The 129585-nt window shown below is 44.2% G+C and overlaps 2 protein-coding genes and 1 pseudogene across 3 annotated transcripts; 1 reads left to right on the forward strand and 2 right to left on the reverse strand.

Moving 5' to 3' along the window:
* Positions 1-36546: 36546 nt before the first annotated feature.
* On the reverse strand, positions 36547-49627 carry PFDN4 (prefoldin subunit 4). Of its 2 annotated transcripts, none has more exons than XM_075011502.1 (4): positions 49598-49627; positions 46050-46157; positions 43847-43990; positions 36547-40971 (listed from the first exon to the last, which is right to left on the reverse strand). In XM_075011502.1, exons 1-4 carry the CDS (start codon positions 49610-49612, stop codon positions 40840-40842), a joined length of 399 nt encoding a protein of 132 aa, XP_074867603.1. In that variant the 5' UTR covers positions 49613-49627; the 3' UTR covers positions 36547-40839. The 2 variants fall into 2 exon arrangements, with proteins under 2 accessions (XP_074867603.1, XP_074867601.1); XM_075011500.1 differs by lacking the exon at positions 49598-49627 and adding an exon at positions 47513-47560.
* Positions 49628-73473: 23846 nt separating this feature from the next.
* CYP24A1 (cytochrome P450 family 24 subfamily A member 1) lies at positions 73474-85545 on the forward strand. Its single transcript, XM_075011499.1, has 12 exons — positions 73474-73964; positions 74169-74359; positions 76268-76361; positions 76807-76903; positions 77838-77929; positions 78700-78811; positions 80294-80439; positions 80562-80728; positions 80933-81011; positions 82046-82240; positions 82332-82443; positions 83720-85545. The coding sequence occupies exons 1-11, from the start codon at positions 73692-73694 to the stop codon at positions 82440-82442; spliced, it is 1557 nt and encodes a 518-aa protein (XP_074867600.1). The 5' UTR covers positions 73474-73691; the 3' UTR covers position 82443; positions 83720-85545.
* A 24964-nt stretch (positions 85546-110509) lies between these two features.
* LOC142022388 (sorting nexin-14-like) lies at positions 110510-119288 on the reverse strand (annotated as a pseudogene).
* Between the last annotated feature and the right edge of the window lie 10297 nt (positions 119289-129585).

Genomic DNA, 129585 nt, shown 5'->3' on the forward strand with positions numbered 1-129585 from the left:
TAATCACTCACAGAAAGGAGGGTAGTTTTTCCTGCATACACTGAACGATGAAATGTAAATGTAATTAATTAGCAATCATGAGAGAGTAATCATCAGTTCATTCACAGATAGTTATGCCACTAATGACCTGAAAAGGGAAGTATGATTAAAACCTTCATTCATGGACTTCAGTCCCTTTAATATCCTCTCCCAGTTTGTCATTTATGTTCTGTTCATTAAAACCATAGAAACCATTAACTCATTACTAACTGAAGAATGCAAATACACTGAGGTAGAGTGGATTTATTCTATTCCCTCCATTGTGGCATGGGATGTCAGGATGTTTAACCATCTTTACTAGGGTGGTCTTAGCCGTGAAAGAAGTTCAACAAAAGCAAAGCAATTTAAAACATTACCAAAAGTAGTAAAAACGCACATCATTTCTTCCACACTGCAAGCCAGCCATCAGAAAAGTAATAAAGCTCCAGGAAAAAAAAATTCGAACAGAATTTTGACAAAAATATGTAGTGAAAAAAATGTTGTGACTCACTGCATTTCATGATCAGCTTCACTGTATGCAGTAGGTAAACAGTTGTGCGCTCAGATTGAGAGTTCTATATTCACCTTTGGTGCAAGGCCAGATTAGTAGCCATGAGCTCCCAGAAGACAGATTTTGTGGGGCTCCTAGACTTTGGGGTGGGGCCATGGGTAGCGGGTAATGTAGGTATGGGAAGGCACTGTCTTCCCAAAACTGCCTACATACCCCAGCTACTGGGGAAGGCTGGGACCATGGTAAGACAATCCCAGTCTTCCAGGGATAGGCAGTGCTTGGTTTCAGTGAAGGTGAACAGAAGGGGTGTTAATTAAGGTGGATGAAAGGGTGGGACAGAAGGGGCAGGGCTGGGGCTTACTTTCCCCAGCTGGGCCCTCACCTGCCACACATGGGTTGGGCTAAAAATTAGGGGTTCAATGTGGAGAAGTTGGCTAAGGGTTGAGGTGGGAGGATGGGTGGAGGAGAGGGTGAGGCTCTGACTGGGAGTGTGGCTCTGGGTGTGGCAGTGGATGAGAGTGTTTAGGGAGCAGAGGGCTTCAGGCTGTGGTCAAGGGGACTTGGAATATGGCTGGGGACTCAGGGAAGGAGGTTGAGGTGCAGTTGCTGAGGTCTGGGCAGGAGTTTGGGTTCAGGAGAGGGCTTAGCGTTGGGGGGTGGGATGTAGGACCTGGGAGGGAGTTAGGGATTTAGGGCACAGGATGCAGCTCAGGGCTGGGGCAGAGGGTTGGGGTATGGGGAGTTTACCTAGGGGAGCTCCTCTGATGTGTTGGGGTATGGACCAGATGGGTCAGTGTGGCCAACACTTATTTGCAGGCACCACCCCCAGAAGCTCCCATTGGCTGGAAATTGTAACCAATGAGAGCTGTAGTGGGAGGACCACGCAGGTGAGGGCAACATTGGGACAGAGCTTCCCGCTGCAGTGCATGTCCCAGCATTGCAGTTCTGCAGGGAGGAGGAGGAGGAATGGCAGTGCATGGAGCCATCTTCCCCCTCCATCCAGGCAGAGCCAGCCCAGAACGAAGTACGCAGAAGCTGCAGTCCCTAAAGTCCCTTTCTTAATTCTGCCCTGACTCACTGGTCTACTTCACTAGCTCAGATACATGCTTCTTTCACAAGTTGCAAAGGTGGAAAAAGTGCCCCAAAAGTTAGTTGAGTAGAAGTACAGCTGCTTTGGGGGGTGCACTTAAGTACAAGTTATCGGTCCCTTTGGAAAATTACTTGAGTAGTAGTACACACACACACACACACACACACACACACACACACACACACACACACACCTTTATTATACTCAAGTACCCAGAAGTGAAAGCAGCTGCACTTTTACTCAGGTAACTTTTTGGGTACTTTTCCATGTCTGCAAGTTAACTATTTCCTTGGAAAATATATCCCTTGATGCCTGATTTAGCAAGCCCCACACTGTGGTCCCATTGTGCTCTGTGGAAATTCTTGGAGATGAGAACATATAGAAGAGGTCTCATTTCTTTCTTTCTTTCTTTTTTTTTTTTAATTCAAAGCCTCTCAGTTCACCTTTTTGTCTTGTTGTTAATGCCAAATGTGAGATTACAACACTCAATGAAATGGAGATATGGAATTGTCTAAATAAATACAGAAGGAATGTACAATCAGAGCATGATGTTACACATGGAACAGCACCTGACATTGCTACCTGCCTGCTACCCCTTGAAGCGTTACAGACTGTGAAAGTAAATCTCTTACTTGATCACACTGTCTTCTTGCATGCACAGTTTTGTCCATTGTTTCTGGCTGGTCAGTATATACACACAGATACAAGAAAGTCGTCCTTCTCTCTGCCTGCTGATGAAGTATCACTAGCAGTCCTTTTGTTTTCAAATCTGTGAGTGTAGCAAAAGCAAATGGCATCACAATTAAACATTGGAACTGCACCAAGACATAAATGTTAAACTTTGTGGCATGAGAGGAAGGATGGTCTTGCAGCTAAGTTACAAAACTGGATTAAATAAATTGGCTTCAGTTCCCGATTTTACCACAGACTCCCTGTGACATCTTGGGCAAGACAGTGACCCAGATCTCCTGCTTACAAAATAAGTCAGTCATAATGGGTTACAGTGTTTATAATGACTGGCCACATCTACACTAACAAGCTTTTTCAGAAAAGCAGGCCCTTTTCTGAAAGAACATGAGGAGCGTCCACACACAAAATGCGCTCTTTCAATTTGGGATCAGAAGAATGTGGCTCCTCTTCCAGAAGCCATATTTTACTCTGAGATCAGGAAAAGCACGTTTTTCGAAAGACTTTTTCGAAGGAAGGCATATGTAGACACTCTACACGCCCCTCTTTCAAAAAAGGGGTCCTCCATGGTGCTGGCCAGCTGAGGCATGGAGACTCCCTGTCCAACACTCCTGGAGCTCTATGATCCCTGTATCTGGCTGCATTTGAAGCCACAGGGACCCAGAAACCCCATGCCAAAAAGCTAAGCTGGGTATATGCTGGCACCAAAGACATGAGCCCAGCAGCAGCCGGCCCTCATAGCCACCCCCTGCAGCCAAACTCTTGCAATGGCTGCCAGCCAGCCCCCACGCAACCCCCAGGGGACCCCACAGAGGGGTCCCAGGAGCCCATCCTGACTCCCAGACAGAGGGTGCCCTCCTGGACAGAGCCAGAACTCAAGGACCTCCAAGATGTCCGTGAACTGGCCCCTATGGTCCACCAGGGCTTGCAGCACCAGAGAATGGTAGCCTCTGTGATTCATGTAGTGGCCAGTGCTGTGGTCCAGGGCTCTGATCATGATGTGGGTGCCAGTGAGCGTACCAAAGCACGGATGGAAGCCCAGGTTAGCGAAGCCCATGATGGCTGCATCCAGGTCCCCAAAATGCACAATGCTCCAGAGCAGCACCTGGTTGATTGCTGTCACTACCTGCAGGGGCTGGAGAATGAGCACACTTTTGAGTGTGTGTGAAGGGGTGACCTTCCCTCTCCTTCCCACCCCCACAAGGCCACCCCTCTGGCAGGGGGCCTGCATAAGGGTGGAGCATTATGGTCCCCTGGGGCCAGCCCTCCCTGCCCACCACTCCACCTAACACCCCTGGCTCCCTGAGGGTTGCCCTTGCACAGCAGTCCCCTCCCACTCCCCGTGCTGGGCCAGCGAGCAGAGCATGCCATACCTTGAGGACAAAGGCCCCAGTGGTGGACTTGCCCACCCCAAACTGCTGAGCCACAGAGCGATAGCTGTCGCCAGCTTCCCTGTGGCAATGACCATGCTTTTCTCCAGGGTCAGCACAGGCTGCATGTAGATGTCCTGGCATCAGAGGGTGGGGGCAAGCCAGCTGCAGCACTCCGTGAAGGTGTCTTTCTTCATGCAAGGCAGCCAGAGTGTATCATCCCACTCAGCCAGGACCACTCGGTCCCACGAGTTAGAGCTGGTAGAGTAACTCCAGAGATGCCAGCAGGCGTGGGGGGGTGGGACACAGCTGGGTCCATGGCAGTGGGGGCCCTGAGGAAGGAGCCCAGCCACCACAACATGTGAAGGGTGGCTGCGAGGAGGATGGCCAGCAGCTCAGCCAGGACCTGCACACAGCTCTGTGACTGCTATGGGCCCATGGCTCTCAGAAGCAAAGGTTGGAACCAGACACAGGCTCAGCTTCACCTTGAACAGCTCTGCAGGCCTCAGGAGTGTGCACAGGCAGGGGGTATTTGAGAGGGGCCCTTTAAGGGAGCGTGTGGCTCGTGCTCCCAGAAGGGCTTGCCAGCCATGTGACCCCATCCATGATGTTTCCTAGCCCATTCTTTCAGAGGAGCACCTGGGGCTGTGTGGCCACGCTTCTTCAAAATCTCGATCTGCTTTTTGTGTATGGACATGATTGTTCGAAAGAAGATTTTCTGGAAGAGCTCTTCTGGAAGATCGCTGTAATGTAGATATGGCCTCTGCCTTTTAGCCACAAGGCTATATCAACACAGCAGTGTCACTGAAATCTATGAGTGCAGACATACCCTGCTTCTCTCTCACTCTTTGTCTCATGTCTACTTAGACTGCGAAGACATCATCGCAGGAAAGTCTCTTACTAGAGATCTGGGGGGTGCTTAACACCAGGCCCATGGACTAGGGATAGGTGGGGAGAAATGGGGCAGTTGGCTCTTGACCCAACATTTCAAGGGGCCCTGAAGCTCTGGACACCACTGCTACTCCAGCAATAGTGCTGGTAGCCAAGAGTGGAAGGGGCAACTGCCCTGGGGCCTGCCCCTTCCACCCTTGGCCCCTCCCCTTCTGGGGGCACAGAGCCAGGTCCCCGCTTCCACTTTGCCCAGGGCCTGCAGTGGCTGTCAGCCCCACTGCTTAACACAGTGGAGTTTGGTCATATCTGTAGCTTCTGACCACAGAAATTCCTGAGTAACACAACAACAGATGTAAAAGTTGGTAGCAGTTGTTATAGAGAGTGTCTTCCCCAGTGGGTGGAACCAGAAGTAACTGGCAAAGAGCCTGTCTTTCCTTAATGCTTTTATAACAATATTGTAGCATCAGTCCTTATTTTTAAATGTTATACCACTTCTGGGGCAGGCTATATTTTAGTATTGTAAGTAATCATTATCTGGCACCGTTCCTGTCATGCCAGCCTTTTCTAGGCAGCACAGACAGCTTTAAAATATGAGCGCAGGCTTGCAATTACCATGGCAAAAAAGTTAATTAACAGGGCACTTAATCACATTTTTGAGCACTAATATATCAAGTTTAGATGTCAGCTTCATTAATATGCCCCAGTATAAATGTTTCTCGAGACTCTGTAAAAGTGCTGCTAATAGACTTGTGAAGAGGAAATGATGTTCCCACTGAACAGCCCATGTGTGATTAAGTGTTCAGTCTCTGTAACGAATGAATGCAACGGCCTTTAAATCCTTTCCTATAGACAAATTAATGCAGGTTTCATAATATCATCACTGGAACTCTAGATGGGCCAGTGGATCTCAGTGCTCTCTTCTGTGTCAATCAGATTTACAATGCTATATTGCAAAGGGACAGATGACAAGTTGATAAGAAAGCGAAAATAATACAATTTACTCCACGTCTTTTATATAATCGCAGCATACGGATCATTCCAAAACTTACTAGGGAAAATCCATTATTGGGCTCCCAAGTACCAATATTGGTACATTGAGTCCTGATGCCTCATCATGCTTCCTACTCATTAACAATATGCATAGCAGAATTTCTTTGTTCTTTACTAAAAGATAAGAGCCCTCCTCCATATTTCAGTAGTGCTGACATTTAAATTCAAATTTGATGTCAGTGTTACAGTTTCCTCCTAATTTAAAAAATCTCGTGTTTCTAATGTTTGTGCCTCAAATGCATATTTAATCATAAGCACTGCAGAATCTCTCTGGCAAATGAGGAAGAGAAATTTGCATGGATGCAGATACTGGAAATCAAACAGAAAAGAAAAGAAAAGAAAAGAAAAAGTATTTGTGATCTCTGTCCCTGAAAATTCATAAACATGTAAAGTTGCAGCCAAACAATATACAGGAAAACCCTGAGTTACGCAGGGGTTCAACCCCCATGTAACTCAAATTTCTGTGCAAGTCAGGGTGGGGAGCCAGGAATCAGGCTGCCACTTGGTTCCCAGCTCCCTGCTGCTTGCAGTACCTGGGAAACTGACCAGCCCACTAGGCTGGTCAGTTTCCTGGCTGCTTCTCCTTTCCTTCCCCCCAGTCGTGCAGCTGTCAGCGTGACAACAGCACTGCTGAGGAAAGGCAGGGAGATGGGGCTCTTGTCATGCCCAGCTTCCCACAGCTGTGGGCAGCTAGACAGGCTAAGAGCTGCAGAGCAGCTTCAAGTTGTGCTTAACTCACGTTAAAGCAAGTTATGTGCAACCTGAAGCTGCGTATTTCAGGGGTTTACTGTAATTTACTGAATCAGTATCTCCTAAGAGTTCCTTTGTGCCACTGAATATTTGACTTTACTTTGCACTAGGACTTTTCAATGTACCTGCAACTAAATTCAAGTAAAAGCAATTTAAGCACGTGGCCATTTGGTTCCAACATTCTCTGCTAAATCATATATACAGAAACATTTTAAAATCAACCATGAGCAAGAGACAGATTTTAAACATGATGCTTAAAATTCTTAGTTTTATGTTTAGGAAAGCAATCCCATCTTCCAGTGGTCAGAGTCTAATACTGCTAAATCAGCATTGATCTTGCAATGTGTCTATGGGATTAAATACAGAAACATTATAGCAACTGTAAAATGGAATTGGAAGAAAAGCAAGTCCAGGAAATGCAATGTTAATGTTGAAATGTCATGCTTAACTCATTCCCAGGAGGCACAGCAGTACTTGAAATATTAGTATATGCATCTCTCGCACTGCAATAACCTTGTCATGAGAAATCAAGCCAAAAGGATCCATTGTCTTGGGATCTGATCCAAAATCCCCTAAAGTCAATGACAGTCTTTCATAATTAAATAGGTGATAGTCAAATACTAATCCTTTGGGGGAACAAGACCTAGTAAAATGGAGCCGCGTTCGCTAATTATGACCTTTAAGTGCTCCCACAGAAATAATCCATTATCACAATTAAACTTGTTATTTTGGATAAAATCTTATCTTTTTAAAAACATTTGGTTGAAATTTCTAGGTTTGATTCCTTTATTTTTTACAAAAAGACACAAAATAGTGATTTGGGGGTTGAGCAAAGATGGGAGGAAAATGGCTTATATCATGTTAAATTCCTGACATAGTGTAAAAGAAAGACTAGCTTTATGTGACCACTTCCAGCTAAACATTATAGCCAAGGATTAATAAATGGTGATTCAGCTGCACTTTGTTTAACTGTGGTCACCCCCAAACTGGTAAACATATAAAAAATTTCAGAAAATAAAAGTTAACAGCAGCCCCTCAGTTAATCTGAAAAATAGTTCTGACCCAGAAGAATGTAAGTTGTCATTCATACTTGTGGACTGACAACAGACACCATTGATCTTCTGACATTTCATATTTCAGCAAGATCACCAGTATTTTCATCCGAGACAGCTCTGTGACACCAGTGGAAAGTTCACGTGAAGCTAAAAGTCCTGAGCAATACAGTGTAGCAATGTACTTTCTTTCAAATGAGACTACTCATTAAAAGTGTCTACTTGTTCAGTCAAACAGGGTGGTCAATTGAATGAAACTTTTTCTCATTTCTTAAACGTTGCAATTTATCATGGTGAAATCAGCCTGACAAATGGACATCCATAACCACCACACAGAGCAATATATTTGTAGGTCTGCTTAACAGACAATACCATAGCAGCTAACCCCTATCATCCTTCAGGTCTGGTCCCTACTCTTTTCCTAGACCAGTATTTTCCCACTCCAGTTTCTCACGCTCTCACCTACTCTCGCTAGGTTTTTTTTGTTTTTTTTGTTTTGTTTTTTTTCTGAGCTAAACTACCCCTTAGGCCTGGTCTCCACCTAAAAATTAGATCAATTTAGATACATCACTCGGGGTGTGAAAATATTTGCACCCTGTGCAATGTAATTAGGTCAGCCTAAACCCCACTGCAGAGACACAGTTAGAGGAGTTCTTCTGTTGACCTAGCTACTACCTCTCAAGAGGTAGATGAATTACATCAATGGGAAAACCCTGCCCTTGGTGTAAGGAACATTTGCACTACAGCTGCCATCCCAGAACTTTTGTAGCATAAATATACCTTTGTTTTTTCCAGGGCCATCTGAACACACAACTCTTCTGCATGCTGTGATGGCTCTTGGGGTACCCAGGACTGTGAGTTAAGCTTCTTACTTCGAGTGTGAGGGAGTTCTGATTGTGGTAAATGAGTGCTGGCAGCCTAACACTATCAGCCTCTTAGACCCTCAACCACTCTTCTCTGTCCAGTCCAAGTTGGCCTGGCAATTTAAGAATTAACTCCTTTGAGGAGTTCCCCTGTGATATTCAGCTCCTGACACTGGCTACTCACAAAAACCCCAGATCCTCTGCTGCAAAAGTGCCTCAGTTTACCAGTTTTATGTAAAATCTCTTCTCCAGTATAACCAGAGCACTTGGAATGAAACAAAAGAAGGTTTCATTAATTAAAGTTGCCGCTAGAAACAAGAATGATGGAAATAAATGGTTATGATACAAAACAAAATTTTAAGCATGCAAACTAGAGCGTACATTTATTACTAGTTACCTCTCCTAGCTAATAAAGCAGGTTTCTCCCCAAAGTTCTGGCTTTTGCAGAGTTAGCTGGCTTCACAGGAAATAGGATCCACTATTTCATGAAAAAGTCCTCTGCTCAGCAAGAAGTCTCATCGGTAAATGGATCCTGAGCCATTCCATGTTACACTGAAACAGTCATTTGTCTTTATTCACAGACAGGTCAATTTTCCATCTGTGGTAACGTTCTTTTTTTTTATCTCCAAGAAGCTTCAATTGTTTGCAGTTGTCTTGGCTGTTTTCCATTGACTGTTCTGTGATGGGGCACTGTCTGACCAGGGAGGGGTAGCAACTTCACACTACATAAGTAGTCTGTCACTTAGTAGTGCTACTTGGTGACTCCTACTAGCTGCAAAAACATAAAGGCATACACTTTCATACAGTTACATTATTCCTTAGATATCACCCACACATCATGATTATGAACCTTGGTAAGTTGAAAGCTTTCAACAGAGACTTACAGGTGACTGCTTATGGTCAAATACTCTGTCAGCAAAATATTTGATGTACTGAGTTTGGTCAGGTCTGAGACGAGATTCACCTGCAAAGAAGAGGAGACCCTTTCCCAAGGACTTGTTTGCTACCCATATCAGTACCAGTCATGTGGTTCATCTTTTTTGATTTTTCTTATTCCCATCCTCCAGGCAAATTCTGTGTGGAAGTAAAAGGCATTCATAGTTGCTCAGATCAAAGACATAGTGATTTCTTGCTTAAAAATTCCCACTGGGCTGCCACTGAGCTGGGACAGTTTGTCTGGAAAATATAACTCAGACCACACAATGTCATTTTCACAGAGTCAACACTTTGTTTACTGTTTCTCTTCTACACTGATACCATTTTCTCCATGCTATTCATTGACAGGGTGAATGCAAATAATAGCTTTGCATTTGTCTGATTTAGGGTTGCATAAAGAGGGCTGATTCTCAATACATCCTTCATTTCCACTCTTTATTGATGATCCTGCATAAATCACTCTGGGCTCAGCTTTGCTCTGGCACTTATTAGTTATAGAGTCATCAATAACTGGTGGAAGTAATCAAATAGCCAGTGTTAGCCCATTGTACCTTTGCTATTTAGGCAACAGTGATTTGAGACAAATACCCACATAAAGACACCCAACTGAGTAGTAAGATACTGTGCTCAAGATGCAAGTACATTTTAGATTGAGAATACCTGTTTTTTCCACACATGTATCTTTAACGTTAGTGAAGGGACTGAGTCAATAGACTTCTGGATTATTTCAGTGTCAGTGGAGCTGTTAAAGTAAACAGAGACTAGGTACTGGATTTTCAGAGCTGATTAATACCTGCAGCTCTCAGATATCGGCGTCTCTGCAGCTAAGTCTACACTGGCAAATTACTTTGTAGTAAATCAGCCCATGACACTGCAACTTTCGAGGTGTCAACGTTGGCAAGGCACTTAAACTGCATCTACACTGTCCCCTCCCTTCTGGAAGGGGCATGTTAATGAGCAAAGTGGAAGATGCAAATGAGGTGTGGATTAAAATATCTCACACTTCATTTGCATAATCCCATGAGATCTGGCACCTAGAAGAGCTTCTTCCAGACCCCAAAACAGGCAAGTGGATGTGGTTCCCTTGGGGATCCTCGGGAAGGAAACCCCCCTTCCAGAAGACCATTTTCCCTCAAACATTTGAGGAAGAAGGTTCTTGCAGAAGTCAGGGGTGCGGGTGTACCTTCTAGAGGATCTCCAAGGGAACCATATCCACACACCTGTTTTGGAGTCTGGAATAAGATCCTCCAGATGTCAGATCTCATGGGATTATGCAAATTAAGTGTGAGATATTTTAATCTACACCTCACTTGCATCTTCCGCAGTGCTCATTAGTATACTCCTTCCAGAAGGAGGTGGGCAGTGTAGACACAGCCTTAGTGTGCACTAGCTCCGGACTTAATGCCCTCTATGTAACAACCTTAATGAGATGCATAGAGCTTGCTGTGCTCTGGATACAGTGCTGCGGTGACAGTTTGGACACCATGGTGCAGTACTTTGTTGTGAATGACTTCTGGTACCCTTTCCACAATGCCTGTTTTTGCCTCTCTGGTCATCTGTTTGAACAATACTTCCCCGCTCTCCGGTGACCTACCTCAGCCTCACCCTTTGCCTTCTTTTTGAAATTCCTCTTCCTGTTGGCTTGGTGCAATGTAGCATGTTCTGAGCATGTCTTTCAAACTGACCATGCCTGCTCCATGCACCAGGAGATCCTGTGCTTTGAGCCATGCCAAGGTACTGGACCACATCAGTATTTGGGCAGGGAAGGCAGTCCAGTACCAGCTGCACTCCAGCCATAGGAATTAGGCTATCAATAGGCATATCTCAAGAATCATGACAGAAAGCGGTGTGAACAACACTCTGCAGTGCAGGTTCAAAGCGAAGGCAATGCTAAATTCTTACCACAAGACATAGGAAACAAGCTGCCATGCCGGTCCTTCTGCAGGTTCTACAAAGAGCTGGATGATATCCTTGGAGGAGACCAGTGTTCCCTGTGAGCTGCTCAAAAGACATTCAAACCCTGCCCAGCTGATTAACAGAAAGCCCACAACCAGGCTTTGTGTTTCCACTGGGGCTGCACATTCGCACATGCCTCAGTGCACATAAAATTTATTCCATACGTGGATAGAAAAAAATTTACACATAAGAGGAAAAGGTTGGGGGGAACATTGAAGGTGACCCCACCTCCACATTGAAGACCCACATGGATACCTTGGGGGCTCAGGAGTCAGCCAAAACTAGACTGACAGAGGAGGAGGAAGTCAAGGCTGAGCGTGCTGAGTGAGGGCCCAAAGCCAGAGGAGAACTTGGCCCTCCACAGAGGCTTGCAGTCAGCAACTGTTTTGTACCCCCCATGAGACAAGTCAACCTCTACCCTCTGTAACTGTGGGGGATGCACCTGGTAAGTGAGTTGGGTCCAGAGAAACATTCAAGCAAGTTGAGGTTATGGAAAGGAGGCTTTCTGGCTTGGTGTGATGCTCCTACCAGCACAGGGCTGGGCAGATGGTTAACTGATAGTTGATGGAATCTCTTATCTCTCAGTGATGTGCCTGACAGACTTCATAAAAACATCATACAGCTGTTGTGCCCCTTCTCCTCAAAGTAGCTGGCAGGGTAAATGTGGGATTTGACCCCTGGAGGCTGGAATTGCCTCGCCACTGTGCCATGAAGGGAGGCAGGACCACTGCTGTGCAAAGACAAGCCATGAATGGTCTCAGATGGAACCCGCAATCCTGTAAAAGCCCCTCCTTCGCTTCCCTGCTCACCCTAAGCAGTGAAAAGTCTTCCAGCCTATGGACATGAGTGGCCATTACTAACATTTGGTTCCCCCTACCCGCACAGTGCTCACCCAAGTCACACCTGCCCAGTGTACAGTGTTCAGCCTACTCCCCCCATGAATGAGAATCCCTGCCCAGGCACATCAAGGGATTTCCCCCCTGGCCCAAGCATGACCTCACAATTGTGGGGATCCTGTATGTCATGTATACATGCTGCTGGTATCCCAAAACAGGGTCCCATACACATACATTACTGCCAACCATTTGGGCACCACCCTGTCCCCAGGCACCACTCGCTGGACTCCACACCTGCCCATCCAGCCTCCACCCATGCAGACTACTGAAGGTTCCCAATGCACTCCACACCCATCCGTGTGCCATGTGACTCTGATGAACTGCAATTCCCTTCCCACCCACCCCCTGCTTCCTTGCACACCACATCAGATGACAGGGCTGCATATGAAACTTGGACATATCTGGAGCTGTGAAATTTTCAGGGCCTGCCTCACCTCCTATCTCTCTCACCCAGTGCAGATGTTTCATGCTTCATGTGTGTCCTACATTTACTGGGTTTGATAAATGAAATTCATGTGTTTCAAGGCAATCTTTAGTCAATTACATGAAAGCAAGGAAGTGTATTCCAGTAGCGCTATGGTCACTACAGAGCTCAGTGCAGTGCATGGCCCAATTAGTAATCCCATTGTGATGCAGCCACTACACTCCCATGCAGTAGTATCAAATTGCTGCCTCAAGACATCCCTGATCCTTATGGTCCCCTGCTGTGGTCCTCTAATAGTCCTGGTCTCAGACTATTCAACACATCTCTGCCCTGAGTGAAGATTTCATCCATCCCTTCACAAGTATCATGGAGGATGCAGCACACGGTGATAAACGTAAATATCTTATCAAAGGCCAGGTCCAGCTTCCCACACAAACATTGCCAGTGAGACTTTAAACGGTCAAAAGCACACTTCACATTCATTCTGTGCCTGCTTAGCCTGTCATGCTGCTGTCAAGGTTCCCCATATTTGGTTTCATGAGTCCTGGCATTAAGGGGCAAACAGGGCCTCCAAGGATCAAACTTCCACTTCTCCCACAGTGATTCTGGTCTTGCTCCTGGGACTGGACCTGATGACTTCTTGAGGTATGTTCCAGTTCTAGTGTTCTATGATTTTATGATCTTCTGGTTCATGAAAAAACGCCCTGCTTGCAGCTTCCTGAACAAGCAGGGTTCTGAAAGATGCATGCATCATGCACCTTTCCAGACCAGACTGCATTAAATTCTGTGAAACACCCACAGTGTTCCATAAGCACTTGCAGAGCCATGGATAAATACCCCTTGCACTTAATTTACTTGGAGGCTACGTGGTCTGAGGCCAGAATTGGAATACATGTGACATCCATTGCCTGACCACAGTTTGGGAAGCCAAGCCATTCAAAGCCATGCACAATGCCCACAGTTGCATTCTTCTGGAGGAGGATGTGATTGACGGCCTTGCATGCTTCCGTCTGCATGAGTCCAATGGCTGACTTTCCCAATCCAAATGATTGGCAACTGAGTGAAAATTGTCTGAAGTAGCCAACTTCCACAGTGTGATCACCATGCACTTCTCCACTGGCAGGGCAGCTCTTATTCCTGTGTCCTTGCACCGCAAGGTGGGGCAAGTTCAGCACACGGTCCCATGAAATTGGCTTTCCGTATTCAAAAGTTCTGCAGTTACTGCTCATCATCCCAGGTTTGCACGATGATGTGATCCTACCAATTAGTGCTCATTTCATGAGCCCAAAAGTGGCATTTACCTATGGTCAGCACCTCCATGAATGCCGCAAGAAGCCTCCTGTCATACAAATGCTGCACACACTCCTCATTGTCACTACAGCTTCAGGGATAACTCGACTGCTATTTGTGATGTGTCAATGAGACCTATCAGCATTTTCATCAGCAGCTGTGGTTTCATTACCACATACTGAGGAGGCAGAGCATGCAGGACAGCACAGAAGCTGTTGAAAGATGGCCCCAAAGGTGGGGGCTTGTTTTGGAGAGTTTGGTATCCAAAATGATCAAAAATAGTTCTAACTTTTCACAGTTCATTTTATACTCTCTGGCCTCTTTGTCCCAGTATTCCCCAAAGAACGACAGAGGGAGAAAAAATTAGAACCCTCAAAGATCAAAGTTTATGATGAAGACAAGAGCAGAATGGAGAACTGACTGTTCTGGGTAGCTCAATTTGTTTGATCCTTGCAAAAATTCTAATGATAGTCTTACTATAAATGCTTAAAGACATTGAGAAGTAGTTGTCACCTTGAAAATAAATATGTTTCATGTGAAAAATGTAATATAAGCAAACAGGATTACATCCTTGTTTTCAATATTAACAGCCGTAAGCTCTGAAAAATACTTTATGCTTTGAACCCATCTTTCTGTGTAGCATACAATCAAATTTCCCTTTAAATCTCATCAAATGAGCTCCCAAAGTCATTGAAGAGATAATAAAATAGGTTACAACACTCATCTGGTATACAGCTAAGTGTCTTTCATATATCTTTAAATGGTTATTAATCTCTGAATTAGTTTAGAATACATTAACCTTCAAGGTAAATTAGATCAATCATGAAAATGACTCACAAGACTAGGTCTATCTTTTTTTGTTCAAATTCAGAGTATGTGCCAAGAATGTAGCACTGGGGGATAGGGAGATGGGAGCGGGGCAAAGCACTTCAGCTGTAGCGTGTGTGTGCGTGCGTGTGTGTGAGAGAGAGAGAGAGAGAGACATCATCTATCGTGGAGATGCTCTGGACATTCATCTTTTTATTCTTGTTTCTCTGCACATCAAATTGTTCTGCAGGACAGGAAGAGTGAATGATTAGATGAAACAAAATGTTTACCATTCTGCTAAAGTGGGAATTATGCTGTAAATGCAGGATGACATGAAGTCCATGAAAATTGGGTATAATCATATTCTAAGGTCAATTTGTTTTCCATGCTGGGATTATTTTTAGCTCTGTTTATTTTAATTGGGTGTATGGCTGAAAGCCTGTTCTGGTCTATTTTGCAAAAAGCACATACAATACATTCATTCCTCCCATGTACGGCTGCAACTTCATTTTCAATTTCCTACTTTTTCCTTTCAAAACAATACAGAGAAAGATACTAAAGGGCTCATGGAAGAGAAGAATCACTACAGCTTCTGTTCATTTGCCAGGGCAGGCAGCATTCCAAAAACACAAATGACAGTCAAAGTATTTTCACTGATCATTTTCTAAAAGCATTCTAGGAAAATGAATGGTCCAAAAGCAGGAACAGTGAAACTGCCATATAGAGGACCTAGTGAGGTCAAGTGCTCATAATGAGAGTGAGAACAGGTAAATTTCTTGGTACAGGGGCTGTCATGCTATGTTTGTACAGTTTCTAGCCCAGTGAGGGTCCTGATCTGTACACACGCACAGAGTTATCTTTGCCTGTTAAAGCTCGCTATGTTTCAAATACAAATAGCCTTCCACTCATCTCTGATGAGCATGGTAAAAATGCAGGCCCTTTTAACTATAAGCCATTTGACCAGCAAATGCCAGCCACCTTTATGATTGATACTTTCTAAGCTACAGCTAATGGATTTTTCTTCCAGGCCTACAAGTTAACAGTCTTTACAGGCTTTCTTGCCTTCCCACGGTGATAAGACATTTTGGTCACTTATCAACTAGAGGTGGGGTACATACACCTAAAAGCACTCTTGAAAGGCTTCTCTTCATTAGATATTTCTACCTTGAATTATTGATAAGTAAATGAAGGTATTTAACATATTTAAAGGCTAGCATAGATATTTCCCGTATGTTTGATTCTGGCTATTAAAGTTAGCTGGTCATGACCTAAGGGTAGCACTTTGCGCTGTAAGTAGCCTCATTCAAATCAATTTCATTTAACCCCCTCCAGCTAACCTTGAAAGGTCTACTATACCAGGAGGCTGGAAGCAGCTGATGTAGAAATGATGATGCCACCCCTATGTCAGATGAAGGCTATCCTATGCTTAAGGCAGCTTTAAGTCTCCTTGGTACATAAGGACGGCCATAATGAGTTAGACCAAAGGTTCATCTAGCCCCGTATCCTGTCTTCTGACAGTGGGCAATGCCAGTGCCCACAATGAACCAAACAGGTTATCATGAAGTGATCCCTCTGAAGGAACACAAAAGAGAATTCAGAGGGACTGGAGATCTGGCCCCAAACTTGTTACCTGTGTCCTTTCTCAGTCACTTGTGGACATCATCATCATCATCCTTCCTGTCATTCAGGCTTGTAGAGTGGGTGTCATCTTTGATTTAAATATCTCGCTTGCTAAGTTCTTGCTAAGACCTCCACAGGAGCCATTAAGCCCCACACAGGAGCTCAGGGCTGCAGTGGGAAGAGAGATCTCTCCAAGCCCTGAGATCTCTCTCCAAGCCAAGGCTAGCAGGGACTGGCTACACCCCACCAACCCCAGCACCGAGTTGCCAAGGGTGGAACAGCAGGGGAGGGGTGCACCCCTTCCAGTTGACCCCAGCACTGAGCTGCCATGTCTGGGTGAAAGGGGTCCCTCCTCACTGTCCCCAGGGCACAGCTGGCTGGGTAAGCCCAAGCCCCAAATTCATACCCCATCTTGAAGCCCCCTACAGGCCTGAGCAGCCTCCTGAACCCCTAGCCCCTCAGCCCCAGTCCCACCCCAGAGTCTGTACCCCCTGCCAAAGCCCTTGAACACCAACCCTTTGTTCCAACCCTGAGCCCTTCAATCCCAGCCCAGTGGAAGCACTAGTGAGTTCACAGTGATAACACTGGTTGAATTCAAACCCTAGACTCAAAAAATCCCAGGTGTCATCAACATATGTTAAAGAAGATGGCAGTAGGGTAGAGCAGGCTGCTGTGTACAAATGTCTGCTTCCTGTGGCTCCCGCTGCTAGAGTGTGTGCATGGGGGTTGGATCTCTACTGCATTCTCAAGACCGTCCAGGTAATGCACCATGTCACCCTGGCCCCCCCCCCACGCTAACCTTCAATGGGGGGACCATCTTGTCCATAGGACTATTGGGGCAGCCACCATGGGGCCCCTCAAAACTGGGGGCTTGTCCTTTTTGGTTTCCTCTTTCCTCCTTCCCTCCCTCTTTCTCCTTGTATCTTGCTGCTTCTCCCCCCGCCCCCACCCAATTTTCCATTCTTCCCTATCTCCACCACGGAGGTGTTTGTGTGCTGGGAGGGTTTCTGTTACTGTGAGTTCCCTCACAAAGAGTGTTTGGCATCTGATCCCCTCCGGTAGTGTCGGGGACATCCTTTTGGCCTTCTGCTGAGACTCTTCTATCTCCAAGCTCTTAGGATCTCAATGCTGATTAGCTGAGTAAAGGGCTATTGATAGGGAAGACTCAGATCCTTTTGTTCTGCTTAAGACCACATACTTAAGTCACAAGCAATTAGATATTTGTTTGATTGTGCAGCTTCTCTGCAAGTATCATCTCTGCACAATTTCTGATTCTCTCTAATGTGCAAGTTCTCCTCAAATACTTACTGAATAATGACTATGAGCAATTGGTGGTCCATAGCTCCTGTGAGAAGACTCTATTGTGATCTGTCAGTGAGCACCCAGGGGCTGTCTGGGGGCAAGATATCAGCCTTGCAGGGCAGGGGTGGGTGTGGGAGTGACATCACAAAGGCCTGTTGCAGGACATCAGTCTATTGGGGAAAGGTGGTGGGACATTGGTGACCTCACAGACAGAGGCTGACAACCAGGCAGGACAGAAGTGCAAGGCAGGGGCAACCTCAGAGACGTGCCTCTTGTAGGAGGCCATCCTCAAGAGGCGAGGCTGGAATTGTTCTGAGGCCTGAGCCATCCTTTAGGTCTTCTGCTGAGACTCCCTCCACCTCCCAGATCACAGTCTTGATGCTGATTGATTTAGCAGGGGGTAATTGACAGGGAGAAGTTTTCCCAATTTCCCAGCGGTGATGCATGGCTGTCCCTTCCTTTGCACAAGAGCATGTCTGATCTCAGGCATGCCATGTTGGGGAACCACAAATCACCTGCCACCTACCTAACCTCCCCTGGTGCAGCCATAAGATCCAGAACATGGTACCCACAGAAGAGTCACCAACTCCTTCCTAGAGAACCAGCTCTTCTACCATCATTGAGATACAGAGGAGCCAATGTCCTCACAGTCATTTTTTTCTCTGACCAAGGGCTTTCAAGCCAGTGAGGGGGCAAGGGGTCTATCTCCATTATGATGAGCTGTCCCTAATCAGAATTTCAGAAAGCCAGAGTTCCCAACTCAAACGGGGGTTGCAAGGCTAGTGTAGAGGGGTCATAAGTAGGGTCACTATCTATCCAGGCTTTCCCAGCCATGACCTCTTTTTTTGGTCCTCAAATATTCCTCTGGGAAGATTTTGTAAATATTGGGGGGAAAAAAAACCAACGTGTTTTTTCTGGCCTTCCAAGCTAGGTGGCTGGAAAACAGGAGCTGCTGTCTGGACACCTAGTGTAGATGGCAGTGCCACTGCCAGTAGCACTGCAGAAAGGGAGGTATGTTGTCATATTATTTTAAGCTTCTTGAATTCCTTTCAAGGCACTGGATGGTCAGTCCCCATTTTACCTATTTTCTCTTATCTCTCAAGATGTCAAAGCTCACCTTCAGTCAACCCAGGATATCAATCTCCATTGCTTGCTTATTACACTTTCAAACAGGAATGTAGTGGAGCGGGACTCACCGCTGCGGTGCCTCCAACTGATCACAGCAGGAATTAGCTATGTACATGGAGTGTGCAGCTTTCTGGCTGGTGTCTTGCTTGTCCTCTGCTCTCCCTGGACTGTGGCATCCTCTTCAGGACACTGCCCTCTGGCAACGTCCACTTCTTTCTCCCCCAGCTACCAAAGTATTCTCTGCCCGGGCACCTGCCTCTGTGGTGGACTGCAGCCAAGGTCTAGCCCCTCAACTCAGGGGCAACTGCAATTTATGAAGGCCATGCTCCACAGTTGCTAGGTACAGTGCAGGGGGAAGGAGAAAGTCCCAGGCCCACCCACTACTCTGGGTCCCATTCAAGGTCCCATCTCCTGTCCTTCTCTTCCCTTGACTGCTTCCATTCCCTGGGCCACTTCCCCATGACCCTTGCACCTTTTCACCCCTTGTATCAAAGCCCACAGCCTGACACGTATCAGGCCGGAGCTTCTCTGCAGCCTGCCCAACACTGCTGTCTCCATGGTGCTGCTGGTTCTCTCCCCTACTGGGACCCAAATCCTTCTCCCTTACTAGTCAGGGCAAAAGTGAGCTTCTCTCTACCCTTCAGCATTTTTATAGGGCCGAGCCTGGCCCTGATTGGCTTGTTTTGCACAAGCTTTTCCTGGCTTGCTTGTAACCCACTCCCTGCTGGAGTGGGAAACAGCACCACTGCAAAGCATCTTTGAGCTTTCTCCCATGTTGCCCTACATGCTTTTTTTTCTTGCCACTTCCTGAAAATTTCTGCAACTTACCTCTTCCTTCAAATGCATTCTTAAAACTCTGCTTTTCCGTGGTGCCTACAAAAATAATAATAATAAATAAAAAAGCCAAGAGCATGACAAGGCTGCTAGTTTGCAGCAAGTACAGCCACCATAATGACCAATATTACCTCATTGCTTGCTTGTACTTCTGTCTGACCACATCCAACTGGCATTTCTTGTCTTATTGTAAGTTCATTGGGGCCAGTTCTACAGCAACTGGCACAATGGGGTCCTGGTCTGGGCCTTATGCTCTAGACATGACAAAAAATTAATAAGCAATAAATTAGTGTTAATGTCACGAGATCCCAGTGGTGATCAGTGACTTCAGTGAGGAAGTCCATTGGCTCATGAAAAGTTTTTACTGTGCAAAAGAGGGATCTGAACCTCAGAACTAATTCCGTCTTCTCTTTGCCCTGGAACTCACAAAGAGACACTATCATATTTCTCCATTTGTGGCAGGACACTTACTCTTTAGCATGGCCATAAATCCATTTTGTTCCTCCCCTTTCAGCTAGGCTGTATGTGTGGAGACAAACTGTCTCATTTACTTCAGTTGTAGTAAATTAGTAGTAAAACCTTTGCCCTCATTTAAGCATGTATGCTGAAAGACTTTTACTCAATCTTTATACAATTAAATAGAACTGCTGTATGCGTATGCTGCAATTAGAAATAAAATGGCATTTAAAAACAAATCTGGTTGTAATTGGCATTTTAATTTAAAGTCTATTAAATACAGTGATAAAATGTTATTTGGGAGGACACTAACAATCTTTACAGCTACCTGATGATTTACAGGGTCTGTAAAAACATTGTCTGATTCATGCTTACAGCACTCAAAGAGGCAAAGTAATACATTTAATTTTATATCAAAGGAAAAAAATGAGTAGAACTGTTGGTAAACTTTTATTCAAAGTTTTTTTTTTAAATGGAAAGTGTTCGTCTAATTAAGTAGTTTGAAGAAAAAAGTCAGTTTTGACCAGTTTCACTGAAAAGATTTTTCTTTAAAAACTTTCCTTTTGTTTAATATTGAAGCATTCTGTTTTGATCTTTTTTTGGAAAGGAAAATTTCAATTTTCCATTTTGAAATGATATTTTAAAAAGAAATTTGTTTGTTTTTTATATTAAAGACACAAATGTAATAAGCTCAAGCTCTGAATAAAATATTTGAAATTTAACAGAGTTTCAGTATTTCATGTAGCAGGCAAATTCACAACATTGTGTTTGGGAGTTGTTATATTTTGGAATGGAATTTTTTCTTCTGAATTTCCTGTTGAGCGGGCACCTCTAGCCAAGAATTCCATCTTCATTAATGGTCATTAACAGATACTACAGAAGAAGATAGGTTTCTTCCTAGTCCCATTCCTCCTAAGTACCACCACAGTTGACTTCAGTGGAGTCAGAATTTCACTCTGAGTTTATATCATTCCAAACTTCAGGGGGAGTATACTTTTTAATCCTTATGACTGTAGTATGTAAAGTTTTTGTTCATGTCCCTTTTGAGTTTGATTTCTGTGTTCATTTGACTGAATTTATTTCCAAGAATATTGATTCATCTTTTAAAAGAAAAACTAACTGAAAGCAAATATTGCAGAACTGCCATGGAAAGCAAACTTCAAATTAGAAAGCATAAGTCCTTCACTGGAAACTTGATTCTAGTGCTCATCCTAGCCAGATGGGATCAGTATCATCCAAACAGGACCAAAGCAAGCAAATATTCATATTAAGGTGGGTGTAAATGAACTGGATAAAGGAAGAGTGTTGAGTGTTGATGCAATGATCATAAAACAACAATACAAATGAAATTAGATGCCAGTACAACTAACTGATAAAAGATTCTGGTTCAGACATCACCCAGATAAACAAGATCAATGATATTAATCAAGCAATAAGGGTTGGATCAATAAGTTGGCTACCAAAAAAAAATTACAACTAACATATATACTAGGAATCGGAATGTGGAATATCCAAATGCTGTGGGTGACTGGAAAGGTAGAGTTGCTTCGACAGAAGATGGAGAGATACCTATGAGACACAGATTGTAATGAAATATTTGAAGAGAAGGATATTGGCATTTGAGAGGAGTTGTTATAGAAAGATCCTAAGAATACCATGGGTGCAGAAGGTCACCAATGAGGAATTATATAGCAAGATACAGCTGAAAGAGAACCTAGTGCAGAAGGTTATACAAAGGAAGCTACAGCTATTTCGGCATATTTGCAGAATGAATGATGAGCAAAATGTCAAGACCCTGGTATTTGGCATAATGGACAGTTCAAACAGGTGAGGCAGATCCCACAGAGAAAGGGTAGGTGATACAGTAAATTGGTGCAGAGCTTGTCTACAGAAACTAAGTCACTCCATACTTGACAAGAAAAGATAGAAGGAAATAGTGAGAGAGGCATCGGACACCAATGGGCACTAAGCCCATGGTTGTTGATGGTGATGAATGGATGGGAGACCAAGAATCACTCTGAATAATTAATAAATCTTTGAAAATCACACTCAGTTCATGGCCAATTTATGAACAGAATGGGAAGCAAAATGGGCTGAAGAAACTGTTCATAATGAATTATTTATTCAGTTCTAATAAAACTCCATGTGGTGGCTTTTCTTCAGCTGTGTCAATCGGAAGGAGATATATTATTAAAACAGCACGTAATTCTGTAGTTAAGTACAAAAGAAGGCAAGGTTATTGGCACATCAAGGTCTCATTTTAAATGGTGAAACTATTAAGCAAACAAACTGAATTACTGCAAGAAGGGGCAAGGACACAGGCTAAAAGCTGCTTTGGGGAGTCTGGGGCTTTCCACAGCAGCCTGGGCTCCCTGAGCAGCATTTAATGGAGTAGGTTTATTTTTTAATTTGTACAGAGATTTTTTCAGTGATGGGGTTCTAATTTAAAAAACTCTAAACTAAAGATTAGAGAGCTTTAAAAGTTTGTTTCCAAAGAAACCAAACACATGGGAAGAACTGCCCATTTATTAATCAGCTATCAGTGCACCAAGCCTATAAATGAGACTGCAATGAATACATAGTGGGGGTTTTGTTTTTTCTTTTTCAGACTGGTGTACCCTAGAAAGAGGGGAAGATCATTCCACTGAGTTTGATATCATTTTTAGGGAAAGTTATAAGTTCTCTGGTATTCAAAGAGACAAATCAAAATTTAAACAACTATATTCTGAGACACTAGTCCTGAGCTCATGCCACATTCATCTGGTTTCAGCAGTTACAAACATGGAAGATTAAGACTGCCAGTTGGCTTCAGCTCTTCTGTTGGTGTAAGCTGGACTTCAGTGGAACAATGCCATTTCTTGCCAAGTAAAGATCTGGAAAAGCCCTGGACCCAATGACAACTTCTGAACTTTTTGTGATTCACCTACTCCTAGACTTTAGTCCATTTTCATATGCCACATAAAGTACTTAGTATTTATAACTCATAATTTTCCCATATACAGAAATAGTGATAACAAGGCATCTTAAGAACATAAGAATGGCCAGACTGGGTCAGACCAAAGGTCCATCCAGCCCAGCATTGTTTCTGCCGACAGTGGCCAATGCCTGGTACCCCAGAGGGAGTGGACCAAACAGGTAATGATCAAGCAATCTCTCTCCTGCCATCCATCTCCAGCTTCTGACAAACAGAGGCTAAGGATGCCATTCCTTACCCATCCTGACTAATAGCCATTAATGGACCTAACCTCCATGAATTTATCTAACTCTTTTTTAAACCCTGCCATAGTCCTAGCCTTCACAGCTTCTTCTGGCAGAGAGTTCAACAGTTTGACTGTGCGCTGTATGAAGAAGAATTTCCTTTTATTTGTTTTAAACCTTGCTGCCCATTAATTTAATTTGGTGTCCTCTAATTCTGATATTGTGGGAATAAGTAAACAATTTTTTCGTGTTCACTTTCTCCACACCACTCAGTCTTTATGGTCACTTGAGGGAACTGTAGTAAGGAGGTATGGATTTTTAATGGCATTCACTGACCTGCTTCTGAAAAACAGAGTAGTTATAATATTGGGCAGCTATTTTGTACAAGATAAAATTCAACTGCAGTTGAGAGAGAAGCTTAGAAACCAGCTCCAAAGAGCTGCTAAAACCTCTCATTTCCCCTCATTAATGATTTGTGATTTCCTTTGAATAACTGGTGTTCTTCAACCAGGAATTTATAACTTCAAATGGCATGTTCATGGCAGCCAGACTGGCACAGAATTTGGACTTTGATCTCCTCCAAACTTTTAAGTGGTCTCATAAAGCTCAACATCAATAATCAGGAAAAGAAAAGTTGTGGGCTTGACTGTATTTTTCCATTTCATGACATTTAATAAAATGTCTGTATCCCTTTTCATTTCACAGTTTGCTAATTGTAATCCTTTCTAAACTAAGAAGAAAGAACAACATACAATAGGTAATCAAGGAAAAAAATTATTGTGTATGCCAACCATAATTTTTTCAATTTACTTCAGTTCATATTTTCCCTTAACTGATCCTATCAAGTAATGCTTTTTGTTCTAAATCAATATTTCTCACAGAAATAAACATGACTTTGGCACTGATTCTGAGAGAATTGTATTAGCTTGATTTCACATTGACAATCTAGCTACTTAATGCAAAGCTCATCCAGCTTTTGCAAATTGTGTTGACAGTGGCCCCTTAGTTGAGATTCTTCAATGCATTTTGCTTTACATTTGAGGTTTCTCTCTCTCAAAAAAACAACAACTATGTCCTCAGGAACTGTGGTCAGATTTGCAGGGCTAAATAGCAACAGTCCAATACAAGTGAGTTTAAATTTCTGAATTTTTCCCTGACTAGTACAGGTGGGACATTTTATTATGATTTTATCTGGTATAAATGAGATTGCAGAACTGAACTCTGTAATAAGACTGGTAGATTTTTACCAAACTGGATATATTTGAAGATGCGAGAAAGTGACATCTTGAGAAATTCTAGTGTTTTGTTTAACATACAACTCCCTTCCCAGAATTATATAGGGAAAATGTTATAAAAACATCTGAATTGTTCTCTAACATTTCTGCTTTACTAGCGGAACTGAAGTGGAGAGATTTAGATATTGGCATAGAGAATACACTTATTAAGTTTAGAGATGATACCAAGCTGGGAGGAATTGCAACTGTTTTGGAGAATTGGGTTGGAATTCAAAATGATCTGGACAAACTGGAGAAATGATCTGAGGTAAATAGGATGAAGTTTTATAGGGACAAATGGAAAATACTTCACTTAGGAAAGAACAATCAGTTTCAGACAAACTGAATAGGAAGCAACTGCCTAGGAAGGAGTACAGCAGAAAGGGACCCAGGGGTCATAGTGAACCACAAGCTAAATATGAGTCTACAATATGATGCTGTTGCAAAAAAAGCAAACATGGTTCTGGGATACATTAACAGGAGTGTTGTGACATGATTCTGGGATACATTAACAGTCATGTTGTGAGCAAGACACGAGAAGTCATTCTTCCGCTCTTCAAAGTGCTGATTAGGCCTCAGTTGGAGTATTGTGTCCAGTTCTGAGCACCACTTATCAAGAAAGATGTGAAAAAAATGGAGAAGGTCAAAAGAAGAGCACAAAAAATGATCAAAGGTCTAGAAAACATGAGCTATGGAGGAAAGACTGAAAGAACTGGGCTTGTTTAGTTTAGAAAAGAGAAGAATTAGAGGGGACATGATAGCAGTTTTCAAGTTCTAAAAGAAGGTTACAAGGAGGAGGGAGAAAAATTGTTCTCCTGGGCCTCTGAAAATAGGACAAGGAGCAATGGGCTTAAACTGCAACAAGGGAGGTTTAGGCTGGACATTGGGAAAAACATCCTAACTGTCAGTGTGGTAAAATGTGTGAATAAATTGCCTAGGGAGGTTGTGCAATCTCTATCACTGGAAACAATTTAAGAGCAGGTTAGATAGACATCTATCAGGGAAGGTCTAGATGGCACTTGGTACTGTTGTGAGAGCAGGGGACTGGACTTGATGACCTCTTGAGGTCCCCTCCAGTTCTATTACTCTGTGAAAACCTGATCACTTTCATGATGTTGATGGTACTTAGGGCCATGTAAGATCAAATCCCAGAATGTTATTTGTCACCTAGAAGTTAAAGGACCCTCAGACAGGTAGCTGTTCCAAGCCACTCAAAGTAGCGACCTGCTCCATGTGCTTCTCTATACCAGGTGCCAGGCATGAAAGGCTTTGCGCACCCTCCACACCCTCAGCGCAATCTCTCAGCTCCTACTGGACAAACCGAGCCAAGAGATTGTGCTGGGAGTGGGGCCAGCGTGCAAATCCCTGCCCCCCAGGTGCAGCACAGAGAAGTACATGGAGCAGCCATCTGATGAGCAGCCTTGCAACACTATAACAAGGGTAGGGCAAGCAGGGCACTCACCCTGCGTACAGCATAATCAGGGGCGTAACTCTATTAAGTTACAAGTCCCCGCCCACCTCTCTCCAAATAGTCTGTGCTGGTCCCTACCCCAGCTGGACGGCTTCTGGGAGCTAAGGGGTTAATCTCCTCTCCCATGCTGCAGCTGCTGTGCACGTTCAGACTGGGCTTTCCAGTCCTATGCAGCTGCCACCTCCATGTGCATCAGGAGCCCAGGCAGAGCCGTGGCTACTCCTCACTGGCTGTGTGCAGACCGTGCGGGTGGGGACAGCACTTCTCCTGTGTCCGCTGTGCCTGGCTGAGGCCTGAGCCAGTCCTGGGCTCTGACTGCTCTGGCTCCAGAGCCACAGATGAGGAAGGTGAGAGCCCTGGGCAAAAGACTGGGCTAGACAGTGGCACGATCTAATAGAGTGTGGGGCAGAAAGGCAGCTGGAGGTCTGGAGAGCCAGAGGTCAGGGTGGGGAGTGGGTATCCAGAAGGGGGAACAGGCATGCAGGGAGTGGGAGGGGGCCATAGGTTCATGGGGTGCTGGAGAAAGGCTTCCTGAACTCACAGGAATCAGGGGGTGAATAAATAAAAATCACTAGAGACATTTTTTAATTTGGAGGAGAGGGGGCACAGAAACAATATTTTGCTATGGGTGCAAAAATATCTATTTACTGCTCCGAAGCCTGGGGCTGTGGCAGGCAGGGAGTCTGCCTGAGAGTCCTCCTGGGCTGCTGGCAGGGAGCCAACTAGGTAAGAGCCTCTTGGTCAGACCCTGCTATTATCACCCCAGCCACTCCTACATGCCATCTCCCTGCCCTTCATCAACACTGTCTCCTGCCTAATCTCACTACCCAAACCCTCTGCATTCCCCCACCCCAGGTCACAACTTCTCCCCAGACCCTGCAAGCCTTCCTACACCCATCCCTGAGGCCAGAAGCCTATTCTGCAGCCATATCCCCTCCCAAACATGCACCCCAATCCCTTGCCCAGATCACAACCCCCCCTTTCACCCAAACTCCCTCGCAGATCCCGCACCTCCTCCTCCACCCCAGTCCCCCAACCTGAGTTCCTTTCTGCACCCCACCTCTGTCCCAGATGCTGCACCTCCTCCATAGAAAAGTGCAGCCTTTGATCACTTACTAAAATGTTGGTGTGGCTGTCCCATCAAAAATTATTGCCCACATCTGTCTTAGCAGAAATGGTTTAAGCAAGTAAGTCTTCCATTTGGCTCCACACTGATTTGGCATTATAACTGGGGTTCTGTATCCAGTTCTGGGCGCCACACTGCAGGGAATACATGAACTAATTGAAGACAGTTCAGAGGAAAGTAAAAGTGATTAACGGTCTAGAAAACATTACGAGGGAAGAAATGATCTTTGAGTATGTAAACTGTTGGTTTAACAAGGAGGATGATAAATTGTTCTTCTTCACCACTGAGGCCAGAACAAGAAGCCCAGGAGATTTAGTTTAGACTTTAGGAAAAACTTGCTAAATGTAACCATGGTTAAGCACTGGAACAAATTATCTAGGGAGTTTGTGGAATCTCTGTCAGAGGAGGTTATTAAGCACAGGTTAGACAAACTCTTGTCTGGGATGGTCTATAATACACTTAGTCCTGCCTCCATGGACTAAATGCCACTGGACTGTACTAAATGCCCAATTAAGGTCCCTTTCTATGGTTGTATGATTTACAGTAATGACCTGGCAAAACAGTTGCTTCATAGGCAACATGACAGCTATACATTCTTTGGAAGCCATATACTACTGGGTAATAATAATTACTACCCAATTACTGCCGAGTAAGTAATTGGGTAGTAATTCACTGTCTAAATGGTTCCACGTGTCTAAATAAAGTGCTATTTTGAAACATCCCATACTCCTCCTGTGATACAGGGACATTGAAATAGCACTCCAGTTCTCTCAAAAAATATTTCAAAATGATGGGAGCATTGCATAAATGCAGGGCAGCTATTTCAGGATACCGCTGTATCCCGAAATAGCTCCCACCATGTACACATAGCCTGAGAGACCTGGCCCTCTATTTGTATTTCATAAATGACTGTTCCTTTCTTGGTTATTATTCTTTGGGAAAGATTGCCATGCCATTGTCAAACCAGACATGATCCTGGTTTAAAGTACAAATAAGGTCTGAAAAATGTTCTGCTCAGTTTTAAAAAACCTTGAGGTGGCTTCAGTAGTGAATTTCAATGTAACTGTTTACATGAGGAGCACAAGAAATGTTGAGATTTTCAGCCAGTGACTGAAACCACCAAAGCGTTCACTAAAGGTATTCAAGTATAAAAGTTACCCTGAACAACAGAGATACGCTTACTACTCTGCCTTCTACCAGCATGAAGTGCTATAACCAGTTTTTGCACTGGTGAGCAGTGCTACTGTACCTCATTCATGAACACTTTGGAAGCCACTACAATGGTGTGAATTTCTGAATTGCTGTCCTATATCATACAGAGCAACTTTTTAATGTCCCACTGGGTATTTTTTAATCTGTAATCTGTTTAAGAGAACAGAAAGGTTTAATATTTGTGCTGGGAGACATTTTCAAAACATAAATCCAAAGCCTTTGTGGAGAAACTTCTATTATTATTAAACAACACAGAGTAAGGAAATACAGACTCACACCTGAAATGAAACCAAATATTTTACTGGTTCCCTGAAGGACTATTAAAAAGCAAGTGTATTCTCTCACTAGCCTACACCAGCCACCTTTGCATGTTGAGGTTAATAATCTTTATTCTGAGGTTAACCTACTGCTCCATTTTTTTCAGAGGTAATGAGCTTTTATACTTGCACGGTCAGTTACTGGCTTTTACTTCCAAACAATGCATCTTCATTCATACATCTACCTATCACTATGTAGAAGAGCAGGGCTCTCAAACTTCTGTACTGTATGTGATTGTGCAATTCCTTTAGTCAGGGACTGCTCACCAGCCAGGAGTTTGAGACCTCTGTCTAATAGACAATGACCATTTCAGAAGTAAATACAGTCAATAAAAAAACCTGAAAACAGTGTAAAATAGTCACCTGCTTATTTCGTAGAGCAGGAACTTAGGAGCTGAAGATCTAGGTTTCATTCCCTTTGCTACCACAGACTCTCTCCTGTGAGAACAAGAAAATTATTCAGTCTCTACTTCAATTCCTCATTTGTAGAATCAGGTAATTAATAGTACTGCCATAACTCACAAGGGAATTGTCATTGTAAAGATATTAGAACAAAAATTGTGAGGGGCTCCACATTATAGTGAGACATATTATATAATCAAAACAAAAAGCAGTCAAGTAGCACTTTAAAGACTAGCAAAATAGTTTATTAGGTGAGCTTTTGTGGGACAGACCCACTTCTTCAGTCCACAGCCAGACCAGAACAGACTCAATATTTAAGGCACAGATTATATAAGTGCTTAATTTAGACAGCAGGCTTTACTTAGAAGAGCCCGTAAGTTGCTCTAAATTATACCGGAAACCAAATCAGCCAGGCCTAGGGAAGCAAAAAGAATGGCTTAGACACATTTCACCAAGGTCCAAACAAAGCACACCTTGTCCAAATCTAGAAGTCAGCCCCATTTTTTCCTAACATTTGCAGTACAGGTTGCACTTCTGAAATCCAGCATTCTCTGGTCCAGCAACATCTGTAGTTAGGCAGGACCACAGATGTTGCTGGACCAGAGAGCCTGGTGTCCCAGAAATGGCACTAGCTGGGAGCCAGCTTGAAACCAGGGGCTAGCCGGAATTGGATGCAGCCAGGGAGCCATGGCCCGGCAGTAGCCATGAAGCCATGGCCAGGAAGTGGTGAACCGGCAGAAGCAGGGGAGCCAGGGCTGGGAAGTGGTGACCCAACTCCCAGAAGCAGCAGGGCTAGGAGCTCAGGCCACAGCAGATGTGGCAGGATTGGGGCAGCCCACTAGGCAACCTGGCTGGGGTCAGTGGCAGAGGGACAGGCTGAGGGACCATCAGCAGGAGAGCACCCGTTGGTCAAAAAGTTCCTTCCTTCAGGAGCCATTGTGGTCCAGGGAGGTCTAGTCTGTATATTTATTTGGCAACTAAATAAATTTATCAAGCACTGTGAAGAAAATAGTAGGTAATTTCTGACTGTGTTTTCTGTTGTTCCTGAGAGATAAATATGGGTAACAGTGAACACCTTAATGCCTTACTCTAATTGCCCACATACATCTCATGGGAACACATAGTGACAAGGCAATTTAGTACAGTACATGCAAGAAGGTCTCTCTGCTAAAGCGGTTTGTCCTCAGACTGTCTGAAGAACTTACCTTATAGGAAAGAGCGGCTCTCTCTGCCTGCCGCTATCCAGCGCTCCTAGGCGGAGAACAGCCACAATGATGAAGACTGGAATCTATGAGTGAAAGGGGAGGTCCCATGCCAGTTGCTGGCTGGGTAAGTTGGGTTCATAGCCATGGTAGAGAGACAAGCATCAGGCAGTTGTTAGTGGGGAGAGAGCAAGCAATAGCTAACTAAAGGTGCAGCATGAACCCTCAGTAAGCTGCTCCTGCCCTGCTCACAAATAATGCCTTTACCCAGAGATCTTCACAGGGTGCGTCTCCTCCCAAAACAGTATGGTTTTAACTGTGCCTTTAGCCTCTTCATTTGTTGCTGACACACTTTGCAGTCATTCAGTTAGTTCATCCAGCATTTGATTTCTGCCATGTACTGCGTACAGTCCAAGCAGGTACTATCATTTAATGGCAGAAATCTTGTATCTTCCTTTATGACTCATGCAATCAATACAGACTCAAAACTCCACGGAGGAAAAAAAAAATCACCTGGAGCCCGTGAAAATCTTACTGGTTTTTTTTTTTCTATTTCATGAATCAGAATCAAAATGGCAGAATAAGCTCTGAGTCATGCAAACTGAGCTCCTGAAAAAAAATTGATTCTATAGATCATTCAGACTTCTTGCTCTCTGAAGAGACAGTTAATAGAGCAAAACCATCTACACCTCACTTGTGCAATTTTCACCTATTATCATTAACAACACTTGGTTATAAAACATAACAAGTCTTTTATTTCATCATCCAAAACTTATGGAATGGATGAGCTCCTGGACCTGATGGCATTCCAACTAAGATGTACAAACCAGCCTTAGAACCAGCAAGCATCAGCCTGTATTAACTATTCTTAAAAGCGTGAGGGTCAGGCAAAGTACCAGCAGAAAGGAAAGATAGCATCATACTGTCTCTGAACAATGGGAAAGGCTCTATCATCAAAGATGGCAAATACAGGATACTCTCATTGTTATAAGTCTCTGCAAATGTCTTTGCCCATGTTCAGCTCGGAAGGATGCAGCTACTCCGTAACAGACATCAACCACAGCTATCATATTTCACTGTCAGGTGGCCAGTAATAAATGCTATCCATATCCTCTGGCTTCTGTTCTAAGCTGCATCAAGAATTTAACTGCCTGCTTCTTGTGGCATATATTGACACTCACACACCTTTTAATTTGGTCAATAGGTCAACACTTTGGCTAGCACTAAAAGGAGCTGGTGTTTCAGATATTCTGTTAAATCTGGTCCAAAATTTTCATGCTAGTACCAGTGCAAGTGTACGCAGTGATTCACAGCTTTCACTGTGTTTCCACACAAGCTCCGTCGTACAGCAGGGATGCATTTTCACCCCAGCACTATCAACTGGATATTAGGACTTCCCACTCCACATACTGGAAACAAGACTGGTCAAGAAGTGTTTACTGACCAAAACTGCACTGATCCTGCTGCCTTGCTTGTGGAAAAGTCAGAAGATTTCAGCCCCTTCAAGGTCTCCAAGACTTCATCCACATAATTGGATGCATCTGATGAAGCAGGTCTTTGCCCACAAAAGCTTATGCTCCAAAATTTCTGTTAGTCTAGAAGGTGCCACAGGACTTGTTCTCGAAGCTACAGACTAACGTGGCTACCTCTCTGATACAGTTGGATGGAATGTCTCGTAGAACCTCAGAGCTGGTCAGGTGAAGTAGAGCACTGTAGAGACCACTGAGAAATTCATCCACCTAGGCTGCAAGCAGCGTTCAAATGGTCCCCTCAAATTGGACATTCTTCAATGAACAAGTTTTGCTGACTCCTGCATGATATCCAGGTTTGTTTTATGGACACAAATCCATGTTTGCATTGATCAATCTATCAATCCTGCATACTACTTCTACTACAAGGGGTCAGAAACTTGGACACTTACAGGCTGATTTGTAGCAGGCAGAGACATTCCATATTGCAACATTAGCACCAAATCTTGAGCATAAAATGGCTTCACTTTATGAAAAATGTTAGAGCCTCGCAAAGTTCTGGCCTTCCTTTGACTGTTAACCAAATTGAAAAGCAGCATTGCATGCTCCTCAGTCGTATTGCTAGAATGGACAAAAACACCCTAGAACTCTGTCCTCTTAAATTCTCCATCAACGTATGAAGGGTTACGTGACCTGACCCTATCTGGTGCCACTCACAGGTCTGCCTAAGAGCTTTTGGGATTCACAAAATTGAACCAAGTCTGGGAACTTCATGACAAAATGTCCGGTGCAATGTTTTAAACTGTGGTAACTGACTGATGGTAAGGTCCTTCATAGACTGTGCCTATTTGACAAGGATACCTGATACTTGCCATTGGTGGTGGAGAGCTGCAAGGTTCTCCCTGTTGCCCTCTTCCCGGCAACAGGGAGCTGCAGAAGTCATCTTCACCCCGATGGTGGCTCGGAGCTTAGAGGCCATGCTGCCTCAGGTGGCACTGCAGAAGACAGCAAGACCCTGTAGCTCCCAGCTACTGATGCTGAAGTTACAGAGGTCTTTGGAAGTCTGCAACTGCCATGACAAAAATTGTAGCCTTAATCATGATTTGAATACTTGAATCTCTAGGGCAGCTAGTTCAGTCACCCAAGAAATAGAGGTCTACCCCCTAAACATAACATAGACATAAAGCCTTTTAGAATAAAGTAATACTTGGCATTTATAAAGTTGCTTTTTATTTGTAAAATGTTTAAAAATGTGATTCACTTGGCCACCCAGAGAATGACAGTTAAAAATGTGCATGCTGAGAATATTAAATAATGAATATTGTCAACTGTAGCTAAATGATTCATGATACAAACAAAAGTACATAGAGGAGATGGGCTTTCCATGGGAGCATTTTGGTGGTTTATATTCATATTATCTGAACAAGATAACTCTGAGGCAAGCATTATTACAGTAAAGGGAAATTTCACATCAACATAAAACTTACAAGATGGGGAACTAGTTAGAATATATGCCAGCTGAAATCTAATTACATGTATACACAAGAGAGGAAGAAAGATATTACACAAATAAAGGTCTAGCAAATATTTCCAAGAAGTCATTAAAATTCTGTATTCATTTCTATATAGGCAATTAAAAAAAATCTCTCACACATATTTTATTTTATACAAACTTAAATCAAGCTCTAGACAGAAGTTTTAAAAACTCAGATTTGAAAAAAAGAGTTTGATACATAATTGCCAGACAGATTTGCAAGTGTGATTACCCAAATTGCATGAGCAAATCAGACAATTGTGCATGGATATAGGTAGTTAGATTTAGAACAGCACATTTTCCACAGAGCCACAGTGATGCAGAGCACGTACATTACACACAAATGATATAATAACCAGATCTTCAGGCAACATGGAAATCAACTGAATTTCACATACCTTGTAGCAAGTTTGTTTTCCCTTTCATTGGCTTCAAATATAACAGGACTCATAGATGCACCCAGTGGTGCTCAGGTCCTAAAGTGAAATGATTTTTTGTTTTTTTTGGAAATGAAAAGGAAAATATACATTCTTAATTTAAATGACAGGGAGCACAGAAGCGGGTGGCGCGTACAGGAAGTTGGCAGTCAGTGAGAAGGCTCAAGGCAGGGAGTGAGGTTGCTGGAGGCCGGGCAGCAGGTTGGTTATGGGCAGGGGGGGCATTGAGGGCATGGGGTTAGGTGTATGGTGGGGGGCTGTGGCCAGGGAGTGGGGTACAGGAGTGAGGGCAGAGCCTGGGAGAGTTGTGAAGGCTGAGGACAGGGGGTGTAGGATTGAAGGCAGAGGGTGAGGGCAGACAGTAGGGGGTGGAGGTGCAGGGTTGGGTATGTGATGGGGTTTAGGGCAGGGATGGGGGAGCTGTCCATAGGGCTCAGGGCACAAGGCTGGGAATTATGGGGGGGTGGCGCTTACCAGGGACTCCTGCAGTGGTAAATGTGTCTCTGGCCCAGGCAGAAGAGCCAGGGCTAAGGTGCTCAGCCCCAGCGTCTCTTCAGCACCCTCACACCTTCTTCAGGAGAGATGGGGAGCAGCCTGTGGCTCAGTTCCTGGCTCTGGCATCTTCTGTGTGTGTGTGTGCATGCCTGCATCGCCAGCAGTGCCTAACACTGGGGTCTTCTTGAAGGAGTGAAGGGTTGATTCAGGCTGTGGCTTCTGCCCCCCCAGCACATCCTTGGGGGGCATGAAGAGCCATGGCTCCCAACCCCACGATCTGTTCCCAGGGAGGGGTGGGTGAAGCTATGGCTCCCAGCTCCCCACCTGTCATGGGGGCTCAGGAAACCAGGCCAGGCTGTGGCTCCTACCCCGCCACCTATTCTCAGGGATAAGGGTTGGTCAGGGCATAGTTCTCAGTCCCCTCTGCCCATTCTCAGGGAAGGGCCTGGGTAAAGCCCCAGCTGCCAGCCCCCTCCATGTTCTTGTTGGTGGGGGCAGTGTGTTGGGCATGGGTTGGTGGTTGGAGGGAGGTCAGGCTGTGGCTGGCAGCTCCCCACCTGTTCTTGGGGGCTCCCAGTTTGGGCCATGGTTCCCAGTCCACCTACCTGTCCCTGGTGGATCAGGGTGCCAAGCAACAGCTCCCAGGCTCCTCTGCCGGTCCCTGGAGTGTTGGGGGGGAGACAATTTGGACTGTGGCTCCCAGCCTCTCCACTTGTTCTTAAGGGGGGTGTCAGGCTGTGGCTGTTAACTCCCAGCCTCTCCCCAGCCGGTCCAATGCCTATCCCCTGCTGGGTCATGGCATGGCTCTGGGCCTGGCATCTGCTGGGAGACTGGGGCCAGGATATCTTCTCTGGCTCATTCCGGGAGAAGGGACAGGGCCTGTCACTTTTCCCGAGCCCAGGCAAGAACTGAAGGGGTTGGGCTGAGGTCAGACCACTTCCCCAGCTCCAGCCTGAGCATGGATGGGGAGGCGGGGTGGGCTTCATGGCCCCACTGTCTCCAGGAGGGTTTAATTACAGTGGGGCCATTGAGGGAGGCAGCAGCTGTTCCCCTGTGTAGCATTGTGGCTGAGTGCTGTGTGGGAGGAGGTTGGGCAGAGGGGCACTTACCTGTCTGGAGGCCAGCAGGTTGAAGAGCCACATCTCCACAACGCCAGTGTTTTCCTACTGCGGCTGCCCCCCAGTCATCACTCTGCAGTATCGCTGTTCTCTGCACTCACTGCCCCCGAATGGTAAGTCTGATGTATGTTACCCCTCCCTTTCCACATTCTGGAATACTGTGGGATATCTGTCACGTCTCATTTTCCAGGCACAACAAAAACCTGACCTTGGTTTAAATGAAGTCAGAGGAAGCTGCGTACCAAATTTCATGGTCCTAGCTCTTACCGTTGAGGTGTTTTTGAACAAATGGAGCACAGAGATGCACACACTCCAAAATGCAGAGAGAGATCAGGCTAAACTGGCAAGTATGTTATTGGTTAAAAAAAAATGCTGTACACAGCTTTAATTAAAACATTGTCCCCCCCACAAGTTGATCCTTAAATACAGATATAGTTAAAAATAACTTCAGCACCTGCTAAGAACTCTAGCAACAACAGAGGCATAAAGAGATGCTAATTTAGCTATTTCTATCCTAGTAGGACTTTGCACAAATTAGAAAAATATACAGCAATGGGTATACAGAGATATTTGGAAGCTTCATCAATTAGAGATGTGGAAGATTATCATCATCTCCAAACAGCTACTGCATTAATGTCTCTACAGTTCCTCAAAACTTTCACTGATATAAAATATTTGACCATTATTAGTTGTAGTTCTCATTTGTGTTGAGTCACACCCAAAGAAACGTGCTTACTTGCAACCACACTACCATAAGGGTTATCACTTAAATAAACAAAGCCTGCAGGTTTTAGTGCAAGGAGTACATTCTTGGCTGCAGAGGCTATGCACAGGTTAGCGCTATACAATGGAAAGATCTTAATGCTGGCAAATAGAGCTCATGATAACGTCAGTGCCACAGCTGAAGTTTTATTTTAATAACATTAACCCTAAGACATTCTACATCTTACTGTGAGCAAGGATTTTTGGCACTTCAGTGACATCTGCTGGATAGTTACCATTATGATCCAAACCCCATGCCTAATTAAATCAAGTTCCCATTCTTTCCATATGGGGAAAAAATTCAACATGTAAATCTTACTCAGCTTTAGAGATAAAGACATATTTATTTGAAGCACTTGCTTAAAAAATACCAGCTGCTTTGAGTCACAATCTGGCTCCAGGAAGCTCTCAAATTTCAGTATGTGCTGGATAGTAGCGGGGCGTTGTTTGTACATTGCAAATGCATCTGTTTATTAAATCCTTACTATTATATATTGCCTCATTTTACAGTCAGAAGAATCTTAAACACTACAGCAAAATGCACTTGAACAGAAATCCAAATTTTAAAGATTAATAGCTTAACTTTTTAGTTAGGATATAATACTCTTAAGGTTATGTCTACACTATGAGATACCAATTTTAAGAAATCCAAATTTTAAAGATTAATAGCTTAACTTTTTAGTTAGGATATAATACTCTTAAGGTTATGTCTACACTATGAGATACCAATTTTAAGTCAATTAGCTCAATTTTTCCAAGTGCCTGTCCCCATTGTAAATTCCATTAGCTTGATTTATGGTGCACTAAAATCAACATTTCGATATCATAATGTCATAGTAACCTGACAGGCGCAGCTGTCAGTTCGAATTTAAAGTTCTGAATGAAAGACGGTGAGGAAGCACTGTGTCTTTAAATTGAATTCATTAGCCTCCAGACATGTCCCATATGTGCCCCACACTGCCCAACTCTGGCCTTTTCCATCCCCATTGCTCTCAGGTGTAGAAGTATTAGGGAACAGGAAGACTGTACCAATATGACACCTGGAAGCCCATAGCTGTAGGGTCACAAGAGGCTGAAAAATCTTTGTTTGCTAGTAGCTTGCCTGTGGGGTCTGTGGTTCTGTGTATACCCCTACTAGCTGCTTTCTCTGTGCTGCCTTGCACCAGCTGCTGCCCCTTTCTCCCCCATACCATGTGTCAGCTAGGCTGTGGGTGCGGGTTGTGCTTGCCTGATAGGACGAGAAACTTATTTTCAGCTGTTTACATGTTGTCCCACCTCCCACATACCCTCCCATCCCTCCCCAAGAGGTGCCATGCATTCTGAAACTTTCCCTCACCCACATCACGTGGCAGCAAGGCTGTGGGTGGGGTTGTGCTTGGACAAGAAACTTCTTTTCAGCTGCTTACACTGTATCCTGACTCTTACTTCCCCTCCATTCCCTCCCCCAGAGGCGCCATGCGGTCTGGACCACTCCCGTGCTCTGCATCATTGGGCTTGACCTCAAACCAATAAAAGGACATGCTGCGCAAGATGCCAGGAAGCTTGCGTGCGGCGAGGGTCACAATTTTCAGGTGTTGGACGTAGTCTGGAGTCTTTTAGCTGCCTGGGGGAAGTCTCCCTCAGAGGTCATGATTTTCAGGTGCTGGCTGTAGCCAGAGGTCTTTTAGCCACTTGGGGAATGTCTCCCTTGGCAGTCATAATTTTTGGGTGCTGGCTGCAGCTGGGGGTCTTTTAGCCAGCCACCCCCTGCTATAAGTTTCAGTTAAGGCAATGTAGTAGCTATATAATTACCACAGTTCTCAAAGTAAGGCTTGCAGCAAGGAATATTCTTGTTCTGAGGGTCTTTTTTGGCAGGTCCAAACCTGTCTGTAGTCAAGAGTCTTTTAGCCATCCAGGGGATGTTTCCCTCAGTGGTCACGATTTTGCGGGCTGGCTGTAGTTTGGGGTCTTTTAGCTGCCCAAAGCCGTAATTGTTTCAATGATTCATAGGAGTTTCGCATCGTGTCTACTTAGTGTCTTCTTTTCCAGGAGTCCTAAATCCAGATTCAGGTCCAAACATAATCAAAGCTTAGGCACGCTGCTAATAGTGGCAGGTGATGGGTCTCCCTGGGCAGTCATGATTTTTAGGTTGGCTATAATCTGGTGTCTTTTAGCCGCCCTGAGCCTTAACTCATTCAATGATCCATTGCAGTTTCAGTGTCGCACCCATGTCTACATAAACTTATTCTTCTTCTAAGGGCCTTTGCCAGGAGCTCTAAATCCAGATCCAAGCCTGCAAAGATCCAGTGCTTTTGCATCCTGCTTTCAAAAGCCTGTTAGCTGAGACAGATTTACTGCCCATCCCCTCCCCTCCATTATAAAAACCACATCTCTTATAAAAGCAAACCAGACCCCATCTGGAAAAAGGGACATTTGTTTAACACGGCAGGGGAAAGACAGGAATGAAATGTGGGAAGATATCATCAGATACCCCCCAGCATTTTTTTCCCATGCTACACCAGTGAAAATAGCCAGAATGCTATGGGGCTCAGTGTATTGTGGAAACCTATCCCACAGTTCCCTGCTGCAGCACTCAATTTAAGCTACTTGTACATGGCACCAATTAGTCTATTTTGTGGGGAGCATGTGGGAAGGTGAAGATGCTCAAAATGGATAAAACCCAGAGTTAATAAATAGATTTTAATAAATTTGATTTTAGCTTATAGGGTAGACACATACTAATTCTCAGTTAACCCTATGCTATTGAGATACTGCTGAAATTCATTACACTATGAGTCTGATTTTTTTTTTGTTAATGTGCATCTGACAAAAAGAGTCTTTGCCCACAAAAGCTTATGCTCCAAAATATCTTAGTCTATAAGGTGCCACAGGCCTTCTCATTTTTGCGGATGCAGACTAATGCGGCTACCCTTCTGATACTTAATTTTTATTAGCAATAGTGCTTGTGATACGTGGGAAACAATTTTTTTCTTTTTCAGATACCGGTAGCTAAGAACAGAGGTGCTATGTAAGTGGGATACTCATTTTATAAAAATACACACATTCAGTGCTCCAGCCAACTGAAGTCTCTCTGCTACTTCTGGATACCTCAGAAACCAGAGGTCTCTTACACTTCTCACCTTGTGTACAGGTGTTATACAGTGTGACCTGGGTAACAAGGGTCACAAATAACTGTCATGATTTTATCTTAAGTTTTGCATGTTTTAATATATTTCTGAAAAGCAGTTCTTGGAAGTATGGCTCCAATCCTCAAAAGACCTGCAGTTACCTACATGGCTTTTAGGTCCCAAAATCTGCCATTTAGACATCAGTGACATTTTCAAGATCACTGCTCAGCCATGGCTAAACCACATAAAAAACAAGGGACACATGGACTTCAGTTTTTACTGGTCAGCATTTGCAAAGCTCCCCCACAGTTTATGAGTTCCTTTGATCCATAGCTCAAGCTGAAACCCCCAAGAGACCTCAAGCAAGATTCTCAAACTAGGGCTATGTCTAGATGGCAGACTTCTGTTGGGAGCCCTGAGGCTACGCCAGGACCCTTCTGCCAACATCCCAATCATCCTCATTGCACAAGGAAGAAGGGATGTGCCAGCAGAGGGGTTTTCCTGACATCTGGCCCTGTGTGGATGGGCCAACTGTTGGGAAAGCCTCTCCCAAACGTAACTGTCAGCAAGACACATGCAAATGCATTGCACAATCTAGCCTAAGCATGAGAACTCACAGCAGCATGAGATCCTGTTGATGCATTCTGAACATGACTAAGACACAACACCTATCAGAGGCTGCAGAAAAGAGCCAGATGCAGTGCAGCACTCCACAGAAGATAGCCAGAAGTGAAAGAAAATACAGGCTGAGTATAAGAGATGCCTAATCCCCTTGCCTTGCCTTTTCACTCTGGTTAGATTAGGAGATAGTCTAGTTGATGGTTTTTGAAGCTCTCTCAGGAGGTGGGCCTAAAATAGGGCTAATGATTCCACTAGCATGTAGGACATCGGGGGTTAGTTGTATTTCAGTACCAAGAATCTAGAATTATATGATTAGAGAAAATCTCAGTTTTTCTTCTTTTTTTTTTAAATTAAGTTCCTAGTCCTCAACGCAGTAGAGTAAAGTTTAAAAACATGCCTCACTGTACCTTAAGGGCTAAAACATCAGAATAAAGATTTTAAAGAAAACCATTATATTAAAAACTAGATATTAGTCTGAACAAAATGCAAATTAGTTTTTAGATAGCGTAAGTCTGAACACATTTGATGGGTTGCATTAATTCTGGCACTTAAAACTTTCCTGAACCTCAGTTACCTCCTCTCTAAAATGGGAACGATGACAATCTTTACACAAAGTGCTTTGCGACTCTCGGATGAAAAGTAGTACGTCACTGATTATAATTAATCAACTATCACACTTTTCACTAATAACTATCAAAGCAATTTACAAACCAGATAAGCATCATTAAACAATTATACTGAAGTATTACAGTACAATTGTTAACTATTATTGTCAATGAGAACAGATTAATATATTTTCAGAAGTTTCAGATTTTTAGTATTTGACACACTCTAAATAATAATTTCCGCAAACAAAAGTAAGGAAAATGTATGTTTGCTCGACTTTATTATTTTAATAAAGAGAAGGTACGGATCTCAATCTTGATGTGTATCAGCAATACATGCAAGGCTACTGATTCTCCTGAATCAAATAAATAACTGTAGGTATGCAAAGTAAAAAGCTTTCTTTAAATAGGTGGAACTCATGACTAGAAAGCCATGAAACAAACATGGGTGAGATTCTTTTCAGGCATTATTGGAAAGAAGGGAAATTCAAGAGTTGCATTTAATAAACCAATACAAAAAAACCTTACACACTGTGTATTTGGAGGGGAGGGGGGAAACTAACTGTCATCTGCCTCAAGATTTATGTTGTTGCCAAACTTTGCATAGAGCTGAACCTTCAAGTCAGATAATACCCTCTGAATTGACTCCACTCGAGATTCTAAAGCTTCAATTTCTTCTTGTAAGTTTTTCTGAAAAACAAAATATTGACTCATTAATAGCAAAGCAAACTAAGCAACATTTCTCATTCATTTACTTACTAGGGATGTTAATGATTAACCGGTTACCCCAGGGGTCTGCAACCAGCAGCTCTTTAAGGACGTCTTTTTGACTCCCAATACTATAATTACAAAGTAAACAATAAAAAACCTCATAATATTTTATAAATGGCGAACGGCTAAAAGCCCAACAACTCATATCTAAATAGCAACTGACATATGATCTCAAAATGTTGGATAACTCCCCCTTTAATATGAGTTCATTGTGGGATATGATATCCATGTTTTGATTGTGCTGCTAATGAAGTCTTGATTTGGAAAAGGAAAAAGAAGCTTGTGGTATTTCTGCTGTGAAGGACTATACACATTTTAAGAAAGCAAACTGAAATTAAATGTGAAGCAAAACTGGCATAATTAAAAGAGGTTCAGGAGCAAAAGCCAGGAAGGTAGTGGCACAAACACACACGTAAAGTGTGAGGAAACAGAGTATGTAAAAAGTTTGTGAATGTCCTGCAGTAAACATGTATCACGTTACAAATCATTGACCGCATCTACATTAGCAAGTTTTTTCGAAATATTTTTCGAAAGAAGGGGCTAATTTGAGATATTCTGCAGAGCGTCTACACGCAAAAAACATTCTTTCAAAATTAAGCTGAAATAATGCAGTGCTCCTTTTGACAGCGCTCTTCCATTCCTGTTTCAGGAAAAGTGCCTTCCTTCGAAAGCTCCTTTCAAAAGAAAACATGCGTAGACACTTCACGGACCCCTTTTTTCAAAAGGGCAGTCCTCATGGCACCAGATATTTCAAAATCCCTGGCCTGTTCTTTCGAAAGAGTGGGAGCTGTCTGGACACCCACTTTCGAAACAGCAGATCTCTCTTTTGATCTGCTTTTTTGTGTGTGGACACACTTTCAAAAGAAGTTCTTTCGGAAGAACTTCTTTTGAAATATCACTGTAGTGTAGACATAACCATTGTGTGTGCACTGTTCTTAAATTACTTATTACAAAAAGTACGATTTCACATTATTTATTAATGACTGTCTCATTCACATGCACTGCGGATCTTGAATTATTGAATCTTTTGCTGAATTTGAAAAAAAACACAACAGCTCCTCTTCCTATTTTGGTTGCCGACCCCTGGGATAACCAGTAAGCCTCAACTTAAACGGATGAGGCTTACCTGTCACTGTTAACTGGTAGGGGCTGGAGCAGCCATCTGACCACCATGGGCAGGGAGTTGCTCCAGCCCCACAGGGCTACCACAGCTGGGGGACACTCAACAGTGGACAGAGCAACCCTTGTCTACAGTGGAGGTAGGGGAGGCACTCTAGCCCAGCAGGGATGGAGCAGCCTCCCCAGCTGCCCCCCATCCACTTAATCAGTTAACCCACAGGTCAGAACCTGAACTTCTGGAGCCACATGCATCTCTTTAAGGAGCCATTTACAGTTCTGGGTGCTGCCACCACTGACTCCTCTTGCAGCTTCCAGCCCTGCCGCCTGCTGAAATAATGGAACTCAATGGAATTGGTTTAATAGCTGTCAGAAGGGATCCATCCATTAAACCAATTCCACTGAGTTCTATTACTTCAGCGGTGGGCAGGTCCAGAAGCCACCTGTGCTGCACATGGGGAAAGGGGTGACCAAGTCTGCCCCTGCCAGAGCTGTCCAGCCACAGTGAGGAGGAAGAGGTGTGGGAGAAGGCCTTCTGGAAGACGAGTGCAGCTTCCCTCCCTGTGGGGCCAGAGCCTGGAGCCGTGTCCAAATACAAGCTCAGCTCCCCTGGGACCTGGCCGAGCTCCCTGCCCAGCCCCGGGAACCAGTGAGTTCAGTGCCGGTGCCACTAGGTGGGGAGTGGCTGGGAAAAGTGCAGGTGCCTTCTGGTCTGAAAAGTGTGGGGGGGGAGGGGTACACGTAGAGTGCGTGCAGGGGGTGAGCAGCCCATGGGCAAGTAACCTCCGGGTTCAGTGGGCAGAGTATCTGAGGTGGGTTAAGCCTGGGGCTGTGGTGAGTGGGTTTGGGGCTGAGAAGGGTTAAGCCTTGGAGCAAGAGGCCAGGTTTGCAGGATGTGGGGGTAAAGACTAGAGATAGGGGTAACAACTTTCTAACTGGTACAAATCATTGTGTGTGCACTTTTCTTAAAAAAGGGGTAACAAAAAGTATGGCTTGACATTATTTATGAAGGATTGATACATCGCGGCTCCTGAAGTATTAGTTTTGTAACTGAATTTGAAAAAATAGTTCTTCCCGCTATTTTGGTTGCAGACCCCTGGGTTAACTAGTAAAAGCTAGCATTGAACACGTTAACTCATTAAATGGGATTTTACATCCCTATTGCCTATAATTACATATATCCAGCAAAGTATATTCCAATTATTTAAGAGCATTCATGAATGGGGAGAGCACAGAATCCAGCTGAAAGATTAAATCCAGGTCAGTAATAGCCAGAAACAATTACTCTCCACTAGCTGTCTGTTGGTGGCATCCCGTCAGTTACTAATAAGTAAATCTACATCATAAAATACAAGTGCATGCTTAGCAAAAGCTAAAGCATGAATCAGTCTTCATAGCCCAATATCCTTGTATGTATTCCCATCACTCCTCCAGAGCGGGATAAGGCAGGTGAGACTGCTGGGACGGGGGGTGGGTTGGAGACTGCACTGAACTGCCCACCTAGTACTACATCTGATGTTAACTAGGGTAAGTATTAACATTTAACACAGTACTTTGTCAAAGATATTCAGAAAAGGAAAGGTTCCAGGTGAACAGCTCATGACATCCACCCATCCCAAACAAAAAAATGTAGAGCTCTATTCAGCAATGAATATGAGATTATCCCTTCCTCACAAACCTTTGCCTCCTCCAGCATCTCTTGTGTCTCATCTTGAGAATGACTGATAAAGACATCACCAATCTGATAAGGTATCAGTATTGAATCATCATCATCAATCATCATGATGTCATCACATGCATCCTCTAAATTCTGAAGTTGTTTCTGTGAAGTCAAAACCATTAAAGATCTGGTCACTTCATCCCTGGTGACTTATACATTAATTCCGACTTCAGTTTTATAATCAAAGTTATTCTAAGTTGTAGTGGCATAATTTGAAAAATGACCGTGGAACTATCAAATATATTTGACAAAAAAAGTAGGTGATGTAGTATCTTTTACTGGACCAACTCTTGTTGGTAAAAGGGACAAGCTTTTGAGAGTCACAGAGCTCTTCTTCAGAACTGGGAAAAGTAAGGAAGAATTTCTTTACAAGCAGCACTATCAACTTTTGAAACTTATTGCCAGTGGATGCTGCAAAGACGAAAAGTATAATTTGGTTTAAAAAAAAAAAAGAATTAAGCTCATGTAGGACTGTTAATCAACAGCTATTAGCCAAGTTGGTCAAGGACATAACCCCAATTCTACACCTCCAACGGTGAGAAACTGGAATTTGAGGACAGTGGATAGATCACTCAATTGCTATTTTTTGCTTATTCCCTCTGAAGCATCAGGTACTGTCCACTGTCAAAAGATAGAATAGTGAACTATGTAAACCATGAGTTAAATATGCTGTACTAGAAAACTTCAAATGAACTCAGCAATTGAGGACTAGGATTTCAATAGTTGCACCAGCATAGTTCTAGAGCAGCATTTCTCAAACTTTGTTCTGCACCATGAAAATAGGTGTTCTGTGAAAAAAACGATACTAGCAATATTTTCCTCTTAAAATATTAAATACAAAAGTATGTATAAAATGTTAAAGGTAGTTGAATAGTATTTGGATTATAGGTATATTAATATTTATAACACATTCATAACAGTATAGTTATTATGAGATTCATGCCACAACAATCAGAGCCGATTCCGATTGTTTTGGCATAAGTTTTTCGGAGAAGTTACATGATCTTGCACCTGATATGAGGAGTCAACTCTCCAGCATCACTCCTAACATTAAGTGGATTTGTGATAAAAAGGTGCACAAAACGCTTCCCATTAAAAAAAAAAAAAGTTAACCGTTACTTATTTTTATTTCCAATAGTTTTCTGTAAAAATAAACTTATAAAAACACAAAAATTAAAAATATTTTTCCATATCTAATTCATTTTGCATTTCTTTTTCATAAAAATGTTTAAGATTTAAGGAAGGACAATCCTTTTTGAACAATATTGTTCCTTCGATTCTTGTACAAAAGAACGAAATCAAGCATAATTATTTCAGTATGAAAGAATGATGTATTGTTTTAGGTTTGTACTTAACTTTTAATTATTATACTTAATTATAGCATTGCTTATCATACTATCAGAAGGACATAAGTTGTTCATTTAGGTCCTTTTCTTCTTATTTTTTGTTCTTTGTAAAATAAAAGACAACAAAAAAAACCCTAACTCTTTTATATCAACTTTTGAGTATTACATGTGGCAATTTTTCACACCTCTCCTCTGACCCTCACCCCCCTACCAGCATGTATGGGTTCTGTCAATATACTGCAGGCCCAAAAGTGTTCCGTGGCCAAACTAGTTTGGGAAATGCTGTTCTAAAGTAATGCTGTAAGGAATCTGTTCCAGAAAATGCAGCAAGAGGTGTATATAATCCTTGATTAATCCGCTTCCCCCCATACGCATCCTTTCTCCATAAGTGATGATTAAGCAGTTCTAAACATTGTATGTACAAGTAGAAGAAACATTCAAGATAAATATTGGTCATTTGTGCATCTCACAGGCAATAAGCTGAGTGCTTGGGCAGCCAACCAGGAGAGAGAGCTGCCCAGTTGATTAGCAGAGCACTTACAACTTGCAGCATATGTTCCTATTGGTGGTGTATATAACAAAATTTATTTTGTCCTTGTACAGAAATAGAGGGAATACTGTTCACAAGATTGATTCCTAATCACTTTTCCATCTTCATTTTGCTTTAGCTATTTTCAAACTGACTTTATAGGTAGACCAGACACGCAAAGCAAAGACAAATCTAAAGTTCTTCTCGTTATCATGCTCTCCATCCCCTTCCAGTTTTGAGATGTATCAAAGGTGACATCACTTGGGCACCAATATAGGAAAGGTACCTTTTTAACTTCTATTTCTTCTTTCAGCTCTGTAATCCTGCTGGTATTTCTTGCAAATTTGTTAATTTTCTGTTGATCTTCAAAAGTAACATTGACATCTTCAGCAGCCTGAACAGGAGAGGTTACAACAAAAAAAAATGTTTGCATTGTGTTTTAAGGAGAATGCAGCAAAAACTACCACTAATAACAACTTTTAGGCAAAAAAGGAGAAAACTTATGTTTATCATAGTTTCTTTCCTTCAGACAGATCTATACTGGAAAAGAATTGCCAGCACAATTATGCTACCAGATTCTCTACATACAATGTTCTCTCTAAATTCTGCCATCCATACGCAGAATAAATTTTGCTCTGTGCACTGAGGCATGTGCAGCTGTGCATCACCAACAGAAACACACACTGCCAACTCTGGGCACCAGGGGAGCTCTGCTAATCAGCTGGACAGCACTGAATCTTTCCTGGGCAGCCTCTCAAGAGCTCACCTTACAGGCGACAGTGCATACAGCTTATAGCACCATAAAAAGAAATTTCACTAGTACAGCTTGTACTCATTCCCCCAGTTAAATACTGAAAAAAACTGATTTATGCTGATTCATGTGTACCTACACTAGGGGTTCTGCCTCTTTTTAGAACACTATTAAACAACATAGGCGTGGTGCCATAAGACTGCACCTTTGAAATGGGTCGGTACCACAAAGAGAGCATTAAGTATATAAGAAGGGCCATACTAAGTCAAACTGGAGACTCATCTAGTCCATTACTCTGTTTTCTGACAACAACCAATGCCAGGTGTCCCCAGGCGAACTAACAGAACAGGTAATCAGGTGATCCTGCCCTTGTCACCCATTCCCACTGTCTGATAAACAGAGGCTAGGAGCACTGTCCCAGCCCATCTGACTAACAGCCATGCCTGCAACTCTCCCGCAGGAATTTATCTAGTTCTTTTTTGGCCCCCACCTCACACAACCGGCCTTCACACATCCTGTGGCAAGGAGTTCCACAGGCTGGCTGGGCCCTGGGTGAACAAATACGGCCTGTGCTTTGTTTTAAACCGGCTGCCTATTCATTTCATTCGGTGACGAGCTGAAAACGGTTCACAGGGCCTAGGCCCAGACACCCGCAGACGCATGGCAGGCGCGGGGGGAGGGGTCGGGTTTAGGATGGGGAAACTAACAGGCAGCCCCCCCCCCGCAGACCAAAGGGCCTCAGGGAGGGCAGAGCGCACAGAACTACGGGGGGAGGGGGAACTCGTGACCCCCCATGACTGAGGGGAGAAGAGCGAACTGACCCCTGCCGCGCCCACCCCCCGACCCAGCAATCCCCTGAATAGGGTAGAGTAGGGAATCAATGATGGGACCGGTCAGGCAGCGACAGCTCCGCAGACGGTGGGGACCAAATCCTGGAATAAGGACGCAGACGGAGCTCGAAGAGGGACGAGCCCCAAGACAGTTTCCCCCGCGCTCACCGCTTTCTTCATGGTGGCAGCCATGTTGGACGGAACTACTCGCACCTCCGGGCAGGGAGGACGTGCCAGTTGCCGACTCCCTCGCTTTGGCCGAGCTCGGTCCCAGGTCAGACACGCCAGAGCTTCTCGCTCCCTACGCCGCAACTGCCCCCCCCCGAGGCATGAGAAGATCTTGGGGCAAATAACATATGAACACCCCCCCATCACCGCGCTTGGTACTCTCCGTTTAAAGGCACAGCCTATCGTCTGTTTTTCCCTCGACCGAATAGGGGCTCTACAGGTCAGGCGTGGGAACTGCCGCTAGGTGGCGCCATGAGCCAGCCCAGGGCAGCGCTAGAGAGCTGTACAGTAGAGTAACCCGCTTCTCCCCCGACACTGGGGGCGGGGAGTGGGGGTTAGTGGGACACTATGTACTGCCTTTTCCTTGGGGAACTAGTCCTATTGGCTCCTCCATTACTGGAGGGAGCAGTCACCAGTGCACTCCCCCTGCGGGGAAAGCAGTGCCTCCCGCTCCTGCTTATCCCACTGATCACTCCATTTATCACCATTCATGTGGATCAGTTACATTCATCACTGTGCTGGAGCTAAACATTAACGAAAGCCTCTCCTTACTGGGGTCACTGAGTGCAAAGGGGTTATGAAGGGCATCTACCCACACATACTTCTCTGGGAGCAGGAAGTGTTATCCCCAGGAGCAGATGGACTATCCAACCACAGAGGGATGAAGCAACTTGGCTGATGTCACACAGGAGGGCTGTGCCCAAGTGAGAAATGGGGCCCAGCTTTCTCTCCTCCTAAGCCAGGGCCTGCGCCACTTGACCAGACCTCGTCTGGGGGACTCTGGAAATTGCTGGAGGTGGAGGGAAAAATAATTCCACTTCAATTTCCTTTCTGGAGGAAACTTGTGAGCAAATAATACATATTTTGTTTAAGACGGGGGGAATGGATTTTCCTAAATAGAAATGAGGACAGTTGGCATTTGCATTGTATAATTGCCTCCACATGCTTCAATTTATTAGCTTGTATCATATCTATGAAAAAAGATCAGGTCACCATAATATCTCATAACCACAGAATTCTGTCATCCAGAACTCTCAAATAACCAACAAAACAAAGTAGCAGAAATGTAGCACTTTAAAGACTAACAAAATGACTTATTTGGTGATGAGCTTTCATGGAACAGACCCACTTCCTCAGATCAATTTCATTTCTTGATCTGAAGTGAGTCTGTCCCATGAAAGCTCATCACCAAATAAATCATTTTGTTAGTCTTTAAAGTGCTACATTTTTGCTACTTTTTTGTTGGAGTACAGACTAACAAGGCTACTTCCCTGTTACTTCTCAAATAACCAGCTACCTAGCATTTTATTGTCTTCCAGGTGAACTCCTTTATTATTTGCTCCTTCATTTTCCTGGCACACTAGTTAAGCTGACGGGTCTGTAATTTCCTGGGTTGTTTTTATTTCCTTTTTTATGGCTGCTCTGGTTACATGGGGCTGTAAGGGAGTGGGGAGGGGACCCAGTGCCACAGTCCAGGCAGTGCTGAGGACTGACTGCTCTTGGCCCCATCCCTTCTGCTATCTCTCCCAGCTTCCATGAATTTTCAAAGATAATAGCTAATGCCTCAGGTACCTCCTCTGTGAGCTCCTAGGGTATTCTAGCATGCATTTCATCAAGCTCAGATGACTGGAAGTTATCTAACTTCTCTAAATAAATTTTAATTTGTTCTTTTCCTATTTTAACATTTAAACCTAACTCATTTCCACCGGAATTCACTATGTTAGGCATCCTGACACCACTGAACTTCTTGGCGAAAACTGAAACAAAGAAGTTAAGCAAACTCTGCCATTTCCATGTTTCCTGTGTATTGTTTCTCTCTCTTCCTTAGGCAATGGGCCTACCCTACCCTTGGTCTTCTTCTTCTTGCTTCTAATATTTATTAGACCCCCAACTTTCACAGGGGTTGCATTCTCACAGAAGTCAAATTTCCTGCACAAGCGGTGGATCCAGGAGTGGACCCTTTCCTCCACCCACATCCAATCATAGCATAGCAGAACATAGCATAAGTGAAGTCAGCATACTTACTGAAGAGTCTTTCATGCAGTAAAGTCAGCATGGACTGCTCTCCTGTAGACTCTGGCTACTCTTCTCATCCTAGTGGAGTGCCCGAGTTGATGGGAGAATGCTAGGAGGTCGAGTTATCAGATCTAAACAGACACAATAAATTGACCACCAGTGGATTGATGCTGACATGATCAATCTACTGTTTAGTGAAGACAAGCCTGTCCTGTGACATGCCTGAGGTCTTACAGAGCAAGAGTGGAAACTTTCATGCTTGCTGTACACAGCCTGACACAGCTTTGAACTCTGCAAGCATAAACAGCAGGTGGGCTTTTTCATCCCTGACAGTCCTTATCAACTGCAACCCCTATATTGGTAATTGAAAGCCAAATACTGCTTCAACTCTGTGGGAATGTAGAAGTGGGGTTGAGCCAGTGCACACACACGGTGGTAAACACCTAACGTATAAAAACTCAGGGAGCCCTGCCTCAAGCTGAGTCTCACCAGGAACTTCCAGCCTCAGAGATGCCCCAGATTGCCCCAGCTGAAGCCATGCCCACCACAGCCCTGCTGCGAGGCCTTCCAGGGTCAGGACTCCCTGTGGCAGAAGGGACATAAGCATTCCAAAGAGCTTTTTTTTTTTTTTTTTTTTTTCCCCTTTAAGCATTGTCCTGTAGTACTTTTGGTTGCTAAAGTGTATCCTGTGAAGTGTAACAGCAGTGGAGTAGTAAGCTTAATGAAGTACATTATCCTCAATCAACTCTGTGTGGAAGTGAATTCCATAATCCTGTTCGTCCTTGGCCCTATGAGTTGACAGAGCTTTTAGAGCATTGGGATGCTGCCTGCAGTAGAGCTAGCCAGGAATTTTTTCAATGAAAATTTTGTGCAAAATGCCAGCTCATCAAAACAGAAAGGGTCCATTTCAATGAATTTCTTGATCCTAAATTTTTTTTAAAAAAAGTTTCAAAATGGTTGAAATGCACTGTTTCAATATTTCCTAAATTAAATAAAAATGGATTTTTGGTTCAAAATGTAAGTTAGTTGTAGTAAAAAATGTAAATATGTGAAATAAAGTCTTGAAAATATTTTGGCGTGATAAATTAAACATTTCAATTGGCCTGATTCCCTGCCCTCCCCCACCCCCCCAAAAAAAGGTCTGTTTGCAAGCATTGTTGAGACTTTTAACTTTTTGTCCCAATTTGGGTTGAGAAAAATTTCAAACTGTGGACAATTCCCAAAGGACAATAAACCACTTCCTGCCCAGCTGTATTCTGAACCCTCTTTCCATTGCACTAGTCAACAATCTACATCTCTGAATTGTCTGCAATGTGCACTTCACAAAGCACAAAGGTCATTGAGTTCTCTTGTCTCCTCTTAGGCAAATACTATAAAAGGGTCTGATTTATGTCATAATTATTCTAGTAGCTGCATTAGGTGAATAATACCTGCTGTATCTGAACCATTTTTATTGCCTTCAGATTCTATAGCAATTTGATGGTTCCAAAGCTTTGAAACTGTCTCGTACATGCGTAGGCAGGATTTGTGGTGAGTATGTTTTTACATGTTGTCAAGTTACTGCAGTTCTTATATAAATGAAAGGAAAAGCTGTGTGTACAAATACAAGCTTCTAGTGGTGGCATAAGATAAACTTATTGAACTCAGTGACCTAATTTCTGTTTTCAGTTGTATAAAGTGTCTTGCTCTTTCTTGCTTGATAGATTTGTTTTTACATGTACTTACTCTCAGTTTGATGGGATTAATTGCATCAATCTGTCCTTTTTAGTACTTGTAACTCCACTACCCAGGTGGTTGCAAACAAAATAGCAAGAAGAGCAATTTTTTCAAATTCAGTTACAAAATCAATATTCAAGAGCTGCAATGCACCTGAATACAAGACAATACTTAATAAACAATGTCAAACCATACTTTTTGTCACCCCTATTTTAAGGACGGTGCACACATAATGATTTGTACCAGTTAGGAAGTTCAGTTACTCCCATTTCCAGGATTTTCCCGCTTCAGCCGCCAAATCCATCTCCTATACCCAAGATTTACCCACCATCCTGCAAACCTGCTTCTACATCCCCAGGCTTAACCCCTGTCAGCCCTCTCTCAGCTCCAAACCCATCCTCCCCTCACCCCCAGGATTAACCCCTCTCAGCTCCAAACCTGGCCCCCCATCCCCAGGATTAACTTACTTCAGTGCCTGCAGTTCCTCCGCAGCTGCCTCCTCCTTCTCAACAGGCTGCGCAGCTCCAGCAGGGGCAGGCTCAGCTGTCCTTCCCACAAGCTTTTCTGCTCACTTCCCCCACAGGTAGTGTGGGTGGCTCCCTGTCCTTCCGACTTTCAATTCTGGGGCTCCCTGTTGCAGCTGACTGCTCAGCAGCTCTGGAGGCTGCCACCATTTAAACAAAAAAAAAAAAAAGTAAATTCAATTAGTTTAATGGCAGACAACTGAATTTAGCATTTTTGTTTACGCGGCAGCAGCCTCTGGACCCACAAGAGGAAGCAGCGGCAGCAGCACTCGGAGCCACAAATGGCTCCTTAAAGAACCTCATGCAGCTCTGGAGCTGCAGGTTGCGGACCCCTGACACTACCCTACAACTCATGTCCCTTCTTTGAGAGTTTTCCCAAACATTACTTGTGCTAGCCCTCTCCACAGGGAAGGAAAAGGGGCCTGTGCAGAGTTGATCAAAGCTGACTAGGTTCAGGTCTACACTAGAGATCTAGAGTGGTATAACTAGTTCACCTAGGGGCATGAAAATTCCATATTCTTTAGCAAAGTCATTATACTGGCCTAACCCCCAGTGTAGATAATACTACATGAACCAGAGAAATTATTTGGTCAACATAACTGCTGCTCCTTGAATTCGTGGATGAACTACATAGATAGAAGAAGCACCCCCATCAGCATAGTAGCATCTTCACTAAAGCAGCACAGCAGTGCAGTGGCATCAGTGTATCACTGAATGTTATCGACAACCTCCAGGTCTCTGTTATAGGCTCCTTCCTTAGCATGAACCCTAGGTGCACAGAACCCAGAGGTGCACTGACCCACAAGGGCTGTGTTTTAATCTTTCCCCTTAGTCTCCTTTCTGTTGGTCATGCTATCTGTGTCTTCCATGGTTTGGTCACTTAAAAATTCAATCTCACAAGTCTAGCTTTAACTGGTCACTATCCAAGCTGCCTTCTCCCAGCTCAAAGCTTCAGTGTTCCTTCACCAATTTCTCATCTGGTCCACCAACACGTTTCTTCTAAATCAAACACAAAATCTTAATCACATTCATCTTTCACAGAAAAGCAGACCATAAGAAGACTTCTCCCAGAGCCCTTCAGGAGCAGACCAAAACCATAAACAAGATTAAGCATTACAAACATCTTTCACTCCTCTTAGGGTTCCCCTTCAACTCTTCATTCTTTTTATGGAACTCTGACCCCAGATTGCCTGCTGGTAGCCTAGCCCCTTGTTCCAGGGTCCAGCTCAGGAATGAGCTCCACTTCCCTGGTTCAGTTCTCAAACCACACCCCCAACTGCTTTACACCACAGTTAGCCCTAAGCTTTTTCCTTTGTAAAGTTCTACATCCAGCACAGGTGTGGCAAGAGAGGGCTTTGGTTAGCCCCAAGCCAACTGCTCCTTCAAGAGGCAAGCTATCCTGTTATGGCCTCTTTACCCTGTCTTCTCAAGCTGCAGGGTGCTTTTCTCCTTAGGGATGAACTGCTTGAAGCACCCCACAACAGCAGGATTTCTTAAAAAAGGATTTATTAAAAATAGAGAAAATACCATTTAAAAAAATCTTTGCTTTGTGTATCTGGACTGATACCTTTCCTAAACAGGATATGGCATTGTCAGCTTCTGTCTTGTGTACGGGATTAAGGCTTTATTTCAAGATGGCCAAGAGAGTCTCAAATAACATGGTTAATTTACCTTATTCCTCATAGTCCTGGATTCATGTTCCAACTGGAAAGACTAAAGCAGTTCTATGTACTTTTCATTAGTTCTGTTCAAAAAGAATAAGAAATCAGATATTAAAATTAGGCAAAAATGTCACTAAGGGTAAAACTATTACGACTTAATTAAACTAATTAAGAACAAAATGATACAATAAATAAATCAATAGATCAATGGGTTAACAACAGGTCAATGGGTATGATAATAGTGCTATTTTGCAGGGTATGATGATTAATTCCCTAAAATTAACCCCTGAACCTGCCACCTAATTAGTGTAAGTTTTCCTTGGTTAGTGTTACAATGCGCACACTCTACCTCTGTTCTGAAATCACTTGGTAAAACTCACAGATAGTTTGTGGGCAAGGTAGTAAGAAATGAAGAATACCACAATTACAAGAAGATTTAAGGAGGAAACAGGTAGTACAGGGGTGGTGAATAAAAAAGTGGTGGCCCACCAAAATTAGTCCCCAGCAGGCCACTGCCACTGTATTTACCTGTGCATCCATAGGTATCGGCAATCACAGCTCTTATTGGCTACACATTGCTGTTTGTGGCCAATGGGAGCAGTAGGAAGCGGCGTGCTTCAGGACACTGCTTCCCACTGCTGCCATTGCCCATGAGAGTTGCAATCATCCACTATCTGCAGAGGCACAGGTAAATATAGAGGTTGGGGCCTGCCAGGGTAGACACTAACCCTGGTGGACCACATCTGGCCCACTGGCTGGTATATGCCCATCTCTGATGTAATAGGTTGTATTTAATAGAACCAGTCTGGTTTCTGCAATGCCATCATAATAGCCAAATCCTAGTGTAATACTGTCCATGTTCCCATGCTTTTTCTTATCTTTACAGTCCCAAACATATCCAAAGACATATCAATGGATTAATTATATCTATTACAGATGAGCTCCAACTGCAAAAATCAAATACAAATGCAGACTCCAAACACCTCATAGATTGCAATTATGAATACTGGTGATGGGGAAAATAATTTTAGCAAACTGAACCCTACCATGAGTTCTAAATTTATATGGAAACTCACTCAGTGCAAGGTGGAGCTCTGTGTGGCTTTCACAAATTATGAGCTGTGACTTGCTGAGAGTTCCTTCCCCTAACTGTCCTAGAAGGAGGAGAAGAATGGTTATATGTAAACTGCTCTTTAATTAGAAATTCATGTGTCTCGCTAGCTAGTTATCAGAATTTGCAAAGTGCCTACCCCTACAGTAACTACATGCTATCAAAAAGTCTTGGTTGTTTTTTTTAACTTTTCCTCTTCCAGTTCTTAACTATAATTGGAAATGTTTCAAGAAAATGAAAATGTTTATGAAACCCTACTGTTTTTTTAAAAGTAAAGAGGCTTCATGCATGCTCAATTTTCCACAACTTAGTGTAAATATTATGAAGGATCTTTTAATCTTTAGAACCCCTTTCTTGCTTTTTTTGAAGAATCCTATGGAGACCCAGCCGAAAATCTCTGACTCCTAGGCCGCATTTACACTAGCACAATCTTTCAGAAAATCAGGCCCTTTTCAAAAGAACAGGTGGAGCATCCACACACAAAATGCACTCTTTTGATCTGAAATTGAAAGAATGTGGATCTTCTTCCAGAAGCCCTCTTCTGCTCCTGGATCAGGAAGAGCACCTCCTTTCAAAAGCTTTTTCCACAAAAAAAAAAAAAAAAAAAAGGCATGCGTAGATGCTCCACAGGCCCTTATTTTAAAAAGGCAGTCCTCACAGTGCTGGATTTTCCAGTCTGTGGCTTGATCTGTGTGGATGCTCTCTATCAAAAGAGCAGATCGATCTTTCAATCTGCTTTTTACTGTGTGGATGCGATCTTTCAAAAGCAGATCTTCCAGAAGATCATTTTTCAAAAAATCGCTATAGTGTAGACATGGCCCCAGTGAGTATCTGACATATGCGCTAATTAGAAGCTTGACTAAATAAAGAGATAAATAAGGTAAGAGTTCTTCCTGGGGTGATATTTGCATTCAATAGTCATAAAGGTAGGAAATTAAAAATCCCTTTAGAGAATTCTATGCATAAGCACTGATTTGAAAAAAAACAGAGGGATCCCTGAAGGGTTCATCTGATGAGCTGCTTAGGCAATTTGCTCTAATCCCTGCTGTATATTCACATGAATAGAAATAACCAGGATGTAGTCTAGAGGGTATTGAGTTCACTGGAGTGTGGCCTAAGTGCCTGACTCATGTTAAAGGGAAGAGATAATTTGCGTCTTTTTGTTGTTTTAATGGAAAGAATGATGTCAAAATACATTGTGCTCCTGACAATTAGTAAATCAAAATTCTAGCTCATTTGTATGCGGTCATGGAGACTGTCATGTGATGAACTTAATGACACGGCACCTCCTGCTGCTTGATGAGGGAATTACCTCATCCTCTCTTCAGCATGGCACTTCCCTCTGGCCGGTGTGTTGTCCATTGCCTGATCTCTCCACGTGATCAGCTCTCTGGACCTGTGTTGCTTTGTAGATTACAGCATCCCCTTCAGGACACTGCCCTCCAGTAGCACCTACTATACAAGTGCCTTGCCCCATTCTGGGGATATCAGCAACCCTTGTTCAGGGTGCCCACCAATATGGCTGGTGGCAGCCCCTCTTTAGCCTACCTCAGGGGCAAGCCACAGCTTATACTGGCCATAGTTAGTGTGGATAGGAGCAGGGCAAGGGGAAAACCAGGGACTCAAGCTCAGGGACCTTCTAGCGGCAGCCATGTCCTGCCCTCCTCTTCTCTTCCTTTCACTGTCTTACTTCCTGGACCACTTCCCCTGTGACCCTTTGCAACTGCTGGGCTTCTACCTCAAGGCCTGCTGTCTTACAGGAATCAGGCTGGGTGATTCCTCAAGCTCCCCTTAGCCCGCCCTGCACAGCCCTGTCTGAGGTGCAAGCTCTGTCTGGGAGCTGGTCCTGCACCTTCCCCGGCCAGGAGCTAACTGATTGGCTCCCCCCATGGCCCTTTGTCCATTGTCTGGGGTGCAGCACAGCCTCCCTCTAGTCAACCTCAACCCTTTCCTTGCAGTAGTGGGGCACTCACACCACCATACAGACATACAGCTGCAATAAGAATATTTTGTACGTATATATGGGACCTTTAATCTCAAAACAGTTTACAGACTAAACACAAGGATTGCTTCATCTACCCCCTCCTTTTACCCCCCTGGGTGCAATACAACAATGCCACATAACAGTGTACTGTAGAAAGTGAAAAGTCCCTGATTCTTTTGACATGGCACGAGGTAGATACAGAGGCTAAATGTAATTACCAGTTTGGGATTTGAAACAGGGTATTAACTGTCTTCCTCTCTGAAAAAATCATAAATGATCACACAACCATGATGTTGTTTGTCATTCAAACAATGACAGCTCCAGCAGCACTGTGGCTCCTAACACCATACTAGGTCACTGAGTTTGGTGCTGGCTCAGAAGAAAGAGTGTTACTTTGGCTAACCACCATAAGTACTTGAAGGATCTTACTTTCCCAAGCCTCAGGGAGCTAAGCTTTTACATCTACTACAGAGCATCTGCACACATTTTCTTTCTAAAGAAGCTTTTGAAAGGGGGCTCTCTTCCTGAAACAGAAAGAGAAGACTGAATTCTAAAGGAGCACCATATTCTTTCAATTTACCTTCAAAAGAAGGCTTTTTGTGTGTAGACGCTCCATGGGCTGTTTTTAAAGAGCCCTCTTCTTTCAAAAAATCTTTTGAAAGAACTTGCTAGTGTAGACACAGCCAATCAATTTTCACAGTTTTCACAGATTCCAAGCAATTTTCATAGTTCTGAAAATCTGAGCCTAACCTTTCTTCTCACTATTCAGGGTTTTTACTTTGGTCCTTTAACACATTGCCCAAAATATGCTAATGAGGTATGGATGCAAATTCCCTGTGCCTCATTAGCATAAGGTCACGTGATTTGGAGTCCAGAAGAACATCTTCCAGACCCCAAATCACGTGACCTTATGCTAATGAGGCACAGGGAATTTGCATATGTGCCTCATTAGCATATTTCAGGCCATTTATTAGCATGCCACTTTTGAAGAAGGTGGCATGTGTAGAAAAGGCCCTAGACAGTCAAACTAGTTTATCAATTGTAGAACATAGCTCATTTTCTGTGATAAGAAATTGGGTTTCTTTGGAGGGGGTGTGAGCAGGCAGTTAGAACACCCTCCTTTCAGTGATACATTTGTTTGAAAGGGCTGGGACGATCAAATGGAACTCCATGGCCCTTTCTCATTGGGATGAAAGCAAAGTGTCTATTTTGGCATCAAAACATGATCTCTGAGCTTGCGAAAGAGAGCAGGTGAATGGGAGGCCTCGTGGTATGGTGTGGGGTACCCATGTTTAGGTTCTTTTCTGCTTGATTCCAAAGAGAATTCTTCATCTCAGACCACTCAGAGTCTCTCTCTCTCTCTCATGACAAAAACTGTGCTGAAACCAGGATGGCTCCACAAAATCTTTCAAAATTTTCCAATCAGTGTTAGAACTACCTTTGACTCTCTCACCACCATGAGACCTTAATGTCTTTTGCTTGCATGCCAAGAGACTGTCAGAAAGTTTTACAAAATGCAAATTATGTTGTTTTGTACCGGGGAGATTTCTGTAAGGCCTGATCTACACTAGGCAGTTTGCCACCATAGTTTTGTCAGGAGTGTGAAGAAAAATACATTCCTAATCAAATAGCTGTGCTAGTAAAAGTTCCTAGGAGAGACACAGTTATACTCACAAAAAAGCCCTTTGTGCCCTCTTGGCTTATTTCATTCAGGGAATGAGTACATGTTGTAGTGCAGCAAAGACTTCTTGTGCTACAAGCTGCATCTACGCTGAGGCTATGTCTACATGAGGGAAAGTAAGTTGATTGCAGATATGTCAATTCTAGCTAAGCAATTACTATAGCTAGGATTGTGTTTCTGCAGTTGACATGTGGCTGTTCCCACTGAAGGTCAACAGGACAGTTTCTCCTGTCAACCTCCTTTACACCTTGCGATATGTGAGGAATACAGGGATTGACTGCCGACCCTTAATAGATCTTTTTCACACATCCCTACCAGATGCACAAAATCAAACTTTAGAAAATTGACCTTGAGTGGATCAATCTTCCAGGGTAGTGTAGGCATAGCCTAAGAGAATTTGCCTCTATATTTATACCTGAAAACCTCTCTCATGGAGACAAGATCTAACATATCACTTTTTGCACCCCCATATTTCTTTTCTTTCTATGTCCTGGCCTTCTGAGTGACAGCTCATAAATTACCTCAGTTTAAATTCCTTTAAACCCACTTACTAATCTTTAATTTACACAATAATATCCATAACATTGGAATATGGCCCACTGCATCCTAAGGAAAATTAGCTGTATAAATTGTAATATTAAGAAAAAGAACAATCTAATTTTCCATGCAAGGGCTCTAATCTGTCATATTAACAGACTGGTTAAAGGCTGGTTGTTATTATTCATGCAGCAACATAAACAATGTTTGCAAACAAATAGTAAAGGATCATATCACTGCCCTTGGGGACATACAAATTAAATTAGACTGAAAATTTAAGAAAAATGATTGCGGACCATAGAGAAAAGGGTGGGTGGGGTTGGGTAAGTGCAAACAGTAAACAATGGGAGGGCATTTCTGCTTTTATGGGTGGGTGCTGATCAAGAAGTTCATGACTGATGATGGACACAAGGATGGACTTAAGCTTCAGGCCACAACTTTATTAATAAAATACCAGGAAAGTGTTCCACACTCCCACTTCTCTGGATTCTCAAATACCAAGGATGTCTAAGTGGGAATGCAGGGTTGCAGACATCCCATTTAACCAAACTGTCCAGAATGGAAGGTAGATCATCCTCAGCCTATCACTAGAATTCAACTCAGTTCTGAATGGATCTTCCCACCTTTCCTCCTTGGACGATTGCTAGTAGAATACCAAAGAGCAACGTCTTCCTGCAAAGACTTCAAGTTTCTTTTTCTTCCATACATGCAAAATTCATCAACAAAATCCAAGATCTTTGTTACCTACTCTAGCTGACCCTTCTGGCCGGTAGCCATAATGGACAATGGATGCACACTGCAACAAACCTAACAGTTTTACAGATTCCTACTATAAATGTTCAAATCAAACTCTTTGCTGACCAAATTATGCCTCCATGAAGCTGTGATGAAAGTGAGCTTGGATTCTTTCAGCAAAATTCCTTCCTGATCCCAAGGCAATTGTTCAGACCCACAATATCGTAAAAGCACAGCTTTTATACTACAATTGAAAGACTTATATTAAGTCTTAACATTATATTAATGTTCTTCTCTGTGAATTTATTCACTGATTTGAAAGTCCATATATTCTTCAAAAAATTTTACAGCTGTTTTCTATGTGATGCGACAGCCAATTATATCTGTTTTGAATGTGACTATAAAATTTAGATTTCATACATGATAAAATAGTTATACATCTCCCAAAATCTAACTAAAAGCAATTTTGCTAACACCTATATGTCTGCTCTAGCTATTGGATGTGTTGTGAGAGTCAGAAAAAAGAAAAAAGCATGTTTTCTCTAGCAAACAAGTAAGCCTAGCAGAATATGGCTCAAAAATATTTATTACTCATCTGTAGAGAATATTTCCCTCTGATTGACCAAATTATACCATTCTTGCCAATGTTACAGTGTAATTCAGAGCTACATAAAACTTCTTTTTGTTTGCAGCTGACAGTGTTAGGTTTATGAAGTCTCAGAAGTAGAAAGCTGCTGGGCTATGTGTGCTTCAGAGATTTCAGAAATGATCAGTTCCTTTTTAGGCATCTAGGTAAGGGCTGGAGTTTCAAAAGACCCATCGCCCAAAATACAACCAACATGTTGAGCTCTTTTGAAAATCTAGACACTTATATTGGTGCCTGAATAAAATGCGCCCTATGAAGTCAAGGCCTTTGCTTGTAAATGCTTTTAACCTAACATATTAAGCTGGTATAGGTAGTCTGTCGTGTCCAATGATGACATCTTCAGCTTGCACAGGCTCATCGGTTGTGGACTTGCATGTGACTGAGGAGACCAAGCTTTGAACAGCATGGGCGTTCACAGTGGGGGAAAGGAAATTGTCCTGGCTCTGTTGGTGCAGCTGCTGTTGTTGCTTTCTTCCTCTCACGAGCATCAATGAGGCGTACACATCACTGCTCTTCAAAGTTGTCATATGCGTTGTTGTATGAGAGCATGCCAGCCTGTTTGGTCTTTTGCATGCTGCTCTAGCTGATCTGGTTTTAAACCAGAATGAGCAATACTGGCCTTCACACAGTCTTTGTATCTCTTGCGAGGCCTACCTTAATTCCTTTTGCACTGGGAGAGTCCACTGTAGAGGAATTACTTAGGGATTCTTGATTCCTCCATTCATATGACATGCCCTGTCCAGCAACGCTGGGTTTTCAGAATCATGGTTTCGATGCTCGTGGTTCCTGCTCTGTCCGGGACTTCCAAGATCGTAACTCTGCCCTGCCATCGAATGTGCAGTATTGACCTCAAGCTGCATGCGTGGAGGCGCTCCAAGAGTTTTATATGTTTTCTGTACAAGGTCCAGGTTTCACAGCCATACAGGAAACTGATAAGGACTACAGCCTTGTACACTTTTAGTTTAGTGGACTGTCGGATATTGTGCTGATTCAACACTCGCGCTCTCAGATGTCCTAGTGCCTGGCTGGCCTGGCAGATTCTGGGATTGATTTCTTTGTCAAGGGAGCCATCATTGGCTATCACACTGCCAAGGTACTTGAACTCCTCTACTGATTTTAACTCTGTTCCTTAGACAGTCTTGACCTGCCCCCTACAATGGATGAGGTCAAAAAGGCGATCAGCCAGACCAGCTCTAGCAAAGCCCGTGAGATGGATGGTATCCCTGCTGAAATTTTCAAAGTGGCAGGACCAGTGTCACTTGAAGCCTTTCACAACATCTTGATCAGCAGCTGGGAAGAAGAAGACATGCCCAAAGACTTTAAGGATGCCACATTCATCTCGCTCTTCAAGAACAAGGGCAACAAAGCTGACTGTGGAAATTACTGGGGCATCTCCCTTCTCTGTACTGCTGGGGAAGATCTTGGCTCGAGTCATCCTCAACCATCTGATCACCAGCATCTCAGAGAGAACCTACCAGAGGCATAGTGTGGTTTTCATCCAGGCTGCAGCACCACTGATATGATCTTTGCTGTTCATCAGATCCGCAAAAAGTGCATAGAGCAGAACTTGGATGTGTACGCTGGCTTTATAGACCTGACCAAGGCGTTTGACACCATCAATGGAGAAGCCCTGTGGATCATCCTGTCAAAACTTGGCTGCCCGAGAAGATTTGTTAACCTCATACACCTGTTCCACAATGACATGACTGGCTTTGTTCTTTCAAATGGCAAGTCCTCAGATCCATTTGAGACATCCAATGGTGTAAAGCAAGGGTGCGTGCTGGCCCCAGTGTTATTCAACCTCTTTTTCATGTGTGTCCTCAGCCACACAGTTAGGGACCTGGACCATGAAGTCTCCATAAAATACAGACTTGATGGGTCACTTTTCGATCTTCATCGTCTGAATGTTAAAACCAAGATGCTTGAGAGGCTCATCCTTGAAGCCCTTTTTGCTGACAACTGTGCACTTATGGCACACAAGGAATCTGATCACCAGCTCATTGTCAACTAGTTTGCTGATACCATTTGCCTCTTTGGTTTGACCATCAGCCTAGGAAAGACTGAAGTACTGTTTCAAGCTGCTCCAGGATCTGCTGTTCTCCCTGCTTCAATCTTTATTGAAGGAACAAAGTTAAAAACAGTAGCGGAGTTCAAGTATATTAAAATACTGCAGGTATATTCCCTTCTCCCACTCAGTCTATAATATGACAACACCAGATTACTCTGGACAGTACTAATAATTAAAAACAAGAAATAATGAGTGAACTCATGCCCTGTAGAAGTCAATGTGAGTTTTGCCATTGACTTTTGTGGGGCCGTGATTTCTCTCAATAATTCTTGCTTCAACAGCTGTGGTTTCAGTGACTAAGCTAAAGCACATTAAAGTCAGTGGAAGGACTCCTATGAACTTCACTGTAGATCAGGCCTTACCTGGGGTATGCTATACAATCTACTTTGGAACACGTTTATTTAGTTGTTCATTTTTTTTTTCATTTTCATACATACGTTCAGAGATGGATGTGGCTCTTCTTGAACTAAATGGATCCCTCAATCAAGTATTTTTTTATGAGATCCCTATAGGAAGAATGGAAGGAACTGCCATTTGAACATATTCTTAGGACTACATCTTAACTAAATCTGAGACACTCATTAGCTCTTGCAGGTCCTGAACTTGATGAGTTGCAAGTGTAGCAACTTTCTTGCCAGTGATTTGCATGATACCTACAAAACTGAAATACAGCCCATTTCCATTCCATAATGTAAAAACAACTTCACAGAGGAACTCCTTGCATATTAACCACCTTGCTAATATGCACTGTGCTCCTCTGTGAAGCTCTCCAAATTAATCAGGATTATGGAAAACGTGATGAGTTTAGCCTTGCCTATGCCAGACTCTTTCTAAGGAAATCACTTTTGCAATCATCAACTTCTGATTATTTAAATAAGTTCGCAAAACAACTAATACAGTAATCACCAAGGAGTGGATTCAAAAGCCAGGGCTTTTTTCAAAAAATCCTGCAGAGTGTCTACACACAAAATGCATTCCTTTGATATTAAATTGGAAGAACAGAGCACTTTTTCTGGTGACCCTCCTCCTCTCCCTGCTGAGGAAGAGCACCTTTTTCTGAAAGATTCTTTTGGAAAAAAATGTGTTTAGACGCTCTGGGGTCTTTGAACAAGTGGTCCTCATGGCGCCAGATTTTTCAATCCTTGGCCCCTTCTTTTGAAAGAGTTGGGGCTGTGTGGATGCTCTCTATCAAAAGAGCAGATTGACTTCTTCAATCTGCCTTTTTGTACATGGATACACCCTTTCAAAAGAAGTTCTTTTTTTTTTTTGAAGAGATCTTCCCGAAGAACTTCTTTCGAAAGATTGCTGTAGCATAACCAAAGCCTTGGAGATCAATGCATGAGCCTCTAGTAGTAGTAGGCATCCTTCAGTCTACGTAGACTATGGATCGGTCCCTTCGTAGTTTTATTTGGGATCATCATTTGCAGCATCGACTGTGAAGGCCCACATGAGAGTGACAGTCCTTGCTGCATCTGTCGCATGTGTAGTGGGTGTCTGGCAGGTCCCTACTGTGCTTTCTGTGGGCTCGCTTCTCCTCTGCTAGCTGTCTGATCCTAATCTCACCCTTCTGAAGGCCCTTGTATAGTTCCTGCCTCCACCTGCTGCGATCGTCTGCCAGCTCCTCCCAGCTGTCCGGCTCTATGTCTACCTCCTTTAGGTCCCTCTTGCAAACATCTTTGTAGTGCAATTGGGGACATCCAGGAGGTCTTTTGCCAGAGGTTAGCTCGCCATACAGGATGTCTTTTGGGATCCTTCCATCATACATCCTGTGGACATGGCCAAGCCAGCAGAACTGCTGCTGCCTGAGGAGGGTGTGCATAGCAGGGATTCCAGCTTGCTCAAGGACGGCGGTGTTGGGCACTCTGTCCTTCCATGATATTCCAAGGATGCACTTGAGGCAGCGCAAGTGGAAGGTGTTCAGCCTTTTTTCCTGGTGGGCGTACAGGGTCCAAGACTCACTGCCATAAAGGAGGGTGATGAGGATGCAGGCTCTGTAGACTTGCATTTTGGTGTGGGTGTACAACTTGATGTTATTCCATACTCTCTTGCTGAGTCTGGACAGAGTTGTGGCTGCTTTTCCAATCCTGCTATTTAGCTCAGTCTCCAAGGACAGAGTGTCAGTGATGGTGGACCCGAGGTAAACGAACTCGTGGACGACCTCTAACGAATAGCTGTCAATGCTGATTGATGGAGGTTCAGCACATCCTGACCAAGTACATTTGTCTTCTTTAGGCTGATGGAAAGCCTGAAGTCCTTGCATGCTTTGGAGAACTGATGCAGCAGTTTCTGAAGCTGGTCTTCTGTGTGTGTCATCTGCGAACAGCATCTCTCTGATGAGGACTTCCCGCACCTTAGACTTAGCTTTCAGCCTTGCAAGATTAAACAGTTTCCCATCAGATCTTGTGTGCAAAAACATGCCCTCTGTTGAAGATCCAAAGGCATGCTTCAGGAGAAGTGCGAAGAAGATGCCGAACAATGTCAGAGCAACGACGCATCCTTCTTTGACGCCACTCCTGATGCTGAAAACATCTGATAATGTACCATCATATTGGATGGTTCCTCTCATGTCTTCGTGGAAAGACTGGATCATCTTGAGTAACTGTGGTGGACAGCCTATCTTGTGGAGCAGTTTGAACAGTCGATCCCTGCTGACCAAGTCGAAGGCCTTGGTCAGGTCGATGAAGGCAATATAAAGTGGCTTCCTCTGCTCCCTGCATTTCTCCTGAAGCTGTCTCAGAGAGAAGTCCATGTCAATGGTAGATCTCTCTGTGTGGAATTCGCACTGTGATTCGGGGTACACCCTCTCAGCAATCTTCTGGAGTCTGCCGAGGATGATGCAAGCAAACAGTTTACCAGTGATGCTTAGGAGAGAGAGTCCACAGTAATTGTTGCAGTGGCTTCTGTCTCCTTTGTTCTTATACAAGGTTACAATGTTACATCGCACATATCCTGTGGAACCTCTCCCTCTCTCCAGCACAGGCACAGTAGCTCATGTAGGGGTTCCAGGAGGGTGTCTGTGGCACACTTGATTACCTCTGGTGGTATACCATCCTGGCCTGGGGCCTTTTCTACTGCAATGCTGTCGATGGCTTTCTTCAGTTCGTCCACAGTTGGTTCCTGATCCAGTTCATCCATTACTGGTAGGAGCTCGACAGCATTGAGGGCTGTATCAACCACAGTGTTCTTGCGTGAGTACAGCTTGGAGTAGTGCTCGACCCAGCGCTCCATCTCTTTGGCTTTGTCAGCGATGACTTCACCAGATTTGGATTTCAGAGGTGCCATCTTGTTCTGTGTGGGTCCTAATGCCTTCTTGATGCCCTCGTACATTCCCCTGAGATTACCAGAGTCAGCACTGGTCTGGATGCTGCTGCATAACTCGAGCCAGTAGTTGTTGGCACAGCGCCTGGCTGTCTGCTGTACTGTTTTTCTGGCTGCTCTGAGTGCTTGCAGGGTACTCTGGCTTGGTGAACATTTGTGCTCCAGGAGTGCAGCGCACTTCTTTTCGATGGCTAGAATCATCTCATTGGAGTTAGCTTCGAACCAGTCATTTGGGTTTCTAGCTCTTCTTCCAAACACCAACAAGGCCATGTTGTAAATTGTATCCCTCAGATGCTGCCATCTGGATGTGACATTGGCACCCCCAGGGCTCCTGCGCAGATTCTCCTCGAGGGTCTCTCTGAACTTTTCAGCTCTCTCTGAGTTTGCTGTCTTTCTGGCATCAGTGCGGAGCCTTCCAGTTGGTTTAGAGTGGTACAGCTTCTTGGGTCTCGCCTTGAGTTTGGAGCAAACTAGCGAGTGATCTGTATCGCAGTCGGCACTATGATAGCTGCATGTCAGAAGGACATTTTTGAGGTTATCATGTTTAGTGATGCCAGTGTTTTGAGCGTGGGTGTCTCCATGACACTTTGTGCTGTGGCTTGGTTTGGAAAAATGTGTTTGTGATGCACAGATTGTGGCACGTGCAAAGTTCAAGAAGATGCTGTTCATTTTCATTCATTTTTCCCACACTGAAGTGGCCTAAGCAGGAAGGCCATGAGTCACGATCGGCTCCAACTCTTGCATTGAAGTCACCCAAAATGTACAGTTGTTTGCGAGCAGGTATTTGCGCTATGGCAGACTAAGCACGTCATAGAACTTGTCTTTTACTTCTGGTGTGGTATACAGGGTTGGAGCGTAAGCGCTGATCAGGTGGACAGGACCAGCGCAAGTTTGAAGTATGACCTGACGGAGTTTTCTGATCCACCCATGACTAATTCCACCATTTGTAAAAGGGTGTTTCTGATGGCAAAGCCAACACCATGCTCCCTTGGTTCTTCTTGCGCTTTACCCTGCCAGAAAAAGGTGTAGTCCTTTTCCTTTAGAGATCCCGAATCTGCGAGTTGCATCTCTTGCAGAGCAGCAATGTCAGCTTGGAGCCTCTTCAGTTCCTCATTGATGACAGCAGCCTTTCGGGTGTCGCTGATGTCCTGAAGATCTTCTGTCAAACTGGTCAGCATGGTGTTAGCCGGTGGCCAGGTAATGTGCGGTGAGGTACTCCCCTGGGTCCTAAACAACCCAGTTTTTTACTGTTAGAGCAGACAGGTCCTAGCACTCTCACCCACGGCCAGGCTGTAGTAACCAAACGGTTAAAGTTCTTTTTGTTCTGCCAGCTGTGTTGCAGTGACAAAAGGGTTAACAGGGTCAGGCTCAGAGCTTAACTAGTTACAAGTTTATTAAGCTACAGTTATAAGTGTGCGGTTACAAAAGGCTATTGTTTACTTCTTATATGCTAGCAAAGTACAGGTGTTAACAAGTTACGTTACAATCCAATACAAAGATATCTGTTACCATCTAACACAATGATATCTTGACACTAGTTACAGAGCTCTAATTCTTTAGCTGTGCACAAAAAAAGTCAGAGACCTAGCATGGGTGTATCTTACTCTCTCTGCGTCTCTCGATACCAGCGTAGCCAAGCTGGATCGGTCACTCAATTCCGCGGAAAGACGAATACGAGGTTGGGCGTCCCCAGTAGTGGACCTTGGGAGGCAATCACCTGACCCGACCAGCAGGTAGTTGGTGGAATGCACTCAAAGTTAGAGTTCTGCTGGACCCACCTTTTATACCCCTTTTGGGTTACGTATTCTCTTTCTTATCTATGGTGCCAGATCATACTGGTCTGTCTTTGTGACGCCAGTTTGTTACAAGGGCATTTCTTACTTAATTTGCACTTGTAAGACAGAAGATAAGCAATTTGAGAGTACAGGACATTCTTTTGTGTGGGCGGGGCACGTCCCCTTCTGGGATGGTTGTGTGTGTGCATCACATCGATCAATGCCAGCTGGGGTGATTTCTGAGGGTCCCCCCCCCTCATGTTGACAGTCTGGCCTGTTAGCCTTCCATCTGTACTTTCTGCTTCTCAGGGTCACGATAAGCTAGCATAACTGGGCCTTAATGAGGGCATCAAAGACTGTGCTGTCAGCAGCCGTTTCCGTGCCCTGTGTGCTCCTCGGTGGGGGCGGGGCAACAAGCAAGCTGGCTTGTAAGGGGGAGACTTTGTCTGGCTACATTTCTGGCTACACATGGTCCGCACATTCCAGCAAGCAAGCTTAAAACTTTGATGGTTTCCTTTTCTTGTTGATTTTCTTATTGGTTTGCCTGGTGCTCAAATTTCAGTCACTTGTCAGGTTTGGGAACCTTAAGCCTCACGCACCCAGTGAGGCAAGTGAACTGTGGCGGGACAGTACCCTACTGGCTGGGGGCTGCCCAGCTTGAGGTGGGCAGCGACTGTCCAGTGAGATGTGATGATCTCTCCCACCGTCGAAGGCAACCACTGGCGCTCATTCTCTACGCTAATTGAGCAAGAGCTTATAACCGGTATCTGCTACCTCCTATGTTGGTTCAATGCTGTTAAGCGATGCTGGAGTACCTCTCCAGGCGTGAGCCTGGGCAATTTTTTTTTGGGACCCTGGGCTGCCCAGACGCCAGTGTCCCCCTCTCAGCTTTACTGATATAGTCCAAAGGAGAGGATAACCTCTACGTCTGGTACCAGCTCAGCTTCAGGAGTTGTCGGGTCAATGCCAGAAGTTGGCACACAACCGCCTTAGGACTCCCCTCCGGATTTTCTGTCAGGGTTTACTTCCTTAGCCTTGCTCCTTCCCAGGATAACCCACAAGGCAGTGGGATGCACGAGCCTCTACAGTTTGAGCAACAAGCCAGACGCCTTTTAGCTAATTCTGTAGAGGAAACTCATTCTTTCTCTCTGTGAGTAGTCTAGATGCCACTACATGGAACAGTGAACCACACCCAATGGGTATGTAGGTTATACTCTGAGGCTAAGACTACACTATGGTTTCTATTTCAGGGTATATTTGTATCCTGAAATAGAAACGGCATGGCCAAACACCATGCTCAAAATAGTGGAGTATTTCAAGTGTGCTATTTTGTTCCTGGTAACCCTCATCATTTGAGGGTTAATGGCAAGTTCAAAATAGCCCGTTATTTCAAACCACAGGGCAGTGTAGCCTTCACCAGGTTTGAAATAAGGTAGCTCAAAATAACTTACATAACTTACAGTGTAGCCTAGCCTGACTGTTCTTTTTGTTACCCATCTCACCGAAAGGATCAAGTATCAAAACAGAGATGGATCCCACCCTCTCCAATTACCCCTGAGATCTGGAGCAGAAGGTGTTTGGATGTGACTGGTTGAAAATCAACACCAAATCACACAGAATTAGCCACTTTTGCCCCCTTTCCTTTTCAGAGGGGGAAGCAAAATTTTGAAAATCTTTTGATCAGCTTTATAATTCTGAGCCATCTTGGCAGGGCATGTATCAAGCATACTCTGGTTCTGTGGCTAGATCACTTCACTCACCCAACAAGCCCATCTAGTGCCTTCTCCTGGCTATAGGTAGGGGTGACTGGGGTTTTGCTTTATTAATGTTTTAAAGAATTCATAATAAAACCCAGGTGGGAGACTGCATGTCTTTGCTTACTGCTGCCTTGTTATGTTGCTGTTTTATCTCTTCAGTGATTAGTGTCCCCACATCCCTCTACCCCAGTTCTATTTTTTTCACTAGTTTGATTATGAGAAGCAAGGATAAACATTCTTTATACACTGACAAGTATCAGAGGGGTAGCCATGTTAGACTGTGTCTACAAAAACAACAAGGGCTACGTCTACACGTGCAGCCAACATCGAAATAGCTTATTTCGATGTTGCGACATCAAAATAGTCTATTTCGATGAATAACGTCTACACGTCCTCCAGGGCCGGCAACGTCGATGTTCAACTTCGACGTTGCTCAGCCCAACATCGAAATAGGCGCAGCGAGGGAACGTCTACACGTCAAAGTAGCACACATCGAAATAGGGATGCCAGGCAAAGCTGCAGACAGGGTCACAGGGCGGACTCAACAGCAAGCCGCTCCCTTAAAGGGCCCCCTCCCAGACACAGTTGCACTAAACAACACAAGATACACAGAGCTGACAACTGGTTGCAGACCCTGTGCCTGCAGCATAGATCCCCAGCTGCCGCAGAAGCAGCCAGAAGCCCTGGGCTAAGGGCTGCTGCCCACGGTGACCATAGAGCCCCGCAGGGGCTGGAGAGAGAGCATCTCTCAACCCCCCAGCTGATGGCCGCCATGGAGGACCCAGCAATTTTGACGTTGCGGGACGCGGATCGTCTACACGGTCCCTACTTCGACGTTGAACGTCGAAGTAGGGCGCTATTCCTATCTCCTCATGAGGTTAGCGACTTCGACGTCTCGCCGCCTAACGTCGAAGTTAACTTCGAAATAGCGCCCGACGCGTGTAGACGTGACGGGCGCTATTTCGAAGTTGGTGCCGCTACTTCGAAGTAGCGTGCACGTGTAGACGCAGCTAAGAAGTCCTATGGCACCTTATAGACTGACAGATTTATTGGAGCATAAGTCTTCAAAAGCCAAGAACCACTTTGTCAGATGCAAGATGCTCTTTATACACTGATCTCCAGCGAGATCTTGCAAGCATCACCCGTCTCCAGTTCTTTCTATCTGGTTATCTCATGTACACTGCAGCCATTGTCTACGACTGCACAACAGCGCTATTCCAAAATAAGATATTTCAAAATAGCTATTTTGAAATATTATATTTTGTAATAATGCTTCTGCACACAAAGTGCATTTTGAAATAGCACCTAGCTATTACAAAATAGCATCTCCAAGTCCATAGCGCTATCTGAAAATAATGCCATTGGAGCTCATTATGGCTTATTTCGAAATAGCACTATTCCATGTCTTAGTAACACCTTTTTTGACATAGCAATTTTGAAATAGGCATTATACCTCATGAAATGAGGTTTACCAGAATCGAAATAATGCACCTGCTATTTCAATTTTGTTATGAAATAGTGTGCGTGTCATTCAGATGCTGCCAAATTTATTTTGAAATGACTGCTACTATTTCAAGAGAACTTTGCTGTGCAGACACAGATGTAGTGTTGGGAGCAAGACACGAGAAGTAATTCTTTTGCTGTACTCTGCACTGATTAGGCCTCAAATGGAGTTCTCAGTCCAGTTCAAGGTGCTACATTTTAGAAAAGATGTGGAGAAACTGGAAAGGGTCTAGAGAAGGGTCTAAATGATTAAAGATCTCAATAATATGATCTATGAGAGAAGATAACAGAACTGAGTTTATTTGGTTTGGAAAAGAGAAGGCTGAGAGGGGGCATGATAGCAGCTGTCAAGTACCTAAAAGGGTGTTACAAGGAGGACAAAGGAAAAACACTCTCCTTAGACTCTGAAAATAGGACAAGAAGCAATTGGCTGAAATTGCAGGAAGGAAGGTTTACATTGGATATTAGGAAAAATTTCCTGTCAGGGTGGTTAACTACTGGAACAAATTGCTTAGGATGGTTCTAGGATCTCCAACACTGGACATATTTAAGATCGGACTGGAAAAACATCTAACAGGGATGATCTAGAAGGTGCTTGGTCCTGACAGAAGGGCAGGGGGCTGGACTGATAACCTCCTGAGGTCCCTTCAAGTTCTATGATTCTATCCCCAGACTTCCCTCTCACAGTAACACAAAGAGGCAGAAATGCCAAAGGAGGCTGGGAGGAGGTGGGAGGGGGATAACTACTATTGACACAGGAAATACAATCATAGGTAAAGAGAGAGGTAAAAGGCGGCTTGCACCTCAATAGTTTAGTGCTGCCCTTCATGCATGTGACTCCCTTGCTGGCAGCTGCAATTACAGCCACACTCTCTCTTGCCCTGTGAGTGGAGTAGAACAGAGAGATAAGTGCACACAGACACATGCTCTGAACTGGTTCACCTCTCCAGTGCCAGGGCCTGGCTGCACAAGCCACTTCCCTCAGGGATGGGTTAGCACAGGGTGTTATCACTGCTTCACATCAGATTTTGCTACAGCAACAGTATCACAAACATTTTTAAAAAAATCAGGGCTTTACTACTGGTAGAAAGCACTGACATTGAAAATGTATCATGTTTAATGGCACTCACATGTTCATAGGTATTTGGGTAGCAAATTATGAAAAAAGAGAGTTTCTGTCAGAATTTGCTACTCTTCACCGTTACACTTTTTAATTTTAGATGTTTAAAATCTGAATTTTAAAATGTGGCCATCAATAAGTTATATTTGACAGCATATACATATTTTATATAGAAATACTGCTTTATGTTTTTTGTTTAGTTGCATGTGGATTAAAATATAAATGCCACAATTGTTATTAATGTGTATAATTGCAATATATTTAAATATGTATCAAACTAATTTTTAAAATACAAGACTCAGTTACTTAGTCATGTAAGTATTGCAATTTAAATTCTTTTACATAGCATTAATCTATTTCAAGCAGATAACCTCGTCACTATTAAAGGACTTTCCAAAACAATCAATTTTTTAAAAAGATGGCAGAGAAATCATTCAGAATATTGGAATAAAGTCATACACTATCATATTTCAAGTGCTTTTGCTACAATTAATGTGTATGATTTTATTTTCTTTCTATAAATGAACAATAAAGAATTTCTGAGTACTAGCAGCATTTGCAATGTTTATATTACTTAATAATTATCATTATTACTACAAGCTTAATCCATATTTCACGGTGTGCAGCTGTGTGCATTACTCTCTGGATACTGGACTGGACTGTGACCTTTATTCTGATGTTCTGAAAAGTTATTTTCTGTTTCCCAACCCGCTGTTTATTATATGATATCCATATACTCCATTCTCTCCCCATCATCATCTATCTGTCCTTTGGGAAGTGGATAGTTGCAATGAGCAAAGTGATGGCAATAGCAATCCAACTTGGTGAGGTGTGATGTTTGTTTAAAAAAAGACAAGTCATAGAACTCTTTTAATTGTGGGCAGCCTATTCAAAACCAATGCAAGTCACTTCTCTCTAGCTGGCTTAACCTTTTCTTTTCACGTTGGTAGTTATTACTACTGCCCGTTGTTGTTGGAAGCTTTTTCAAGCTCAAACGCCTGCAGGGGAGATAAATGCAGGAACTGCCACGAGGCTACCGGCAGGCATGTCACACCTGCCTCCGCTGCCGCAAGACAGCAGTGGGAACCGGGCTGCGGTGTGCGTTAACTCCCTCGCTGGCTGAAGGCTCCTCAGGCGGCGGGGCCATCGCCTCAGGCAGCAGGCTGCGCGCAGCGCTGCGGAGGGAGAGGTCGGAGCGGTACTGTGCATCCAGGCACACAAACCCTTCTGCCACCCTGGCTCTATGGCAGCCGCCCCTGCAGATGGCTGCGGGCAGGCTGGGGTTCTCTCTCGCTGCTCCGGCCACCCCGCTCCTGTCTGGTCCCCAGCTCCTGCCACTGCCTTCCCCTCTCGCACCGTCCTGGGGGCAGCCTGCGCCAAGCTGTCCCCCACCCGTCCGACTGCCCCCACGGGGGTCCCAGGCAGGGCAGAGCCCGGGAAGGTTTCGGCGGCTGGGACTGCGCGCTCTGCGCCAGCGCCGGGAGGCAGAGGGACCGGCTGACACCACACTCCCGCAGCGCACTCAGCTGACCCCGCCAAGGAACCGCCCGCCCCGCCGTAGGGTCCCGGGGCCACGCCACAGGAGTCCCGAGCTGCCCCACCCCGTGCACCCATTGGCCCCGGCTGAAAGTCCAAGAGGCATCCCCGGGGGCTATAAATACATCTCGCCTGGGAGATGGGAGAGAGGGTGGCAGCATCTCTGGGGGAGCAGATCTGCAGCCAGCCCTCCTCCCCGCTCGCAGCGAGAGCCCCTCTGCCCGCCGAGCGCCACAGCCCTTCTGCCGCCTCCCCCGCGCGAGCCAGGACCACTCTGCCCCCCCGAGAGCCGGGGACCTCTGGGAGCCAGGCTACCTTACAGCCAGTGTCTCTCTGCCACGTGCTAGCCAGGGCCCCTCTGCCACTTGCAACCCCGCCAGGCCACCTGCCTCTCCCGGCCAGATCCCTCCTCGCTCCATCCCCCCGCAGCCATGAGCTCCCCCTTGCAGAGAGCCGCGCGGCTACGGTCCTTCCTGGCGCTGCGAGATGCCAGCACGCAGCATCCCCACCAGCAGCCCAGGCTGCCCAGCTCCTCCGCTTGCGCCTTCCACCCTAAGGCGGAGGAGGCAGTGCCGAGCGAGCCGGCTGCTCACTGCAGGGGACACCCTCTCTCAGCCCTGCCCGGCCCCACCAACTGGCCCCTGCTGGGCAGCCTGCCGGACGTCCTCTGGAAAGGGGGGCTGAAGAAGCAGCACGAGACGCTGGTAAACCCCGCTCCGCTGGGGCTGGCGGGGGGGCGGGCCCGGGGCTCCGCGGCGCGCCTGGGGTCTGCGGCGCTCCAGCGGCGCCTCTCCTGGAGCCAGGCGGCGCGGAGAGCGCGGGGGACCGCATCGCGGCTGGGCTGGGCTGGGCTGGGCTGGGCTGCGCCGCGCCGGGCGCTCACCCGGGCTCCTGTCCCCTCCTCCCAGGCTGCCTACCACCGCCAGTTTGGGAAGATTTTCCGCATGAAGCTGGGCGCCTTTGACTCGGTTCACATCGGCGCGCCGTGCCTGCTGGAAGCCCTGTACCGGACAGAGAGCGCTCACCCGCAGCGGCTGGAGATCAAGCCCTGGAAAGCCTACCGGGACTACCGAGACGAGGGCTACGGGCTTCTGATCCTGTAAGCGGCGCTGGGCTCCCGGGCTCTGGTGGGACGGGGGAAGGGGGCACGCAGCCCTGGGAAATCGGTGAGGTGAGAAGTCACTTGCTGCGCCGCTTCACCCTCAAGGGGAAGGCAGGGACCGCGTGGGACTAGGGGATGCAGCGGGGGAAGGGGGCAGGTGATTACGCGGCTGGGACAGGGGCTGTAAACAGAGCGAGGAGCCAGCAGGGAAAGCCCCTTTGCGGGGCTGGAAAATAGATCTTGTCTGCAGTGGCTCTGCCTTTCTCAAGGCACCTGCCTCTGCCGGCAAAACGCGATTTCCAGTGTGCAGTGATGCTGCAACCTCCCACTGTTAATAAACATCTAATCATAGAACTTAGAACCTGGAGAGGTCATCCACTCTAGTCCCCTGCCTTCACCGCAGGCCCAAGCACTAGCTAGACCATCCCGGATAGATGTCGAGCTAACCTGCTCTTAAATATCTCCAAAGGTGGAGACTCCACAACCTCCCTAGGCAAATTATTTGACTGCTTAACCACCCTGACAGTTAAGAAGGTTTTCCTAATGTCCAGCCTAATCTTTCCTGGCTGCAATGTAAGTCCATTGCTTCTTATCCTACCCCTTTTTTAGGAAATTGAAACCTGTTATGTCCCTTCATCGTCTTCTCTTTTCCAAGCTAAACAAAACCAGTTCTTTCCAGTCTTCTGTCAGACTGGCTAAATCTACACTAGCCCCTTCCTTTCGGAAAGGGCATGGAAATGAGTGAGTTGGAAAGATGCTAATAAGATGCCTGCTTTCAAATTGTGTGCCACCTGTGTAGACAGGAGCCTTTCAGAAGGCCCCCTGGACTTTGAAAGCCCCTTTTTCCTATTTGGTTTTAGGTAGAAGGGGCTTTCAAGTCTGGGGGTCCTTTCGAAAGGCCTCTATCTACACGGGCAGCATACGATTCAAAAGCGGCGCTTTTGAAACATGCACAGCTGCCATTATGCTAATGAGGTGCTGCCTATTCATGACAACACCTCATTAGCATCTTCCCAACTCACTCATTACCATGCCCCTTCTGAAAGGAAGGGGCTAGTGTAGATGCAGCTTCTATGTCTATACAGATAACTTATTCCAAAATAACAGCCATTATTTCACAATACCTGTGAAAGCATGTAAACTATGCACATGCTATTTCAAAATAAGTTTGAAATAGCAGGCATGTTATTTTGAATTTTGTCAACTTTACTGCAAGAGGATTAATGCTTATTTTGAAATAGGTACTGTAAAGACACAGGATAGCGCTATTTCAAAATAAGCCATAATGGCATCCAATAGCATTATGTTGAAATAGGCATTATGTGTCCGGACATGCTTTTTTGGAATAGCTGGCTGCAAATTCAAAATGCATTCTTGTGTGTGGCTGTGTTTTTTTCAAAATAAGCTATTTTGGAATATCTATTCTGGAATGCATTATTTCAAAATAATGCTACTTTGTGGACATAGCCTTGTAGACCATATTTTCTAGACCTTTAATCATTTTGTTGCTCTTATCTGGACCTTCTCCAATGTCTCCCCATCTTTTTTGAAATGTGGAACCCTGCACTAGATACAACACTACAACTGAGTATTAACATTTAGTCTCCGTTCAGATCGGATGTGCTTTAGCTTCTCTTTGCATTCTCACTACTAGATGCTATTTTCCTCTGAAGTTATGACATGCTCATTAACAAAAAATAATTGTTCTTATTATACATTTTATCTGTTTCTGATTGAAAACTGATTGGTTCTACATTTTAATATGATTAAGATGTACTGATGCCATAATTCTGTTAGTTCATCCTCCCAATTGGCTAGCATGTGATTAAGCTAGTGACATGTTCTGTTGAACATGGTATTTGCTTTGCTTTCTTTTTAACTTTTCTCTTTTTTTCTATTATCTAGAGAAGGTCAGGACTGGCAAAGAGTAAGACGTGCCTTTCAGAAGAAATTAATGAAGCCCACCGAAATCATGAAACTGGATTCCACTGTCAATGAGGTACTTCATGCTAAAGATTATGTGAACTGTTTTTTCCTGTTCTGTTTAATGATTTTGCACGCAACTGACTTTTACAATATTAGGCAGTGCACTGAGAATAAAACTGTACACAAGAGTCTGATCAGAATGCAAAACAAACTGAGAAGCTGATGGCAAATGCTCTATTCAACAGCTAGACGCCGTAAGAAGCATAATTACTGTCGCTTAGCAGTAGTCTTCATTTAAATGTATTGCTTCAATTATTCTTTGCATTAATAATCTATTCTGATACAAAGTCACCAGAATTTACAATTGTAACTTTCCTGTACAGAATAATTTTTTTAAATGCTTGTCCACTGCTTTGAGATTCTTCTGTTGAATTTAAATAGTACTTGATACGCTATTCAAATACTTAGGACTAAGTGAAAACTAAATTTGGCTCCAAACTTTGTCTCCCATCATTTAGGTCCTGGGGGATTTCATGCATAGAATAGATGATCTTCGTACTCACAATGGTGAAATTGCAGACATATATTCAGAATTCAACAAATGGTCATTTGAAAGTAAGTTTTTTTTTTCCTATAATGGCAAATTAGATATTAACACTTGTTATGATGTTTAAAATTTGGACTAAATATTAATGACTAAACTAGACAATAATCCTGTGCTAATCCCACAGGGTTGGAGTAGATATAGCTAAAAGGTCTCCCTCATCTTTAACTTCTGATTCTATTATTTTTGCTGATAATGTCAAAAATAACTGTTGATAAAAAACCTCTGTTTTAAAAAAAAGATGGCTGGTGCATCTTGGATAACACATTAAACATCCCCTTAAATTTGCACTAGGGAACTCATTGGTTGGTTTGGCAAATAAAGTGTCTATGATGTGCCCAGTAAGAGAAGGCACTAAAAGGAAGGGATCAGTGGCAAGTCTTTACTGGAAAGAGCTCCTGGGTGTCATGACATTCCCTGCTGGAATATTGGAGCCCCACTATGCCTGAACCAGCTGGTACAGAGGGAATCTTGAACTATATAGGTTGAACCTCTCTAATCCAGCACTCTCTGTTCCAGCAACATCCATAGTTTGGCATGATTTTAGTTAGCAGGATGACTACTTATCATTGGTGTGGCCAAGTTTCCCGTGGTCCCATAAAGTTTGCTTCCAGCCACCAGTCCTGGCTCTCAGTGTTCTGCACTGTTATTTAGCTCTAATTTACCCCTAACTGTCTTCTAAGAGTGCCGTTAGCAGAAGTTTTGGTAATGCTGCTTGGTGATATTGGCCTCCTGTATTTCAGCAAATTCTTTGGTGCAATGCTGCTCAGGTCTCCAGGGTGCTGGTCTTGAAAGTTTCAGCCTGTCCCTTGAATCATCTACGCTTTTCTTTATATAGTCTTCCATATCTTAGAATGAATCTTTTTCAGAAGGGTAACAATAAGTGGTGGATACTAGTCTAGCTGCTATTGCGTAATGTTGTGTTGTATATATTTTAAATGACAGGTACCTGCTTGGTGTTGTATGGGAAGAGGTTTGGACTCCTGCAACGGGAGGTGGGAGAAGAAGGCCTAAACTTCATCAAGGCTGTAAAAACGGTATGGAGAAGGCTTAGGCCCACATCGTCAAGGGCAATGAGGCACCTAACTCTGATTGAAATCAGTGGGAATTAGGGTCTAAACAGCTTTGAAGAGCTGGACCTTAGTCCTTAAGCACATAGCTCATCATCTGCTCTACGTGCAAAAACAGTTCCTGAAAGAGGACCACTTTTGTTGTTGTTGTTGTTATAAATCAGTAAGCTGAATTAGCGAGTTTGTTTTATGTTGCTTCACTACGTAATTTCCAGGACTCATGCTAAAACAGACATGGATCCCAGGGAAATTTTTCAAACACTGCTCTACATTTATAATCTTGCACATGCAAATCCGCCTATTTATGTGTTGAAAACACGCAACTGGACATCTGTCAAATTTACTTTCTGACAAAACTGTACCAAACTTGGTATAAAATGATAAACCAATCCCAGAAACGTTTGGGATACTGATTAAATATTTCCTCCATTGAAGAGGCACCTCATACTTTAGTTGGGGTGTAACCCCATGAGAGATTGCTAAAATTGTTCATTTTCATGTACAGATATGGGGGATTTTTTGCGTACCACGTGCATGCTTACTCACTATTTAATCCACACTTGCTGTGGTCCGGGGTCATACATGTATCTTTTCTGTCCAAGAGAGACACTCCATTAGAACTACAATTCTGAATTACACAGTTTTTTTGCTTTTCATCAATCCACCTTTGTTCATAAAGTATAATTGGTTATTGATATGTCACTGTGAACAAAGATGTGCCTTTTTCTTCATTGCAGATGATGAGTACTTTCGGGATGATGATGGTGACCCCAGTTGAGCTTCACAAAAGTCTGAACACCAAAGTCTGGCAAGCTCATACCAAAGCCTGGGACAGTATCTTTAAAACAGGTAATTTGTAAGTACAAACCCCACAGGCTTATGAACTGCTGGGAATTCCTACTAGGAGTTCACTCACTTAGAATTTTTACGGCATTGAAACACTGATTGCTGACCTTCTCAGAAAGTGCAATATGAGATATTTATGCATCTTCCTCCTAACTTCTGCTCAGAATATAATCGGAGCACTGTTTATCCTGCTCCCGCGAAGTTACGTAACTTACTTATGACTAACACTTTGATGTGGTCTGCAAAAACATGATGGAAGGGAAAATCCATCAATTTTGGAAAGACCCAGCAGTCTGGGAACAGCATAATTAGTGGTTCCACCTTTGTAAGAGAGGTAAATAGACTGAAAGCAGGATATTGTATAAAACTCAGGGCACCTGAGAGCTGTAGGTAGCAGAGCATGCCATCTTCTTAAGGCTGTTCTTGAGACACAAGGAGTTTGCATGCTACACAGAGATATATGCTAAGAGTTAATAAAGAATTAGGATGGAGCTGAAATTCAATAAACTTATAAATGCAGATACTGAGACACCTCCTTCACAAGTGACAGAGAACTGGGAGGTGTTTTTGAAAAAAACTGTTATTGTTGGCTTTGGGTTCTACTGGCCTTTGAAATTAACAAAATATACTGTATGGTTGGATATGAAGATGAAGCCCTATCCTTCTCCTTTCAAATAGCCTGTGATTATTCAAGTTAAAAAGTAAGCAAGGTTTTGTAGCTTAGATTATTGTGACACTGACCAGAATATTTATTCCCACTATTATACAGTGATTCATATTTAAGGCTCAGATGTGTTGTGTTGATAGACAAAAATGTACAGTACTTCACCACACAGTTAGGTGCATGTTAATTTCATTGAGTTTTAATCTGTGTAGTTTAAAAAACAAATTAAAAACCTTGCTCCATTCATGAGGGACAACTTCTGACCCCTTGGCTTGTGTTAAATAGTACCTTTCTCATAAACTAGTTCCAGTGAAGTGACCCATGGAGCTAAGTCCTACTCACTGTGAATAATGAGGGCAAAATCTGGCACACTATGTTCAAAGAAAAAATGACTATAGGGTCTAAGATTTACCTTCACGGAGTAAACACACTGCAAAATTTCCACTAAAATAATGAGGCTATTTTAATGCTAAATGCCCAACTTTCCATGACTTCAAATACCATTGCTACAGCCCATGTATTCATAGATGAATGTGTAGTTTACATAAGAGGTCATTGATGTCTTTCCTATTTCTGTAAGGCTGAATGACTTCTCATTTTCAGTAGTTTCCTCTGGGCATCCCTGATTTTTATAAAGGTGTGGATGTGGTTGTTTTGTTTTGGGGTGGGTGGGAGGAAGGATACACACATGGAAAGAGTAATAATATTTTGGTGGTGGTGGTGGCGGTAGCTCAATAGACATGGTTTCCTCTTCTCCCAGTCATTAGTTTTTGATGAGTTTTTAGTAATGTTCTGGTCATGTTCTCCATATCTATCTCCAGCCAAATGTTCAATTGATAGCAGACTGGAGAAATATTCTGCTAACCCCAGTGAAGATTTCCTGTGTGACATTTACTCTGGGAGTCAACTCTCTAAGAAGGAACTGTACGCTGCTATCACAGAGTTCCAGATTGCGGGAGTTGAAACGGTAAAACTATTTTGTTTTCAGCAAGTTTTTGGTTTTGTTTCTTTTTTGTTTTAATGCTGGCATTACTAATTGCTATCACTTGTCTACATAGTGAGCTCATGCTTGTTTTCTGATTATTTCAGACTGCCAATAGCCTACTGTGGGCTCTGTATAACATTTCACGCAATCCACAAGTCCAACAGAAGCTTTTCCAGGAAATACAGAGTGCAGTGTCTGCTAATGAGAGTCCAAATGCCGAGAACCTGAAGACAATGCCCTTCCTAAAAGCATGTCTGAAAGAATCTATGAGGTAAAACTCTTTCGACAACTTCTGAGTGAGGCCAAATGGGATCTGCTTGATTGCAGTGGTCACCTAATATGCCGTAAGGGGGAATGGTATTCCAATGGGTATAACTTCAAAATGAACACATAGGTATTCCGATTGGAATATAACCTGTATCTAGGAGGAAACAAAATCATGGTAGATGAATTCCATTTATGTATTTTGCTGTAGGATAACACCATCTGTGCCATTTACTACGCGTACTCTTGACAAAGAAACAGTGCTTGGAGACTATGTGCTACCTGAAGGGGTGAGTAGAATTTATTACTGTAGGTAGCTTAAAATAAGTATGTTATAATGTATTTATCAACACACGGTAACCACTCCAGACTGAAAATAACTCTTAATCATTTGCTGGTTACTGACTAGTTTCCATCATATAAAGTGGTGGTAAGCTTTCATGAAGCATTCAGACAGCACAGTCATGAGCTTAGTATTGATACATAAAAAGATGAAGGGACTGAATACTGATAGTGATAAAATACGGGTTGAACCTCTCTAGTTGAGCACTGTCTGATCTTGCAACATCCATGGTCCAGCATGATTTTAGTTAGCTGGATGTTACCAAGATTCCTGTGGTCCTATAAAGCTTGTTTACAGCCACCAGTCCTGGCTCTCAGTGTTCAGTGCTGTTATTTAGCTCTAATCTACTGCTAAATGTCTTTGAAGAGCCCACTAAACAGTGGAAGTATTGGTAATGTGCTAGCCAATATCGACCTCCCATGGTTTAGCAAGTTCTCTGGTTTGGCACCAATCAGGTCCCAGGGTTGCTGAATTAGAGAGTTTCAACCTGTATTAAGATTTTTCAGAAACTGAAAACCACTGAAATGGATAAAAAATATATTATAATTTCAGGCATTAATTTAACTACAGAGGATAATCTCAGACATTCATTTTTCACTCTTCTCTGTCTTCCCCTTACCTTCATTCTGCTAATGCTTATTTTTTCGCTTTAGATCCTCTCTTAAAATCTGTCCTGGCACAACTCCAGTGGCTTCAATGCAGTTGCACTTGCTTACACTGGCACTAAAGTTAGCCCAAATTTCCAGTGAATTTTAGTGTCCATTCCAAGACATTCTGCATATTTTCTGTTGATTCATAACTGTTGGGTGATGAGGTTTGTTTCCTCTTTGAAAATTTGATATACCCAGAAAAGGACTACATTAGGTTTTTGAGAAGATAATTTTGCTTTACTTTATCAGCTTTTTCCATTAATCAGACTGACTCACTCAGTTCTTCCAGACCTGTTTTTATCTGAACTTTTCCCACTGTTTTTGTTTCCAGACAGTGTTGCTATTAAACAGTCATGCCTTGGGATCCAATGAAGAGTACTTCAGTGACTGGCCTACATTTAAACCAGAGCGTTGGCTTCAGAAGAATACAATAAATCCTTTTGCTCATATTCCTTTTGGTATTGGGAAGAGGATGTGTATTGGGCGTCGTTTAGCTGAACTGCAACTTCATTTAGCTCTTTGCTGGGTAAATATTGCGTTAAAACATTCATTTTTCAGTCATATTGTGAGCCAAAGCCATGTTGGGAGAACTGTAATTCATGTTTTTGTGATTACAGATTGTTCGCAAATATCAGATTGTGGCAACTGACAACAAACCAGTAGAAGCTCTGCATTCAGGAATTTTGATCCCCAGCCGAGAGCTTCCCATTGCATTTCAGAGACGATGAGGTAAGGTGGATAAGGGGCTGTGGTGCACAATAGACTCGATTCTGCTCTGGGTAGCAGTTCCCCACTATTAAATTTAGGAGGCCTGTTCAGACATAACAGTATAGAATTTGGCCTGTGCAATTTAACACCATTGCATGAAGAATTGTATATTTTGGAGGTCGGCATGCTTCATTGCCTTTAAATAGCTCTTGTAAACCACAAAAGAAACTAAGAATTGAATAAGAGATTGATATAACTTTCTGGACTTTGATTGCATTAAGTACAATGGGCCATAACAGTCTAGTTCTGTCCACCAGACTGAAAGCAAAAACCAACCCCTTTTTCTTCCCTGTAGGTATGACGTTCATTAGCTGGAATCTAACAGAGAGCTTTCTTCTGCAATTCTAGAAGGCATTATCCTGAAAATAATATTAGATTTTTACAAATTAATAAATCAGAGTGTTGCTCCATCTAGTTTTACCAATGCAAACAATTGATGCTGTTCCTTTGGTAATGGCAAAACGTTAGACAAACAATACAACTGCTTCATCTTCACTTGCGGAACACTTGAACTGTTAGTAAAGATGGGCCAGTCCAGGAGGCTGGATTCAGATTAGAGCTTGGAGTTCAAGGTCAAATAAGGCTACACTTTGATTTTGATGATGCCAAAATATTATAATTTTATGTCAGACTTCATAGCCAAGATACTGTAAGATCAGCTGCACACATGCCTAATTTAGTTTAAACTAAAGTCAAAGGTAAATTGGAAAATTAGGTCTAATGTGGATTAATGTGGATTTAGAATGGAGACAGAACCAAGCCCTCAAAACAGGGGGTTAAGTGGAATGAATCCTTTTACTAGTCCACTGAACAAGAGCAGTTTCGGCCGACAGTCACAGCAGGCCCTGGGGGCAAAATGTGTGGGGTTGTGGCTCTATGCACCCAGAAGGAGTGGGGCCTGAAGCTAAAGGGGTGTGGCCTTGGACAGTCAGCCCTCAGTGCTACCCAGATGGTAGTGTTAGGTCTCCCCCAGCCCACAGAGCCTTGGAGTTTTGGCTTTGCCCCAGACACTGGGAAGCAGAGAGAGGGGCCTCTGGGCTGCTTTGTAACTCTGGATCCCTGTACATTTGCTTCCCTAAGTCGCCCCTCCCCTCTGCCCCTTTAGCAGGCCTGGACAAGAGCAAAATTCACCCTGTGTGAACTAAGTATGGATATAAACCATATTCTATTGTGTGCTAAGCATATACTTAGATTGTACAGAACTGTTCCTTATATGAATAAGCTCTCTGTTACTCAGATTTCCTGTGGACTGAGGACCACACTGTTACTGCCTTTTTTTGATGACAGCACATGTGAATCTGGAATGCCGAAGCCAGCAGGCATTAACAATGGGGGAAAGCACCATGGACCTGCCTTCAGCAATACACTGATGAGAAAGGGTCAACAAAACAAGTACAACAATACAGAGTCAACAAAAGCTTACATAGTCCTTACACTGCATGCACGTGTCAGAATCAGCAAGTTTTTCTAAATGCATTTCACAATCCTAAAATGCATTGCACACATTGGCATTGGTGGGCCCATATATCAGCAAAGTTGAGGGAGTTTCACAGGTTGACAGTTTTAGAGTGGCCTGTGGAACTCCAATATTGGGCACCAGTCAGTACTGAGGGAAAGGTGATACCAACTAAAAGCCGTTCAGGCTTTGAGAAGGGTCCTGTGTATGTCAAAAGGGTACCTGGGAACAACAGACATGAGTGTGATGTTCCCATTAGTTTGGGGGTGAAGCAGGACGGTGAAAGGAAATCTTGCATTATTCTTTCCTAGTGCGCTTCTGTTTTGTGGATTCAATGAGGATTTCCATCTGAAGGTGACTTTTTAACAAAAGAACTAGAGGAAAATAATAAAAGTACATTTACTCCTAAAAATTCTACTCTTTATAAAGAGGAAAATAATATCAAAGCCTTTTAGAGGGACTTGTCTGTGTGTTTGAACTCTGCTTCACTGCAATGCCTACATGAGGGGTTCTCAAACTTCATTGCATCACAAACCCCTTTCTGATAACAAAAATTACTAAATGACCCCAGGAGCAGGGACAGAAGTCTGAGCCCCATTACTAGGGGGAGGTGGAAGACTGTCACTAGATCTTCATTATCCAGGACTGAAGCCAAAGCCTGAGACATGCCACCCAGTGCTGACGCCCTGGGGTTTTGGCTTTGCCCTAGGGCTTTTGTTTCATTCCCAAGAGTCTGCAAGTCTAACAGCAGTCTTAGCAACTCCATTAAAATGGGGTCACTAATGACTTTGGAGTCCTGATCCCCAGTTTGAGAACCCCAGAGCCTGCACAGTACTTGAAAATGGCTAGGCAACTAAACAACTGGGACTGCTCTTTCTTACATTAATCAGAATCATCTCATTGTTTATCTTATGCTTCTGTTCTCTCACTCACTCTATCCTTCCCAATCTGTGTCTCATTATATCCTTAGATTGTAGCTCTCTGAACCTGTGACAGTCATGTTGTTGTCTGTATAAATAGTACAAAGCACAAAGGGGCCACTCAACTAGGACCTCTAGGACTTACTGCAACACAAATTAAAATCTTAACAGGAGCATCATTTTGTCAGATAACCCACACAAGTTTTGAAACCTGCATGTACTCTAGATCATGACAAACAACAAGGAACCTACATTATTCGAAGAGGGTTGTTTATTGTGGGGAATAGGATCATGGTTTGTAAAACTATACATGGATTTCTGTTTCTGTATCAATGGGCCTGAAGTGGTAATTGCTCTGCATCTGATGCAATGCACAGTAACTATCCTGGCTTGCTATCATAAGTTTCCCATGATGTAGATAAGCTGTAGTTCCAGAGTTTGTATATTATGTAAATTGTTTTTTTAAGGAAGCCTATTTTTAAGTTGTGTACTTTGAAAAAATGTAAAATCTTCCTACCTGTTTGACTCCTAGAAAGGACTGCTTCCCTTTCTTTAGGAGCTGGTTATAGTCATAATTCTAAAGTTGCATTAGTTTCTGTAAAGAAACTTGTGAATATCCTGATTTTGCTATGCAATTTTGTAACAAAACAATGTTTTTCCTGAAATAAAGTCTTCCATTCTTATTAAGCACTTCTATAACATAATGAATACAAGATCTGCCCCTGTCAGGAGTATTTAGGTGTATGTTTGGGGTTAAAGTCCTCTATCATCCCCCTAAGAACTGCCCTCGTCCACATGCCCTTGTCCAACTTCCAAGACCCTGAGACTAATTCACTCTCTCATGTTTCCCCTTAGCTTTAAGAGTACACTCCCTCAGAACATCAGCTGTGTGATCACTCTGGGTTAACAGTTCCCTTCTTTAGGTACCTGTGTTAGCAGACGTGAGCTTTGCACAGGATTCTAAAACAAACTACTTCTTACTTAGATAGCACAAGACACACAAAATAAGAAACACACCAATATCCCGTCATTTTTTCACCACACTGGAGAGTTCTTTAGGCTTAGGACAGAGACCTCTGAGGCACTAGGGTCCTTCTGCAGTGCATAATTTCTCTTCAGAATCACAGAGTCTCTCCCTCTTTCATTCCTTAGGTCTTCTCTGCACTTAAGAGAACAGTGTTGCAGAGATCGCTCCTGTAAGTGTAGGGAGTTGATTTAGCAAGTCTAGTAAAGACACTCTAAATCAACTGTTGATCACGTTCTTGACTCTGGTACTCAGAGGAACAAGAATCATAAGGGGACCTGATGGGAAAGTGGATATGCCATGGTAACTTGATCTAAAGTATGTCAACTCCAGCTACATTATTAATGTAGCTAAAGTTACGTACCTTAGTTTGGCATTACCCCATAGTGTTCATCTGGCCCCAGTTAAACAGGATCCTCTTTATTCTAAGATATATTCATCTATTCCTCTCTGCACCTCAAAGCTTTCTGAGAATCTCAAGTTCATATCCCTCTGCTGGCACCTGGATCGTTTATTCTTCTGGGGAATTTCCAGTCATTACTTCTGCCTCCTTCAGAGAAGATGGAGGAAGGAGCCTAGGGACAACTTCAGCCAACTAATTTTTTCCAAGATGTTGTCACCTATATGAGTGAGCATTGTTTTTGGTCTGGCTGAGAGGTGTCAAACCCCGGACAGCTCCCACACACAGACATTCCATGTTATAATAATTCAATTTAAGCTCAAATTCATTGGTAGTCCCCAGACTGATTCCCTGAAACATTACACAGTGCATGCAGAATGCCAAATGCAGATCAGCTGACATATAAACCCCCAATCTATTTTCTGTCTCTTCCCAAGTTATTAAAAATAACAGAATGTATAACTTTCGTGGACTGTTACCCATGTTATGGCCCTTTACCAAGACTATATTGGAGCTAGTCACAGGCTAATTCCCTGAAAGAATTTTGGTTCTCATACCTACAATCATTAAACTCCTGACATAGCAGATATGATGAGGTATGTGCCCCTACAAGCCTACAATACATTCCTATTCTTGATTTTCACACTAACCAAGAATGCTTGTCTCTAGAGCTGTAACTTTCACACATGCAGTGGTACTTTTATTATATAAATTCATACCATTCTCTTGGGGCTTGATGCTGCTCATCTACATCTTCCACTGACTAAATCCCAGCTTTTGGAGTTCAGAAGTTGAAGGCTCTCTCTAAACTTTTCATTGCCTTTGGTTTTAGAATGGGTACATTCTAGTGTGTTCCTGCTAGTCCAATGATTGTCTAAATTATGAAATTTGCTAGGTCAGGTCAGTTGCTGTAACTCCACTCAAGTCAATGGCCTGCATGAGTAATAGTAACCTCTATCACTCCTATTACATTAACTCCTCTGATAGTAATAAATCATAGCACCAGTGTATCCCTTTTATAATGCACGAAGAATGAAGCAGTATTACCCTGAAAGAACAGGACTACCTCTACTAGCTGTAGAGATATACTATAAACTTGAATAACAATTTCTAAATCTCTTGGGAAATAAGTATAGCAATCCATCCTTCAGCCTCTTAACCTTCACTCCATTCACACAACTTTTACTAGCCTACAGTTTAGGCCTTTGCGAGCTTTGGAATTTGTCAGATTACTCCTGGCAATCTCATCAGACTTCAGTGCATACCAAGTTGGTGATATGACTCTCTGCTTCTCACATCTACAGCAGATATTTCAGTCTGAACAATACGTGGGTCCTTCCCAGTACACAAAGAGTAGCGTGACCTCACTAGATTTGACCTGTTCACTCTCTCCAGAATTTATGAACGTCATTAAAAAGCCCTGTAGGAAGGTAGAAAATAGTTTGAGTTCTTTCAAAAGAAGAAGATATAATCCTATGTAAAACACCATGTCCACCTTGCTGATATAGAAAGCCTGAGGGTTACTTTCAGAACAAGCAGTGCATTTGCCAAAATTGCTCCTTGTTTGCTGAGTCAAGGATGTTGCTGGCTGAACCATATAGTTAAAACTTCACCAGTTCTGTTTCAAAATCGATAAACACGTTCAGACTTCGTGTCCTCTTGCTTACACTCTTGTAAAACAACATTTTATTCCGCTAATGTCAAGAGGGTTTCTCTAGTAAAAATTAATGGGAACAGAATCAGGATGATTGTTTCATTTCTGACCATCGCTTGGCTCAGAGGTGAGCAATTTTTTTGGCCTGAGGACCACATCAGGGCTTAGAAATTTTATGGTGGCCCAGGTTGGGAAGACTGGGGGAAGCTGTGACTCCCAAATAGCCAGGCATGGCTCAGCCCCCACACCAATTTGACACCCCTTCTCCATGACCCATCACTGTTCTCTGAGGATGCTCTCCCCTACCCAACTCCCCATACTCCCTGTCCCCTGACTGCTCCACTGGGACCTCCCTGACAGCTATCCAACCTCTGCTGCTCCCTATCCACCAGAGCCATGCCCTCCATCGGATGAGGTGGTGCAACCCCCCCAAGCCCCACACTTTTGGGGGCCTTGCGGTGGCTGCCTAGCTATTCTACAGGCAGGAGCGGGGAGGATTACCTTGAGCAGGACATGAGCAGCTGGGCTATGTGGTGGCAGCAGGAAGGGGTTGTCTCCCCTCCCTTTGCCCTGTCCCTCCCTCCCCCACAGCCCTCATCAAGTAGTGCGAGCAGCAGCCTGCTCTGCTCCATTGCAGCCTCCCACCCTTCAGAGAAGTGGGGATCAGCAAGGTGGGAGGGTGCAGTGGAGCAGGCTGCCATGCATGCCACATGACGAGTGTGAGGGATGGTCGGGGGAGGTGACACCCTGCTGTTGCTGCTACCGTCATCTGCTGCTGCCCCAGGTAATCTCTGGTCAGGCTGCTTAGGGAGGGAGTCAGGGAGCAGGGTAGAGGCAGAGTGGAGAAGGGTGGGGTCTATGGTGTGGCGTGTTGCCTGGGGCTCCCCACCTGGGGCACGAGTGGTAGGTTGCCCTATGGACAGGACAACGCTGGCCCATGCGCACACCCACTCAGGATGGCCCTGGTCCCATCATCCTATCCAATCCATCCTTCTCCCCCTTCCCAACCACCTCTGGGACACCCGATTTTTAATCCATCCCCCCTTACTCCATGTCCCCTGGTCACTCCCAGGACTCCTCATTTTATCCACCCCATTGTGCTCCGCTCTAATCCCCACCCCAGTCAGCCCTACCAACTTCACACTTCCTATCCAATTCACCCTTCTCACCCTCCTTGAACCACCTCTGGGACCGCCTCACATCTTACCCAACTCCCCATGCTTCAAAACCCCTGAGCACCCCCAGGACCTCCCCACCTCATAGCTAACCCCACCTCCCCTCTCCACACCCGTCTGCTCCCCAGCACCCCCTCTGCCAACCATGCAGCCCTGAGCACCTACACAGGCAAGGCAGTGAGTGCACTGCCAAGGCACTATGGGAGTGGAGGCTGCAGGGAAGGGGAGACAGAAGGTGAAGGGCAGGGGTAAGCCTCCTCAGGTGGGAGCTTGGGGGCTAGACAGAAGTGTCCAGCAGGTTAGATATGCCCCACAGTCTGTAGTTTGGCTTCTCTGTCTCAGCTGGTGACTTATGTTCTTGCTTAACTTTCAAAAGCAACCACAGCCATGAGTTCTTACCTATTTGCTCTAAAAGACCCAGAGAACCCACCAACTGTCTGTAAGGTCTCTACCATGTCTTCAATAGCAGTTATTGTCCACATTTACTGAGTCAACATTTTAAAAAGACACTGGATCAAATTCTGCTCTCAACTGCATTGGTGAAAATCAAGAATAATTCACTGGAGGGCTCACTCCAAATTAATACATTTGTACCAGAATGTCTGAGGTATAACAATCATATGTGTGCTTTGCCCCAGACTGCTCAAAGGTATAATTATTGACCTGGAAATTTTCAATCCAAGAGCTTTGTGATTTTTCAAGATGCTGAAGAGTTAATTCATTTGCTAATTCCAAGTAAACGTCACATCAATTTGCATAGAGTAATCTTCAAAGACGGGGTACTTTGCAAAGAGAAGATAAAAATGTATCAGACATCAACATTACAAGGAAATCGGTAACTGCAGATAACAAATGACCAGGCTAGATACTCATATTCAGAAATCTCTGAGGATTCCAGGGCAGCTAATTCTCATATTTAAAAAAAATGGGGTGGCACCAAGGATTAATAATTTCATCTGGAACCTTTCACCTTTAGGGCACCTGTCTGCATCCATCTACCCCAGTTAACTATTTATTTCAAGTGATTCATAGTTTCTAGTTATTTATTAACAGAAAGTCAATACCATATCCTGGCAGCTTGGTATCTTTTTCCTCAATGGAGTTTATGGTGCTAGTCCTTTATCAAGGAAAAAGACATGGCTATTCTAAAATAAATGGTGTTTGGCACCCGGGTTACCTTAGGATTCCCAGTAGATGAGAGTGGTAATGGAATGTGAATTAGTCTTTGAGACTCAGAGGTAGTTCTTCAAGGTGTTTTAGGTACACTGAGGGGTGATTTGGAATAACCCAATGTCACTGCTAATTGACCTATATGGGTGCAATGCATGGAGGTATTTAGACACTTTTTAGGCACCTTTGTGATCCACAAAACTCTCACTCAGGCTGTGTCTATACTCATCTGGAAGGTCGACAGCTGATACGCAATTTTAGGTAAGCCAGTTGCGTACCTAAAATTGACTTTTCAGCCATTGACTTCCATGCTGGTCTTCACAGCAGAAGGTCAACAGGAACGCTCGTCCCATTGGCCTCCCTTAATCCTCATGGTTCACGAGGAGTTCTGGGGTCGACACGTGCAAAATGGTGCCCTGGAAGATTGAACCTGAGCAATCGCTCTTCCGTGGTCAGTATAGATGTAGCCTCAGCTACCACCTGGTGCCTATATTTTGATTCTGGACATGAGCCCTGTAGTCTGTGCACCATCTCCTGGCTGAGCATGAATACTGTTGCCTCCTGATAGGGTCCAAATTGATTCACAAGCCGGCAGAGACAGATTTTTGGATGTGACAGTGTCCCAATCCAGTACAGTTCTTAAGTGTTTCTGACCGGATTAGTCCTCACAGGGGAGTACACAAGAAAGATCTTGGGGGAAAAGAGCAAGGGCTGCCTTTAACACCTTTCATTTACTATAGGTGGAAGTTCCTCCTTCTCCTCCTAAGGGAAGGAAGCAGGGTTTTGAACTGGGCTCTATCATCTCTTATGCAAGTACCCCAACCAGTCATTCCCATTCCCTCCATCTCTCTTTCTGGCCCATTGACACTTTCATTAGGTATTCTCAGCCCTATTTCCCTTTAAAAACAAAAAAGCAGTCAAACAGCACTTTAAAGACTAACAAAATAATTTGTTGGGTGAGCTTTCATGGGACAGACCCACTTCTTACTATTTGCCTTTGTAGAACAGCATCCATGGGAGACACTGGTGTTGATAGGGGCACCAACAGCAATCAATGTAGCAAGCCCTTAATAGACCTGTTAAATTAAGCCCTGGGAGATTGATCTCCAGAGCGCTGATCTCTGGGTAAATCAAGACACTCTTTTAGGCAGCTCTCTGATGAGGAGGCTGGCTTTGTGGAGTGCAGTTGAAGGTGCTTATCTCCCACCACCCTCAGCTACCTCCAGTTCTTGTGTGTATAGAGCCTAGACCTCTCACAGGAGTTTTGTGGACCATTGTGTTTTTCTAGGTGCCAGGACACCTCTCACCGCAAGCCCTGAGTTTCACTGAGGATCCCACCCTATCTGTTTGTGTGCAGAAAAAGAGAATTCCATTTTCAAGGTTCCCAGTGTGGTGCTTTTCATTATTATTATTGTTTATTTGAAATCAGATATTATACACTATTTTACATTTTAATGCAGTACTCCCTCTTGGTACTTTGTACTAGCCTAATCTATCTTACTAGAAGTATATTAATGCTGTACTCCTTTGAAATAAATTCTAACCTATGTCAATGTTGACATAAGTGGTGGGGGGTATGATCAAACTCATGTTGTATTTAACTGCCAAATAATTCAAGTTATTTCTTGAAAATTCTCCTAAGAAATGTTGGTGGCTAAAGTTTGCTTCAGCTCAAAAGAGTTTGATCCAGCAAATCAGTTAAATACAAGTTTCATTTTTGATGTGAATAGTCCCATTGAACACAGCTCGACAACCCACATTCTTAAGGTTGAGCATATGCACAAATGCTTTGTTGGACTGGGCTAAGAAGATTATTAATTCACTTTCTTCTCATTTAAACAGACGTAGACTCCACAGACTTTGCAAACAAAGGGCCAGATTTAAGGTCAGTAGAGCTGTGCTAACTTACTCCAGCTGAGAAGCAGCCCTATATTGTCCAAATACTTTTATCCCCCAAATGTATGAAGCACGACAGTTTTCTGACATGCATGTAAATATGTGCCATGAATCTTGGATTAAAATCTGGTCACAGCTACTAAGAAAGAAATCGATATGGCTGATTACCACTCCTGTAACATTAAGAAGTTGGCTAATTATAATGTGAACAGTTTTGAAAGCAGTAACAAACTCTGGCTGTCTTCCAGAAACACATTCCATCCCCACAAGCCGTTCTTGAATTAGTTCTGGGAAAATTAATTCATAAGGAATCATTTCGTTGGCAAATTTGGAATCTTTTCCGCTTCACAGCCATTAGCCAGTGACAGTTTTTCCTCAAAATATTTATTTCAAATCCCAAGTTCTGTGAAAAATTGTTACTCTTATCAATTTGCAAGCTCCTCCTTTTGAGAGTTGCATGTGTAAAGTTCAAAATTTGAGCTGTGTTGGAGAGTTCTGACTAGGCACACAGATGAACACAACTTCTTCAAATATCAATCATTCAAAACTCACCATTCATGAATATCTCCAAGCTTAAAATTTGCTCTTTTCCAAGAACATTCCTGCCTGCAAAATCATACGCTAACATATTGATGGGAAGGCATGTAAGTTTGCATTGAAAACAAAGACAGCTCAAATGCTGAAAACTCTTCAGAGAGCTGTTAGGAACCTTAACATTCAGCCCTCAGAAGATGAGAAAGTTGCTTGTCTGCTCAAAGAGCAGGGTATTACCCATGGTGTGATCCATCTCCCACTTTGTGCTGGCTCCCTGGACGAAATGGGAGAGCAGGAGCCAAGACTCCACCCCATTCCCTCTCCACATCCACCCACATACAGGATGAGTCAGAGTCCTGTGGTAACTGCTTTCTACAGCATGCAGGCTTTGGTGGTGGTGCAAACAGACCACACAGGGGAAGTAAAGGGCACTTTTTGTCCGCCCCCCCCGCACTCGTGTGCAGCTGGGTTTCTGTTCGACTCCTGCATTCCAGGGTCAACTTTTATGACAGTAGTAACAAAGGGAGAGTTCCACAAAAGTACTTAAACACCTGTGGTGGCTCCACTTTGGTCTACAGAACTATCACCAAGTGCGTTAGGTTCCTAAACTCACTCAGTATGTTTTTCGAGGTGGAAGTTCCCAAAAAGCCTGTGCTCTTGACTCTGAGCCAGCATACTGCCTTATAGCCAAGGCAACCAGACACCTGTCTTGTGCCAATGCCACAGAGTGATTGATGAAGCAGGGAAGATGGGCATTTGGCCTCCCTGCTTGCATGAAGGGGCCTAACCTGGTAGACATGCTTAGAGGACTTGGAGCCAGTCATGTCCAAGTCAAAATCTGTCCAAAGGCAGCAGTAGTGATTGCCTGTTAGCCCAGTGATTGGAGCATACAGCTGTGAAGCTACTGAGTTATGGGATATTCTGCTGTGAGACTCCCTTCAGCGTCTCCTGTTGATGCTGTTCTACTGATGATACCTAATGAGAGTGTTAGTGGGCCAGAGAGAGGCACACAGCAAATGGGAACGTCTGCATAGGAGTGTCTAGCTGTTTCACGTCAGAGACCCTGGGTCTAGTTCACTTGCTCCAACTACTCTTATCCTCAGTGGAGCAGCTTCAATAAAAGTGAGACTGAGAAGAGATCCAGATCACATCCCAACAGCTCAGACTCCAGTGAGGCAGAAGATACCATTCAAATCCTTTCTCCTTCTCTGACCAATTAGACTCTCGTGATGAGCCCACATCTCAGGTGAGTGCTAGTACCACTAGGCTGTGGGCTGCTGCACCATCACTACCTTCTGCTCTTGAGGAACAAGGGATCCACCCCACTCTCTTGAAATACAGCTGAGGTGCCCAAGCAGTCTAACACCATGTGGGAGATGCCTGTTCATGGATTGCTAAGCAGAAACAGGCTTCTAAACCCAGCTGGCCAAGAAGCACCTATTTCCAAGGGATGGGAGGGGCTTCAAACACATGCTTCTGGTCAGCTTCTTACATCAGCTGTTTTGGGCAGCTCTCGACATAGTGTGGTGGCTATTATGGACTTCTGTCTTAGGCAGCACCATCCCAAGGGATCTGCAGCACTTGGGATAACACGCCTTCTTCTTCTAGCTCTACTCCATTCCATTCCACCTCCACTCCAGCCCTTCCCCAAGCCCCACCCCTGCTCTGCCCCCATCCCATCTCTTCCTGAGCCTGCTTTGCCCTTTCCTGCCCCTATTACACCCCTTCCCCCAAACCCTGTTCACCCCAAGCAATGCGACTTGGGGGGGATCAGCGGGGCCTGATGCCAGCAGCAGGAGTCAGGTCCCTCCAATACTCACTGGCAGGAAGTGGAGTGACCCATCTTCAGCATGCTGCACTTCAACTCCCAGCTGCATCACTCAGGGCAGCAGAGCAGACTGGGGCGCTCCACTTCCTGCTGTTATGGTGAAGTAAAGCACCTCAGCTGGGAGATAGCACAGCACAAACAGGCTGGGGCTGGAGCCCTCTGCTTCCTGGAGTTGGGGCCCAACCCCTGCTGCTGGTCCCAGGCCTCCTGGTAATCCCCCAGGTCACCCTGAGCCCAGCAGGACTCCTCCCCCCACCAAAGTTTGGAGCCTGGGGCAGCTGCCCCAGATGTCTGGACTTAGTACCTATCTCTCCCCATTCACTTTATAGGGAGTCTAGGCACTAGTTTGGCTTTGTGGATTTCTATATTGTTCCTGGATTTGCTGCGTGTCTAACAGTCAGGTCCCAAAACATTCAGCTTTGCAAACCTTATTGCTGTTTGCAGATCCCACCCAAAGTTTTCACTCATCTCTGCATGTTGTTCCATCCACATGCATTTGAAAACCTTCAGATGAGGGGTGATTTTATTAGGGTGTATTTTGCTTCTGGGAACTGAAACATTGGAATATAAAGGACATTGTGTGAAGGTAGCTTAAAAGATTAGATATGTACCACCCAGTGGGTGGTTTTATCAATAAGCAAATTCCTTTGGAAATAACCTTTTGTAACCACAGGTGTTATGAAACCAAAATATACTCGCATCTACACTGGGCTGTTTAAGAGTCAATTGGCAGAAGTGTAAAAAGTTCAGAGCAAAGCTGAACTGTTCTGTGACTAAAATGTTCCTTGGTTTAATATCCCTGACAGTACAGCTATTACTTTCAATTCCCCATTAATGCTCCACCACTGTCACTTCCCCTTTTCTGCGCTTCAGTTTCTCCATCAGCACAATGGGTATAATGATACTGAACCCCTATGTAAAGTGCTTTGAGATCTGCTGATGTGATAGGCTAGGTATTATTTTGATATCTGCTAAATCAGAGCTTATCATCATTAACTCAGGGCTCGATGCCACAGGCTTGAGTCTGTTTTCATTAACAAAGGTGTAAATCAGGAGTAAATTCCCTGAATCCAATGGAGGTACATGTGTATAAAACTGGTGTAATGATAGAAAAGTCAGATTATAAATTCTTTATGAAACTGGTGTATCTGGAGACTATACTAGGGTCCTAATTCTCTGAGTGGCACCTGTATATATTTTTCAGAAACACCTCCCCCCTCATATGCATTTTTTGTCCACTTGTTCTCCACCCAGTCATCCAGAGTTGCTTTAATGCCTTGTATGCCTTCTGTCACCAGATGACGATGCCATCCATTCATTCTCTTGAACATGTAAAACAACATTAAAATAGAGATGAAATTCAGCTATAACATTCATCTCCAGAACTAAACCTTCCCGAGATTTGCAAATAGTTACATGGTGGGTTTTATTTTGGGCCCCACCAACATGCTGAGAAGAACAAAAAGACTTCCCTATGAAACACAAAATACCTCGCTTGAAGGAAGACTGTCAAAACAAGAGTGGAAAGGAATGTGTTTTACAATCCCAACAAATTACACTTTGGTTTCTTGGGTATGTTCTGGCTGACAAGTTAGAACACTTTGCCTTTAATTGTTAAACGTGTTCAATGAACTCAGATCACTACAATGTCAGTCCAAAAAGGAGTGAAAACCAGACTAAGCTGCTAACTCTCACGCAGTAGGTTGTGGCACTAGAGAAGAGACTGAATCAAGGAATGACCTCCTGTTCCCTAGAACACTGGAAATTAGTATGCATAGGACTGATACTTTAGCCTGCTTCTGCCCTCACACTTCAATGCCCAGGAGCCTAGTAATAAATTAAACAAAACATAATTAAAATATGAGTCATAATGTTGTCGGTTTGGCTAACAAGTGACTTTAAAAGGAGGGAGGGAAGAAGAAAAGAGATGTTCAGATCTTGCTTGCTGGCACCAAAGAGTTTCACTGTCACAAGGAAAAGCCATGGGACTAAGAGACATACAGCTTGTTTCTAGATTTACAGGACTAATTGGAAAAAAGGCCTCAAAGCAAACCATACCCTGCACTTACCCAAATACTCAAATTCCTACTACACAGCCAGAGTCTGACTGCAGTTACACCAGTAGGCTTAATACTCAGGTCTAGCTAAACCTGTAGTGGGCAATATACTGCCCATGGGCCACATCTAGCTAGTCAAATATTTGGCTCTGGCCTGCCATGACACTCCAGGCCACTGCACCTCCTCCATTCATATAGCAGAAAAGTGCAGACCATGATCACTTACCAAATTCCTGAGTGGACCCCCAGAGAAAATTATAGCCCACATCTGAACTAAACTCTACCTGATGCCAAGACAAATGTGGGTGTATATCAACTTTATGCCACTCTGATTCTGGGCTGAGGGAGTTCAGCTGGTGACTATGTTATTGAGCAATTTACAGCTGGCCACCTAACCCACCTTTAAATTTGTTTTGCACAGCTGGAGCAGCATAAAACCAATTTGGTGGGCCTAAGGTTCTGGTCTGTTGGCTCTATGAAGGAGATTAAAACAAATCCATCTTTTACATTCAGATTTTGCTTGGTTCAGGAGAGGCAGAGACCTTTATCATCTCCAAGCTACAGTTGCAAGCTGTTGGTGTAAAATAAAAGTACTCAATTCCAAAGGTATCTTGTTCCTTGTGAAATGTGAGTCCACTGTCTTAGTTTCAAAGAATCTGATAAAGTTTCAAAATGCATTCCATTAAAAAAGGGCTTTTATGTGTAGTAACATGTTGTTTTGTATTTCTCAACTAACTGGGCACCCTAGACATATCATTAAACTATTACTGGCAGCCTCAAGAGTAGCCTCTCCCAGATAATTAATTTACAAGTGGTTGGCATGCCACTAGGATATTTTTTAATTGTTAAAGGCTAATCCAAAGAGCATCTTGGATTTTCCACTCTATTGAAAAATTGTTACACAACTTGCAAAATTGTGAAATCTCCGTAGGCCTTCAAAGAATTCAAAAGACAGATTTCTTTTTAATAGACAACATTAGCAAACCAAGTATATTGTTTCACTCCTGTGCATGTCCACTCTATGTGAAACATCATTAATGTCCATGTGTGTTTTGCTGGTGGTAATTACATGTTGTAACTTTGAAAAAGGACCAGATATGTTTTTTCATGTTAAAAATGCAGGTGAGACAGATATAGTAAACACTTTACTTTTACTAAAATGGCTTAGGTGGCCAGCTGTAAACAGGAACAGGGATTGTTGAATAAATTGCCGCTTAGATGAATGATGCCCTTGGCCTTGCTTGGCAAATCCAGGAGGGAGGGGATGCAGTGCAGCTGGCCACACTCAGCTGGCCCCAGGCAATGGGGGTTGGAGGAGCACCCAGGCTGGGAAGCCAGCACCACTCAGCAGGTTGTAGCTGGGGTAACTGCACTGCAGGCCTGCTCAGCTGGTCCTGCCCAGGGTAGCCAGCCCCAGAGCAGCTGCCTCGAGTGCTGTTTAACAGAATGTGCCAATTATCTGAGTGCCGGATAATACAAGTTTTTTTGTACTCACCTTGTGGAGTAAGCACAATCCCTGCATCAGCCTCTGAAAGGCCAGTGTATGTCAGACTTTCACTCTGACACCTCCCCGCCCCATTTGGAATAGTTAGTGCCCACAGGATGCTAGCATGGAGTAATCCAAAGAGCCTGGACCTCAACTGCAACCAGTTCCTTTGCTTTGTTTCTTCTGTGCACTCAAACAAAGGCAAACTGCCACTGCTGATTTTCAGTCATCCCCAAAATGCAGCCACCTCTGGCACAGGATCTAACAGTTGCTAATCAAGCTGTATTCCTAGCATTGGGCAAGGGGTGGTACTGTGTATTAGCAGCAATAGACAGTGGACTGAAAAAAGCCCCTGAGACACAGAATGCTAGGTCCTTAGCCAAGGTGTATATGGAACCACTGGGCAGAAGCAGGGAAACTTATCAGCCAGCTTTACTTTTCTCCAAATCTAGGATCAACCCAGAGGGCCCTGGAATAACTAAAGGCAGCTGAGTTACACCTGATTACCCACAACCTTGGGGGCTGTTCAGACTGTGGCCATCTTAGGGAGATACTCTAATCATAGCCACTTTTTCATGGTAATAACCCCTACAGACTGGGAGCTAGAAGTAATTGAGGAGTACAATTACATTCAACATCTGAGGATTCTACTTAGATAAGAGGAATCCTCAGGGTGTCCAGTAAGCTAAAATTTCTGGCAGCTTAGCACAAAACAAGCCAAAAATTAGACCCAACTGCCCCAGAGCGACTGACTATTTTAAAGTGACATTATAGACAGGTGCATCTGGGGCATAATTAATTAGCTGTTTCTGAGCATGAGAGAGCTGAACTAATTGGGATCAGGTAATGGCTTGAAACACACGGGCTCATAAGAGAGCTGAGAAAGCTGACTTTGGGAGATTAATTTTCTGGAACATGTTGGGTTTTGGTAAGAAGTAGGTTCTGGTTGGCTCTAGAGAAGTGGCATAGGAGCTAGTGCTCTGTCCAAGAGAAGAGAGATGAAAAGGTAACCCAGAAAGAAGGGAACTGAGTTTGGAGGATGGGTTGAAGAGGAGCTCACGCTGGCCAAAAGCACATCTGGTTTGTTTGGGTTCCTGAAAGGGGACTGAATTTTGAGCATGACCCCGATGAAGGACTGAGTAGGTGAACCTGTGGGAAACACAAAACCTTCATGAGGGGGAAACTGAGGCAGAAGTTGCCTGAAATGATGTATTACTAATGGGAGGTGCTACCAAGCAGAGATACCCCTACAGTATTATGGACTAATGCAAACAACTTCTCACATGAGAACCTCAACAATCTTTAAGAGCCTCACAGTAGCCTTGTGAGGTATGTAACTCATACATTACTTCCTGAGTTAACCACCTAGTTGAGCAATGATTTTTGGATTCCCAGCAGAAGATAGCAAATTACCTCAAACTTGTGCATCCAACTCAGTGGACCATTGATCAAAATCATGGATATGTGGCTAGTTTGGGCTCCTAATCCTGTGGTCAGCCCACAAAAATACACCTTTCTCTGACTTGCTTCTGATAAATCAGGGTGCAAAATTAACTCCTGCAAAAATAGAAACCACTGAGTACAAAACCTACCTTATAATCCACTGGGGAACATTTCTAAAATGTTTGGTAGCAATATACAAATACTTTCTGACACACTGAGTTATTTATCCAGGGAAGAAAATCTTGTACTATTTGATAACAAAATACCAGTTATGCCTTTAAAGGGCAAGAAACCCAAATGCCTAGATGCCTTCAAACACAAAGAGAAACGGCAGTGGTGAAGTGCAGAAAATATGAAAGCTTTACATATTTACACCCAGAGGGAAAGATCCTGGAGGTAGCCAGTGAGAGGAGACAGAATGTGAGGGACAAGGGAAAGGGACATGCTCTTGGAAGCCTGGCTAGGGTTTCCAGTTTTCCCCACTGGACACCCGTTGTGGCAGTTGTGTGCAGTTTGGCTGGTTTGGGAAGTTGGCAACTTCCCACCACCACACAGACCATTTGACTAACCTTACTTTGCCTAGGCCTTTTCCCCACATGGCCTTTTACCCCTGGGCCCTCTGTTCCAGCAAATTAATGCCTCCTTTATCCCTTCCTTCATGCCCCTCCATATAGCCTATGAATCCTATGCTTTCCATCAAATTAGTGTGAGCTGAACAAGGAAAACACAAAAAAAACCTCTCTGTAGCACCACAGAAGAAATATACAGAAACACTTTATCACAGAATCATAGGGCTGGAAGGGACCTCAGGAGGTCATCTAGTCCAGCCCCCTGCTTCAAGCAGGATCAACCCCTAAAACGTACTGGCCCCATGCTTATCCCTATATTTTTATTTATTTTGGTTTTTTTGTACGCTGTCTATTTAAAATGATCCATTTTGCTGTTCTGTGCTGCGGTTGAAGCATTTTTCTTGCTCTGTGCCCTTTAGAAATAATAAATATGCTAGTATTCATAGAGGGCTTTGAAAATTTGACGAATAAGGGTGATAAGGGTGGAAGAATTCAGATTTACCAGAAAGTTGCTTACTCCCACAGGGCTTCTCTCCTGATCAGGAGACTTGCTACCCTAGTCACTGGTCAAGAAGTGCTAAAGCATGTATTTAAGGTCCCCCATACAAGCTCAGAATCAGGTCATCCTTATCAGGCATAATTCCCCAATATTCCAGAGCTGCTCTGAGTGGGGTAATTGTCCAGGAAAACTATTGATTTCTCCTTAAAAACTCTCCCTTGCTGCTTAAGATTTGTAACCAGAGGTGACACATGGGAGGTGCACAGGGGGCTATATGCACCCCAGCATTGGTGCACCTTCCCCACACTCACTGTCAGCACTACATCACTTCCTAGCTTGCACGGCTCTTGGGCCATGCCACTCCATGAAGGGGGTGGGGAGCTGCCCCTGAATTTACCAGAAATGGTGTGGGGTTTCCACAGGAAGAGGTAGGTAGAGGCAGAGCAAGGGGAGGGAGCAGAGCAGGGTCAGAAAGAGGGTGGGGCACAAAGCAAGTGTCTTCCCCCCATATCCCTGCACTAGTTGCTTCTATTTGTAACCCACTCCTTTCCTTCTTCATTAATGTTCACTGAAAGCACAACAGCCATCTAAAATTTTACAGAAGGTTAGTTACAAGATAGCACACTAATAACATTTCTCTGTTTGAAAAGCCCTAATAACTTACACATCTAAACACAGAAACCCCCATGATCTATTTACTGTCTCCTATGGCAAATTTTGGTTGACCTAATGAGCTATCTTGCCCATCAAAACTACTTTGTCAATGCTTCACTGTGAATTAGAACTTTATTAAGTACAAACTTGATTGTGAAAAAGGATATGTTTTAGCTTTCCCTGAGTGTGAATCCTAAATTAGTTATTAAAAACACAAACAAATAAAATATTAGGCACACTTCTCATACACGTGATCCTGATCCTTAAACCACTGAAGACCCCCAATAACTTCAGAAACAGACCTACAGTCCCAGACAGGTTCTTAGACTGGACTTTTATCCAGTGTTATATCTTTGTTGTCTGTCCTCTGACTCATCTGGAACCAGGGGAGGGGAACCACCCTTTTTATCTTATACACTTCTTATTCATGTGAGTGGTAGAGTAGATGTGTACATTTGTAGGTTCATGGGGTGGTGGGGGCTACCTGCCTTATGTTTAGTTTGGAACCTGATATATGAGTATGTTGACAGCTGACCTTGTCTTATTCTTGGCTTGCATAGAAGCTGGAGGTTGTACCTCCCTCATCCAACATCCTCAGGACCTCAATGGTCCTGAACAAGGGGGTTTGCTGGACAAAGGGAGGTCAGGCCCCCAGACAGCCTAGAGAGGGTCCCACTCCTGCAGGGCTTCCCCGGCCCCTGCTGGGGTCCCTGCACCTACAGGGCTGTGAGCAAGGCTATGTGCCCCAGCTGGCTCTCAGCCATGGGGCTGCCAAGCTCCCCTGGCCCTGTCTGGGTCCCCGCAACTGTGGGTTAGCCCATGGGGCTCGCTGCTGTACGGCTGCCAGGCTTCCTCAGCCAGCCAGGTTCCCTGTGGCTGCAGGGCTGCTGGCTCTCTGCTGTTGGGCTCCCAACAAAGACTAAGCTCTCCCCAGTGGGGCTCCCCAGTCACTGCCAGGCTCCCAGTAGTGGGGCTCCCTGACCTGGCTCCATGTCCTGCAGCTCCCAGCCACCCTGAACAGCTGGAGCTCTCTGGTCCAGGTGCCTTCTCATCTAGCAATATTCATTGTCCTGCCGGGTGAGGGATTTTGCCAGAGGAGAGTCCCAAATGAGAGTTTCAAACTGTACAAATATTATTCAGAGTCATTAAAGTGTGGACTTCTTTTCAAAATCCAACAACAGCACTGACCCTGTGTTGCAAAAGGAAGTATTTTATGTTGTGAGCTGTAACGGTTTTGCCCTTTCATTTCCTGGTGTCGTCTTTTAGGTGAACAGGTGAAAAATCAAGGCTTATTCACTTCTCACTACAATACTTAATTGTTCTCAGTCAAGTTAATTCTAGCTCTTCCCTTTCCATGCTAAATAATTCCAGTCATTGCCAGTTTTCAGACAAAACTGAGGTGGAAGACAGTGTTCCCTGTAAGCTGAGTGCTTGGGAAGCTGCCCATGAGAGATTCAGGTGCTGCTGAGCTGATTAGCAGAGCACCCACAGTCAACAGCATGTGTTTCTATGGGTGATGCAAGCCACACATGCCGTGGGGCACATAAAATTTATTCCACATGTGGATGAAAAAGGAGAGGGAACGGGGATGGAAACCAAGATGAAGGCAGACACTGAATAACCACAACTTAATAGTCACAATGGCATTACAGTCATGATGTGCAGTGGTGTACCTCCCTAGCAGCCCAGAGTGCAGGAAAGACATGGAGGTAAATGAACCTGTTAGCCTCAGTGCACTGTGTGTTAGGAATGATAGAGAAGGAATCATGCCAAATGTCCCAACTCTTCCTCAGGCAGCCAATGAACAAGCCTTGCACGTCTAGACGAAATAATGACTCATGACCCCTGCAAGTTTTCACTGCTGCAGCTAACAGAGGAAAGGTGGTATATAGCCACTGGGCCTCTGCTCTCCAAAGGACTTTCTGCTCTTTGTTCATTTGGTCTTTCCTGTTTCTCTAGAAGATTATGGGGAGCAGTTAGTCAATCATCCATCCTGAAATATCAGGATCTGTTCTGAGTTAAGATGCTTGCAAAGCAGCCAGTATACATCTAGTTCAGCACTGGCCTGAAGACCAAAGCTCTGGTTTCTTTCCTGCATTAAGCACTGCTGTTCCAGATAAGAATGAAAAGAACTAAAATCAGTCATGGTATATTTTAATGGGACAGATTACTTCGGATGACTCTTTGTGACTACTATGGATAAACAGCTTGGCATATATTAGAATGTGTATAGAAACTGCATGTGTATCTAAGCACTAAGAGAAACTATTTTGGACAGTCTCTGATTAAATAAACACAACAGTGCTATTGGAAGATTAAATAGATGGGTGATAATCTCTTTAACTATCATCATTTTTATTTGTAAGAGATAAGCACTGACAGTAGAAAAGCTAGCTTATGACCTCTTCAACTCAGCTGCCCACAAAATACAAGGTTCTACACTGTGCTATTATCCTTATTTTAATTTCAGACTTATTCTGCTTTTAGTTCTGGTTACAGATGCAGGAGCTTGCTCTTTTTGACATCCAGGGAGGTTTGGTGGGATGAGAGATGTGGGTCAATAATATAGGGTGGGATGGGATGACTTATATGCCTTCTCCACAAGTAGTCCCCGGAGCTCAAGGTAATGGTCTAGGCACACCTGACTTTTTTCAATTTGGTCTGACTTTATAAAAAAGCAATTGCATGGGTATAACCCGGCTGTATCCTACATAAAATGTCACTTACAGAGTCTTTCAGCAATTGCTCCAATAACAATTGAAGTCAAATATAAAAGAAAACCGCTCTTGTATTTGAGAAACATCCATCATCATAACTTTATCCACAGTTGCCCTTTGCTTCACATAGGCTACGTCTACACTAGTACACTACGTTGAAGTAGCCTATTTCAAAGTAAGAACATCGAAACAGGCTACTTCGATGCGTATCATCTACACATCCTCCAGGGCTGGTGCCGTCGACATTCAGTGTTGAAGTAGCGATGGGGAATGTCAAAAGGAGCTGTCCCGGAAGGAAATGCGGAGCGCGCACACACACACACACACACACACACACACAAAGTGCTCCCTGTTGAAATAAGGGGCCAGCAAAGCCTGTGGACGGGGTCACAGGCTGGACTAGCCCTTCTGGGGCAACAGCAAGCCTCTCCCTAAAAGGGCCCCTCCCAGACACACTCGGCCTGCACACCATGAGGTCCACAGAGCCGACAACCAGTTGCAGACCCTGTGCACACAGCATGGACCCCCAGCTGCAGCAGCTGTCAGAAGCCCTGGACTAAGGGCTGTTGCACATGGCGACCACAGAGCCCCGCAGGGGCTGGGCAGAGCATCTCTCAACCCCTCAGCTGATGGCCACCATGGAGGACCCCACTATTGCGATGTAGTGGGATGCGGATCATCTACACATGCCCTAGTCGAAGTAGGGCGCTATTCCCATCTTCGGATAGGAATAGCGATTTCAACATTTCACTGCCTAACATTGATTTCAACGTTGAAATAGCGCACAGCACATGTAGACGTGACGTGTGCTATTTCGACATTGTGCCAGCTGCTTTGAAGTAGTCGGCTAGTGTAGATGCACCATAGAGAGACAGACATTCCATTATTTATCTTATTCTTTGCTATTAGGCCTATACATTAACTTCTAGAACTCATTCATGTCTGATGTCATTCTTCTCTGCATCTCTGGCTATCAGTTTTCCAGACTTGGAAAAGATTTTGCAGTTGCTCAAAGGATTTGTATGCTGAAATGCTCAAACCTGCACACCCAAAACACTCATCAATTTCAGAGGGCCCTTGGAGTATGCAAGAATGCATGTCTAGGTCCTAAATGGGCAATTTTTAATACAAAAGAAAATGTATTGGGCTGGATTTTGATCTCAGCTGCTCTGGTGTATCTCTGTAGCACATCCATTGATTAAACATAGCTGTAACTGAGATCAGAATCTGCTTTAATGCACATTTTACCCTAGGTTTGGCTAAGCAGACAGTCAGTTGCAGTGAAATAATCACTCCTCATACATCCAATCACATCCAAGCCATGTAACCCTGTCCTGGAGCCACATTTCAGCCTACTCGCAAAAATACTAAAACTTCACAACGGAAGAACTGTAGTAAACAAACCATGTGTTGAGCTATTTTTAGTCCGGGGTATCAGCAAAAGAGAGCCTAAAAAGAGATGCGACTATGCACCAAAAATCATAATTTATTCTGTAGTTTAAAAAGAAGCTGACATATGAATGCCCTTGAGCAACGCTTTTTAGCCTGACACAGTTATATAGTTAGTATAGTACATATTATTAACTCAGAAATTAAAGTTCTACTCCGATTGGACTTTTGCAATTCTATTTTTAGCTCATTTTAACAGCAAATGGCAATAGGTGAACTTGCACTCTTGATAGCCTAACGCTTCTTTACTATTAATAGAAAAAGTCTTTAATGAGTAACCAGGATCACAGATGCATGATAAACATAAACCCATTTCTTCATCACATCTTTTAATGAACTTTACACTCAGTACAACCTAGTTCTAAAAAACCCAGACAGTTCTGCTTCAATCCTTGAGTACAAACCTGTGAGTAAGTGCATGGCCCTAGGGTTAACAGGAAAGCAGATTCCTGTGACTCAGAGACAGTGTGTGTGACCTAGTTGCCATTTGCTTTGTGGGGGTGTTGGGGTCGAGGGGAATAGTGCCTTTCTCTAGGCTTATAACTGATGTAGCTTGGTTACCTTGTCATGTTAGCTTGCATGCCACGCTCATTGCTGTGTGCACCTCCTAAGCTCTGCCTTGTCCCATCTACTTACATGAAAGGAAGGGATGTGTAGTGGCCTTGTGGAAGCAACTGTTGTCCATACACCATTTCCAGGTTGTATCAGGATCAACAGAAATGGAACTGGAGGGACTCTTATGGAACAAGGAATATGGTGAGTTGGGCTGGAAGCAATTCAGCCACATTGACTGCAATTCACAAGGTTGAATGACATTTCACTTGTTCAGCTTAAACTGCATTTGGCTTCCTAGTGTGTGAATGAAACATGGTGGTAGTGGCAGAGTTGTGAGTTCTCTGCTGTGCATCAGCAAATACCATGTGCCATGGACCTCGGTCTGAAATCCTCCCTAAATGCCCACCCGTCAAGCCCTGAATTTTGCAAGTACAAAATTTTGCAGTGCCCAGTGATGGTGGAGGGGAGAATTCAAGATGTACATGGACCTGGTTGTGACAATGCCAGGAAAGTAAAACTATTATTTTACATTAGTGGAGAAGGGCAAATCAGGACCACTCTGATGCTCACCAAGGCCGCGAGTGTAGGTAACGGGGCTGGAGCCTCCCTGGGTAAAAATTAGTGGCTGTGGAGAAGCCACCAGCACCAAACTCACCCCTTCTCCTTCTGCCACATGCCGCTCGCATACCAGTGGCTCCACTCTTATCAACTCCTCTTTGTCCTACCCACTGTATCCAGAGCAACACGAACAGCTGAGTGTTCAAGCTGCAGAAGGGAGAGCAAGGAGTGTGGAAGAGGTGTTATGAGGACTTGAGGCAAGGAATGGAGTGGGAGCAGGGCCTGGGAATGGGGGCAGTCAACCACCTTCAGGAAGATGGGAAGTCAGCCTCAAGCCTCACAGCAGTCCTAGGAACCCTGGAGAATTGTTGCTCCCCAGAGCAGAACAAAACAACAGAGCAACATACTAGAGACCAATCTGAACCAATCAGGAATAGCTCCTCTGTTGCTAGCCTAATGTACTTTGGCTGTTTTGTGCAATTTTGGGGACTAGCCAAGGCTCCCTGATTTGGAACAAATATCGCCTCCAGCACTTGGGAGCACCACCTCCAGGGAGACAGTCTCACATTGGACCAATGCTCAGTCATTGTGTCTGCAGTGGAAGCTCAAAAGAAAGTATGAAAGTCCTCAGAGGATAAGAATCTTTGGATGGTGATAATTGCAGCACCCCTAGAAATACATCCTGGCTACGTCTACACGTGCAGCCAACATCGAAATAGCTTATTTCGATGTAGCAACATCGAAATAGGCTATTTCGATGAATAACGTCTACACGTTCTCCAGGGCCAGCAACGTCGATGTTCAACTTCGACATTGCTCAGCCCAACATCGAAATAGGCGCAGCGAGGGAACGTCTACACGTCAAAGTAGCACACATCGAAATAGGGATGCCAGGCACAGCTGCAGACAGGGTCACAGGGCGGACTCAACAGCAAGCCGCTCCCTTAAAGGGCCCCTCCCAGACACAGTTGCACTAAACAACACAAGATACACAGAGCTGACAACTGGTTGCAGACCCTGTGCCTGCAGCATAGATCCCCCGCTGCCGCAGAAGCAGCCAGAAGCCCTGGGCTAAGGGCTGCTGCCCACGGTGACCATAGAGCCCCGCAGGGGCTGGAGAGAGAGCATCTCTCAACCCCCCAGCTGATGGCCGCCATGGAGGACCCAGCAATTTCGACGTTGCGGGACGCGGATCGTCTACACGGTCCCTACTTCGATGTTGAATGTCGAAGTAGGGCGCTATTCCTATCTCCTCATGAGGTTAGCGACTTCGACGTCTCGCCGGCTAACGTCGAAGTTAACTTCGAAATAGCGCCCGACGCGTGTAGACGCGACGGGCGCTATTTCGAAGTTGGTGCCGCTACTTCGAAGTAGCGTGCACGTGTAGACGCAGCTCCTATGAGATAACAGCAAAGAGCAGGCAGCCAGGGTCCCTGACCCAGTGTAAGGCATTTACTGTGGGAGACAGTAAGAGTGGCAAAAGGAGAAGTGCCCCACGCTAGGACAGCACTGGATGGAATGGGGCAAGTTGAACTATTTGAGCAGTGTGTATGAGAGCAAAGGGAGGTCTCAGAAAGATTCTGCCGATAGATGGAAAAAAAGTTAGAGGGAACATTGCTTAGGGCCCAATGCATCTGGGAAGTAGGGAAGCAATTATACACAGAAATATACATATCTCATAGAAATGAAAGGGACCTTCAAAGGTCATTGAGTCCAAGCACCCCCTGTAACAGATTTTTTTAAATCTGGTTACCTCAGATGCTTAAATCCTCAAGGATTGAACTTGTAATCCTAGGGTTATAAGGGCATTGCTCAAACCACTGAGCTCTCCCTCCCACCAGCTGGCCTGCCTTCCATAAGCAAGCAAAGAATAACATGCCAGTCATCTTAAAAACTGCAGGCTCTAGATCCTTCTGGTTTTTTTAATCATTGCACAACAACGGCACAGTTACTGTTGCAGACAAAAATGCCATTATTCACCAAGCAAGTAACCAGCAGTGGCCTCCTCACTGTCTGGATAAACAGCATAAGTTAGCTGCTGATTTCATAGGAAATGGGCTGAATAGCAGCTCTGTGTGGGACAAGGCAGTGAGTTAAAACTGGAATAAGAGATTAGGAAAAATATGTGTCTGATTGCAGAAGGCTGCCTCTTTGGCTGACATGTTTATTTCAAAGGTGAAGTGAGAAAACAGAAAGTCACAATTTGCCTCATGAGTCATTTCCAAAGGCAAAGTTCTGACCTGATTCAGCAACTCTGGCCCTTCCACTTTGAATATCAATTTGTAGGACAGGGTGTAACTCCTTGAATATGCATGGAGTTACTTCTGCATCTTGTTGATATGGGGACAGACTTACATATCTGTGAAAGCTTTTCCAAACTGGCCTGAGACAAGGGTCATAGAGATGCCTAACAAAGCTAAATGGGGGAAAAGGCATACCCTGCTCGACCATACTAAACATCTGCTCTCATTATTAGGAAAATAGAGGCCAGTACTAGTGATAATTTCCGCAGTGAGCTCTACAGGGCCCCTTTCCAATCCTCCATATAAGGAAGCAGGCTCTGGGGAAAGGACCATACTCCAACTATTGTAGCTGGCATAGGGTATGTCTATACTACAGTTATTCCAGAATATCTTATTCCAGAGATATTATTCTAAAATAAACTATCTTGGAATAATGCATCCATACTACAGGGAAGCCTCCAAATAACCAAAACTTTTTCCAAAATAGTGCTTGCACACACAATAGAGCCTACTTCAGATTAGAACCCCTTAAAGCACATAAAAGATAGGTATTTGCAACCAGTGTTCTGTGTCTACACTGCAGTGTTATTTCAGAATAAGATATTCCAGAATATTTTATTTCAAAAAAGTTCCTATTCCCTGTCTATACAACCCCATCCTGAAATATCTATTTCAGAAGAGGCACTATTCCTTGTAGAATAAGGTTTACAGAATTTAAAATAAGCCATCTGCTATTTCCAAATGATTTCAAAATAACAGTTTTGCTGTGTAGACACTTGCAAAGTTATTTCAGAATAGCTGGTATTATTCTGAAATATCTTTGCTCTGTGGACACACCCATCATGTGCTCTTGGAGGACGTGGCAGCTGGCTCAGCTGGGTCTCTTGGTTAGGGTGTGAGGAATGTTCTTAGGATGTGTTAGCTCACATGGTTTCAAGCTTTAGTACCACCTACTAAAATGATGGAGGTGAAGACCAAGGCTGGTGTGTGTTGGAATATGTTAGCTAACTCCACATCTTATATCAGGGACGGGCACCCTAGGCTAGGGAGTGGGTCACACAAGTAGCCCACCGAGATGAGGAAGGGCCACAAGATTGTCAGCCAAGACAGTCTCTCAGGACAGTGTAGTTTTGCTAGCAGCGCTTGTATGCTTGGAATTTGTGGGGTGTGTCATTTGACTCTAACAACACTTTGATTGGATACGAAGAGACAACATGGCTGTCAGAGTCAATGTTGTGTGCAATCAGCACCCACCTCTCTTCACGCACCTTAGCTTTACGTGCAAGCCCCTTTGATATTACCAGTAGGAAAAAACATACTTGGGATGGAAACCAGCATAATCTGGCAACTCTGCACACAGCCAATGTTAACCACAATGTCTCACGGGACACATATAGATCCCTGATGGATCACCTACATCTCACGAGCCACAAGTTGCCCAGCACTGCCTTAAACTGTAGTCAAGGCCAATCCACAAAGGTGTTAGAGTTTCCCCTCCCCTCCCACACCCCATTACAACCTAGCTGTGCCAGTGTAGGACAGAGCAGCCCTCAGGCCATCCTAGTCGTCAGTAGGAGACAAGTCCAGTGCTGAACCACCTGAGGCTTAGGAAGCTGTAAAAGTGAGCTAAAGCACCCTTGTTCCCAATGGTCCCCTTTTCTTCCAGTCATGAGCCAATTGCAGCTCTAGCAGATCAGAGCACCTGACTGTTAGTATTCATCCAAGATCTTGCTTTCCCATTCAAGATGATACAGGGGTAGTTTCCTCCTGAACCTTACAGAGCTCTGGGAACAGTTCTTGTATCCCAAAATCCACAAGAACATAAGTCAGCTGCTTGTTAAGCACTGGCTGCTGCAGTCCATCAAACAGAAGTCTGATGCCTTCATACTTGGCATCTTCTTCAATGGATTTTGCTTTCAAATCTGGAATGTCTCTCATCATTTCTTCAGAAGTCTGGTTTGCTCATTTCTGTTTATCTTGGAGAGAGCCAGGTTCAGTATTCTCACAAAACACAGCATGTCTCAGGAGTGTTATCAATGACACCAAGCGGTGCTCCTGAAACAGCTGTTTCAATGTGTACTCTAGATAGTAGTCTGTGTATGTCTCCAACGTGTTGTTGAAAAGAATTCTTCCCCACACCAAGCAGTGATGCCGCCGGGCAGGGACATAGAAAACAACTCTACCGACATACATTAAGTAGTCATAGACTCCCTCTTCTGTTATCATCTCTATAAAGTATTTCTGATTTTGTCTTCTCTCTACATTCTCTGAGTGGTTTGCATTGCTCTTGAATAGATCATTGAAAAGTTTCTTGTTGTTTTCTGAAGTGAGACTGAGAATTGTAAGCTCTGGTCTACTTGGTATAGGCTTGGGAAATTCACAGGAGTTAATGAAATTCATAATGAATAGCTCCAAATGCTGACCTTTCTCTTTCATTAGCTTTCCTGGAACAGACTTTATAATTTTCCCAAGATTTACATCAGGCAACATTTTACCAAGAACTTTCATCTCTCCACCACTTGGAGAAAAAAAGTCAGCCAAAAGCTTGCTGTTACTCAGCTCTGGATGCTGCAGAAGTTTCTGCAGATACTCTTCAAACTCCTCCCTCTTTGTCTTTAAGAATTCATAATTCTTTGGACCAATGACCCTTTTTGATGGAAGCTGAGCATAAGGAAAGGTACCATGAAATTCTGTTAGCTTGGACTCAAGCACATAAAATTCAAGGTATCTTCTATAGGCAGACCAGCATTCAGGTTCATGTCCAATTGCCCTCCTATTGTTTCTCTCCACATCAATACAAAACACAATACAAAACTCTCTTTCCTATCCTTCCTTCGAAGGGAGGGATCATCAAAAAAGTCCATATATGGAATGTTAATTTTCCATGTAGCAAAGTTCCGAGGTGTATTGGGAGTGCTAACAGTCTCCACAGGAGAATTATCTTCCATTACCATAATGCCTTCTTCAATAAAGTCATCTTCTCCTTCAGTTAAACCACAGTTAGGTAGCATAGCTCCTTCCATTCTGGTGCTCTTGAATACTCCTTTAATTCTGCTGCCTATTTTGCTATTTGCAAATGATTCTTCTCTTTTCTGTGTGGCCCTGTTAAACTCCAAATTGCATGTTGGGGATTCAGCTCCTCTTAAGAGTAGCCTGAAATGCTCATTGCTATTACAGAACATAGCATAACATAGGAGTGGAGACATTCTCTAAGAAGAAAAGAACATGTTCAAAGGCTTCAAACAGGCATCATGTAGTTTGAAGTTTCACAACATCAATGCATTCACCATTAGCAATTCTCTTCCATGATAAAAGGATCAAATCTTACTTTGTCAATACTTTCATCCAAACAATAGGTTGCATAGATTTTTTCACCTCTTCATGAACAGACTTCTTTTCTGTATCTGATCATTCTGGTTGCAAAATTCTGACATCAAATTCCTAATGTGTTTCAGTTACTTTTTATGTGTAAAACAGGAGTCTTGCTGGATGTTCTTATTTGTAGGTTACTTTTAGATATTTTCATTTTCCTCCATTAATAGTTTTAAAATGACCATCTTTGTCAGGAAAAAAGACTAAGGAAAAGGATTTACATATGTGATCACAACAACTAATTGAATTGCCTGATAATTAAATAGACACATAATAAAATTACAGTTCTCTATCACTGTAGATTCTTCATAATGCTTCCTTTGATACAAAGGCCATGTCACTATTAAACATAGCCATTCAACATGTTATAATTTTTACACCCTAAACTTACAGGATTTTTTTAAGATGGTGGGTAGTACCAGGCTGGCAGCGCTACACAATGAGCAGGAATCACCACAAACTTCTTCACATGTTGTCTCAAGGAGCCTGTTCTAGGGAAGAGGTGATCATTTGTCAGGTCCATTAATTGGCCTTTCAGATGGGACTGCCAACAAACATAGTATCTGTTGATGTTGACTTCTGTCTGTTGGAACCTGGACTGAGAGTGACTGGTTGTTTCACGTAGGCTACCAAAATTATTACTGTATATGACAATCAGGCAACTGAGAGTTAAGTCTAGTTTCCATTGGGGTACTGATAAAAAATGAGTGGGAAAACTAACCCAAACGGGCCTTCATATTCCACATATGTGAAGTTAGCAACCTCTATTTACACTCAAATACATTATCAGCAACAAAGAAATGAGATTTTGTGTCTATTTCCATTCCCCTGGCCATCCAAACCTTCAGAGACCATTAGATACAAAGGCCCCTAAATTCATCTTCTTCTGTTTATATTTAGAATTTCTACTGGAATCTGTTCTCACAAATTAAACAAGAACAGATCTCCTCTGTTTTCATGTCTGGTCTGTGGTAATCCCAATGTCCAAAGCATAATTTGTCATCATAAGAATACTTTGAACTATAGAGTCCTATGTCTATGCATAATCAATTTCATCTAAAGTTGACTGAGATAGTTACATGAGGATTCTTTTACCATGGAAGCACAAAGCTTGCTTAGTATGTCTATTACACACACACACAGGATCACCCTAATGTAGGGGATAAGGCAGAGGGAAAGAAGACATAATCACAATGTCATTGTAGTTTGGCAGTTTCTGGTTGGTGGACTGATTCCTTAGAGCTACAGGTACTACATGATGTTTAGAGCAGCCCACAGGGATACTGAAGTCCGCTGGGAGCCCAGCTCATGGAGAAGAATAGGAACGAGAGATAGGTGAACAACTCCCACAGGGCATATTTGCAGCATTTCCAAATAGAAATATTTGGTGTTTTGGTTAAAATACTTTAAATCAGGGGTGCTAAATTTTGAAAAAAAAATTTCCACAGGAAGCAGGCACTTCTCATAACTAATATATTATCAACACTACAATCATCTACTGGAAATTAGTTTTAGCAAAACTTTATGTCCATTCCTATTTGTGAGAAAAAAACTGCACTCATCTCCCTCTCTTCCCCCAGAAAATATAATCCTAATTGACTCAGGGGGTAGCCAGGTTAGTCAGTAGTTTCACAAATAATAAGCAGTCCTGTAGCATCTGAACAATGGACAAATGTATTTACGAGACACCTACATTATCTTTTATATCCACACACCAGCCACCTTTTTCTCTGTTTGTTGTTAAGATTTGTGACCACACACTAAAATTACTCACAAACTGTCCCCAAACCGTGACTAACAAACTTCCACATTAAATGCTCAGTTAAAAGGTCACACTACCTAAACAGAAAAACTGAAGTGTCACCTATTGACTGCCCAAATATTTTATTACATAGTCAGCTGTTTTACATACTTTATAAGCAAGTGGCACATGCATTCACTTTGTATTGGTGGTTGTTTCCTAAGAAGCAGGCAGCTACGAATAAATCTTGGAAGGACAGACAGGAAAATACAAGGCCAGTATTCCAGAATGTATCACTATATAATGGCAAACACATTAATGGCTGTGTGTATTTCCAGCCTAGATTTGACTGGAAACATTCTGTCTCTACCGGAAGTGTGGCTCTATTAGTTACTCTCTCTAATATAACAAGGAGCTGCACATGTATGTAACTATATTTAGACTATTATTAATGTTTTCTACTGAAGTCTCACTGAGATGTTAATGGCTACCTCCAGGGCATAAAAGCACCTGTAGCCACATGTTGCCTATCCCTTATTACCCAGAATTGCAATCTCACTTTCTGATAGACCAGAAACCCAGCTGTTAGTCACACTGACAAGTTGGCAGGGGTAGTGAGAGCATCCATAGTCACTTGTTCCCAGTGAGAATTTAGGGCCATAGTTATGTGGGGGCTTTCTCAAACCAATTAGCTGTTTCAGTGGCAAGATAAAAAAAAAAGTGTTACCTATCTATTGGCAACATCCAGCAGTCTCTGTCCATCTGAGGACTCTAGTTTATGATCTTTCTTACAAAAACAAGAAAGGAAATTATTTCTTTAAGGCAACCTATAAAATGCAATGACTCCTGTGGAACTATTGTCCGTGTCTCTCTGCCAGCATGGGTCTAATTTTAGATGTCAGGCCAGCTTCTGCAAGCGTGCATGGAGTTCTATGGTGTTTTTGTTTAAAATGGCAAGCACAGCAGAGATCATCTTCTCAAAGCTCGCTAAAGTCAATGGGACATTTTCTAGTCACTTCAAAGGAGTTAGGATCAACCCTGAAATGTTTGGATCGTTTGCACTCAGTGACATTTGTCTCCTGGTGCACCAATATATTTTCTCATCACTCATTACATGCACTCTCTTGATCTAAGTCACACTTTAACTATAAATACAGTTAACTAATTTGTTTTCTTTAAACCCAGGCCATAGACTAGATATCAGGAAAAAAAAAACACACTACCCTGTATAAGCAAGGGCTATTCATTTTACTCAACTGGCAATAACACCATTCAAGACAACAAGAAAAGAGACTGTGGAAATGTCCCTTTTAGAACCCCTTTTGCACTCAGAGTAACCTGTTCTAATGCACAGATAAGAAGGCTGGAAGAGTCATCTGTCAGATCTGCTATGACAGTATAATGAGTTAACACTGATATGAGTCATATTAAATAATTAACCTCAGGTGAGAACTCCAGGATGCACTGGATGACCCCAGAGCTGGAACTCCTAGAAAACAAGTTTTAACAGTAATCAACTTTTTTAAAAGGCATCTTATCACAGAATGGTATTCCTTAAAAGAATAACTTGCAGATCCACAAAATCAAATTTTATTACTAAAAATAACTATTAACAAAGGGTCAGCTTGTGATCTTCTTTACCCTGGTATAGTTTTACTGAAATCAGTGGGGTGGTACGACCTTACACCAAATCAGGGTCTTGCCTTTTATCTGAAGTACAAATTTACAGCCAGATTCTGTGGTGTATGATGAGTCATTTGTACTGCTTGGCTGGTGCAAGGGGATCATAAAGCCAGTTTAACTGGCCAGTTCAATGCCTCAATTCCCTGGCTCTTTTGTTTAACACAACACAATTAAAAAGAATGCATGTGTTGGAACTAGAAGCTGACATGAAACTACCTTCAGGATTAAAAAAAAAAAAAAAAAGTAATCAGGTGACTGTCCATAGCCTGAACCCAACTAAATAAGAAAAGTGACACTTTCAGTTTGATTTTTCTATTTGTACAACATTCTAGTATCTCTTTCACTCCTCCCCAGCCCCTGTATGTACCCTTTCTTTTACAACACAGTACAGTTATTTCTAGTTGAAACCAGCTGAGGGGGCAGAAATTCTTTCCCAAAAGCTCTCTGGAGTGGTCTGAAAACATACTCCTACTCATCAATAACCAGCTACAGGGAGTAGAAAGACAATAGCCCATTTCCATTACAAAATTCTTCCTGAAACCTAAAAAATAAGGCCCCTTACCTACTACAAGCTGACACAGGTGAGAAAAGGCACAACTATTCTTGTAGTAGGGCAGAGAGTTGCTTGTTGTCTAGTAATAGTAGTGCAGGACAGGAAGAAGTAGAGTTGTAGAACACAGATCTGGAGACTCAAACCTTTGCTTGCTTCTACGATTCGTTAAAAACTTTAATTAAGAGCCAGGTTAGAGGAGTTTCAGGTGAGTGCAGATCATCTGTGAAACAAGTGTAAGCTTCAAGTTAACTTACATAAGCCACTTGTCCAGATGCCCAGGACTGTGTTTTTATAATCCTGGGCTTGAGTTTCAGGAAACTTGGGGCTGAGTTTGAAGCCAGCCTGCAGCTGACTGATGGGTTCAGGTGGAAAATTATGCAAAAACTGTGCTTTTTCACCAATTTCAGAAAGAACTCAGCACTTTTGGCTGAATTTCACTTGAGGTTTTGAGTTCTTTCCAATCTGAACTTCATAAGGTAACTCCATAAATAAATAAATAAATAAATAAATAAATAAAATTAAAATAAAATCAAAAGGCAACATAATGAACTGCAGATGAAACTAAATGTTTTTTATGGCTCTATTCACAAACCTTTCCTGTAGAGACAGATGCCTCGGCCAAGTGTAAGTGGGAAGTCTGTTTGCGCAGAATAAACTCAGTTTACTCCACTGTTTGCAGTTTAACAGAGTTATAATTACTGGAACTGAGCGAATAAATAAAAGAAAAGCCCACAGATTGCAAAGTGACAGAACAGCATTTTCTCAAGATCTTATTCAGTGCTTTTGATGGAAATACTATGGAAGCAAAGTTGGAATGCTAATGTACCCCTTTGCCTGTCAATATCTAGAATGCTCTTCCAGTTCAGTTATCAAGGGTGCAATCTGAATGATCAGAAAAACCAAATATAGGAACATAGAATTATCATAGTAGGTCAGACATATGGTTCCTTGAGTCCAGTGTCCTCATGTTGTTTCTTCTTGTAGTGTAATCCTTAGCTGAAAATTGTTTTCAATCCTGATGCAAGAGGTTTAATATACAGTCTAAACTTCGTTAACGAGAATATTGACAGCTATAATAGATATACATATCGATGTCCAAACCATGGCAGCTGATGTCTGTGGGGAGAGGGGGTGCAGGAAGGGCCATCTAGAGACGCAGGAAGGGGGCACCCCATTTACCTATTAAAATTTTGTTGGGGGTGTGAGGAGGCAGTGCACTCCCCCTGAGTGCTATCACAACTCACCTATGTGTCTAAAGCCTGTTAGAATATTGTTACACTATTGGCGTCCATGGAGCTGTGACTCAGACTGTTTGATGGCTCCCATCCTGGCCAGCTGAGGTTTGAACCAGGAATACTCCAGAGCTAAAAGCACAGTTGAGCTAAAACACTCTAGCTGGGGCTACAACAAACTGATAGCATTTGTGGTTTGGGCAAATAGGTATAGTAGTAGTGTACTTTCTTTAAAGTATATCTGCACTGCATTCTAAGGTGTACCTGCTACTGAGGTAGGTATATCTGCACTTGCTGTATCCATGATAGCATGGCTAAAAATATCAGTGTAGATGCATCAGTGTGGGCTTTATAAGTCTATTGGGGACCCATCTACACTGCTGGGCATCTCTACCAGAGTTGCAACCTCCTTGGATTACAATGAAGACGTGCGCTTTGTCAAAGTTTATAACAGGGACTTGATTCTGTCTGCATGCTGAAGCTCTGTTTCTGTAACTGCCTTGGACTTGCTATGCTTTGTCGTAAACAAAGTTTTCAGGCCAAGCTACTTTGTTAGCTTGTTTGTTCATTAAGGAAAACAGCAGCAGCAGCAGCTGTGGGACAACCAGGAGTAGTGAGCTTGGGCCTGGGACCAGCTCATGGCACACTTTGACACCGCCACCACCATCTGGCAGGCTCTGTTGGCCCAGGCACCTGCAGCTGCTGCCCACGCTCCTCCCACTGCCACTCCCCACAACCCTGTCCCCAGGCATACTGCAGCTGGTGCAGTGGGTGATGGCCGGGGCGGGCACCTCTGCTCCCCAAGCATGCCCCATTCCTACCCTCCCTGCCCCCCAGACCTCCCCTGCTCCCCTGGCTGAACCAGACCTCACCACAGCCCCCCGACCTCCATTCCTCCCTGTGTTCCTGGCCCCAACCCAGCCCCAGTGAGGAGCCTGGACCCGTGGTGAGAGGGGATCCTGAGGCTGCTCAGGGTCCCACTCTTCCTTGGGTTCACAGCCCTGTCACCCGCTCCCTGGACTCATGACCCCCACCCCCATCACAAAGCCCCCAACCATATTCAGATGCCCCCCCATCCTCATCCCAAACCCCATCATGCTGTAGTTTTAACTTGCACGCTGTAAATAGTTTTTTTGCACATTTATTTTCCACACATTCTTATATTTTTCCATAAATGAGTTGTTTGATCACCACCCCCAAATCTCTCTTTACTGGGGAGAGGTCAGGGAGGAGTGAGTGGGAGGGGTCATGGTGTGGTTAAGATAGAGCTGCTGGCCTGAGGCCCCCACCAGGGTCCCATAGGGAGAGTCACTGGGGTCCTTGGGAGAAGCTCTCCCATAGGGCCTCCCAGATCTGCACCCCATCCCTGTGGGCTTTGAGGACTGGAGCTGCACCTCGCTATATGTAGCTGTGGCTGGCACCTGCCCCCCACCACAGGAGGAAGGCTTCCCCCTTCTCCTCCACAATGTTGTGCAGGATACAATACGAGTCCACTACTTGGGGAACATTGTGCTTCCCCATGTCCACCCAGGTCAGGAGGCACCTAAAATGTGTCCTGATCAGGAGGCACCTAAAATGTGTCCTGATGTGGCCGAAGGCACACTCAACCTAGTTCCATGTTCAGCTGAAGCAGGCAATAAATAGGTCTTGGGTTGGGGCCACGTGGCTGGTGTATGGCCTCATGAGATAGGGCATGAAGGGGCAGACCATGTTGCTCACAATGCAGAGTCATGTCTGCACATCCCCAGCTGCCAGCTCCCAGCAGGGTGTGTAGGTGTCTCCCTCCATCCTTCCGCGCAGGCCAGAGAAGTGGAACATGTAGGCATCGTGTGTCTGCCCCAGCCACCTGATGTACACAATGAGGAACCGTCCCCAGTGGTTTACCAGGGTATGCAGCACAATAGAGTAGTACTCCTTGGGGTTGGAGAACCAGGTCATGCTGTGATCTGGGGCATGGATGGGGATGTAGGTCCCATCAATCACTCCAAAGCAGTTGGGGAACCCCAGGGCAGTGAAACCAGCCATGACTGTCTCCAGGTCTGTGAGGCCAAGACCGAGTCCAGGTTTGTGTGGTAGATGACTCTCTGAAGCAGGATAGTGTTGATGGGCAACACAACATGCAAGAGGAGACCAAACATACACGTTAGGGATTGAGGAAGGAGGGAGGACCTAGGCCTCAGTGGGCTCCCCCTCCCTCTCCAGGCAGCCCCCCCAACCCATTAAGCTCCCTCCTGGCAGCAGCTCTGTGTGAGGATGGGATGGCATGGTGCTCTGGGGATGAAGCTTCCTGCACCCCTTGCACTCCCATTCTGCTCCCTGAGGGTCTCCCTTGGGCAGGACACTTTACCTCCCTCCTGCCTGCAGCCTGAGAGTGCCTTACCTGCAGCCTGAGAGTGCCTTACCTGCATGAGGACATCCCCAACAATGGACTTCCCTATGCCAAACTGGTCCTCAATGGAGCGGTAGCTGTCCAGGGTGGCAAACTTCCAGAGAGTGATGGCAATTCACTTCTCTAGGGAGATGGTGGGCTACATCTGGGTGTCCTGTCTGTGGAGGGTAGGGGCAAGCCAGGAGCATAGCTCCAGGAAAGTGTCCTTTCTCATTCTGAAATTATAGAGCCATTTATGTTGTCCCACTGCCCCACGATGAGGTGGCCCCACCAATTGGCACTGCTGCTGGACCTCCAGACCCACCTGCTCACCTGGGGAGGGCAAACACAGGTGGGGTCCTGGGGCATGGAGGATGTGCTCCTTGATACTGGTGTCAGGTGCATCCCCCCAGAGGAAGTGGAGGACAACCGTGATCAGGGTGAGCAGCAACTCAAGCAGCTGTGAGTGGGTCCAGTGCAAACCTGGGGGCTGCTCTGACACCAGGGCTATCTGGAAAGTGCAAATGCTTTCAGCAAGCGTGTGAGCCCTGTGGTAGCTATGCTGTCCCTTGACAAGGTAGGCAAGCCTCAGCATGGGCATGGAATGGGCATCTGGAGGGAGCGTTTAAGGGGAACGTGTGGCCAGGGCAACTTTTTGTGATGGTGCTCTGGGACCCATTCTGTCAAGAAAATGGCCAGGCAGTCTGGCTGCTCTCTGTGAACAGAGAGATCTGCTTTGCTGTGTGGACATGATCTGTCGACAGAACTCTTCTGACAGTAACTTCTGTTGACAGATCACTCTAGTGTAACCGGAGCCACAAAGTGCAGGAGTCATAGTATTCAGTGCAAACAGCACTCTGTTCTGAGCTTGTGTGCCTGAAGTGCAGGAGAGAGAGCAGGGGGCACGCACACACACTCATGAACAGTGTTTGGAGTGAAATGTTAAAAAACGGAAGGTACCTTGTTTGAATGCATGGGAAAAGACTGAAATGCTGAATGTTGCCCAAGGTCCCAGAGTGAGTCTCGCAGAGTTGTGAAAAGAATCCAGGATTCTGGATGTCTCCCATTTCAATCCCCTGTTCCACGGGTTATGCTGCGGGAGGGCAGGCTGTGCATAAGCTAGATATAGAGGCTGTATCTGACTCTCTGAAGGAGTAGAAAGAGACCTGAGCTTCCAAATTCAGACACATATCTAGAGGTGGGCTGTGAATTTGGAGCCCCAAAGTTCTGGGGTGTTCTGGTTCAGTAGGTTAGGTACAGGTAGGCATCCTTCAGTCTACGTAGACTCTGGGTCACGCCCTTTGTAGTTCCATTTGGGATCATCATTTGCAACGTTGACTGTGACTGTGAAGGCCCACACAAGAGTGACAGTCCTTGCTGCATCTGTTGCATGTGTAATGGGTGTCTGGCAGGTCCTTAGTGTGCTTTCTGTGGGCTCGCTTTTCCTCTGCTAGCTGTCTGATCCTCATCTCACACTTCTGAAGGCCCTTGTGTAGTTCCTGCCTCCATCTGCTGCGATCATCTGACAGTTCCTCCCAGCTGTCCAGCTCGATGTCTACCTCTCTGAGGTCCCTCTTGCAAACATCTTTGTAGCACAACTGGGGGCGTCTGGGAGGTCTTTTGCCAGAGGCTAGCTTGCCATACAGGATGTCTTTTGGGATCCTTCCATCATTCATCCTGTGGACGTAGCCAAGCCAGTGGAGCCGACGCTGCCTGAGGAGGGTGTGCATGGTTGGGATTCCAGCTTGCTCAAGGACAGCGGTGTTGGGCACTCTGTCCTTCCACGATATTCCAAGGATGCGCCAGAGGCAGCGCAAGTGGAAGATGTTCAGGCTCTTTTCCTGGCGGGTGTACAGGGTCCAAGACTTGCTGCCATAAAGGAGGGTGATGAGGATGCAGGCTCTGTAGACTTGCATTTTGGTGTGGGCGTACAACTTGATGTTATTCCACACTCTCTTGCTGAGTCTGGACAGAGTTGTGGCTGCTTTTCTGATCCTCCTATTTAGCTCAGTCTCCAATGACAGGGTGTCAGTGATGGTGGACCCGAGGTAAACGAACTCGTGGACGACCTCTAACGAATAGTTGTCAATGCTGATTGATGGAGGTTCAGCAATGTCCTGACCAAGTACATTTGTCTTCTATAGGCTGATGAAAAGCCCAAAGTCCTTGCATGCTTTGGAGAACTGATCCATCAGTTTCTGAAGCTGGTCTTCTGTGTGTGACACTACAGCAGCATCATCTGCGAACAGCATCTCTCTGATGAGGACTTCCCGCACCTTAGACTTAGCTTTCAGCCTTGCATGATTAAACACTTTCCCATCAGATCTTGTGTGCAAAAAGATGCCCTCTGTTGAAGATCCAAAGGCGTGCTTCAGGAGGAGTGTGAAGAAGATCCTGAACAGCGTCAGAGAAAGGACGCATCCTTCTTTGATGCCGCTCCTGATGCTGAAAACATCCGATAATGTGCCACCATATTGGATGGTTCCTCTCATGTCTTCGTGGAAAGACTGGATCATCTTGAGTAACTGTGGTGGACAGCCTATCTTGTGGAGCAGTTTGAACAGTCGATCCCTGCTGACCAAGTCGAAGGCCTTGGTCAGGTCGATGAAGGCAATATAAAGTGGCTTCCTCTGCTCCCTGCATTTCTCCTGCAGCTGTCTCAGAGAGAAGACCATGTCAATGGTAGATCTCTCTGCGAGGAATCCGCACTGTGATTCGGGATACACCCTCTCAGCAATCTTCTGGTGTCTGCCGAGGATGAAGCGAGAGAACAGTTTACCAGTGATGCTTAGGAGGGAGATTCCACGGTAATTGTTGCAGTCGCTTCTGTCTCCTTTGTTCTTATACAAGGTTATGATGTTAGCGTTGCACATTTCCTGTGGAACCTCTCCCTCTCTCCAGCACAGGCACAGTAGCTCATGTAGGGGTTCCAGGAGGGTGTCTGTGGCACACTTGATTACCTCTGGTGGTATACCATCCTGGCCTGGGGCCTTTCCTACTGCAATGCTGTCAATGGCTTTCTTCAGTTTGTCCACAGTTGGTTCCTGATCCAGTTCGTCCATTACTGGTAGGAGCTCGACGGAATTGAGGGCTGTATCAACCACAATGTTCTTGCGTGAGTACAGCTCGGAGCAGTGCTCGACCCAGCGCTCTATCTCTTTCGCTTTGTCAGTGATGACTTCACCAGATTTGGATTTCAGAGGTGCCATCTTGTTCTGGGCGGGTCCTAATGCCTTCTTGATGCCCTCGTATATTCTCCTGAGATTACCAGAGTCAGCACTGGTCTGGATGCTGCTGCATAACTCGAGCCAGTAGTTATTGGCACAGCACCTGGCTGTCTGCTGTACTGTTTTTCTGGCTGCTCTGAGTGCTTGCAGGGTACTCTGGCTTGGTGAGCATTTGTGCTCCAGGAGTGCAGCGCGCTTCTTTTCGATGGCTGGAATCATCTCATTGGAGTTAGCTTCAAACCAGTCATAGGTTTTTTCTAGCTCTTCTTCCAAACACCGACAAGGCTGTGTTGTAAATTGTATCCCTCAGATGCTGCCATCTGGATGTGACATTGGCACCCCCAGGGCTCCTGCGCAGATTCTCCCCAAGGGTCTCTCTGAACTTTTCGGCTCTCTCTGAGTTTGCTGTCTTTCTGGCATCAATGCAGGGCCTTCCAGTTGGTTTAGAGTGGTACAGCTTCTTGGGTCTCACCTTGAGTTTGGAGCAAACTAGCAAGTGATCTGTATCGCAGTCTGCACTATGATAGCTACGTGTCAGAAGGATGTTTTTGAGGTTATCACGTCTAGTGATGACCACGTCTAGTTGATGCCAGGTACAACCCATTGTACAGATGTGGGGCAACACTGAAATTCAGATGTGAATCTGAGTTCAGACAGCAACCTTCCCTAGTGTCAGGGTGTTCCAATCCTATATCTACACCACGATTTTTTGGCTCAGAAATTCTTATCATCAGTGCACATAGGATTAATGGTTCAGCACTGCCATCTACTGACTTACTGCATAGTGACAACAATTCTGAACACTGTACACTGGGTCTGACACAAAACAATATATCAGCTTGCCAGAATCTCCTTTGCCTTCCCACCTCCCTTCTCTTGCCATCATATTCAGGAACAATATTTCCATTAGAGGTGCTGCAGTCCCTGTTTTTAAATGGTAAGCTGAGTGCTTGGGCGGCTACCCAGGAGAGATTCAGCTGCTGCCCAGCTGATTAGCAGAGCACCCACAGCATCCCACAGTCAGCAGCATGTGTTTCTATTGGTGGTACACATCTGCACATGCCTTGAGGCACATAAAATTCATTCTGCCCATGGGTGGAAAAAATTAGAGGGAACGCTGGCAGTAAGGCTTAAAAATCTTGTTTAACTTACTCATTTTTTTCAGGGGCTTAGTCAATGGGGACTTACTTAAAATACTATAAAAGTGTAGCATGGCAAGACCCAGGCATAATTTTTGATTACAGGACTTCCAAATAAAACCTGTTGGGGTGGTCACCTTTGTCTACAGGACCAACAATGGCTGCAATAAAATCCTGTGTGTTTTCAACATTTAATAACCAAGATGTAACCCATACCTCTTGCTGTCATTGCTGTTATTTGGAAAGAACTAGTGCCTAAACGGACAGGACCCATTATGCTAGTCATTGTGCACATAGTGCCAGAATGGTCTTTGCTCCAATGCATTTACAATCTACATTGGAGCAAACAGGTGGATGTGACACACCAGGGAGCACATGGTAGCAATTTAACAATACATATTTTGTCAATATTAAAAAATGACACACGTAGATGCAGCCTTGTGATTGACAGAGAAAAGATTAACATTTGCATTATTGCTGGCCCTAAATGGAGGCATTGCAAGAGCACAGCGTATTTAGTGAAATGGAATTGGGTCCAGCTTAACTGAGCTACCTAATACCTTAATTAAACAAATACTCTTGGGAGCTTGGTTGCCAATGTGTGCTTTTCCGGAAGCTGGGCTCACCCCAGCAGTAGAGAATGTATGTCTTGCCTGTTTGTTAGAGTTGTAGTTTTCAATCTTTTTGCATTTCTGGATCCCTTACATTTTTCAAATAGAGCTTTAGATCCTCAATCTGTGGGCCCCAGGAGTCTGTGAGTTAGAGGTTGAAACCCAATAGGTAATCTTACCACCAGAGGTCCCCATAACAATGGTGACTCACTGTGCTAGGGGTTTTGTACACATACACACAGGACAAGAAGCATTTCCTGTCCCAAAAAGTTTATACAAGAACTCTAATGTATCAAACAACAGAAGGAAAGATGTGAATAGTGATAATAAGATTAAACCGCAGTGGGTTATAAAAGTTAGATGAGATTTACTTCTTGTCTGCGGTAGAGAAGTTAGATGACCTTTGCAAGACCACACAGGAAGTCAGTGGCAGAGGTAGGTTAGACTTCAAACACCTCAATTCCAACATTTATGCACAGGAGTAGTCTCATTGGCTTCAGTGGGACTGCTCGCGTGCTAAAATACAGGCATAAGTTTTTATACCATTTTAATGCTAGTATTTTGCTATAATTTGGGGTCTGTCAGTGCTCCAGTTAAACCTAATTGCTGAGGTTTTCACTCAGTACAAAAATATTCTGGGGCATCTCAATCCAAGCCATGATTGCAGCCAGCTATATAGTGTGCTTTTGCTACCATCAAGGTTGGCTTCTATAATGCATTCAGTCTGGGGCATTCCTGAAGACAGAGCATATTTCTAGTATTGCACTAGGTCTTTCCTGTACCCTTCCCCTAACCAAAACAAATCAACAGAAGAAACAATATGGAAAAGACATGGACCAAGTCACAGAGATACCTCAAGTCCTCTCCTTGATGAAACTGAGCTGTTGCCCTGTTGTGAAGATCTCACTGATGGCCCTGTACCGTCTTACGCTAGTGGTATGGGCACGGTGCAGTTGATGATTGTTATATATGAAGTACAGTGTTCACAGAATCATAGAACAATAGAGCTGGAAGAAACCACAAAAGCCATCAAGTCCAGCCCCCTGCCCAAGGCAGGACCAAACCCACCAGATCAGCCCAGCCAGGGCTTTGTTGAGCCGAGACCTAAACACTTCCAGGGATGGAGACTCCACTACTTCCCTGGGGAGACCATTCCAATGCTTCACCACCCTCCTACTGAAAAAGATTTCCTAATGTTCTACCTGGTCTTTCCCAACTGCAACTTGAGACCATTGTTCCATGTTCTGCCATCCGTGACCACTGTGAACAGCCTCTCTCCAGCCTCTTTGCAGCCTCCCTTCAGTAAGCTGAAGGCTGTTATCAAGTCCCCCCTCAGTCTTCTCTTCTGCAGACTAAGCAGACACAATTCCCTCAACCTTTCTTCATAGGTCATATGCTCCAGGCCCCTAATTATTTTGGTTGCCCTCCGCTGGACCCTCTCCAGTGTATCCACATCCTTCCTATAACTGGGGACCCAGAATTGGACACAGTATTCCAGATGCGGCCTCACCAAAGCTGAATGAAGAGGAATAATCACTTCTCCGGATCTACTGGCAATGCTCCTCTTGATACAACCTAATATGCCATTAGCCTTCTTGGCTACAATGGCACACTGTTGATTCATGTCCAGCTTCTCATCCACTAAAACCCCCAGGTCCTTTTCTGCAGAACTACTACTAAGCCAGTCATATCCCAGCCTGTAACAATGCTTGGGATTCTTCTGGCCCAAGTGCAGGACTCTGCACTTGTCCTTATTGAACCTCATCAGATTTCTTGCAGCCCAGTCTTCCAATTTGTCTAAGTCACTCTGGACCCTATCCTTACCCTCCAGCGTAACTACCTCTCCCCCTAGCTTAGTGTCATCCGCAAACTTGTTGAGGGTGCAATCCGACCCCTCATCCAGGTCATTGATACATACGTTGAACAGAACAGGACTCCGAACTGAACTTTGGGGCACCCCACTACAAACCAACCACCATCCCCACATCAAGTCGTTGATCACTACCCACTGGGCCCGCCCTTCTAGCCAGCTTTCTATCCATCTTAACGTCCATTTATCCAATCCACATTCCTTTAACTTGCTGACAAAAATATTGTGGGAGACCATATCAAAAGCTTTGCTAAAGTCAAGATAAATCACATCCACTGATTTTCCCCTATCCACAGAGCCACTTATCTCATCTTAGAAGCTAACCAGATTGGTCAGACATGACTTGCCCTTCATGAATCCATGCTGACTATTCCTGATCACTTTCCCCTCCTCCAAGTACCTCAGAATGACTTCCTTGAGTAGCCCCTCCATGATTGTTTCCAGGGACAGATGTAAAACTGACCAGCGTATAGTTCCCTGGATCATCCTTCTTCCATTTTTGAAAGATGGGAACTACATTTGCCTTTTTCCAATCATCCAGGATCTCTCCTGATCTCCATGACTTTTCAAAGATAATGGCCAAGGGCTTGTCAATGACATATGCCAACTCCCTCAGAATCCTCAGATGAATTAGGCCCGGGCCCACGGATTTATGTGCATTTAACTTTTTTAGATAGCTCCTAACCTGTTATTTCCCCACTCCAGTGTTCTAGAGTTCAGTGAGTCTTGTGGGTTTTTCCTGCGCTCAGGATAGTATTCCAGGCTTTGTTGGTCTTGTCAACCAAATCTTCATCACATTCCAGCCATGGTGAGCTGCACTAAGTCATGCACTGCACCTACCACATTTTATCCTAGCTTTTACTTTTTAAAGGAAGTAAGGATTCCTCTCTGAGCATGTCTGTAAATTACTACAGTTCTAATGAGGAATACTTTCAACACATCCTGGCTTCATAAGAAGGCTCTGCTCTTTACCATGTTCTCTGTTCTTTACCCAATCCACATTCACTTTAATGTGCTATTCAAGGTGTTGTGATTACCTAGGCGATTTGGGACTCAGTTTTCTCGACAGCACCTTTCCAGGGCTGTAGCTCAGCAATCGCTGTCAGCTGCACTGATTTTGCTCTATGTCCCCTAAGTTGAACTCCCGGAGAAATATGTACCATCAGAATGCTAGTCAGTATTGGGATGGATTCTCAGGGTCTGGGAGGTGTGCTACAATGAGCAAAACTGAGGGATAAGAGAGTCTTTTCCTCCTAATCTCTCAGCTCTATTTTTAAAGGTATTTAGGAACCTAAGGATTGTTCCCTCCCCACCCCCCCGCCAGCCCCATTAGGTGCCTACGGATGGCTAGATGCTTGTGAAAATCCTGCTTGGCATTTAGTTACATTCCTCTTCATTTCCTCAGTAAGAGATAACAGTGCTCCTGTCTCCCAACCTCCTCTGTGTATGTTCTCCTTGCCAGACAGATTGTCTCTTGGTATATGATGTACAGTGTCTCAGGGGATACTGACCATTTCTGTGGGTGCCACTGTCATACAAATGAGTTTACTGAAATGGAAAATTCACTCAATGGCATCTTGTCTTCAGTAAAGACAGAATTGCAGGAGGCGCACTACTGGGATAGGTGGGGAGGAAGAATGTCTGGGGCCCAGATCCACAGAGGTACTTTGTTGTTGCTCTGCTTAGTGTTGCCTGCCTCAGAGTGGAATCCTCAGTCTAAGCTAGATACCAGGCTCCCCACAGAATGGCTGGGGACAGCCAGGTACCTAAGGAACAAGATATTTAGTTAGCCAGGAGTGAAAAGCTGAGGTGAGGGGCTTAGATGCCACCTGAGCATGTGCACAGGGGTTGGGAGGGTTTGCACTTAGATGGCTACATAAACCACCACCACCTCATGTTGCCATGGCAACCCTGCTATTTTGAGTGCAGTAGCTGAAGCAGAATTATGTCTGTCTACCTCTGCTGACACTGTCCCAGCTTCTCAATAGATAAACCCTGTCACCTGCTCAGTTCCTTTCTCACCCTTACTACATTTCCCTGCGCCAGTAGTTGTTTTTTGTGCAGATACTGTGTAGGATCGGCCTTTTGTGCAGATACATCCAGCCCTGCTGGAGATGGGGTCAGACATGTATTAGGTTCTAGGCATGTGTGGAGCAAGCATGCCAGAGCATGCTCAGCTGGTAAGGTAGCATTCCCCCATATAGGCTGAGAGTTCCACTATAAAATTATGCTTCATACGCTTTGATATGAGCTTGTGCTCAAAGTTGCTTGTTAGCTGAGGGTGGTATCACCTGGGGGACTTGGGTGCCTACAGGGGTAGGTGGCACCTGAGGGCTAATTTTGAAAATATTAGTGGTGCCTAAATAGGAGACATAAGGGCTGAGAGAGGCAGATAGGCTCCTAAATACCTGTGGAGATTTGGGCTGGAATCTCTGAGGCAGATCATCAGCCCATGGGTGTAGCTTCATCAAAATGTCACTTTACTTCAGCGTGACTCATGGGTGTATCCAGTTGGTTGTGTGGGAGTAGGAGGACAGTTTTGCTACCTGTGGAGCCAATTTAAACAAAGCTTTTCACAGTGTGAGGTTACACCCTATTTGCTATCTGGCCTTCAAGGAAAGGCTCTTTCTGTGCTAATTGAAATTTAAGCATCCAAGCTATAATATTAGGTCATATGTGGGACTTAAGGAGCTTGTGTGAAGCTTTCTTGTAGTCAGCAATCATCACAAGAAAGAGGCCCAAACATATGAAATTCAAGATAATGCCCTGTCATGCAGGCTTCTGTACAATGCATGAAAAATTCTGGCTCCTACAGACAAGTTGCCAAAAGGCTAGTGTGTAAAATGAAAAATTAAATTAGCTTCAGTCCAAACCAGAAATGTCAAAAACTCATTTCACAGAATCACAGAATACTAGAATTGGAAGGGACCTCGAACAGTCATCAAGTCCAGTCCCCTGCCCTCACACAAGGACCATGTACCATCTAGATCAGGCATGTCCAACCTGCAGCCCTGGACAGC

The sequence above is a fragment of the Carettochelys insculpta genome, chromosome 17 (genome assembly GCF_033958435.1).
Source record: "Carettochelys insculpta isolate YL-2023 chromosome 17, ASM3395843v1, whole genome shotgun sequence".
NCBI classification, from domain to species: Eukaryota; Metazoa; Chordata; order Testudines; family Carettochelyidae; genus Carettochelys; species Carettochelys insculpta.

What these genes read in the sequence shown, in the direction of transcription:
- CYP24A1 (XM_075011499.1), top strand. Translation starts at nt 73,692, where the DNA reads ATGAGCTCCCCCTTGCAGAGAGCCGCGCGGCTACGGTCCTTCCTGGCG. An exon ending in TGTCTGAAAGAATCTATGAG is followed by an intron (nt 80,729 to 80,932) that starts GTAAAACTCTTT and finishes ATTTTGCTGTAG; the next exon opens with GATAACACCATCTGTGCCAT. An exon ending in ACTATGTGCTACCTGAAGGG is followed by an intron (nt 81,012 to 82,045) that starts GTGAGTAGAATT and finishes TTTTGTTTCCAG; the next exon opens with ACAGTGTTGCTATTAAACAG.
- PFDN4 (XM_075011500.1), bottom strand. Translation starts at nt 47,536, where the DNA reads ATGGCTGCCACCATGAAGAAAGCG. An exon ending in CTGCCACCATGAAGAAAGCG is followed by an intron (nt 46,158 to 47,512) that starts GTGAGCGCGGGG and finishes TCTCCTGTTCAG; the next exon opens with GCTGCTGAAGATGTCAATGT. An exon ending in AGATGCTGGAGGAGGCAAAG is followed by an intron (nt 40,972 to 43,846) that starts GTTTGTGAGGAA and finishes TTTGTTTTTCAG; the next exon opens with AAAAACTTACAAGAAGAAAT.